Source organism: Photinus pyralis, unplaced genomic scaffold (genome assembly GCF_008802855.1).
Source record: "Photinus pyralis isolate 1611_PpyrPB1 unplaced genomic scaffold, Ppyr1.3 Ppyr1.4_LG7, whole genome shotgun sequence".
NCBI classification, from domain to species: Eukaryota; Metazoa; Arthropoda; class Insecta; order Coleoptera; family Lampyridae; genus Photinus; species Photinus pyralis.
In genome coordinates, this window is record NW_022170738.1 from 42722076 (window position 1) to 42866254 (window position 144179).

At 35.4% G+C, this 144179-nt stretch overlaps 3 protein-coding genes, 1 long non-coding RNA gene and 2 other non-coding genes across 6 annotated transcripts; 4 read left to right on the forward strand and 2 right to left on the reverse strand.

The window, feature by feature from the left end:
- Window positions 1–807: 807 nt before the first annotated feature.
- LOC116176262 lies at window positions 808–1483 on the reverse strand. Its single transcript, XM_031494747.1, has 2 exons — window positions 1361–1483; window positions 808–1279 (listed from the first exon to the last, which is right to left on the reverse strand). Exons 1-2 carry the CDS (start codon window positions 1462–1464, stop codon window positions 808–810), a joined length of 576 nt encoding a protein of 191 aa, XP_031350607.1. The 5' UTR covers window positions 1465–1483.
- Window positions 1484–5310: 3827 nt separating this feature from the next.
- Window positions 5311–11715, forward strand: LOC116177111. Its single transcript, XM_031495986.1, has 5 exons — window positions 5311–5473; window positions 5565–5743; window positions 5792–7621; window positions 9989–10852; window positions 10907–11715. The coding sequence occupies exons 1-5, from the start codon at window positions 5359–5361 to the stop codon at window positions 11678–11680; spliced, it is 3762 nt and encodes a 1253-aa protein (XP_031351846.1). The 5' UTR covers window positions 5311–5358; the 3' UTR covers window positions 11681–11715.
- Window positions 11716–18802: 7087 nt separating this feature from the next.
- LOC116176632 lies at window positions 18803–103987 on the forward strand. The gene is made up of 3 exons (XR_004146480.1): window positions 18803–18971; window positions 71361–71396; window positions 103754–103987. It is a non-coding gene; the product is annotated as an uncharacterized LOC116176632 (long non-coding RNA).
- Window positions 22283–66269, reverse strand: LOC116176631 (patched domain-containing protein 3). The gene is made up of 12 exons (XM_031495284.1): window positions 65836–66269; window positions 41178–41448; window positions 37779–37993; window positions 32157–32338; window positions 31922–32106; window positions 31717–31875; window positions 31467–31667; window positions 31283–31414; window positions 24444–24750; window positions 24180–24399; window positions 23922–24131; window positions 22283–23869 (listed from the first exon to the last, which is right to left on the reverse strand). The coding sequence occupies exons 1-12, from the start codon at window positions 65842–65844 to the stop codon at window positions 22805–22807; spliced, it is 3156 nt and encodes a 1051-aa protein (XP_031351144.1). The 5' UTR covers window positions 65845–66269; the 3' UTR covers window positions 22283–22804.
- On the forward strand, window positions 97004–97086 carry Trnal-cag. Its single transcript has one exon. It is a non-coding gene; the product is annotated as a tRNA-Leu (tRNA).
- Trnal-cag lies at window positions 98398–98480 on the forward strand. The gene has a single exon. It is a non-coding gene; the product is annotated as a tRNA-Leu (tRNA).
- Window positions 103988–144179: the final 40192 nt, after the last annotated feature.

Genomic DNA, 144179 nt, shown 5'->3' on the forward strand with positions numbered 1-144179 from the left:
AGAATATTAAATTAGTATTTTAATAAATGGTAGATTTTACAAAAAAACACAGTCATGAAAAAAGTATTATAATACAAAAAAAATATAAAATATTACATTCATTTCATTGACGGCAACTTTTTTTTTTGAAAACATACGTCAATCTTCTGTGGTTCTTTTCTTCTCGTTTCATTTTTCTTTCTTCTTTTTCTTCTTCTTTTTTTTTTGCTTTAATTCCTCTTTCTTCTTATAGTAAGTGAGCATACTTGGAGACGTACACACAGCGGGAATTTTTTCCTTCGCTCTCTTTTTTGGGCCAGCTGTTTGAACCGGCCATAAAAACGCCCTTTTAAATGGTGACGGAATCATAGGCAAGTCTGACCTAGATTCTGCTGCTCCCGAGGCTGCCACCGTATTTGACAACTCGCCCGTATCAACATCTGTTGGTGTTTTTGGGGCTGCATATGACGTTCCCGGTTGTTCTGTTACTGGTGTAACATCAAGAATAACATTTTGTGGAGTTGAGGATAAAGATTCTGAAGGAGTGCTAACCGTTGGTTGTTTTGCGTCCACAAATGCCACCTTTTGATCATAAAACATGCTAATAAAGTTAATACTATTTATTGAAGCACCTACCTGCACCTCCAAATCTAATTGGTCTGTAGTTTTTTTCCATATAGCATATAAACCACTATCTTCTACTGACCCTGTCCACTCTCCATGACATGTTTTAAATTGTTCAATTTTGCTTCACCTATTTCATGTTGAAACATTCTTAAAAAAATTTCCAAGTCTTTATTTTTAGTTGATCTATCAGTTTTGCTCACATCAGGTTCGGTACTTCCCTTTTGAATCCCATGGCATAAGACCACATGCTTTAAATCCATTGCTGATTGTCTTATCTAACAATTCATCTAGAACGGACTTCAGCACAGGAGCGATTTGTTTCCCATCATTGGCCATTCTCCATTCCGATACTTTTTGCTTCCAAGTTGCTTTTAACGTATGGAATACGGCCACGTCCGTTGGTTGTAAAAGGTGAGTTGCATTCGGAAAAAGTGCCACTAGTTCTATTTCATGCTTTAAACAAAAATTAGTCAATGGTAGAGACATATGTGACGTGTGACCATCCATGAAAAAAACCACTGGTCTGGCTATATTGGTCAATGTTAACCACGGTTCGAATATAATCGCCATATATTCGTAAAACGTTTCTTGCGTCATCCAGCCATTTTCTGACCTTCCCATTGCCCATCCAGGTGGTACCGAATGAGCTATGTTGGCGGGAATTCTTGCGTACCTGTAAAGTTTCCACTACTGGCAAATGCAAGTACTTAGAAGAACTGTGGATATGAATCAAAAAAGAATAATAAATACGTACCTATACACAATCATCGGTGGTGCAAGCTGACCTGCAGCATTTGCAGTAATCAAAACCGTCAAATTTTCTTTTTCATCAGCACCAGCGGCTGTCAGTATAAACATTCTTAATTCCCTTTTCGGCCAGTACTTTTCCAGGTTTTGGATTTAAAAAAAACGCAGTTTCGTCCGTATTAAAAATGCGTGCAGGGTCTTCGAATGCTGCTTGAAGTTGGTTTTCTTTGACATAAGATTCCACTTCGTTGAACCACCTATCAAGATCTTCTTGTTGGACATCTTTTCTTTGTGACGTCAAATTTTGACTAGTTCGGTCACTTATTTGCGGATGACGTTTTCGAAAACACTCATACCATTTTCTTCCTGGTCTTGTCTTCCCTTCTGCAAATGTCACTCCAACCTCACTTGCCAGCTTTTCTACGCTGTAAATAAAGCAAGGTTTCTTTAGATACAGGAAATCCTGCTTTAGCCATGGTTTTAATCCAAAACACGATTATTCTTTTGTGTTCCTCACTTAAAACTGTGGATGGTCCTGTTTTGGTAGCTAATATTCCTCCCTTTGATTTCCGAAGGAGGGTCGCTCGTGGTATGGAATGGGCAATTGCCGCTGCTCGAATGCTCATTCCCTTGTCTACATCATCCAAGGCTTTTCTCACTTTTTCTTCCGTATACTTTTGGTATTTCTTTCTACCAGATTTTTCCATAATGCTAAAATTGGAGTAAATATTTTGCTAAATAACTCTTAACAAACATCGGTGCACCTATAGTGGGACGCATATGTACCAATAATGGGCCGCCGCGGCCCATTTTTGGATCGCGTCCAGATATAACATTGTCACATATACAGATCGAATTAGTATTTCATGCCATGCATATTTCAACCTTAAGCACGATTTTGGCGCATGCTCCTATATTGGGCCACGTGGCCGCCCTGGACATTTTAATGTTCCTAAAATGACCCCCCCCCCTAAAATTAATTGATATTTCGTTTTTTTTAATAGATTTATATAACATGACTTAAAGAAAGCTCTCTAAGTTAGTATAAGGTCTCATTCTGGTGAAAAATAAGCAATACGAAAGTAAAATAAAAATGACGAATTAACTTACCTCCTTAGCATGAACGTTTAGAAAAACTACTGAACACTGAGAACGAGAAGTACAACGACACTACATAAATGCTTTCATTGTTTAAAATACAGCAACACGATCATAACGCGACCCTTTTCAGGTACTTCTGTAATGAATAGGCTTACTCATTGTTTATATAACACTTCCCCTCAATGTCGGGAATTCTTGTTTTTAAGGCATTATTTTCAGTGACTCATTTTTGGTGCGTGGTCCATTTTAGGTGCTTTTACCTTAATTGGGTAAGGTAAGGCGTTAAAATAAATAAATAAATAAATAGGTCTATAGCCTGAAAGAATTAAAAGACTCCTTGCATCGGAAGCATAATATCAGATTCCGGTGATTAAATATAATGCTGACAGTATCATGGTCTGTGTCTGGTGCAAAGTAATGACATAATTCAAATCTCAACTTTGTTGTCAGTATATTTAAATAGGTAATACAGGTTACATGCTGCTATATGGTAATACAGCGATACAACAGCTTTGAAGAACAGTCACAAGATAGCAACACTTCCTTACAAGATTTTCTACTGCAACAATATCCTATCCCTCTTTATATTATTTACTCTATGACTAAACCCAAAACTATTCATTTTCAGATTAAACAAATTTATTCAACATCAATCAAATAAACCGAAAAAAATGGCACTGAGGGCCAGATAAAGCACACCACGCAATAAACGATGGATTAAAAACAAAAATAAGTTTTAATTACCTTAAGTTAAATAATCTTATCATCCTGACATAATTGCGCTTTTCAACAAACAGATGCGCTAACACATAACACAACAACCAAGCTGATGATGCTTCTAAACTTCACTTCTTTGACTTAACTTGCACTTGAATCTAGATGGCGCTGACTTCGTTCTAATTACAATTATAGTATGAGCGCTTTGGTGGTGGAAAAAGTCCTTTTAACTGATAACTTGAGGACCTTAAAGAAAGGCTTCTCTTTAGTGACAAACGCTCGATATCCATAGCACTCTTGCACGTTTCCTCTTACCTCGACTTAACGTTCATTTTTATTACGACGTAAAGAAAATTCTTGAAACACTCTAGCTTTCTTTCTTCTACACAACTTTACCATTAAACACGACAGACTGTCTTTTCAAATACGCCCAAATACAGAGTGGCTCAACGAGAAGTATACAGAGGGCGTTTTTAGGGTACTAAATTTAGAAATTTCGAAAAATTGAAACACATCAATTTTTTTCAAGGGGGACAACTTTTGGAATACAATCACGAACCGAGGGGTAAACCGCTAGCAAAAATTTGTACACCAAATACCTTTTCCTGAAAAAAATTCCCTTTAATTCCCTTTAATTCCTTAATTCCTCCTAATTTTTTTATTTCCTATTAATACCTTAATTATAGCCATGAACTCCGCAAAACGTTTTTAGTTCCTATTAATACCTTAATAATGCTCTCAATTCTCCACAATTTTTTTTATTTTCTATTAATACCTACCTACATTATTGCTCTGAATTCCCCATAATTCTTACAACAGCTCTATTCTCTATAATTGGGCTACAAAGCCGGAGGACGGGTGTTCGAACCTGGGCTGAGGTAAGAATTTTTCATTTCTATCAGAGATAGGAATTTCCTTAGATCAGTTTCGAGCATTCTGCCGGCTACTCTGAATTAGGTTTTCCTGCAGTTTCCCTAATTCGTAAGGTAAATATACAGGAGTAGTATAGAACAACTTGAAAGCATTATGCGGGTCACTCTGTAACTGTGCGCAAGCCTGTTGAGGGCACGGAACAAGAGAGGGGCAATAAATAAACAAAATAGATAAAAAAAGACTAATATCTACCTTTATAACTTTACTAAAATTATTTATTGAACTTATTGATTTCTCCGTAGTAACATAAACGTTTTAAAATATAAATTTATTTTTGGTTCATAGGTAAGCAAGTGGTGAAGTTTAAAAAATATGAATTCCATAAAAAAATATTAATTTATTCAGTACATAATGTTATTACCAAAACAAACAAAAGATACTTAATCCAAGACAGAGTAATAAAAAATTTAAATACAAACAAGCATCTTTAATAAAATCTTATACCAAATATTATACCGGCACGTCACAGTTTACAGCTAGTATGCACCGAGGTATGCACTATACGAGTCACTGATGTAAAACGATGCGTCATTTTAATTCTGATGTATGTTAGCGCATGCGCATACCTATTTATTTCCTCCTTTTCCTTTTAATTCCTTTTAATTCCCTACTAATACCTCATAATACCTTTAATTTCCTCGGTAATTCTCAAAATACCTATTAATTCCTTTTAATACCTTCGAAATACCCTAATTCCCTCTTAATTCCCTCCAACTTGTACACTATTTCCTCCAGCGGTTTACCCCTCGTCACGCGAACGCCTCTATGTAGGGAGCTTAACCCCTAAAATTTTAAATGGAATCCTATGGCAAATGGCACATTATTTGAAAGACAATTTAATTGTGATTACTAATCTGCTTTGCTTTTTAATTCTATTGATTCGTTTCTTAATGCAGCATAAACATTTATTTACATCTGAAATTAAATTGATTAAATAGGCTTAGCTTGGAGCACTGTTAACGTGAACTCAAGGCTAATTTTTTTTAGTTTAGGCTTTTTTGTAGTCTTTTGGGGCTTTGATAATGTTGAGAATGTTACAATCGACTGTTATTAGGCGTAGCCGTTTTTTTTTACTTTGCCGCCGACGATGTCCATTTCTGAATTTTCGTGGCTACCTCCTGTAGTTATAATCGACACTCCAGTGTAGTACTGATTTCATACCCTTAGTTGAAGCACTTTCGAACAATTTATTTGTTTCAGGAAATTATATGTAAGTGGACAACTTTATTTCGACAGTTGGCTAATAACAGTGAGATGGAAGCGATAATGGTTATTAATCAATTGGAGTCTATAATTGGACCGAAAACATACGGGACTATATCTTTGCTGTATAATTCGTTTAAGGACTTAGGAAAAAGTGATAAGATAGGTATGTCTCCGGTACTTCACACAAAATCTTCCTTCTTGTTTCCTGATACCTGATAGTATTTGATCAATTGCTAATTGGTATCAATTTGCAGATGATGCTCTATTGAAATTAACATTTACTATGTTGAACAACTCCAAATTAACTTCCTGTGAATTAGAACAATTGGTACCAGTTCTACTAACCATTTACAAGAGGTCTATTGAAAAACACGATTCTGTCAAGTTTGTAACAGTATTGGAATGTTTCACTTTGATACTTCCCAATTCTAAAGTAGGTATTGAAAATACACCCGTTCGTAAGCTGATTATAATTTTATAGAAATATGACCTTTTGGTACCCTTTGAGAAGCTTCTGGAATCCATTCCAGAATCGCTGAAGCAATCGATACCCCAATCACTAATTCGCACACTTTCGGACTTAGTAGGCGGCGACGATAAAAAGTTTTCATTTAAAGCAGATCGCATATTGAAAAAGATCCACAGTTTGGAAAAGAAATTTCTGAAACCGAATATTTTATCGCGCAGTACGAAGATGGTGGCGATGTCAAAAAGAGAAACGCCAACCTCTGAGGATGCAACGATTTTGCGTTTGTTTGGTCAGCCTGTGGTATCTCCCAGTGGGACTATTAGAGGCAGTCAACTCAATAACAATCCTATTAAATCAAAAAGAATTAAAAAGCCCGAAATACCCAAACCGTCTAGTATCTTTGACGACGACGCTACTTATGTACCCATTGATTCCGATTACAAATTTGATCGTAGCAAGTTAAACGACCATCAGCTGGAGATGTTGAAGAAGGATAGGTCTGATATACCGGCGTTGTACCAGGATTTATCGCAGAGCCAATCAAACTCGGTTTGTGCTTTGGTCGATGTTCAGAAGCCGAATCCAGTTTTAGATGGCCAGTCTTCGGATTTGTTTCAGTCCGAAAATCAGAATGTTGGCCAAAGTGGTACCAAAGACGATGAGAAAGAGGGAGATCCACCGCCAAATCATGTAGAAAATGAAACCCAGGTACAAATGGAGCCTGTGGTGGCGAGTGAAAATGATACAGGCACTACTGTACAGATCAGCCTTAAAAAGTTGGGCCCTGTTGAAAGATTGCTTAAAACTCTGAAGGTGGATGTGGTCGGTGGCGAATTATTCACCAAAGTAGATGTCACAAGTAAACGGTCCACTCGACGTCATTCGGAAAATCCTCACTCAGACAGTGGATCTAAAACGCCAAAGAAAGCCAAACCAAAAAAGGTTCAACTTGAAACAACTGAGCAGTGCAGTACTCCGACTTCAGCTCCTAAACAGTATGTTAATGCACGAAAATTATTGGAGAGCATCACAGAACCAACGTCTAAAACTGTGGATACTGCTCAAAATAGTGAGGACGTGATTGAGTCTTCCCAGGAGTTATCAGTTGAACCATTACAGCATCAAGATGACGAAACTAAAGCCATTGAAGAATTGCATAAACTTCCCGATGAAAAAATATCTGCTGTAATTGATTTGACAGTAAACAACGATGATTTCGATTTGGAAGAAATGGAAATCGAAGCGGGTGTAGAAACGCCGAGCAAATTGGTAAACATAGAATCATCTCCGGTGCATCTTGAAACACCAACGAGAAATGCCGAGTTAATCGAAGTGACTGAAGATTTATCACCGATCGCAGTCGAAAAAGCACCGGGGGAAATCCTCGAATCAGAAATAAAATCCGAACCTACCGCCGAAAACGGAATTGTCCGACAAGAGGTGGAAATCCCACCGAAACCCGAAGATCCGAAGATTGCGTTTGTTGAAAAATCCAGTAGCAGCACGCGCGCGGAACGATTGCTCCAGTTAGCCTCCGGAAATTCGTCTCCCGCCACTAGTAAACTAGCAAAGTCGCCCGCCAAACACGCGAGGAGGCGGGCTTTCGTGTCGGCGGAAACTCGAAGGATGATGAAAACAATGCAAAAGTGTCAGAAGGAGTTGCAGTTTCATCGACAAATCGATGGCGTACCTATCCCGAATGTGGAATACGAAAAGGAAGTGATGGACAACCTTTTGCATTTTGCCAGAGAAATTCCACCTCCCGGCGCGTCTCCCAGTTGTACCATTTTGAAGAGGAAAGCTTCTGTCATTGATGAGGAAGGATCATCCCCTCCACGAAAGGTAAATATAATACAACATGTTCACAGTCGCTCATTTAACAAGGTTGTGCTACCACATCCCCTAACAGTGCAGCATTAAAATCTTACACTTCACCATTGCGCCCCATCCCTGTTACGGTTATGGCAAGTTCAAATCGACCGCTAAAGGGCGTAAAATGTAAGTAGTTGCGTGTTATCAGATAATCTGAATTAAAAAAACTTTTGATTGAGAAGTCTGATCGAAAAAGTACGAATTGATTTGGATTCTACGCACCCAAATTAATAAGAAAAAGTGTTTTCCCGAGAAATTTTGGTGTAGTCCATTTTTGGTAAAAAAGGAAGGTTATACACTGCCTTTTTTTGAGCCCCGAAAAAAAAATTGTCTCAGATCGACCCGGAAAAAAATTTTCTTATAGAATATGGCCTGTAGAATCCATAATTTCAAACAGTTCCAAGATTGGGCTACTAGTTCAAAAGTTACAGCCCTTTGAATTTTTTTTCGAATTTGGTTTCTAGTCTATAACTTTTGATTGAGAAGTCTGATCGAAAAAGTACGAATTGATTTGGATTCTACGCACCCAAATTAATAAGAAAAAGTGTTTCCCCGAGAAATTTTGGTGTAGTCGATTTTTGGTAAAAAAGGAAGGTTATACACTGCCTTTTTTGAGCCCCGAAAAAAAAATTGTCTCAGATCGACCCGGAAAAAAAATTTTCTTATAGAATGTGGCCTGTAGAATCCATAATTTCAACAGTTCCAAGATTGGGCTACTAGTTCAAAAGTTACAGCCCTTTGAATTTTTTTCCAAATTGGTTTCTAGTCTATAACTTTTGATTGAGAAGTCTGATCGAAAAAGTACGAATTGATTTGGATTCTACGCACCCAAATTAATAAGAAAAAGTGTTTTCCCGAGAAATTTTGTTCTAGTCGATTTTTGAGCCCCGAAAAAAAATTCTGATCGACCCGGAAAAAAAATTTTCTTATAGAATGTGGCCTGTAGAATCCATAATTTCAAACAGTTCTAAGATTGGGCTACTAGTTCAAAAGTTACAGCCCTTTGAATTTTCTTTCGAAATTGGTTTCTAGTCTAGCTCGTCAAAACCTGGTGTGATAGTGCTGTTTTTGTTGCCGCTTTCTATTGTCCAAGAGGCATCAGCTGGTCACGTAAAATTTTACCCCGGATAACTGAGACTGTTTTTATTTGAAAGGCGCATCTCCAACTCTAAAATGCCTCTTCGCGTAAATTTTATCACTCGTAAGTTAAACTCGTTGGTAACTAGTACTTTGCGACTTCGTTTAAATGTTTCCCAACGACGTAATCGACGTGCTAATTCGTTGAAAGTCACTCCTCGTCTGCCGAAAGCCCCCTTACAATCTGGTCTCTCTCGCGTTGATCTTAAAAACAGCTTACGTTCTTATGGAAATGCACGCGTTATCGCTCTTATTTGAGACATACTTTTGTTCGCGTTCGCTATGAAGCGGTATATCTGTAAATTAAAAGTTGAACAAAAATTCAAACTTCTGAAATTCTAAACTGACCACCCATTACACATTCCTAATCCTGTGAAAAGACCGACTGATTGATTCATTCAAACTACTTTATATATCATACTTAAAATTCTAGGACAAAGAACAGTAATTATCCATCTGAAGGGGAAGCTTTCCTTGTGCATCTTAAATTGTACTACTTATCTTTGAATATTTTATCACCAGTACTTTGAATACAAACGACTGTTGTTCTAGTGCAATTTTTGGTGTACTGTTTTTATGTTCAAGGCTGTATATGGGAGGCATTTCCGGGGCAACGAGTAAATATATACGCATTTCCGTCCAATAAATTTAGTAAAAGTTAAATGCATTCGTATTCTTTCCCCTTTAACTTCATCATTAAATGTAAGAGAAAGAGAGCGACCTTTAAATAACCTTCTAATCGCAGGATTATTTTTATGGTAACCTCCTTCATTTTGTTTTGTAGCATTGGCTAGAGGTTATCCTACACCAAAGAGTTTTGTTATGATTTATTTATTTGCCTTTATTTTTGAGTGGGCGGGGTTTCAGCCAAGGCTGCTCTACCAACCCAACCCACTATACATTTACAAATATCCATGCCGAACCCGGATTCGAACCAGGGACCCTTAGTACCACAGTCCAGCTTCAACTGAACTGCGCCACACATTGTCATACCTTTCATTATACTAGACTATAAAGATCGACTGGAAGGGAATAATAATAATAATAATCTCTTGTTAGCACTGTTGCTGGATCACCTTTTGGCTTTTGCTGAATTTTTGCGCATCTTAGTGATCCATTTGTGTATCACAGTGGTACTAATGGCTCCCCCTGCATGTTGCGGACACGTAAAGTGTTTAATTGTTGTTTTTTATTCAACAGAAACGTGTGAATTACTCAGACCCTGAGGTGACAAGTAAGAAATTTTACATCCCCGACATAAATGAGCATGGCCGAGAGATTATTATAATTAATAAGGTTAAAACGGCAAACAGTTGCGTGGACAGTGTCGAAATTGGGGAAAATGAATCCACACACACGGATATTGACACAATGGTTAATGAAATTATTGTGAGCCACGACAATAACGTATGTGAACTTGTTGATGTCGATGTCCAAACGGAAAATTTACCAGATACCGAAACACAAGGATCAATCCAGATTGCAGATGTCGCCTTGTTAGACAGAGATAACGCCGTATTTCCTCAGCTTGTTGAATGTGGGGCAAGCGTTGAGGAGGTTTCAGCTTCTTTGAGTGATCCCCTATTTGTCACAGCACTTCTAGAAGAACTGCGTAGAAAAAATGTCTTTACCATAGGAGATTTAGCCAAACTGACTGAATTAGAAGTAAATCGTTTACCAATTAAGCCTCCGAAAATTACCAATTTACGAACTACTCTATCCAACTATCAAATGACAGTTTCCGAAAAAGCAACTAAAAAAGTTTGTACAGAATGGCACGAAAATAATAACAAAATCTTTACACCGCCAAAACAAAAAAGACGAGTACCACTTATACCAGTTATCGAAAGAAATGGGCCAAGTCAACAATTTCAGGCACCACTTTCGGATCACAATGCGTTATTTAAACCTCCCCCTAGTCCCAAACAGGAAAGCATTACAGTAATTCCTCATAAATCGGATGATACTATTGTAAAACCTTCTCAAGACATTGTTACGAGTCAGCATCCCGGAGAAGTCGTTATGAAAGCTATTAATCTCATAAAGCAGGGAGCAGTGAAAGAGGTGCATTTTAAATTATTTTTTATTGCCACGTTAAACTACAATAATTTGTTTCAGGTTGATAGAGATTTATGTCGAGCTGTAATGGGCCTGGTTGAACCATGCAGATTAATTGAAATTTTACAAGAGAATGACACATTTAAGTTGACAGCTTTTATAAAAGAAGCAGATTGGTCGGAAGTGCTAGACAAGATTGTGAAAGAGGGGGGTTTGCAGAAATTTTTCTCAGTGTTAAATAAGGTTCCCAACATATCACCAAAGACAGTATTAAGCACGTGCATTGAACACTCCCTGCAAATGTATGATTTGACAATTCCACATTTAGGTTTAGAAAGTATAATTAATGATATGCACAAAATGTGTATTAGATCAAACGTTCCTGTAGAGAGTTTTTTTAAGTATGTATTTTGTAAGTTTACGCCCTCCATCGACGATTTAATACCGAGTTTTCCGCATATAAACGTGGTGCAGTTTGGTAACAGTACGATAACGCGAAAAAAAATGAAAGAAAAAGAATTAACGACGTTTATAGAGAGAATCTTGATCAGCGTCGAAAGTAAAGAAATTTGCACGGATATTTCCAGAAATGTGATATTGCCATTGCTTAACGAAAACGATCTGACAGATTGCGTTATTGCTACTGCCTCGTCGGACAGTATATTGAAAATTTGCGGAAACTTGGTGAAGCATTTACCAAAAGCGAAACCGATGGAGGACGAATACGAAACGCTAGCTTTGTGTATTTTTGATAAGATTCCAACGGCGGATCTATTGCGTTATGTTGCAAAACATTTAAATAAGGCTGCAGATACTATGGACAGTGCTAGATAATTGTCTATTTCAGTATGTATGTGAAATAAATCTTAAAACTTCCAATATTATATTTATTATTGCTTAAAATGTAAAGAAAAGGTGCTTTATATGCGATTATAGTTGGCTGAGGTGGGCAAAAAAGGTATTAATTAATAATAACTACAATTTTCATTCCATTGCCTTTCAAAACGACTAATTAGCAAATAAAAAGGATATGTAACATACTTAGTTCCTTAAAGCCTTTTTGTTTATACATGTAATGTGATTCTATTGTAACAACAAACACCTATTATTTAACATATGTAAAAAAGTAATATTTATACCTAGATAATAATGCCAAATTCCATATGTCATGGTTTTTTTGGTATAAGTTGTAAAATTGTAGAATACTATTTTTGTGTACTTTAGTATTTGGTAAAATTGTATGTACCTAAATTAATGCATGGACATCCAATCACTACTGCTTTCACTCGGAAAAGAAAGAACAAGGAATTTAGAAAAAATAGAAGTTAAGGCACTTGTTTTAAGATTATAGACCTGCTGCTAAACAACTGAACAAAACTTCAAGCTACAGAAACTGAATGGTTCAGGGTGAGAAGTACCATGTTACTTGATGATGGTTTTATACAATTGCGCTAGGAAGACCACAATAATGAAAAACTGAATCTGAAGACAATCTTTATTGTAGTTTCGCCTTTTTGTGCATTAGTTTCTTTATCAAAGATGGGCTAAGAAATGAAAAAAATGGATTTCTATTTAAAAATAAATTTGTGGATTTGAAGAAACTCCTGAAGTTCATACAAGAGTGGAACGAATTATGTTACATCTACTGCATTTGAAGGTTGCAAAGGAAGAACGGTCAAGACACTCATTTCAAGGTTTTGAATTTGTCGAATCTTGACAGAGCCTCATTTGGGCTCAAATCAGAAAATACATCAGGAAATGAACGTGAGATAATAATCATAATATAAAAATACAGAAACTTAATGGTTCAGGGAGAGAATACCATTATTACTGCATGACTGTTGTATACAATTGCGCTAGGAAGGCCACAGTACTGAAAAACTGAAACTGAAGACAATCTGTACTGTAATTTCGCCTTTTTTCATTCAGTTCACAGTTTCACCACTAGTTTGAGAACTTCTGCTTTCTTCTCCTCACGTCTCATGGCACCCTAGTTTTTAGGTTAACTTATAACCTATTCGTTCTTACCAATGAATAAAGAATATTCTTTATTCATTGGTTCTTACTTCTTAGCGACTAGCGTAGGTACACGAATGCGTACACGTATGATTACATTTACTCAAATATTGGTTTTGAACTTGATTGATAAGGTGTAGAGATGCTCGTGGGAGCCTGGCAGCTTAGATCATTGATCTGAGCCTGGCAGCATCGCATTAAACTCAACCACTTCAAGGTATGGTAAACTTAAGAAACTTTTTCAAATTTTGAATTCAAAATGACAGATAATAGTGCAATGGGTCTGAAGTAGATGGCGGTGCGCGCGACGGCGGGTTGTCTACGTATTAAAATTACGTTCACCGAATATGTAAATTACGTTACACATGGTTTAAATAAAATCGCGAGCGTAAATCATTTTAATACAAGTACATACGTATAGGTAACAGCATTATTTGCATTGAATATGCAAAAATATTTGATTTGTATGTATATATCTGACAACCTGCAATGTAAAACGATGTCAATTTGACATATCTCCGTGATTGTAATTTTTTAATTGATCTACTTTCAAGGTCAATTTCTTTTTGGTACTAGGACCAAAAGTACCCACTTTTTGTACAGTTGCCATGGTGATCCGGAAAACGCCAATTTTACGTACCGAACACTGTCACACAATAGCGTCTTATTAAGGTGGTTGGAGAAAAATTAATTTTTCATGTACGTTCCAAATCAATAATAAAATATGAGATTTTCCATTTTAAAAAAACGCAAGTTTGATACGCCACTGGAATACAGCACGCCCCTGGTGATCCAAAATATTATAGAAATATAGGGACGGTAAATGTGTATAATTAATTTTGCAGTATCTTTTATGGTAAAGGAATTATGAGTCGGACTCCGGAGGGGTCTTAGGTGCTACTCCCTGGATATACCTTTTTAAAAATGATTTATGACGTTTGCAGTGTGCTGAGGTACAAAATACCACTCGTACCATATTTTCAATTGTTTCCTTCTTAAACAATTTTTTTTGCCTACTTGAGCAATAGGTAGGAAGGTCTGATCTAAGGGTAGGTCCAGTGCATCGCTTGACTTCAGCCAAAGGTGCCCAAACTACTTTAAGTGGCCCTATCTTACGTACTTTATTTACTTATATTTAGTTTATAATTGAATACCTCACTATGAAAATAGTGACAATTTTCACGCACGAATTTAATGAATATGAACAGTATTTGAAAAATTTCCTTTTGTTTCGTGCTGACATCTACTGGCTTATAAATTTACTATTGATCAAGAAAAACCGCACGTTTTGTCCTGTAGTTAAGCTCCGTCTACCACAGGTCTCGCTAGGTGTTATTTTATAAGGTAATCATTCTTTCACTTCATGTGTTCCTAATAGGCATATTGGCGTTTTTCGTACTTGTTGGAAGTTGTAGTATTTTGAGTTTGGTCTATTATGCATACCTATAGTAGAACCCTACTATTTGGATGTCTTTTATGGAAAATTTAGATCAAATAAATAAATTAATATATTCACAAATCACAGCTGCACTTTTTAGTACAATTCACTATGTAATACATTAATTATTATCGTTTTTGTGTCATTTTATATTGCACTCTAGGAGCATGCTAAGAGTTGAGTTGTGTTTTTAACTTTTCTATCTCAGAACGATTTGAATTTAAAAACAAATTGAATGTTTGCCTTTTGTTCCACAAAAAGGAATCTGGTCGTTTAAGGTCTGGAAAAATCGGTAAGAAGTACTTTTGCTGGCATCATCGCACAATCATAACGTACGAGATTTCTTTTGCCCGGATATACTTGTTTTGGATATGAACGGTGTTTCCTTCACTTAGGCTTAGGTACTATTTCATGCATGAGACCAGGACTTTTCCTATGACTGCATTGAGTAATTAAATAGCATAATCCCATTATTGAATTTATAACTATTTATAAATTCAATGATAATCCTTCACTCAACGATCATATAATCTGTACCATTGAATTTATAACTATCAAATTCAATGTCTGTACAATCCAAACAACGAACGGTACCCTTTTTTGATATGGGTTCCTGATTACTATGTTCAAAATATTGGCATGTGGTGTGGGACCCAGCCTTTTGTACAAACGGAAGGGAAGGGTCTGTATAGAAGTAGTTGAAATGACAGTCGTCAAGCAATAGTTTTTCACATTTTCTTGCATGAAAATGGATACTCTTGCTCTGACATCTAGCCGCGCTGATGTGGTACTTTCCTATTGAGAAATTGAAACGGCATTATGACATTATAGCGTTGTAACCAGGCGCGACATACCACAGATGTCGCTAGCTGTTTATCGAGCAACTTAAATTGTATTTCCAATACTCTTTGTTTCATGTTCTCCTAATAGCCAGATTAGCGATTTTCTTACTTGTTGAAAGTACACATTTTACCATTATGGGCTCATCAGCCATACTCAGTTCTTATTTTCTTTAATTCTTTTTCTTATTTACTAATTTTTTAGTGTTATTTGATATTATATTTATAAGAACGATTTTCCAGTCAGGTACCAAACGATAATTTTTGGAACATGACCGCTGAAAAGCTCTGAATGTGTACCTTACCTATTATTGTTTTTACATATTTGTAAAAGTGTGTAGTGGTCTAGGAGCGGTTAGCCCTATCTAGTGGTTGAAATGTAATGTATGCAAGTTAGCACCGCGTTTTCAATTGTTTTCCACAGCTAGGAAAATTTATTTTCCTCAAGTGAAAACGCGCACGCTGACATCTAACCGTTTGTTATTGCAGTACTTCACCATTGTCCTGATGGAAACTCTATTAGCATGATATGATGTGCTGGAAATTTTTTTACTATTAGTCGCAAACGAAAATCTATAGATATTCTTTGATTCATGTTCTCTTGATAGCCAGATTGATGATTTGTTACTTGCAAAGAAAAACGTAACTGAACTGACTGATACGTGAAACGGTGATGCGATTTAGTAACTATTTTTAAAACATTACTAGTCTTCTTTGAGTTTCTGAAAATTTTCCATATTGACAAAATGCATAAACGCGAACTTCACACAAAAATATATTTTAAAAGATTATTTTGTAATTGCTAGTGCTTTTGTACTAGTACCACAGATTTAAGTGTTTAAATCTGTGCTAGTACTTAGTAGGTGTTTAATACGTTACGTGTATATCTGGTACATCAATTATACCGTTGAGTGAAGATTTACTCAATATACGTATAGTTTCTGCGAGATTGGATGAAAAATTCAAAACTGCAAATTGTAATCAATAAATAATAGATTGATAATAATATTGTAGTTCTAAAGTTCCATCTACAATCTACAGCGTCGCTGCGCTGGCTGCCTATACCAAAGTTGTCATTTAAATATTCTTTGATTCATGCTCTCCTAATAGTCAGATTGAAGATTTTCTGACTTGGAAAGAAACGTTTGCGACAATTTTGCTGTGATGGGTGCCATACCTATGACGTTGCCATTGAATAAAAATTTATTCAATGATGTTGCTTAAGAAAACAATTTTCTACTATCTTTTTGCACTTTCACTTTAAAAAAATAAAAAGTGCATTTTTGCTGTCTGTCTGTCGTCTCAGTCACAAAGGCTCTGGAATTATACCACTTACAGACTTGGTATTGGTGTCAAATATATTATACTAGTTAAATACAGGGTGTAGCACCGGTTTATATCGAAATATGTTCTCCCCTAATTAATTTACTTAGAGCAAAGTTGTAAATAGGTGATTTGTAGCTTGAAAAGTTCTGCGTCTGCTCATGTCCTCATTTATTATTTTTCAGTTCGGGAAACTGGAAAAAATAAATAAATGAGAATTAGTATTTGCGTAAAAATCTTATTTTTGTTGTGATCTTGGTAAAAAGTTTGACTAAAATCACTCCTGCCGTGAATAATTATTGAAACAAAAATTGGATTTATAATTATATTTATAATTTCCTTAATTTCTCCGATTCCTCAAAAATATCGATGACGTCATAGAGCTGTCAAATATGACCGAAAAATGTTTAAGCTAATGTCACAGAATGATCATTCTTATATACTATGCTTTTTTGTACTGTTCTGAAAATAGGGAAACAGATACCAATTTTTTGAGTTACCTTTAATCGATAACATCGTTCTCAAACAGTGTACCGCATTTTCGAATTTGGCCTCCTTATCTCGCTTTGTAATTTTTCTGCTTAAAATACGGGTCTTCCAATTTTCGCACCACCCTGTGGCCCTTGTGTGAAAACGGTCACTATTATACCTACATTTAAGAATTATTGGGAATAAGCAACAATCTTATAGATATATGTCTATAATTTCCGGGAACACACTGTATATAAAATAAGATCAAATATTAAGCAAACGTTTACGATCCTACTGTAAGAACAACAACTGTTTTCAAAGTATCTGTGAAGTTTGAAGAAATTACCTACATAGAAAACTATAAGTAACTACAATAGAAAAACTATTCGCCTACAGAAAGAACCCCTAATTGTCATAATATCGAAGCTATTGTTTTACCTTTTTCGCGATTTGGTTCTTTATTGTGTCGAGGCTTGCACCAAGGAAGGGATTTTATCTGCGTTTATAATTAAAAAAGTTATAGTAAAAAATCAATCTTTTTCGTATACTATAATTTTATACGTTTATTGTGCTTATACATTGTATACGCTAAGATGCTTCTTAAAAAATCAAATTGAAACGACGTGTCAAAGAATCGGTTGTGCATGTGTAGTGCTAACTTTCTTATTTTTGGACGGGTTTTCGGAAATTTTAAAAAAAAGGAAGGAAAGGATGGAATTAAATGCACATCCACAAATAAATTGTGCCGTTTGTCCTATTTTGCTTGAGACTTCAGTGTATCTGGGTTGTAAAGTTAGAGACTTGCAATTTTCGCAACTCTGTGGCAATTTGTTAATGAGTATTTTGAGTTTTTGAGATACAGGGTGCAAACGAAAAGTTTGACTCTGTGGGATGTTATCATATCTTGCAGCCCATGAGTTCAATTTGTGCACAAATCTTGCAGATAAAGCGCATTTTTTATCACTCCGACCAAATTTGATGCGCATAGAGCGGAGTAAAGGATTTTAAATGAAGACCCCCGTGCTTAATACTGTTATCTAGACAATAGTTGGATAATTGGTACAACACAATTGATATGGATATTGTTCCATTTAAAATTCAAAACCTGGACCGTTTCCGGTGAAACGGGAAGTGAGCGCAAAGTGAAAAATATGGAAAACTCTCCTGTTCATGTACCATTTACCTGTACCAAATCTCATTTGGATATACCTAATACTCTAGAAAGTATGGCTTGTCTAATAAATTCGTTGACACACAGTATGTAGCGACGGACGGACCCACGGACGTGACGACAATCATTTTTTTAAATTTTGTTTCAATATCAACCCAACAGGCTGTTTTGTGTGGTCGGCCTATTTTTGGTGTTAATTTAGCATTTTGAGATACAAAAAATGATGTATGCACGTTGCCGTGCGCTTGGTCACACGTCCAAGTTCAAGTCGATTAAATTTGTTCAAATTTTCTCAACATTGAACAAGGCTGAAAAGGTTAAATTAAGATTTTTGCATTTCAATAACCTACAATTGAGAATCTAATTATGCATTTTTAAGTTTAGCAAAACCTCGTACCAGAACGTGGCACGTCAAAAAAGCCCCACAGGAGAAAAATGGTGAAAATTTGTTAAATTTTGTAGTTGTGATTGTGAATGGCTGTCCTCATCGAGGCAGTTAAAATTTGAACCCAGAACTCCAAAAGAACAGTGGAAAAACCGAACTCTATTGTTCCAATTTTAATACGCAGGTGCGTTATCGTCACATCGTTCAATTTTGTACACGTGTTGATATTCGCGCGTTTATACGAGCGATTAATAACCGGCCCATTTGCAGCTTGCAAGATAAGGAACGTATGTTTTCCCAAAATGTAGTAAATTTGTACAGTAATTCTTGTGCGTGGACTGTCGCTGTATAGGTAACATTCTTCGTCCGGATTTTCGTGGTATTTTTTCGCGTAGTGAATCGGGATTGCTTTTTTACATTTAGTGATAATGAAGAACGTTTTGATTCCTGTGGCCTATTCAGAGGAAGAACGATCGGCAGGGGTGAGTCATTTTCTTGTTTGCTGGTTTTAATTTTAAGTTTGTCGAACTTATTTTTGTCCATCGCCCTTAATATTAGTAAACCCAAAAAGTATATGCTTCCCCAAATGCTGTATTGGAGCAAGGTTTTCAATACTGAATGTCAGCCATATTAGCCATTCAGAAACGTAAAAATTTTTAATTTCGTATTTATGTGTAGTTACCTTGAAATTTGTAGGTACGTACATAAAATGGCGTCAATAGACGAAAAGCGCCCAATTTTTTGTGGTGTATGGAGGACGCTGCAGAAAATCCGTATGTTACAATAATTCTCGATTACTTTACTTTTACGAAAAAAATTTTGAAATGTGCCAAAACCTGAAAAAAATTACCAAATTTAACTTTCGACACAGTGACACAAATTGCAAAGAGGGTGTAAAATATCGTCCAATTTTAGCGCATTCTACTATGCTTGATTTGATTAACCAGTTCACCTGTAAGATAAGAATTGTGGTTTTTCCAAAATGAAGTCGATCGTTTAATCTTTAATATTTAGCGATGTTACTAGCATTTTCGTGCAGGTTTTCGTGTAGTTTTTTGCGCGTTGATTGTTTTTTATAGATCCACCCGCTATTACGTAAAAAATGTGCAATTTTAAGTTTGTATTCAAAGCAACCAAATGTATCCATTTAATAGTAAAACTATCCTTTTGGATTGTTTACGCCAACGGCACATCTGTTTATGACTAATGTCTTATCTCTATGGACACACATGTTGAAAATATTTTCCTAAAGAAAGTATAGAATCACAATACGTTTACGATTGGGTTTTAATTTAATCATATGGTCAATTAATAAATTATAGACCATCCTTGGGAATAGGGTACTTTTGTCTCGATGGCCCTTTCAGAACACAACGTTCGCCTCGTGTTTGCTATTGCTGTTTAAATTCACCAAATTTAATTTTTGCGTGGTAAATTAATGCAAGTTTGGAAATTTTGGAAAATATGACGTATCTTATTCGGTTGTTGATGGTAATCACATTTATTTTCCCAAATGCTACCATTGGCCATTGGAGAGTCATTTTATTGCTATTGTGGTTAAATAAAACTCACAGAATTTAGTTTTTGCATCGCAAATGCAACTAAGACGAAGATGGTTCTTTACTAAACTCAGTGTACCTATTCTGCTATTCGCAGTAGCAAATATTTCCTATGTTACGTTTTTTTTGAGAAATCAAAAAATTAGTACCGTTCCATGATCTGCATTATGTCAAATTCCAGTTTTTTTTTTACTTTCGAAAATATATTACTGGTAACTGTTGCTGCAAATATATTATCGATACTAGTTAAATACAGGGTGTAGAATCGGTTTATGCACCATAAGGGATTTCAATGGTAATTTCTTCATATCGAAATATTTTCTCCCCTAATTAATTTAGAGCAAAGTTGTAAATAGGTTTATTGTAGCTTGAAATATTCTGAGTCTGCTCAGATTCTCATTTATTATTTTTCAGTTCAGGAAACCGGAAAAAATAAATTAATTAGAGTTAGTGTTTGCGTAAAAATCTAATTTTTGTTTCAAAAATTTCGCGGCACGAGTGATTTTAGTAAAAATTTTTACTGATTTTTACTTTACTAAAATCACGTGTGCCGTGAATAATTATTGAAACAAAAATTAGATTTATAATTACAATTTATAATTTTCTTAATTCCTCCGATTTCTCAAAAATATCGATGACGTTATAGATCTGTCAAATATTACCGAAACATGTTTAAGCTAATGTCACAGAATGGCTATTCTTATATATTAATCGACTTGCTTTTTTGCATTATTCTGAAAACACAACAGGAAAAAGGCTACCAATTTTTTGAGTTACTTTTTATCGATAAAATCGTTCTTAAGCAGTATACCGCCTTTTTGAATTTGTTTTCCTTGTCTTACCTACATAGGAAATATTATGTAACTAGTCGCCTACAGAAAGAACCTCAAATTGTCACAATATCGGAGCTATTGTTTTACCTTTTTCGCCATTTGGTTCGTTATTGTGTCGCGGCTTGCACCAAGGAAGGAATTTTTTCTGCGTTTATAATTAAAAAAGTTATAGTAAAAGTGCTTATGCTTCTTATAAAATCAAATTGAAACAACGTGTTGAGACCATTCATTAGAGTACCATAAAGAATAAAGCCAGTGTCTCCCCCCTTCCCCTCAATTTTGATAAGGTGTAAGAGGCCATAGTTGCCAATTTCTGATCACCCTACTCCTTTCATCTATTGATTTTTTTATGAGACCTTCCATTAGAATAACATGAAAGGTAGAACGTGTTCCGCCTTGAAGTTTTATACCCGAAGTTATGATTTTTGTGAAGCCGACCAGTTGCTGAACACCTGGTATCTAGAAGCGTTTTAAGTTGGGCGCTTCGTCATTAAATAGTTTTTGAATTTACGTATTTGCTCTAGGAGACGAGGGGTCAGCTTTGTATGTTTGTATTTTGTTTAATTGTTTGCCTTACCGCCGATAACGCACGTAAGTGACGTAGTGGTTTTATCATTTTGCAATCGTTTCTATAGGAATATTTAAATTGATTTTACAGCCGCCGAAAGCTCTCTTTCCAACTTAAAATGCTTCTAGATACCGGGTGTTCAGCTAAGCTGGTCGCCTTAACAAAGATACGGTGTGGTCATAACTTTGGGTAAGAAACTTCAAGAAGGAAAACGAGTGCTTTGTTACAACCTTATGACGCAATTATTTACTAAGCTGCTATAAGTTCGTCATTGTTTCTAATTTTGGCCCCCCTTAGTGTTTTTTTTGAGATTCGAATCAGTGTGTGCTAGATTAGTACTATAAGACTGAAGTGTTCTTGGGGGACGAGATACGCACAAACATTATTAAGAAAAGTTATTGCAGAATGAGAAACTGAGTAAACCTCCTAGACCTACTTTGATTTTTTCGATGTTCCTATTTTTTAAGTGGTTTTTTTAGGAAATCCAAAAAAATGTTACTAAAACTTTACAAAATAGAATGTAATAACCGTGTAGCAAGTTGATATTGAAATTCTTTTTGGGTGAAGAAAAGTTTTCTCAAAAAAGTTTCGATACCAAGCGTATTTTTATACTTTCTTATTTGTTACGAAATTGCAAGACATTTTCTGCAGATTTTTGTATTAAAATAAACCCAGCGTTTATTTAAGAGTTGGGTTTGCACATTCGCAGATCTATGAAAAAAACATCGTTTTCTGTTGCTATTGACTAAAATTATTACAGATTTTTGTATAATAATACATAAACGTGTAGTTAATGTATGGGCACCTCTTACTTAATTTTATATATCAACTACTCGTATTTAAAAAATATATTTCGAACGTTTATGTACAAATTAAAAATTGATTGAGCACACACAGATTAAAAACCTATAACTTTATAAACATACACAAAATTAGACATACAAAATTTAGCTAACTACTTATGCAAAAGTATCGACTGGCTAAACATTAAAAGTTATTGGTCAGTCTTTACTCAAAAATTCAAAAATAATATTCAAACTAAAAATAAATACAAATTTTCTCCTAATCCCTAAAGTAGCAGCGTAGGATTGAATTTAAAAATAAATATAAGTCCTTTTCTATATGGATTTTAAATGGCAAAGTCGGGTTTTGGATTTTGGTTTGACAAATAACTAAATCAGTATGGCAGTATATTTGATACGGATTGGCCACGGTTTCACTGTTGCTGCACGAATTGTATTGACACCTCAATTTTGAAGCACCGGTTTAACGTCACTGCCGGATGCTGCCAGTCACACTCACGCCCCCCCTTTTAACTACGGCTAATGTTAATTGAATGCACTAATTAACTTCCATTACGGAAATCTAAGTTCTTGCACATACCGAGGGTGCTGTAAATTGTGATGGGAGCTCGATCTGCTCAGTGGCCTTCTGTAGTAGCTCTCTTGGGGAGGCGTGCATCGTCGATTGTACCTCTCCTCATCGCTCTTGTTGTACGAATCTTGGTATTTGCGCCAATTATCACTGGATCTCCGGCGGCTTTCGTACAGCTCCCTACTCTTACGCCACTCTTTCTCCGTGTCATTGCCAAATATATCCAATACTCGTTGCGCTGGTAAGTCGAGGTTATAACTTCGACGCCACGCGCTGATATCTTCGTCCAAGATATTCTTCTTATTGGACTTGTTCGAGCTGGACTCGCTCGAGTTTTCCTCTGACGTGCCTAGGCCCAGATCTTTTTCAAGGTCAACATAGGCCTTGTTCACTTTTGGACCCCCCGGTTTATTTTCCAATGATAGATTGTGGCCCTTAAGGTTGTTTCCCAAGTTGGAGCCGTTAAGCGTAAATTGAGGGTGTGGTATGCAGTATGGACGCGGGAACGTTTTCTCAATTGATGACAACTTGATTTCGTCTGGATCGTCGTAGTTTGTACAAGATCCCGGTCCAAATATTGAGAGCAAGACGGGGAGAAGGAATAATCCGTGCATTGCACCGAAGAATACTACCAAAAACACCATTTTGAAGAATACGCTGAATAAATAGTTGTTGGGTAGTAGTAGTGCGACCATGCCGAGTATTGTACTGAAGGCTCCTTGGAAGATGGGTAGACCAAGTGCGTATAGACATTCTTGCACCCGCTTGTCTGGGTGTTTTGCTGACGAAGACATGTACGCGTAACAGATGTGCGCAGTGAAATCGACGCTGAATCCGATGCACATAATTAAGTTAATCATTGAGATTGAATCCAGGTTCACCTTCCAAAGCGCCATGTAACCTACGACGCCAGTTTCTATGGAAATTATACTGAAGGCGACCCACAGAGAACACAATGGATTCGGTATGAATAGGAATGATATCACCATCATTATGATAGCACCCATTACCATGTTTTGGATTGACATCGGCTTTACCAACTCGAACTGTAATAAAATCGTGTCAGGCACACCATTATCGGGTTGTTTAATGATCTACCTGATCGAAAAACACAAAGTACGGATGGAAAACGCTAACGTTTAGAGGTGACTCGCTACAGATTTGTCTTAAGGCCTGAACCATCTCTTTTTCATGCTCGGTTCCAGAAATATTAACTGCCTGGATCATGAACCGCATTGCCTGAATTCTTGTACCGTTTTTGTTAAATTTGACATCTAGAGCGTATTGACTTGAAGGGTACAACCAGTGCTACAATTGTATTGAGAGTCCCCTATGTCACGAGCAACTCTCACTTACCTCCTTTAATGCACTTAGAAAGTCATTTTCATTGTCGATTGTAATATTTAAATAATCATTATTGTGCTCAACGTACGAAAGAAAGCTTCTCAACCAAGACTCACTGTACAAAGAACCAGAAACATACGAAGTGTTCTCGAAAGTCTGCGTCAAATGCTCCACTTCCTTCTGAATTACTGGATCAGAATAGTTTAACTCCCCACTCACTATCACTTGGATTCTAAAATGGGAAAAATTACACAGAATCCACAGGAGAGGACGTACCTGTAGGGAAATTCTCGAAAGTAGTCGTCCTCCCGATCGAAAAATTCGATCGCGTACGAATCCGATTTGGCCACTTTGCGACGCTCGAGTCCCTCCTCGATTTGCGTGACCCCGTAGCCGGCGCCGAGTAGGTAGAGTAAAAACGTTGTTATTATTAAGATCTTCGCAAAGCTGTTATTTAAAAATTTGGCGAAGTAGTCGCGGAAGAACACCATCAGTCTGTGTTCTTTGTTGTCCGTGGCGTTGTCTATGTCGTTGGGATCAACGCCTCCCGTACAAAGTAGACGGTAGAAGATGGATCGATGTCCTGAAACAAACAATAATAATTACATAAATACTTTCAAGGGTAATTCACAATCCAGAGTCGAAATATAGGAATAAAATAGGATAGAACCGTGTCAATGTTGAACGAAAAGTCAACGTTTTAGGATCATCCCTTCATCTTATTTTTATTTTATTTTTTATCCTTTATCCTTGTTCTGTTCTTGATAAGCTAAAGAAACAAAATAATTGAAAGGGTAGAACATAAACAATAGTATTTCGCAGTCGAGGGTAATTTAATAACAACTCCCTAGTCATGGAAATTTTAATACCAAAACAGACTTCCGCAGAAAATAACGAAGCTACAATTGTTAGATAAGTATCAAACAAATGTAGGAATTACAATTAGATTGTACCGAAAACCAGTATGTAATCAAACGTTATATCAAGGAGTCTTCGAAAATAAAAAGATTACTTTGAACCCTGGTTTTTTGAGCTCAGAAGAGCGCTCTTCTCCTTTATCTGTAACATGTATCAACACAAACAAACAAGAAGGATAATAATATAATAAGAATAATAATTTATTGTTGGAAAATCTTACAGATTAATGTGAGAATTTTGAGGGGTAATCATAGATTTTTCGGTGAATCCGTGAGGTGCTTCATACAATCTTCACTGCATAGTCAGAAGTTCGTATTCGATATCAGTACTTATACGAATTATTTATTTATTTTATAGCATATGTTAAATTGACATTTTAATAGGTTTGAATTTTTTTTTTTTTATTAAACACGCACTAGGCGTATACATTGCAACTAGTAGGTACTATGTAGCAATTTGTTTTTAACAGTTTCTTACCTACATCTAAGTCTACAGTCTTAAATCTAGATAAGTCTTAGCGATTGGTGGATGTACTCCCATTGGCGCACTCCACATATGTTAAAAAACACTTGTTTAGTTGTTTCACATGTTTTAATTGCCCTTGATTCACTTAACTTACACTAGTTCGAAGGGTTTTTGCCTTTTCAATCTACGGATAAGTCCACTGTTGTCGAGTAGTCGTAGCACTTCGATATTTACATGTTCATGTAATCTTGTTTCATGTTTTTCCGCAAACCGTTTAATCACCTCGTTGACCATAGGCACTTTTAGGTCTTTGTGGATGTCTTCATTTCTGATGTACCATGGAGCATTTACAATGCTGCGCAGTACTTTGTTTTGAAAAGTTTGAATAATTTTTACATTAGATTTTTTTGTGTGTTGTTTTTTCTTTATATGTTCTTTCCACCTGAGTTTGGCATCTAGTGTCATGCCCAGGTATTTAGCTGTGTTAGCGTAAGGAATTATTTGCTGGTTGATCACTACAAGTAAGTAATTAATTCTTTTATTTGTGAAGTTTATGTGGGTAGACTTGGTCTCATTTAGTTTGATTCGCCATTTTTTAGTCCAATTGGTGACGTTGTTGACGGCTGCTTGTAGTTTGTTTGTAGCTGTTTGTATTTCGTTGCTTGTGGCTAGTAATGCAGTGTCGTCGGCAAATGTGGCTGTCGTCACTTCTACACTCATAGGGATGTCACTCGTGTAAAGCAAATATAAAACTGGCCCAAGGACACTTCCTTGCGGTACACCTGCGGCAATATCTTTTAGTCCAGAGTATGCTTCGCCATATCTCACCCTGAACTGGCGGCCAGAGATATATGACTTTAGAATGTGGCTCATCTGCTTAGGCAGATTTTTAGTTATTTTGTAGTCGAGGCCCTCGTGCCATACCCTGTCAAAAGCCTGGGCCACGTCCAGAAATAACGCTGCGCATATTTCTTTTTTTTCTAGGGTTCTTTCAATTGTATCGGTGATTCGATGTACTTGATCAATGGTCGAATGTTTGTTCCGAAACCCAAACTGGTGAGTTGGAATGAGCTGCTTTTCCTCAATAATAGGCTTGAGGCGTTTCAGAAGCAGCTTCTCGAATAGTTTGGATATGGTTGGCAATAGTGAAATCGGTCGGTATGATGCTTTCTCATTGGGCGGCTTCCCTGGTTTAGGAATCATAATAACTTCTGCAATTTTCCACTGCATCGGTACGTACTTTAATCGTAATGCTGCATTGAATAGATGCGTCAGCTTCATAATGCCCTTTTTTGGTAGTTCCTTGAGCAGAAGTCCACTTATTAGGTCATAGCCAATAGGTTTGAATGAGTATGCTAAGTCGCTCTTTAACCGTGAGAGAAGGATAAAGTGATTACGTTAACTGTAAGGATATAGTTAAAGTGAAATGATTGTGCATTCTAATGACATCTGTCATTCTTATTTCAAATGGGACGCGAAGTATGATATAAAACGACGTTCAGAACATACGACAATGCTCTAAATTAAATTCAGAAATGTCGAGGGAAATGTCAGAAGCTTTACAATGATTTGTATGGCTCCTGCTATAAAATAAAGTTTAGTATTATGCACCACGATAAAGGGAAACTAACCATTTCGTGAAAGTCAATGGTTAAAATATCTCTTTATCGTTTTATATAATAAATAACTATTATTTACTTTAACAATTTTTACCTACTGACTCTGTGATATTATTTGTGATGATTTTTATGTGAAATTTTAATAACAATGATACCCCCCCCCCCCCCCAGCAAAAGAAAGATCTAAAACTATTTTCCTGTTGCTATTAAGATTCTTGTCGTTTCTACCAGATTTTCTCAGTGAAATATTCAACTCTTCAGAACTTCCTGGTAGTTTTTTGGGAAAGGACAAGAGTACCGGGGGGTCTGTGAAGTATGGAATACTCCCCAGCAAAAGATAGATCGATAACTATTTTCCTGTTGTTCTTAACATTTTTGTGGTAATTTTGAGAAAAGTTAATCGACACATAGTGAGGGGTATCTTTCAGTTTCTGGGGAGGTAACCCAGAGCTCCCGGTACAAGATTCTCTCACTGAAGTATTCAGCTTTTAAGAATTTACTGAAAATGTTTTGGGAAAGGGCAGTAGTACGATTTACCTTTAACATTCTTATGGTAGTTTTTGGGAAAAGGTTATCGAATCTTCGTATACAGAGGGGTGTCTTTTCTTTCCCGGTACAAAATCTCTGAAGTATTCAGTTTTTAAGAATTTTCTGGTGGTTTTTTTTTGGGAAGGACAATAGTACCGGATGGACGAACAAGACAATAATTTCATAAATCTTTCCAACATCAAGCATGTCCAATACTCTAAACATCAATGAAGTAACACTCCCACCACAGTTACCAGGTAACTGTTATTATTATTTTTATTATATTCAGTCTTTAATCAACTTTAATCATCGAACATTTTGTGTGGAAATTCTGGTTCTAAATATTACAATCGACAACAGTTACCTGGTAACCGTGGTGAAGACTGGGAGTGTTATTTCAATCTCTCAATACCACATAGGAGCATTGATCAATTTCAATTTTTCTAAATATCAATTTTACCTGCAAAAAGTTCAATGTACCATTAATTTTAAAATTTCAATTATCAACAACCTCCAAATATTTCTTCTGTTAGAATACAGAACTCTAAGGAAAATCCAGGGAAATTTCTTGAGATTCTCTACCTTACATGTACCGGTGTCCCCTTTGGCTCAGAGTGAACATTTTTAGCATCCCTAAACACCGTGTGCAAAAAAGTATACAAAAAAAAGTAGTTCAATTCATTAATTAACCTTAACTGAGAAAAGGTGCACACGGCGATAGTTTTATCCATTTTCCTTCAAACTCAGAAAAAGGGAACCCGGACAAAGTTTCCCATATTTTCATTTTCACATTGAATGCTTTTACTTGAAAAGAAGTACACACGGTCAAATCTCCCTAGGTATTGATTTGCATATTTGAATTATAGGAAAAGTGAAGACGACCAAAGTTTCATCTTCTTTCAATCTGTACGATTCTTTAAATATTTAAATTTTAGGAAGACTGAATACTATCAAAGTCTCGCAATTTTTTTTTCAATTCATTAATTTTCTCGAATATCTCACTTCACACGACCAAATTTCTCACGTTTATTTGAATACTTTTAGGATAGGATAGAAAAAGTATACACGACCTCAGTTTCGAATTAAAAAACTCGTGTATTGATTTATGGCTGCCTTCTATGTCAAGACTGACAATGCCAACTATACAGGGTGTTACATATAAGTATGTAAAAAAATTTGGTAGAAGAGGGGATCAAAACAAGAATTTTTTTTAAATAAACCGAGGGTCCAACGTGTTCCGTTTGGTAGCCATCTCCAGAAAAAGTGGCGAAATTTGCATTTCTTTTTTAATTTTTTTGTGAGCAACCATAAGAGTTACAAAGATGGGTATGCCCTTTCCGATTTTGTAAAACTTTTTTCAAAATATAGGTAATTCCTATGTCCATTTTCAAATGATAAAAAGTCTTCTGAAGGACGCCTAATTTTATGCAACCAAAATAACTTCTTGAAACAAATAAAGATCTAGTTGTCATATTAATTATTAATTTGAATCTTGTTGCTTTGGCTTCACAGAAAATAAATCTCTTAAGCTCCTTTAACTGTTATCGGCACTATGGAAATATCAACTTTTTCTTTAGTTGAATACATCGCACACGAACGAAAATTAGAATACGGAAGTCAAACCGTAAATAGTCAAATTAATTAATATGACAGGCAAATCTTGATCTGTTGTGGGTAGTTATTTTGGTTGCATAAAGTTAGGCGCCCTTCAGAAGACTTTTTATCATTTAAAAGTAGACATAGGAAATCCCTATGTCTACTTCTACATGAATATCACTTTCCTGATCGCAATTCAATTTCAAACTATCAAGTTATTAGAGGTAAGAAAAGAGATGGCCATTTCAAACTAAATTTCTATTATCCCAAATTGTGACAAGCAGATTTTTAGTATGTGAGAAATTAATGTAAAAGGCGAGATGCATTCTTAAACAACTCAATTTTTCTGATTTTCATTAATATACAGTAATTTTGTGGTGGTGTTTGAGGGAGTTCACAGTCTAGTAGCGAATCATGAGGACTAGTCAATGGCATTGTAGTAATCTTTGAATGATACACTTTGCCTGTGGGGATTTTCGAGTCTATAATAAATCAAAGGAAATTCCCAACCTTATTTGCAGAAAAAAACGCTGCAAAATTGTACCCAACAGTGGGGCTTTAGTGTAGGGCCCGTTGCATAACATTGTAATAATCACAAATCTCTACGTAGAACAAAGTAAAGAGTGTCACATTTATTTATTTAGTGCATTTTCAATTTATTTTGTAATGAGTATCAAATTAAATGTTCAAGATGAACATATATCTAGGTACTAAATAATAAATATAGCATTGTTTGCTTCATTCTACGTAACTTTTTTTGGTTATCCAAATATCAGATCTTCACAATTAATTTTCTCAGTTAGGATTGCACCAAATTTTTAAAAAAACCGTATATTGTTGGCCAGAGAATTAAAATCCCTGTCAAACAAGGTTCATACTATAAATTGTTAAATTATGAATAAAAATCGACATGTTTTCGGTTTTTTCCGCTTTAACGCTATAAATGAATGCATTCCCTGCATATCGAACTGCTATGTATAATGGAATGTCGCTCGTAAATTTTGGATGTGGGCGTTGCAACACGTGCTCGGCAGTGGTTAGGTCCTTTTGGACATTTTTCATATTTATTTGAATGCTTGCATCTTAGGAAAAGTGGAAAAGGTTATTCCACCCAAATAATTCGTAGAAACGCCGATTAAAAAAAGACCAAAAAGAGTCTTCGATATAGGCTGTAGTTCGATTCGATCATCTGTCCACCCATTGAAGCCGTATAAATCATTATAAAACTAGGTTCTCCCGTCTTATCCATGGAAACACTATCTTTTTCTGTTTGGAACTTAATTTTATTTCGTGCTCCGCGTCCCATTTTTAAAACGACAGATGTCTTCAGAGTGATCATTTGTTTTACTGTTTCTACCCTTGCCGTTAAAATGATCACTTTATCTACCCTTACTGTTAAATTCAGACCTATGGAAATGTCAATTTAACATCTACCATAGAACAAAAAATTCAATTAACTTAAATTCACCTTTGGGAAGAATATGCTGTTGAAACGGAAATTAAACATTAGTCCTGAAAACCAAGGCTTTTAAATAACTAATGGAAAGAGTTGAGGTGGATCACTCAAAAAGGATCAAAGAATGTGTTTTATTAGTATACTATTTTGCCAGATTTCCGAACGGTAAACGAATACTCTTGACGACCTCAAGTAAGAAAGTGAAAGCAATCGAAATTGAAAGATTTTTGACACGTTTTGCGAATCCACCACACAACAACATTCACATTTTCAATTCAACGATTTATAACTGATGGATCGAAAGGAACAAACCGCAACGCATTGCAAAATCCTAATTCCTGTTTAAATAACAGTTTTAGTAATCGTTCACGTGTATTACAAGTCAAAAGAAAGTCTATTATTTTCCAAACACGCAATCGTATAATTTTGAAATTAAGGCGCTCCCATTCTCAACAATTGATTATTCTTTAGTTCAATAATTAGAAGTAGAAATTACGTCTATCAATAAGAAAATGGTTAGAAATTAGACTTACTTGATTTAGATACCGGTTGAACCTTGACACACACGATTGAATGCCGATTTCCCTGCTCACAGTAACCCGCAAGGGCCATACACGATGTGAAGAAAGTGAGATGGAAGATGAAAGTGAAAAGAGTCGCGACACCTACAACGGTATTCATTATTTTAAAGAACGTGGAATTTTGGGTGTAACTCACTGGAGTATATGCAGAAAATGCGAACAGAAGGAAACGGATTAAAAATTCCAATAAAGAAACTGATCATATCGGTCACCGAAGTAATTGTTATTGAGACGGCAGCCTCGCTTAACATTTTCGCCATTCTTTCGGGAACGGTATCTTTGATAGACGTCCTCCTCCAAGCGGCCAACATTACGAAGGTGTCATCAATTCCAATACCTGCAACATCATGGAGTAACTAGACAAATCCTCCAAGTGTTATACTCACCAATCATTAGAAATGGGGCCGCCAGATTAATGCCAATAAAATCGATGTCGAGGTACATACACGTTCCAAATGCGGCTACTGTAGCCATACACGCGCTGACGTTTCCCAAAAGTCCTAGCCACGGCTTGGATCTTACCCAATCGGCCATCATGCACGTAACTAGGGATAAAAATGAGCTTGTCATGTTCACGAAGTCCAGACTTACCTATAGAAAACAACGCCATAATAACGAATGTTGACGTAAAGTACGGTATGACTGTTCTGGTATTCTTCTCCAACTCGTGATCTAAAGTTCTCGAGGCGAATCTCGCAATTCGTATATGCTTAAAAAAACCGCCGTCTTGTATCTCCTCGATCTTGTCCAAGAACCCGTCCTCCCAAGCGGCTCCTCTGCAATCAAAGTGGTAATGAACGAATTTCGAGTGCGGAAAAACGAGTACTTTGCATCGAACTTTTTAGTGTCGACGTTGGTAAAGTAGGCCAATTGAACCGAAGGCACGCTTAAAATTGTACTGTCCTCGCTGACCTCCGTACCGCCGAAATATACAGGGAAAGCGTGCGCGTCCCAGGTCACCGGATTGATCATGATTGGGAATGTTAGCCTTAGCGTTCCAGCTTCAACCTGCAACAATAGGTGTTAAAAATTGGTAGTTTCTTGGATTTAGGATACCAATTGGATTTTGAAGGGACAAAGTACGACTCTAATGGAGCGAGCAACATTACAAAACTTCAGTTCAGAGACTCTTTGGGTCATCTATATTTTATCCTTTTAGATTTTTCGTGGTATGTATAATTTTTGTTGTAATGACAGCAATTTTGAATGCAAATAATTTACGAGAACACCACATAAATTTTGAATAAATTCCGGAACATCTTCACAAGTCAATGTATCAAAATTCGTTCACATTGTACCCCTTCCGTTTCCGGAAGATCAACTTCAGCGGATAGATTCCCCAACTATATATCTACTTTCTTCAGAATTTGAAATGCCTCATTTTACCAAAACTCGTTTTCATTGTGCCCCTGCAGTTTTTGGAAAATCCGGTTCAGAAAAATTCCGAAAGAATCGAAAAGGATTCATATCTGACCTTAACTATTTGTGGGTCTTTCAAAAAATTAAGTTTGCAAAAGATGTGTCGTATCTAAACGTTCTTTCTGCCCTTTGAGACTTGGGGGTACCTTTCTCCGTTCTGCGGATATTTGCACATATTTGACATCACCAATAGATATCTTTCTTTCAGACATCCCAATCGCCATTTGTGAGTACCCTCCTCCAACAATTCGTTGTTGAGATCTAACTAATTGTTTATAGCCAATCACTATAAGGGGACGAGGAGGAGGACGATGGTTGGTAGAAAGTAATTCCTTTCGTTGAGACCTTTAATGAAATATAAAATTAATTTCTATCCCCCTCCCTCCATTCAAGTTATTGAAAAAAATTAAAAACCCTGATTTTCCTAAATATGCATATGTATCTTCTATGACAAATACTTTATTGTGTCCTTTTTTCTCATTTATTATCTGCGGAGAAACAAAGCTTTTTGCTCCACTATTTTTTCAAATGACAAACCTCATGAATATACAGGATGAAAATTTTGTCTGGACTCTGGAACACTGAATAATTATATCTTCAAAACATTTTTTTAACTGTGTCCAAAGTTATAAAACGTTAACGTACTTTAAATTTGTAGTCAGTGGTTTTTTTTTATATAGCAGCATAAAATAATATATTACATCATCAAATTTATGAGAAAAACTCATAATAAACAATATAGTTTGAAAATTAGTTTCATAATTTTACTAGTTTGATCATGTTGTTTATGTTGTCATTGTTCATTCTTTAATAATACCTCACGAAAAATAGTCCTTTCCATTAAAAAAGTGAAAAGTAAACGTACGCCACTATAAACAATTCAAATATGAGTACTACCGCGAGCAACGTTGCTCGACTGTAGATAATAAATAAATTATTAGTAATAGAAATACAAACAAAAGTAAAAAAAAGCGCGTGAGGTATTTACGAAAGAACTTATCATAAACAAATTATCGACTATCACAAACTTATTAGAATTATTAATTTAATAAAGAGTAAATTTCGTTTCGTTTTAAACCAGGCACTTTTGCCTAAGAAAAGATATCAGTTTCAGGGGATGTTTTATTGGGGTATACACGGTGTCCATTTTTCGAGTGCCACTATGGGGATCTCACTTATCTTAAGAGATAGAAAGTTGGTTAAATGGGGGCAAAGTTGCCAATTTTCGTGCTGAATAAGAATCTGAAAAGACATTTCAAATATCTTCAATAGTTTTGAAGATATCTCAAAAAAACAAAAATTTCTGATTTTCGTTTTTATTTTTTTAATGATAAACTAATCGTAGTAGACATTTCTAATAAACACATTATTCCGACACTTTTTAATGGAGATTTCAAATATGGCATCCTGTTTTTAATAACTCTCCAGATGACGGAGAAACACGTGGCAACTTTAGTTTTTTCTTATGGGCGCCATTATGAATTTTCATATTTTGAGATTACGTCTTTTTTTCTCTTTGCAACGATATATCGCACACGGTGGTTCAGTATCACATTTTTCCTAAAAATACAATTTTTAATTTTCTGAGAAGAGTGCTTTGGAAAAATAAAACGTTCTTTTGTTGTGAACAAAAGGTTGACTTATTTCATGTAGTGTCATTTAGGTTTATGCTAGTTGTATTGCGAAAATGCCTTTTTCAAGTGCAGATCAAAGAGATATGATCCAAATTTACTACACTTCTCTTCTCATCGAAATGCCCACATGACTGCTGCAACATACTTGCAGCGTTATCCAGAGGGGCAACAACCTAGTTTGAGGTATTTTTCTTTGCTGCATAAAAACTTGGGCGAATATGGTTCTTTTAAAAGATGTAGACAGCAATATGGTGATAGACCCAATTAATATGAGCAGGCAATTTTGCGAGCGGTTGAGATGAAAATCGAATTTCTACTTCTCTGACAACGCTGCAACCAGACAGATGGATCAAACTGTCAAACTTTTGTTGACAACAAAAGAACGTTTTGTTTTCCAAAGCACTCTTCTCAAAAAATGAAAAATTGTATTTTTAGGAAAAATGGGATACTGAACCACTATGTGTGATATATCGTTGTAAAGAGAAAAAAAGACGTAATCCCAAAATCTCAAAATTCAATATGGCGCCCATAAGAAAAACTAAAGTTGCCACGTGTTTCTCCGTCATCTTGAAAGTTATTAAAAACAGAATACCATATTTGAAATCTCCATTAAAAAGTGTCCGAATAATGTGTTAATTAGAAATGTCTACTACGATTAGTTTATTATAAAAAAATTAAAAACGAAAATCAGACATTTTCGTTTTTTTGCGATATCTTCAAAACTATTGAAGATATTTCAAATTTCTTTTCAGATTCTTATTCAGCACGGAAATTTGCAACTTTGCTCCCATTTAATCAACTTTCTATCTCTTAAGATAAGCGAAATCTCCATAGTGGCACTCGAAAAATGGACACCGTGTATAACCACGGATTAAATGTTGACCTAAAGTCGCTGGAGCGTGTATTATATGTACCTTCCGTAAGGTTGGTCGTAAAAGTTGACAACTAAAAAACTAAAAAACAGGTTATTTTGATTTAGTTACAATTCTAGCAGTGTACATTAGGCGTAAAGGATTTAAAACTGTTAAAACTTTTTTTTAATATGAGTTTTTAGCGCCGGCACGTCATGCAACTGTTTTTTCAAATATTAATCTACAATTGTTTTATAACCAGTGCAGTTTTCGAGGGGTTGCTTGACTGTAAAGAATAAATGAATTATTAGTAACAAAATAACAAACAAAGGTAAAAAAAAGCGCGTGAGGTAAAGAACGTATCGTAAACAAGTTATCGACTATCACGAACTAATTAGAATTATTAATTTAATAAAGAGTAAATTTTGTGTTTTCTCTAGTAAAACAAAGACATGGAGTTCGAAACAGAACGATAACAAGTAGCGGGTTATATACGATACTTTTAAAGCAGGCACTTTTGCCTTTGCAGTTTTAGGGGATGATTTATTGGGGTTTAACTGCACCTGCATAAGAAAAACGAATTGGGGTGTAGTGGTCATCTTTTGTGAGTTGCGGCACACGTTGCGATTACCAGTTCCGTAATCTTATATTTGAATGTCCCATTTAACTTGATTATTCCGGAAAATAGCGGAGATATAAAAAAAAATTCGGTATATGGAGGGGCCTATTTAATGATGCTATGCACATTTTCACAAAACTGTCCCTTAAGGGTAAAGTGTAAGTCAACTTAATTTTTTCAAATAGAAACATATACTTTTTATTGAATATGTACATCGAAAAATAACAACATTCCGTGGGAAACGTTTTTTCCCTACACTTACGATTTTTTGAAGACACCTCCAAAAGCGCGATTTTTGGTTTGAACTAGCAAGCTGTTCTGTCAAGAATTTGGCACATTTTTTTTAGTTGGGGTAGGTGGAGCCTAATTTTATTTTCCGCTGTAGGTATCCCAGAAACTGTTTTGTGGATGGGTAAACGCTTTTTCTAATATATTCCAACAACATCAAGAGAAAGTGTAACTGATTGATAGTAATTAAAGTAGTAGAACAAGGAGAATTTTAAAAATAAGCCTTGTATTGAAGGCGAAATACACTTGGGTGAATAGGAAAAGGAGTTTTTCTAATAACGTTTAAACCGTAGACTCCAGGCGCAGTTCACGAATGATGCTTGAAACAAAATTATGAGTAGAGAAGCAAAATGTACGGAAGCGTTGAAGGGCCCCATCTTTTTCTATTTTTTTATATCTAAACACTCGTCTTAAATGTTATAATTTGGATATATCTAGAAATTCCAATTTACAGTTCGAAATGTTGACTTTTATCTCGTAATTTCGAGTAATGTCGAAATTACGAGATAAAAGTCGGAATTATGAGATATACATACGAGACCTAACTCGATATTACGTGATACAAGTCGAAATTACCAGATATAAGTTCGAATTACGTTGATATATAAGTCGAAATTGCGCAATTTATCAAGTAATTAGTTAGGAGATATAAGCCGAATTGCAAGATGTAAATCGAAATTGCAAGATATCGGTCAAAATTACGAAATCAACTCCTAAACAGGAAATTATGCTTTAAAAGAAATAACTATACGAAGAATCGCATACGATTTTCAGTAGGGGAATTTTTTGCCACTCAGCTCGTATTCGGAAGCCAGACTTTTGATCCGGCACTATTCAATAGCACTGGTCCTTGAACTCGTAGAAATCGATTAGCGAAGGTTTGACATCGCTGTCTTTTTTCGTTCTCGAGACGGGCAACAGACAGACAGACGGACAAAACTATCACATAATTAATAATGTTGCAATTGTTTTGTAAATCGCCACACAAGTTACGAAGGCATATGTGATTAAAAAACAGCATAATCAAAATTGCATCAAAATTCAAAAAACCCAGTTCAGGAATATAAAAACGACCCCTCGTATGCACTGCACATACGATCAGATTAAATACTTAGTGATGGATTTCTGATCATATGTTCTCAACAATATTAAGGACATTCCTTCTGTATTGAAATGATTTTTTTTTATTAATTTAAAATTTAATTAATAGAAATTTAAAAATTAAATGGGATATTATGGCAGTATTACACGATTTCCCCTCGAAATATGACCCGAGCGGGTACCAATTGTATAACAATTCTTGCTTGCACAAATATCACCTGTTCCATTACACAACCGAAACTAAATGTAGGTAGGTATCCTTAATATTATATAATTTATTGAATGACGTCTGAGAATTTCCAATGAAAGGAAACTGACCAAACGCGTGTTATAACAATTTATTCGGGACCGTCTTCTAATGTTCTACTTTCACTATCGTAGACAACTGTACGTTTGCGTGTATACGCGAGTGCATTAAATTGTCGATCGACTATTTCAAATTACTTAATTCGATAGTCGAATGCACATCAATCATCCGACGGAAATTGCTGATTGCACAATTAAAGTGTCGCTCGAAGAAAGAAGAAAATGATTACCTTCTCCATTATTTGATCCAGATTCAGTATGTCGTTCTGAAAGCACTGATTTCCCCACTTGGCACAAATATCCTTGTAGGTGAAGTACTCCTCGTCGTAAAACACGGTCATATTTTGTATTAAGTCATCGAGCGTTCGCATCTCCTTCCAAACTTCGGCACGTAGCATGTTTTTGTTGCGGGTACTTGATGTTATAATCACCCTTCCGAAGCGACCTGCAAGAAACGGTATTAACGTCAGATTGGTACAAGATAAAAGTAAGAAAATTTGCAATTAATTAGTAAAGAAATAGCGTGATTAACACACTTTCGTTTTTGCAAAACTGTCGGATGCACCTGTCTACCGATCTATTTCCATCAGATTTTCTCACTGGGGTCCACTGAAAAGGAGCACAAGCCAGATTTAAAGGCGGTCTTTACGTATTTAATCAATTTGCAAAACACTAACAAAAAGTACCCAATCACATGATAGTGCTGTTAAAAATTGTTGCACAATGTAGTTGTTGCACAATGTAGGGTTTTAAATGGACAAATATGCGACCTATTAAAACTTAATATTAAGCTGTGGAAGAGATAGGAAGAGGTTGAATGAGGTGAGATAACAAGAGAGAAGATCGAGCAGCAACTAAAAACACTGAAGAAAGGGAACGCGACAGGGAGGGGCGAGATAGGAAATGAGGCTTGGATTTTTGGCGCATGTAGGGTCAAGGAAAGGATGAGGAATCTAGTAAACAGGGCATGGAAAAGAAGGGGTTTATCCGAAGACTCGAACGGCGCGGCGTATAGAATCTAATGAAAGATTAGAAAGAGAAATGGAAAAAAGAGGGCAAAGGAAACACAAATGGGCTTCAATGTATTTATTATACATGCATTAGTGGAAAAGGAATTGGAAAAGAGGGCGGAAATTGCGTTTTCACGGACTTAAAATCAGCTCTTGACAGAGTGGAAAGAGAAAAATTATGGAAGATGGACAGAATCAAGTAACTAAACAGGGCTAAAGTGGAGGGATCATAGTGGAAAGAAGAAAGATATGAACAGTGGTATACGCGGACGATGCAGTGATAATGGCAATAAAGGTAGAACAGATGAATGGAGTTAAATTTCGGAAAGCAGGGCGGTAAGGTTCAAGAATTTGAGTGAAAAAGAAAGCGAATGTTTGGCAACGAGGATGAACACAAAAGGTATGTAGGAAGAACAAAGAGGAAAATATTATGAAAGAAATGGATACCGACGGGCTTAGGGCGGATAGAGGAGAGGAGTAAGAGAAAAAATGGAAAATGACAAAAAGGAATTGCATGGAGGTGGAAAAGACAGGGAGAGAAGCAGGAGTGAGGTGGTGGAAGAAGGGGGAAGGGGGAGGAAAGTTTGATTGGAATTTCAACTTGAAGGAAAGTTGAGGGCAGTATATGAAGAAGAAGAACTCGCGGAAAACAATAAGAAGCTTGACATGAACTGGTGAGAAACTCATGATACGAACTTGATGAAGGGAACTGAAAGAGAAACCTGACGAGGGGAATTCAGGCGAATTTGAAAAGAGCAATTTCAGAAGACAACTTCAAAGGACACCGAAATTGGGTAAAGCTTGAGGAAAACTTCAGATTAAATCGAAGGTAACATATGAGCAATTTGAGAAAATCTTAAAAAATGGATAGAAACTTAGGAGACAATTGAAAGGAAATTGAAGAGAACCTTTGAGAGAGCTTGAAGAGAATTTGAGAAAAGAGAAGCTTTGGGGAGCGTGATATCTACCTGGCTCAAGCAGAAATTGAGAAGAATTTAATGAGAACTTCATGAAGGATTAAAAGAGACTTCGGAGATACTTAGTAATTTAATGGACGTTTGAGGGGAACTCGAAAGAGATTGAATAAAGATTTGAAAGAAACTCGAGAAAAGCATGGAAGCGATCTTCAAGAGAATTTAAAATCAATTTGAGAAGAGAATTAGAGAGGAAATTGAGAGAAGTTTGCGAATTGCTTAGCGAGATATTATTAAAACATTAAACCATAGAAGGTGGAGGGGGGGGGGGGCATAAGAGTTGTTATTTCCCAACATTCGGTTAATCCGCCTCCTGTTTACAAAGGGTGTTTTGAGTAAGGCAGAAAACTGCAACTATTTTCTCATTTTCCCTAATTTGTATTTCTAATACTTTTCGAAATCTTCATACTATTTATAAAAAACACACCCTGTATATTAATTTCTTGCAGAAGAAGTTGTACAAAAAATTCACTGGGACATTTTTTTTGTACAAAACATCATCCCTTATTGCTGTGGCCACAATTGCACATCCTTCACGGAATTTGGATTTATAATTTTTAGAGTCTGAATCTGGATAATCTGATGAAAACGAAGAACCTGCACATTCCGTTCCCATTTCCATTCCCGTTCCCGTTCCCACGCCCATTCCCGTGACCATTCCCATTCCCCTTCTCGTTCCCATGCCCATTCCCATTAACCAATTCAAACACAAAACAATCTGGTGAATTTAAAGAATCTGGATAATCCGGTGGAAACGAAGAATAAGTCTGAAGAATCATAAGAATCCGAAGCAACCGCACTACCCAAGGAGAAAAATTTCAACAACCCAAAGAACATATATAAAAAACCATACCGTCCAAGTAATCCATCCAATCCAAATGGTCAGATGAATAGTATCCTAAGGATCTGGAGTTCGGATAATATTAAAAATCGGAAAGATTGAAGAAATCTTTAGAATCTGAACAATCATCATACCATATGTAACTTAACGAACTTTATCAATCAATAATTCTGAGAAACACAAGTATCCATAGAACAAATCTTAAGGTTCAGGAAGAGGAAAAACGGTAAAAACTGAACAACCTGAAGGGCATGAAATGTCCGAAGACGCGAAAGGTTCGAAAAATTTGAAAAAAATCTCCACAGTCCTCAGTGTGCAAAAAGAGGCCTTGATCACGGAGACAGTAGCAGATTGGGGATTTCCATTTTCCAATCCGGACATTCGGACACTGAAGGGTCTGAAGAATTTGGCGAATAGGAAAGCTCGAAATTTGAAGAAACGGAAGTGTGAAATGGAAAAATCTGAAGGAGCAATCTAATCATTTGGTTAGAAACAACTGAGGAATATGAAAGCTTTCCAAACATGCATAGTTGATCTCAATCATTCCAAAGAAGGACGACTAGATGGAGTACTCCTAGGTCTAAAGGTAGCTATTAGTTCTTGCATCGTTGAAACAACAACATTCATTGGTGCCACGGTGCACCAACTAAATAATTAATTTGCAAATTGCTACAAACCAAGTACCTATTTGTCTACTACTACTAATTGCAATTGCAAATATTGAAGTGCATTTGAGAAATGCAAAATGTTAATCTGACATTTACGCATTTATTATGAAAGTGGATTATGAACCGTAATACAAACCTGCTCTTGTAATTCTTGCGACATTAAACCGATGCGTGTAATTAAGCTTGAAGTGCTCCTCTACGACCGCTCTCTCGTATTTACCCGGACCATTAACTGGACTGAAGAGATACTCCGGGTCAATATTGTAATGTATACGTTGATAGCCCGTAAGGCATAAAAGGAACAGAAGAACAGGAACAATAAGGAAGTAACCTGGATGATGACCGACCAGCAATCCAAGTCTGTAGAAGGATCGATTTAAAAAGTCGTCTAGGCATCGCAAACCCATCTGAAACAAAACAAAAATTGTTCAACTAAAGGGAAGCTATTTTCGATTAGTAAACGTAATCATTTGATCAAATGGGCTGAATATGATCCTAATTTAAATTCAATAGCTCAACAATTAGTGTTAGCTTAATAACCAATAAACCGAATTTGCGGTGATCGTCGACACAATGCCTTCCAAGGGTTCAGTAATTAAGTACCAATTCGGGTCTTTTCCGTAAATTCCTTTAATAATTTGCACTAAGTTATGCGTTAGATCATTGTTATCAATAGCCGCAAAAAATTGACTGGTAATTGCTTAATTATCCGCTAATTGTTGCATACAGATACATACGCATCTAGCATATCTAATGGATATTCGCATTAGATAAAGTTATTTTCCATAGATTTTTACAATAAACAAAAATTTTCAAAGAAGAAGAAAAATTTCACAATGTGAAAGTTATAGATGCCGGTGCAGAAAATTTGATTATTATCCCAGCGACCTACGTCAATACTGTTCCACTTTATTCAAGATCTTGTTAGTACACCTTCTATAAGTGTTACAAAACAGTTCTCTTCAATTTAAGCGATTAAAAAGCAGGAATTAAAAGCGGAATTTATTAATGAAAATGAATGCTAATTTATTTACACGACTGAGCTTATTCTGTACACGGTCGTGTTGAGAATAAGTGAAATGCACCGATATAATTACTGTGTTAAGAAGCATCGAGTAATTATTGTTGTAGTGTAGCGAAAAATGTCTAACCACGTTTTATTTTGTTACAAATGAGTCAAAATATGCCTGGACAGGTAAACTTTAGATTTGAGGGGACATTGAGCATATTAAAAAAGTACGAAAATTCAGTCGAAAATATGTCTCTGTCAGCGCATTCTTATTTGTTAAGATATACAGTGTGTTCGAAATAAGAGGGTAATTTCAATGCCGCCTCTTTGATTAAGCGAGATACGAAAAATTTGTCAAATAAAATCGCATATTAAAATTGCCTGCATCAGTTCTGGTTTAACCGGAAATAGATGCAACTTTTGGTCTTCAAATGCAATACCTATTTTTTAAAGATAATTTCAAAAGACCAATCAATTGGCTGTACGACAACATAAAACACGCTTATGGTTGACAAATACTAGATTTATTCAGTTAGGAACTATTTGCGTATAGTATTTGTAAAGATAATTTTTCTCCGGTCATTTGCGATTTGCGCATTAATTTGTTCAGGAAGTCGAGGCAGAAGTTGAAAAGAAAGAAAAAAGGTTCTTAATAAATTGAACCAATATAGGCAACGAGCGATAAGGTCACTTCCGGTTGACGAGTATTCCCCAAAATTTATTCTGTTAATCTCTTGACTATTGTCTACCTATTACTAATTCGAAACCGTTCGCCAGTTGTGTAATTTCTAAATGTGTTTAATCGATCGTTGGTTGCGTGGTGTGTGTTATCTGGCCCTGAGCGCCATTCTTTTTTCAGTTTGTTTGATTGATTGATGTTGATCATCTGTAAATGGTTACTTTTATGTTTAATCGAGCCCAAATTACGACCCAAGAGATTTTGGAGATGGTTAAGGCTGATGAATTTCTCAAATTAATAAAATTTCCGTCAATATCGAGATTTTCTCCTTGGTGGGACTGGACGCGTGCCCTACAAAATCTATAATTATTTCTTGTGTTCCTTATTAACTGCAGGATTACTAATAATTTTATTAATATTAGTGGAATTAGAAAATTAGTCATTACAGAGTTAGAGAGGAGTTAATGGAATTGGAGTAGAATTAGAGAGGCATTAGTTATCGTATTTAAAATTACTGCATACATGATTTTATTGTGCCCTTCATTTTTTTGTGTCAATATTAACGGAAAGGCGAGATTTTTTATTTAGAATTACAAATTAATGAGGGGAATGAAGGTTTTGGAACCGAATTCTGAATTGTGATCGATATGCGCAAAATTTTACGCCAACTTGTGTACAGGGCGGTTCAAATTCGTTGGAATTTCCGTAACAGTATGAGATACAGTGTAGGTTAAATGGGGGGAAAATTGTTTTTGAAAAATCTGTGAAAATAACTGAGTTATTACCGAACAACTTCAAATGTCAAATTTCGTTTTAATTTTCCCTAGCTTAAACGGTGGGAAATGGACAGTTCCCGTTGGCACCTTTTATGGGCACTTTTTTCGGAGAAGCTGAATTTGTTATCAGATTTTTTATAACACGGTAGAGGGAGAAGCTACTACTAATTACTTTCCGAGCTACTTTCTTATTTCGTAGGGACGCCATATTGGATTTTTATGGAATGAGATAGACTGATCGAGGACAAAAAATGAAATTCATTTGATTGCATGGCGATCATAGTATAGTCATGTTTGATGGTGATTCAGTTTACCCGTGGATGATTTTTTTTGTTAAAAAATTAAATGAAAACATTTGATTTTGAAATTTATATAAAAGTATAGTGTGACATTATTTTTCTTTTTTGTTTTCTATCTCATTCCGTAAAAATCCAATATGGGACCCATAAGAAGGTTATTATGGAAATGCTGAAGACAGATCCAGATTCTCTGAAAAAAAAGTGCCCATAGAAGGTGTCGTCCATTCCAACCGTTTAAACCAGGGAAAATAAAAACGAAATTTGACATTTTCAGTTTTTCGGTGAAATCTCTGTTATTTTCACAGATTTTTCAAAAATTTCAAATGCGTTTTTTTAGTCACCGTTATGGAGACCCCAATGGTGACCCACGAATTTGAACCCCCTGTACATATTTGAATTTCTTAATCCATATATTATTAAACTGTGAACGTTTCTTTCTATCTACGACGAAACGAGTATAATTCACCATGTAAAATAATTTATTAATTGTTGGCGCATAGGCTTGTAGCCCTAATGGTTGATTCACCAATGTGAGTGAAGCACAAAATGTGGGAAGTTGAGCACAAAACAAGCATAAATTAATACCTGAGCCTGTGAAAACAATTTAATGTACCTCTAAAATTAATTTATTTTTTTAGTAACATTTTATAACAGCAATTAAACGAAATCGTGGGGGAGGTGGTGGTAACCCTCCCAAACAACTCCATTTTGTCCACAACTTTTAAAACAAATATAAATTGTGCACAATTCTTGTTCAGATAAAGCGCATTTTTTAAAAGAGAAATAGTTTAGGAAATGGTTCGTTATGAGAAGAGAATTTCTCCGAAATATGGCATTTTCTTCGTCCAACATTTTCGAAGTATTCACAGCTAAGTTTTGACATCACCGATATATATTTTCGTCCTGACCACTTTCCCTTTATGTGTACCCTTTTCCGACACCTCGTTTTCAAGATATTCGCTTCGACTTCTCCAATATATACGTCTCGTCCAGATAATTCATTTTGCCTGTGTGAGAACTTTCCTCCGCCACTCCGTTTTCGAGATATTTGCTCTTAAAGTTTTGACATCACCACTCTGACAATCAATTCTTGAGATATAAGGAATTATTTATATCCGATCATGATAAGGGGGAGCAGGAGGACTATGGGTGGTAGAAATTAATTCCTTTCGTTGAGACTTTTCATTAGAGTACCATGAAGAGTAAAAACAGTGCAACCCTTTTTGACATGGAGTCAGAAAGAAGGGCGGTAGTAGGTAGAAAACCGTTTCTTTTGGTGAGACCTTCCATTAGAATATCTTAAAAGATAAAATTAGTTTTTCCCCCTCCCCCCTCCCTCGGCCACCTACGGACCTCGAAAAGGAGTCTTGCGGGAAAGTTATACTTTCTATAAACCAATTCATTTTGGTGAGACCTTTCATTAGAATACCATGAACGTGTGTTAAGAGTAACATTAATAATAATAGTACATACCTAACAGATAATTTAACAGATAAACAGAAACAGACAGGTAAAAACATTAAAAACGCTATGAATGAACTAAAAAATACATGGCTCGCAGTCTTGTATCAATGCACATATTGCTCTAGCTCATAAAATGTGAGGGGTGGGGGAAGTGAAACATCTATTAATGTAATTGTTGGAAACAGGTTGGAAAGATCTCTCTTCGTGGAATCAGATTTTAGATGAACACCAAGATACCAACAAAACACAAAACCTTCCCCATACTAATTTTAATAAACAAATTAAGGAAGCAGCGACTAGTTTCGATCAAAGGTCATCTTCTGGCTTAAGGAGATTACAGAATAAAACTTTTTAAGACATTTAGACGAACACAATGCAAAATTTATAACACAGCATGGGGAAAAAACGTTGACAATTAAACAATAACATTAAAAAGTTCCATAATTGAATGTAATTAAATGAAATGTCGGGCGTAGGTGGAAGACGCCATTGCGTTTTTTCCCCATGCTGTCATAACTTTTGCATTGTGTTCGTCTAAATGTCTTAAAAAGTTTTATTCTGTAATCTCCTTAAGCCAGAAGATGACCTTTGGTCGAAACTAATCGCTGCTTCCTTAATTTGTTTGTTAAAATTAGTATGGGGAAGGTTTTGTGTTTTATTGGTATGTAATATACACAACCCCATTTTGAGTCTCATCACACCATGGATATCTCCGATTCATGAACAGTCTTTTTAGTAAATGTGATGAGTGGTAGAGGGCGCGATGTGACATTAGCATAAAGTTTGCAGGTTTTTTAGCGCATTTTTGCAAATTTATTTCTCGTGTCGCCAATAGAAGCTCGAGCAATGAGAAGTGCCCCCCAAAAATTAAGTACTATCTTGAGGAAGGTTTTTAGCGAGATCCACCAAAATGTGGGTGTAATATAAGTATGCACCGAAAAAGGAAATGTGGTAGCCTCCGACAAGATCTTTTATTCATGGTTGAGTCAAAAGTGGCTAATAGAATACTGATCTGCCACACAAAAATGCGCCTTCGATCTCACACGAGGACTTTGATAATTTTTTTTTTAAATTTCAAATGGAACGATGCAGTTATTAGATGATATGATTATTATATGATATAAAAATAGTGGAATTTCAGAAATCTTTCAAAGCTCAACCCAACCGAATTAGAAGATAGTGCATTATTGTAGACAACCCGAGTGGCGAATGACCAGAGACAAAATGGGAATAACTCGCAAATTTAAAAGAGCGTATCGTAAAGGTTGAATGCGTCAATAATGCACTTATAATTTTAGAGCTTTCAATAGCACTAATAACACACATTTTTTCCAATTGACAGTGGGAGGAAAAGGTTGCTGCAAGAATGCAAAGAAAGTTAAACTATACTTGGTGATTTGTCTAACTGGTCAGCGTAAAGTAGGTAAGGAGTTTGAACCTCCTAAACAGTTTAAGGTTCATCGACAACTATCGAAAACTCGCAGGACAATTACACCCCATTTACGAAGAACATATCTTAACTCGCTTTAATGGTCTTCTGTATGCGTTTGTAATTTGTAATAATTGCTTTGTTGGTCATCGTATCGTGCCCCAGAAGAAGTAATTCTAATCACGTCCCGTTTAACAGCATTGAATAACAAATTTCGGACGTAACATGTACGATAGCAGAATCTAAATTGTGCCCAGTTCCACTTAGGGAACAATGATAAAATAACAGTCTTGACATGACTCAACTTTTAACGCAAGTGATACCGCGATAACTTAATAGGTTCAACGGGGTGGCGCATGCATCACGCCCTGGTCCTTTACAATTCCGATAATTCGCAAAAGTGAATATTTCAATTAGAAATCTAAGCACTTGCGTCATGGTAAATACTCGATTAGTAAATTGCAATTTTTACATAACTTAAAAAAAGTAGGGTTGCACAATCTGTGAACCAACGCACTTAATTTAAAAGTAATGCTAGCGTAATTAAATAAATTAGCCCATTTTGATCCTTCGCGTGCTCGCTCACTTTTTAATTCACTGTACCGTGTGCCGTCCGTCTAAAAACAAGACATTAACACGAAGTAGGTCCTATTAAAATCCTTTAACTTGTCGGCTACGTTTTAACAAAGGAAGATGAATTCATCCGCAGAAGATCATTTGGCGCCCGTGCAATTGCTAATCTAATATTAATCTGATACGTATACGGTACTATAATTGAATTTAATTGTCAATGATAATAATCGTTCAATTAAAATGTGTAACAAGCCGCTCATTAATTAGTTCTAACAGTTCTAGCTTTTGTTTTCATTTAGTGAAGCGGTGAGCTCGGGGCTCGATCTCGATTTAGAAATTAGTACACAAATTCCATTACATAATGGAACACTTATTGCTAACAGTCTACTAATTATTTGTGAAATTGATGCCTTAAGTATTTCTTCTTCTTATGTACTTATATGTGAAGATTCTTCTGCTGCATTCTGATGGAAATAAAGTTAATCAATGAATCAGGGTTGTGGTAAATGAACCTTATTTCAATTTCCTTAATTGAAAATGACGTAATTCCATATTCCATACCACCCCCAGATCCTCAGGTGGTACGTTCTTCCTCATCAGATTTAGACCTAAAGACTGTCGTGGTAGTTTTGCATAAGGAACTATAGAATCTTCTTTTCCTGACAAATATTCCATACTCCACGAGCTCCTGGTGTTACTTCCTATAGCCACTTTGCAGAAATCGCGCTTTATATGGTTATGTGCCTTATACGTTATGCTAAGGACTGTAGGTTTGGGGGGTATGGAATACCCTGAGCAAAGAACGATTTGTTTTCCCTATAACTATCATTAGGTTGTTGTATACTGGGGAATATTCCATGCCTCCCAGGCCCTCCGGTGGCCACTCTGCTATGTTCTTCCTCATCTACTTTAACGGCAAGGATAGATAAAGTGAAAGAAATAATTTTACTGATGACATCTTTTATTCTTATTAAACATGGGACGAGGAGCGCGAAATAAAATGAAGTTTAGAACAGAAAACAATGTTGTTTCCATGGAAACGACGGGAGAAGCTAAGCTTGCTATTTTCGAAGTCTAAATTAATTTCGCAATTGTCAAAAGTTTTATAATGACTTATATTACGTTTTTCCTCATCTACCTAAACGGCAAGGGTAGATAAAATGAAAAAAAGATTGTGCATTCTAATTCCATATGTCATTCTTATTAAAAATGAAACACGGAGCACGAATTAAAAGCGAGCTTCCAATAAGTTTCAAGTTTCTGAATGGGAGGAGGAACGTTGAAGGTGGCGAGTGGTCCCGCTAAACTAAATATTATTTAAAACTTAAAGTTCTCAAGTAAATAAAGATAAAAAAGATTGCTGTACGCTTAATAACGCACCAAATGAAAGGCACCATTTCCTGGACGAGTTTTCACATTTAGCCGTTACAAAGCCTGGCACCCTAAGAAATCTTAAGTGGTAATTAATAAGCGTAACCCAACTCGGATAATAACTAAAAGAAATGTGTTGTAATTACGAGTACTTATGATGCCCATGGCCTACTTCGCTCACCTGATAATGGCTTTTCTTCTACTTTAAAAATGTTAAAAAGGGCATTATTCCAAGCACGAAAAGCATTACGAGACCCGACTAATTAACAATCAAATCTCGAACGGCGCCAAGGTTAAGAATATATTATAAGAACGGGACCGTGAATATTTATTTCGAATTTAATTTCCACATTTTGCGGATAATTCGTCTACGCTAGATGTTTCGATCTGCGGTTACCGTTTTAAACGGTTACGTACAAGTTGATTAATTGTTATTTTGCCAAAGAATTCCTTTTTTTGCACGCGGCTTATTAACCGCTACCTCAACTGCTATTCGATGCATGCGTTATAGTTAAAAGTTAATTAATTAAATCGAACAATTTTCGGCACCAAATTAGAGGCCTTTCTAAATTTTCACAATAATGGTGTCAGTGTGTATGTACGTGGGCTGTATCGTATAATACAAAGCGAAAAGCGAAAATCCGCGAGTATATAAATGGAAAATTGTGTCGAATTCTCTATAACGGTTCTTCTGCCATTTGAAGCTGTTTAGCATTTTATAATTTATGTCTAAATTTACTATCTATAAGAAGACATATCGGTTGAGCACTGCTCAAGGGCCATGAGCAATGTCATTAGGTCTATTTAAACAATTTTAATGGGCATTTTTGAGTGGATGAATGAAAAATATCGTAAGATACTAAAAGCCGTTTTAGTAGTGAGCAAACGCAAACATATAATGGGTTATCCATTTTGTGCTTGGGAAAGTAACGTTAAAAAAGAATGATGGAAATATAATTTCATTTTATTGTTTGGACCTTGCCATTGTATGTGGAACACATCATTCAAATTTCCTGTACAGGACCCGATCCTTTTGAGGTAATATTCAATGACTTTTCGGCACACGCCGGGTCATTATACACGAATGTTGAGTTTGAGAATTGTTCGCGTAATTAAGATCTGTCGTATACCCCCACAAAAAGAAATCACTGGTGTCAAATCGCAGGATCTTGGATCCCATTTCCCACCACCCAATCTGGAAATTTCTCTTGGAACTCTTACTGTCGGTGTTGTGTGGCTCGTTGCCACATCCTGCTGGAACCACGTCTTTCTGGTATAATCTTCAATTTATCTCCAAAAATAAATTAAACAAATATAGCAAACGAGCTCCTGGGTATGGCTATAGCATGTGCAAAACAAATTTTACACTTGATGTTAGTTAATTAGTTTTGCTTTTATTTAAAGTGTATATGTATGAAATTTCATTTGAATGTCTCCATAAATAAGAAAGTTGGCACTGCACATGCGCAAAACCAAATTTGGAAACTGGTGTTAAATTTTCTTTTATTCCAAGTGGCTATGTATCAAATTTCATTTAAATCCCTCCATAAATAAGAAAGTTGGCATTGCGCATGCGCAAAACCAAATTTTGAAACTGGCGTTAAATTTGCTTTTATTCCAAGAGGCTATGTATCAAATTCCATTTAAATCCCTGCATAAATAAGAAAGTCTGCAATTCGGTCTGTAAATGGCCGAGATGCGCAAAGGGCACTGTGAATGCTGCGTGATTAGGCTCAACTTTTGGAATGGTGTTTTATATGACTATGCGCATATTGAATTTCATGCAATTCGGTTCATAACTAACTGAGATGTCAAAAGGGCCTACTTTATTTTTTGGACTACATTGCCAATTCACGAACTCCGATCTACAAATTTGATAAAGAATCCACCTGCAAAATTTCATCGTAATCGGTCCATTCGTTTATCAGTTATCGTGCTAACGGACGGACGGACAGACACCGCGAAATTATAAACTCGCTAGAAGCTCGTTAATAATCGATTAACATACGGGTTCGCATTGGATGTAGGTGTTCGTTCTTGGTTATTTTCAAAGAAATATTAACCAATGTCACCGCAATTTTGAGTATTTACTTGAAGGAGATTTTGTTCAAAAAATCATCATTTATCACGTGTTGTTCCATCCCCCAATTTGTCAATGTTCTGCGATTATGTTGCTCGTAAAGCGTGATACGTGCAGGACACTGCAGAACCACCATTGTTGTAAAACAATTTTGACGCGTTGTTCGGTAGTTGGACGATCCATAATTCTAAAATAGCAAAAATTCAATTGAACAAATGACAGCTTGGATTGACAGAATGACAAGGTTTTACTTTTCCAATCACAAAATGGATAACACTGTATTTTTAGAGTTTTATTTAACTGCCTTTCTTCACTCAGTCGCCTCCATCTTTCTTAGTCGTTTTCATCTTTGCGCGCCATTTCCCTTCTTTCCATTACTTAGTCGCTCCACGGTCTTCTGTCTTTCCCAGGGGACTCTATTCTGTCACCATCTTTATCCATCTATTGTCACTTCTTACATGATAATACCATTTAATGGTGGGTTTATACAATCATTATCATTAGTTCACTATCAAAAATCATTAAGAAATAGCCAATAGAAACAAAAGTTTATTGCGCGTTGCTAACCAACGAAACTACTGCAGTGCTTTTAACACCTAACCTGACACAGGGGTCCTGGTTCCGCCTAAGTCTGTTCATACTTTTTTACTTCCCTGTTTCCAACTCTGGCTCTTCTTCCTTCTGAGTATTAAGCCACCGTATATGTCCAGGCTGTTTCACGCAAACCGTTACCTAAACGTATTTAGACTTCTATTTATAATTTAAATCTGAAAATTTGCATATCAACATAGTTTTTCATGATCTATCGAAAGAAAATATTGTACCATCGTTGGAAACATTACCTAGGAAAAGGTACTGGTTTCAACTTGACGGAGCGCCGGCTTATTCTACCCATGATGCCTATATGTATTTGAACATTTTTGAAGACAGGTAGATTAGGCCTACAGATCCGCGATATTGGTCTTCTAGGTCTCCAGATATAACGCGACTGGACTTTTATGTGCGGGGTCTTATAAAAAACAAAGTTTCTGGTGAAAAACTGCAAGTTAGGGTGAGAAGAGCTTTTGATGAAGTGTAGTAGGAATTCGAAAGGCGACTATCAACGGAGTTAATCAGAGGATGCCATTATGTATTGAAAAAAACGATAGCCACGAGAACAAAACCTCAATTGATGTTTGTTTTTTATTTTGTCGTTTGTTATCAAGGCCTGCTTTTGTTTTTGATTTTATCTTTATTTAAATTTGTATTCATTTGCGTTCATTCAAAACCATTACAAATAGGTATAGGGAATTAATAATTGATCGTCTTTTTCCATATTTGAAAGTGTAACAAAATTTAGCAGTTTCATTTGAAAAAATAAACTTTTTAAGGTTCGAAGTTATTAAACTTACCCATTAATTTTAAAACACCCTGTCGAAGGGGTATTTAAATCATTCGCATGTAGCATCACGTCAATATTGTTGGTTTTGGAAGACTTTGAAATTCAAGTCAACAGAGTCATAGGTACAGGGCACTAAAGAAAACCAGTCAAATGTAAAAAATTTGAAAAATATTGAATAACTTGAAAACCTTTGACGCTAGGTATAGGGAAATGTGTTATCAAACGGCGTAGATTTTCATGTAGATTTCGAAAATGCAATAAAATATAGGGTGTTCCATGTAAAATAAGAAAGTTGCTATCCATACGATCATCTTTCGATAGAGCATAAAAAACTATGTTGGTATGCAAATTTGCAGATTTAAATTATTAATGTCTGAATACTTTTAGGTAACGGTTTGCGAGAAACAGCCTGTATACATAGTTCTCTTTTCTTCACGTTTTCTCTTTTTGCTGCTCCCATATTCCCGGTAATGGTGTTTGTGAGTTTTTCCCATTCTCCAACGGATTCGAATGTCGCTTGCATTATGGTCATAATTGTAATCAACACTCTGTCAATTTCCGATCCAGTCTTCTTCTGTAGAGGTTTTTAACCGATTTATTTTGTAGTAATTTTATCTGTATTGGATTTTTATTTCCCGCTATTGATACTTTTCCATTGTCATTACTAGTTTTTGGTCTGTACCGCACTCTGTTCCCCTTCTAACCCTAACATCCTATATTTTTACATTCGTGTCGTTCTCCACTATGATGCAGTCCATGATGTATTTGAGACTTCTTGTTTCCTGTGTCCAGGTGTACGTATTTTTACGTCTATAGAATTCGTTTCTAATTTGTTGGGTTGTTCCTATCTCTCCACAGTTCATTCATCACAGACAGATTTTCTCTAAATTAGCAGATTGGTATCTATGGTGAAAAATCTGATCTGCATACTCTTGAAATGTTGTAGCTGTGGCAGGATTTAACATTTGTGACTAACCATCTCGTCAAAGTTAATCCACTCGTGGCTTGGTCCGTCTTTCACTCAGTGGTTAAAATATCCCTTTATCGTATTATATAATAAATCTGCATTTTTTAATAACATTAGCTGTGCTTTCAAAGTATTTACCTAATCTCGGGGGGTATATATTGAAATAGTTATTTGTACAACTATAGAAGAAAGTGAAGTTTTTCAACTCGAGTTCAAAATTGAAAAAGAGTTGAAAAACCCTTTCTTCTCAAGTTTTACACACAATTTTTTCTGAAACTACAATCAAAATTGAAAAATTATCGTATGCAATAATGAAGTTTGACACATAGCAATCTGATACGGGTATGTTTCAATTTTAAATGTCATTATTAAAATTAACGCAGCAATTGTTTTTTACCTTCCTCACTAGAGAGGAAAATTACATTTTCTTCGTCCTTTTTAAAGCCGAAAGTAGTTGTTTCTAAAGTAGTTTCAGAAAATAGTTATTTGCACAGCTAGAGAAGAAAGTGGAGTTTTTCAGTTCAAAGTTTGAACGAGAGCTGAAAAACACTTTTTTTTCAAGTTTTACACTTACGGGTACGTTGCAATTTTAAATGTCATCATTAAAATTAACGCATTACGCAGCAATTGTTTTTTTACTTTCCTCACTAGAGAGGAGAATGACATTTTCTTCACCCTTTTTAGAGACGAAAGTAGTTTCAGAAAATATAAATTATAACACGAATTCCCCAATCATCCCGGACACTTATCGATCTATCCTATTAATGAAAAACCAAATTTCACTTAGACAACCAATGAGAAGACAGAAAAAATTCGAGTTTCGAGATTCGGGTAGACCTCGGACAATATACTAAGTGGTACCTATCGATCCGTAATGTAATGCTGTACAAAACCGCCCAAATGCTTTCAAAAAGTCCATCATCTTATCCATTTTCACCCAGAGATTTCAGGTAGATGCATTTTGATAAAGGGACCGACATCAAGTAAGATCAAGTTCCTTGCCCTTTGCACACTAGATTACCATTTAGGAGGAGGGCACTGTTTCAGACCTCTCTGATAATTGAATTTAATACAGAGAAGCAAGCACATGCGTTCTTTGAATTAAATTTAATACTTAAATTGTAGCATCCGTACGTTTGTAAACGACCTATGCGAGATTAATTATTATAATTCGTGTTTCGCATTTGAAACGTGGTTGATTCATATTTTTCCCCAACCTCAATCGTATATTAATGGAGGTAATTACCTTTTTGGCCGTAACAAATTGTTAACGCTCCGTCATCTTCATTGTTCGTTTGAATTATATGCGGTTAGATGATGTATTTTTCTACCTACTTCATTAGACAGTGAGTTGTTCCAAAAAGTAATGAATGTGGCCATTAACAATAAATTTATATGAAAAAATTGCTCTTACGTGACACAAATGCAGAAGTGTGTGGCCGTGAATTTTTCACGATTTTGGTCATCGAATGCGCGCATGCAAGACGTTACGTAAACGGATAGAAAACGTAACCTAGGTGGGTGAAAAATGTGTTACCGCATTGATAACCAAAAATGGCGTAATTAAAATGTAAGGGAACATAATGCTACATGCATTGATTGGGCAATTAAGCGGAAGAAAAGTTTATATTAACAAATTTTGTAATACTGACAAAGTTGTAGCAACAAAGTGTTACAAGATTACTTGCAGTAATTGCGAGTGGTAAATAGTACCAACATATTATGAGGTTGAAACCGAGGTTGAAACCATTACCTAAATGGTTTTATACCCTCCAATATGCGAGAATGAAATAGCTAAGGAACTCCTCATGATAGAATTGAACCACTGATTACACGAAGATAGTTCTTTCCAATAAGACTACCTAATTATGTGAAAATCTGTTAACCTAATCCGAAGTTACATTCAATTCCTTAAAAAGATGGCCCTCCTCATATTTCATGGATTAGACTCTAGCTAGAGCAATATTTGCTGCATCAAAATCATGCAAAATTCATACATAACACAACGAAGTTGAGGTAATGCTTATGCGCTCGATTTTCCGTCGTATGTCTGTCTGTCTATTTGTTCCATCGAAATCCGGCCATTGGGCCACCTAGGGACTTCGGGTTTTCGCGAATTGATAGCTGCTATGGTCTATATTTACCCGTTACTCATCATTTACAGTTGTGTTACGCGGCAACACCCGCATGCATGGTTGTTATTTTTCTGCTTAACCTTGACTTTTGCGCCCCCTAGCGGCAAACCTAGAAATTTGAAAACAATTTCCAGCAATTGTTCTTGGTCTCTTTTGTTAACAAAATCTTTTCTCCCAAGCTGTGCAATTAAGGATTCCATAGATATGGCCTGTGACCTTTACTAATAGGATACCCTGTACTTAGTTACTAATTCAGTGCAATATGTTATCTAATCAAATCCATTATAAGTATTGTATCAATATTTTTCGACAAGCAATTTATATTGACAGTTTATTAGCAAATAACTATTTTCGAATGCATAATTTGCCAACTTTCTTATTTATGGAGACATTTTTTTGTACGGCAATCCTTCCTAGGTTTTTGATAAAGAAAGGATATGAATCTTACATCACCGCTTTTAATTTGCCAAGTTCTTTAGTGAGTTGCAAAGCTTTATCACATACGGGTCCAGGTGTCTCCACAGCAAAATGAACGAAAGAATAATTTGTTTGATGATAGAGTCCAGGCAATGGGGAGTTTTACCTTTCATTAAATTGGGGAGTTTTGAAATTCGGCATGTTAGTTCTGTTTTACGTCCTGAACAACATACTAAGTTTTGCGACATCGTACGGTCCTGGAAAACGTTTTAATAAAATGGCGGCGAAAATCAGTTTTTTTGCATTATATCCTTTTCGGTTCGGTCCAAAAAGTGCCTATTACAAACATTGTAGAGGACTAAATTCTCTACAAGTTCTATCTGAAACATTTTTCCAATAAATGTTTCTGAGTTATATCATATCAAAGTGCATGGAGCGTATTTCTTAAAATCGCAAAAAGCACGCCCTTTTCACAGGAAATTGCGCTTATCATTTACAAATTATGCGCGTTCGCACCTCCAGATGGACTATGGTACTTATGGATATACAATACATGCTTGCCAAATTTATTAACAAACGCACAAGCGTGACAATGACAGCACAAAGAGATTATGTCGTGGTTACAATTCAATCACATGTAAGTTTGGCATCATTGCGGTGAGGAATAAGGATAGCGATATCGAAGAATTGCGAAAATTAGTACGAGAGGTATTTAGTCCATAAGACTCCAATATTGCATTCTTTTTATACTATTCTTAATCGTTTAGATCAGTGTTTTTCAACCTGGGGGTCGCCAAGCCCCACTCGGGAGGGTCGCAAGTAAAATAAAAATGCAATTGTTATGAAAAGACTATACCTATACTACAGTTTAGTGCGAAGGTTGTGCTTCTTTATTTTTCAATAATTTGTTCGAAACGTGGTTCTATCTTTGATACGTAGGTAATCTTTCTTTTCTTTTCTAAGTGGAGCCTACTTCTTTCCTTAGTTTTTATGTTCAACATTGAAGATAACGTTAGTTCGCATATAGGTAGGAAGTGGCGAATGGAACTAATAATTTTAAAGGTTCCATTGCCCATTCTGGATATTCCTGGTTTCTCTATTTCAGAAGATGTCAATTTGTTACCTTCAGATCTGAACAGTTTTGGAAATTAACTTGCAAGTTCACTTGTGAGCTCTGAATCATGCAAGGAATGTGAGAGCTTCCAACAAATGATGGTCCATATTGTACTTTGTTCGACAATTTTCTGAACAGCAAGAAAAGATTCATATATTTTTTTTCAAAGTGACAATAAACTCATTTTCCAATTAATCGTGTGGTTTCATCCTTAACTGTTAAAATGCTAGCATGGTAAGAGAACTGCATCGTGTTGTTGTATGTACGTGCCAATAGCCCCGTAAGATTTTTCGAATTTGAACCATGGAAGTAGAAACTACTTAGTGTACGATGTGAAGCTCGAAATTTGATCGCTTAATTAAGCACATCATTTAAATCGGAAGGTAAAATTGCGCTCCCTTTCCTTTGTTGCAGAATTCTCACGATTTTTTTACACAGTTAAAATTAAGTATAGGTGCCTACGTTCCAAACTAATGAAAATTAAATTTGTAGTCTTTAATTGAAGTAATTAACATAATTTATTTAAGGCGCCAGAGGGTCGGTAGAATGTTTCAACTTGCAAAGAGGTCGCTTGGAAAACCTGGATATCTTAATCCAGCTTGGTTGAATCACCAAATGGGGTAATCATCAGGTGTTATCAATCGACTTGAAATAACTTCGACCCAATGGCTCCCTGGATTGGATTTTTTGACGATTGATTAGTACAGGCTGGCTCCGTATGCTGGTTCTTCTGTTGGTCAGTACAATTGGTTGCAAAAAGAGCAGTCTCATACACACTCAACTTAATTGGATTATTAGAACTTGATTTGATATTTGGAAGTCTTTTAAGCAAACTTTGAAAGTCACTGCCTTTTTTCTTGGTGGCCCGAATATGAACTTGGTTTAATTTTCCTTGTGACTGGCTCCTTTTTGACAACTATTCGGCCCTATTCATGCATGCAATTTACGCTGAGTGTCGGGGAACTGTAAGGCACTTTCTGTCAATTCTCTGGACTTTGTCACCACTTAAATTTTCCACCGAGCCAAATGATGGTCTTCCAAAAAACCCACTGGTTAAAATATGGACACTAAAAACTATTTAACTGTCGTTATAAACTCGGTTACTTCCGAACTCCGATTTAAATGATTTTAGGTTAAAATGCCCCAAATGGAAACGCTTTAACTTCAACCTAGCGCAGTAACACCACTGCTGTTAATGGAAATCTGTTCTCCTCTAACTCGCTCTGCGGCTAAAACGCGAATGCCTAATTTCGTGCAAAATAATTTCCTCTTCGAACTCTAAGTCAACTTTTTAACTCACTAAAACCATTGAATACTAAAACTGTATATTTTCGCATAAGAATAACTAAAGGTGAAACTTGTTTCTAACTTCATTCCAATTTACTTTATTCAAATTTACCCAATTTTTCGCTTTAGTTGGTATGAACTGCTTATCTGTTGCCATTACAGTTCTATAATGTATAAAATCTAATGAGAAGGGGTTAAGTGGGAGAACAGACGGTAGTTTATTCTACGTGTCTGATCTTCGCCCCATTGGGTTGTACACAAGTATAAGTGTAAATCTATATTAATTTTAATTTAAACATTCTGTATCAACTCAATAAATGGCTATTATAATATAATAACTTTAGTACCTTCTGGAGTTGCTATATCAACAAAAAGGCAAGGAGAGATTTTTGATAAAACCAGCAGGTCTTCATCTGAACCAGAACATTCCATCGGAATAATCATTACCATGGTAGCTAAGGTTTAGATGGAGTATTTTGCGGACCCGTATCAATTATAATTTTTTTAAATACATAATAAAAAGGTTTACATTAAATTAAGTTTATAAATCGCAACAATCACGTTTAACTTATTAATAAATATTATTACACATCAGACATCATATTAGATAAGGCAAGTGAATTTTACAGTTTTATAACAACAATAATTGTTTTTAATTTTTCACCTGTTTTGCACCCGTCTTTTTGGCTTAGTTTACCATTCTATTCTGTATTATACTATGATACTACCTTAGAGCTGAAAAAATAGTTTGAAATAAATAATAATCCATGAATCAGTTCTCAGAAGAAAGTTGAATCTCACAATAGCGTTAAAAATAAGTTAATAAAATACGAACACACTCTTAAAACCCCAAAAAAGGATAGCACACCTTTACTGGCGTGCGAAAAGTTAACGGTCAGGACAAGATATGCACCCCTGAATTGTTCAAACCCCATTAAATTAAAATGGACATCAATGGATATGCTCATTATGGTTCTTTGGACTGACCCTCATAGACCAACTTGCAGAAACTCTGGTGGCGCGATGACCAAATGGAGAAAGAAGAGTCTTTCCCTTTGAGAATTTTTTTTTTCGCTTCTTTAGTATTACCTATCACATTACTATTCAGCACTGCTTTTTTTGAAGTACAAATGTCCGCCGTCACAGAATAGAAAAAAATCTATTAAACTCGTTCACCATATTCCCTGGGGAGGATAGTGTATTTTTTCTATTTCGGTACCACCCTCCTGCTTTTCGGTTTAAGTATAGTTACTTTTTCCATTAACTTTCTTGAGCAAAATTTTTTGTTCAGATCAGTGTTATACCGGGTGGTGCACGGTAAGTAGGAATATGGGGATTTAACATGGGAAATTAGTTTATAGCAATATCCTGCCCTCCTGTACATTTTACAGAAAAAACTGTAGAGTTTAAAGTTGTTCAGAATAATTAAAAGGTGCATACAAAACTGTTTTACATGTTTTTATTAAGCTTTTGGTATACCCGCAAATTTAAAAATAAATTTCAACATTTCTGCTATTAGTAGCAATAGCCATTCATAAAACAACAAAAGTCATTGCCAGGGGCGGACTGGCACGGGGGGGGGGGGGGCGATTGCCACCTGGCCTGTAGATCATAATGGCCCGTTGGAAATTTATAAGTATGTGCTGTATTTAGTTTCTTGTACTATTAATAAATTATTAACACGTTTCTCTAATTGGGGTTGATGTTAGGTTGTTAAAAAATTCTGTTTTAATTGTGTTTAAAGTGTTTTACAATGAATTTATCATTTTTTGTCGTAGTATTTTGAAAGTGCTGAAATACAATGATAGGCGACGCACCTCGTGTGGATTGTATATTTTGTTGCTTTTAATTATCAGCTGCAATTTAAAAAAAAACCGTATGGTAATTGATTTTCGAGAAAGGAGTACTTTAAAATGTTTTTGTGGTGCACCTAAGAGCTCCCCCCCCCCCCCCCGGCACCTTCATTACTACACTAATACTTTAATGGCTTAATGGCCCGTAAGTACCCAGTTCGCACCTGTGTATAACTTTCCTTTTTTACCAAAAATCGACTACACCAAAATTTCTCGGGAAAACACTTTTTCTTATTAATTTGGGTGCGTAGAATCCAAATCAATTCGTACTTTTTCGATCAGACTTCTCAATCAAAAGTTATAGACTAGAAACCAATTTCGAAAGAAAATTCAAAGGGCTGTAACTTTTGAACTAGTAGCCCAATCTTGGAACTGTTTGAAATTATGGATTCTACAGGCCACATTCTATAAGAAAATTTTTTTCCGGGTCGATTTGAGACAATTTTTTTTTCGGGGCTCAAAAAAAGGCAGTGTATAACCTTCCTTTTTTACCAAAAATCGACTACACCAAAATTTCTCGGGAAAACACTTTTTCTTATTAATTTGGGTGCGTAGAATCCAAATCAATTCGTACTTTTTCGATCAGACTTCTCAATCAAAAGTTATTAACTAGAAACCAATTTCGAAAAAAAATTCAAAGGGCTGTAACTTTTGAACTAGTACAAATCTACTTCTTCATGGCAGAAAGAGAGACTTGACTTTTTCGTATGAAGATTTTTGAATCTCAGAAATCTTTTGTGTTTTAAACGTTGAAATCGAAACCTTACAAATTGCCAAATCCACCGAATCTAATGGCTTATTTGAGTTGGCGGGCATTCTCTTTCCTTAGAATGGTAATTATTTTTATTGCCAAACTTTCTCCTCCTTTTCTATTTTCAGAGCTGTACTCTGGACTATAGTTTTTAAGTTTACTTTACTGGATAACTCGAGGGATAACTACCTCACTGTACGCAAACTAGGATAGATGATAGTTGCAATCACAATTATTTAACAAATTTTTTCTCTTTTTGGTAGTATTCACACTACTGGCTTTGGCTCGCAGGAAACCATTACACGCAGGAAACCATTACAATAAAATTGATACAAATAATAGAAGAAATTATCAACACCGATCACCACCTAAAAAACTGAAAGTGCGCGACCTTACTACAAATTTGCTACACTGCAGCGAAAGTCTGAAAAGCAAAAAATTCAAAAATCTGTAACAAATTTTAGGATTGAGGAAAGCAGCCGAATAAGCCTTTGTAATCGCTATACAATTGTTCGAGAATCTCCCTATGAAAAACTCGGATGACAATTACGTTTTTTTACACCACCTATACAAGTAGACACTTGCAAATACACAATAGAATCATTTTTATGTCATAATAGAACCATAAAAGAAACTCGGGGTACTTTCGCTTATACGGATTTTAACAAGGTATTCGCTAAGAAAGTGAATTGCTTGGCTGAATTTGAATCTACATAAACGGTGCAAAAAATATAGTCGTTTTTTTATTGGTAGCTGTATTACAAGGCGTACAACAATATTATTTCTACAGATTTATTTTACTTGTACGCTCGCAAATACTGGACGTTGCATAATATACGTGAAACGATGAGGCTGTGTATCGAAACAAAGTAAAAATTTTGGAAATTATTCCCTTTCGAGTGCGTCTTGGGAATTACGTAAATGACACCGATATATTGATACATCTTAGACTTTCACATCGGCGGTTTCGATCCGGTTTTCTTCCATTATCCTTCCAAGATTCACTTGCAATAAAACGCATTCTAGAAAGTTCAGCAAAATTCCCAATTTTTTAGACGGTAGAATAAGCTACTTTTAATTCGCATGATAGGCTTTGCGCAAGTATGCGAACTTACGTAATTCGTCTTCATTTCCTATTTGATAATCGAGTTGTACCAGGAATTTGGAGGAGAAAGCTTGTTCCGCGAATTTTTTGGTGACTTCCACGATCCACGTGCCTTCGAGGAATGACGGGCCAAGTTAGCCGAAGGGCAGGCGCCGCTCGTGTGCACCTCTTAGAAAATTAATTATAGGGTTTAGGCTATGTAACCCACACCTTTACACTTGCGCTTATAATTTCTCAAACGTACAATTGGTTTAAAATGGTTGCAGATCTTGGAATCCTCTTAAAAGGTTTTTCATTTTCCTTCAACTGCACGTCTTTAATTAGACTTTACAGCTGGGTTTTTAAACTACACTAAATTTGTTTGAAGTTGAAAGTAGTATGAGTATTCTCAGTATGATTTTTCTAACAGTACATTATGCACCCAAAACGAAAGCAAACCATTAAAATAGGTCATAGTAACTGTCGGAAACCTCTACAGCTGTGGCGTGTCCATTGGAGCAATCACTCCCGGAGATTCAACTAGCCTGTTCGTTAGAAGTTTTTAAAATTGCAGTTGAAATAGAAACTTGAAATTTGGTTCACAGCCATAATCTACCATTGCGAATTGAAATAAAATAATTTCAAAATGGCGGTGCTTCCGTAAATGGCGGAAGTTAGCGCCATTTTGGTTTTGTTTTAAATAGAAACATGCCATTTTCTATTTTTTCTAAATCTATCTGTCATAGTTTTTGACATGTAAATTTTTCTAAAATTTGTTCTTCACATTTCGGTTTCTCAAGTTTCTATTTCAACTTTTTATTATACCATGATTTCAACTTCAATACTTGGGTGGACACATTTTACAACTCATGTTGAAAAGCGCTATTGCAACCACTTTCTCTGTCCGTCCGTCTGTCTGAGGTCTTAACTACTACTATACTTTTCAAGATATTTAGTTCGCTCTTTTTGCATTAGGTATCTTATAGCTCTGGCACCGGAAATGAGAATTTGCGACACTTGCGCATACGCGATTCCGCCCAAAAACTTTTCAGTTCTTCCTTTTGTGTCTGGAGAATATGTGTACCAAGTTTGGTTCCAATCGGTCCAGCCGCTTAGCCGGAAATGATAGTACAGACGGACCAACAGACAGAAATCGTCGAGATTTTGTTTGATTCGGATTCCTGGTGCTTCAAAACGTGTATTTCCATAAAAAAAAGTGGGGGGTCATTTTTATCCCAATGCAATGCCAACTTTATAGGAAATTTAACTATAAATGCTTCTTGTAAAGAAAACCTTAGCTATGGCTTTTGGCAAGTACTGTTCAATGCATGGAAAATGCGCGAAAGTTACTCGCCTTAGGGGACAAACTTTTTATTGTTTAATTCGAAAGGGCGCATTTAATGGTGATGTGAATAGCGTTCTTTTTCTACTAAGATTGTGAAACATTGCCGTCGACAAAGGTGGCACGTTGCGCCGCGCTAAAAATATATACATTTTTCCAGCAGGGATTAAAGTCGAATAAATTTAATTTACACTTGCAGTGCTTCCAGGTTGTAAAATCCATCCACCCACAATTCACAATATTAAATGGCAACACCCAACTTATTTGCGATACTATGAGATATCTTTTTTTGCCATTCAGTTTGAGCGGCGTCTCCAACCTTTTTACGCAGCCTTTATCTGTTTCCATAGCCCAACTTTTTCGGCATTCCCTGATTTTCTCGATTTCCTCGGTCTTCCCGACTTCCACGGCATCCACAGTTTTCTTTCTCCTACTACTTTCTCCTCTTTACCTTCGATACTTACGATTTCTTCGACCTCCTTCGCATCCCTGACGTCCTCGGTTTCTTCTGTTTCTTCATCGTCTCCGGATTAATTTTTTTATTTTTTCAGTTTCTTTTTCTTATTTGGTTTCTTATGCATATTTTGACTCTTTTAAGTATCTTCTCATCTGTCATGTTTTATGCATTGTTACAGGGAATTTAAAGACAATTAATCGGTGCATTTTTCCTGCAACAAGACCTACTTACTTAATAAGTTGGGCAAAATTAATATCGATATAGAGGAACATTGGCATTTTATTGCTGTGCATAATCACGATCTCGAGTATTACTTTCGCGAAATTGAAGCCGGTTTGCTAGACATTTTTGTTTTGCATTCTACACCGAGTCAACTATAGAATGGAAGCGGTCTGTTTCCATATGGAGAAATAAGGTCAGTTATTACCAGAAGAGAATATTACCCACGCCAATAACTAAATTATTTTAGATTTTTTGATTTATATAAAGTAGTGGTCGGTATTTTTAGGAATTTGCATTAGAAATTTTGTTTGAAGTAATTATAATATTCTTAAAGGAATCGACCCGTGAAAATGAAAATGAAAAAAGGATTTGGTGATTTTGCTTGATTGATTGGAATTTTGCATTTAATTTCAGTAATGCTCGTCCTTTGGTTGGCATTCAGAGATGTGCCGTGTCGTAGAGGTTCAATTTTATTTTATTAAAGTGGGGTCTTCAACCCTTGTAAATGTATCTAGGTAGTTACATTATTATTTGTCTGTTTCAGTTTTCTTTCATTTGTTGGGGCCCAACAGTAACTTACATTTTTCTCTAACAAATCTTTCAAACTAAAATCGTCACTTTAGGGAGTCAAATGGCTAGGAGCAAGTTCCTAAGTAGCACTGTTACTGCTTAGAACTGTCGCGTTATCTTCCCTTAACTTTTTGTGGATGCTTGTGGATGGTGTCACCCTGCCGGAGTGTTGCGAGAAAGTTGTGATGGCTCGCATGGATATGGGTCGTGGAATTTTGATTGGCAAGGTGGTAGTAAATGCTAAACAACTATTTCCTATTCTGAAAACTCTTACCAAGGTTATCACCGAAAACATCTTAAGTTAGTTGGAAACTTTGCCGGAAAACTAGTTCAAACACTAATGGCCGTTTGCACCAGCTAATTTACGTGGAGCTTAGCTTAAAATCCATGGCAACGATTATTGAGACAATGGTTGCCATGGATTTTAAGCTACGCTTAAGCTAAGCTCCGCTTAAATTTGTCGGTGCAAACGGCCATAAATAGCAATAACGAAGCACTAAAAAAATTGCAAAACAATCAAAAAATTAGGGCTTTAAACGTTTCTATGACTGTGAGGAGATTTAATGACTTGCAAACTGAAGAAGAGTAAAGAATGCACTATAGGAACAGTACCCATCACAGTTCAAAATTCGAATAACCCGGTTAAAACCCCTGAAGCGGTACGATTTTTGGGACCTTATGGTGTGTTGAATACTTAGAGCATGTGCACAAAGAAATCAAAAGAAGTTCACGATTTATTTATTGTTTGGCTAATTTTCCTGCACTAACTTAAAGTTTGAGGACTTCCCAGATACTTATTGCTGGGTTTAACGTGTGGCAATCGGAAAAGAAAAATTAATGTTTCAAAGATTAAATCGGGTAGTTTGATCCCTTTTAGTGCTTTAGTCAAGGCGCACAAAGAATAACAATTTCTGATGTTACAATGCAAGTTACCTATTTCATTTAAATGCAAATAATTATGCTTAATTAAAGTGAAACGAAAATGTTGAAATATGCTCATTTGCTGATGTGAAATTCAAAAAAAATTATTGGTATTCGGTTTTGAATGCGAAACTGTTTCCTTCTGGTAAAACTAGACTTAACTGTTCATCAATCGGTACTTTAGCAATAAAAGTTAGATCTGTTGAGATTATACGTCAATTAAAAGTTACTACGAAATTTCAACGAAATCGCCGTTTCTACAGTTGTTGCTTCTTTTTAAACAAAACGGTAACAATCACACTTACATGAGGTAATCTCTTGAATTTCATCAAGGCAATTATGAAACACCCGGTAGTTTGTACCTTTTTGAAGGTGACTACAAGCGAATATTTTAATATTATATAATTTCCGTAAGGACGCCTTAAATATTCGCTTCCAAAGAATGCGCGCTTGTTACGCTTCTACTTGAACGCGTTATTTTTATTATTTAAATAAATTAGTCCGGTAACCGCGTACCGTTTCATAAATTTTTTCACGCTTATAAATTAATTCCACTTTGAGAGAAAGTTATTGGTTTAATTTACAGTCTTAAGCAATTTAAATTGTTACGTACCCTTTTCATAATTTTCCGTTAATGGGGGTAGCGTTTTAGTAATCCTTTAAAAATTGGTCACTACGACATAATTATCACTTGCACACTGAAATTTAGTGTTCAATAAAGCTCGCACATCTTTCACCGTACGCGCGCCAGTTGATGATAGTGGTGCAAGATTTCACTTCTTGTAAATCTTCCAAGTTATTGAAGAGACCGTAACGTACTGCGAGAGGACCACTGATAGATACTTTCTGTATGGGCAGTACAAACAGTTCGCTGCCCCACTTGCTACTTTACGTTTATTTATCCTTCCTTATTACAACTACTTGACGCAAACCGTCTATTATAAACTGTCGATAGCCCAGAAAAATGATTTGGCATCGCACTGTTAACAGTAAATTTATGACGCGGCACGTCTTGTTTATTCACAATAATTATGTAAATAAATATAGGTGGAATGAGAGCATCTTTAAGTGTGACTACTTACAACATCCTTGCCAGGGTCAGGTGCTTAAAGAATCTTGCTTGATTTACCTGCGGTTTCCTACATAGTTATGGTCAATCCATCAACCGACCTGACACAACGGCCATCAGTCAGTGGCGCATCTCAACCAACAATGCCATACAAAACCAAAGTTGTGGAATTTTTGGTGAACACGTTTCACAAATGTTTGCTATTCTACGTTGTATGATTTTTTGTGTGTTTTTGAATTGTATCCTGTAGTTTATTCTATGGGAATATCTTCCACGTTCACCAGACCAGACTGAAATTACCATTGTTTTAAATTTGATTTGCCTCTCTACTCAACTAAAATACAATTCTCGTCATGAAACCTTCATTTTCGTGCGTTCTTTTCGTCACGAAATTTTAGTTTCCATGACAGTGGCAGTGACAACACTTTCCCCGACTACTTTTCCGCCTTCCCGTCACTTTACCATACTCCTGTCAAAAACGACACATGCAGAACTCGTCAGTAAAGTGACACTACTTGACTCGGAAATCAAAGTAGCTACTCGGGGGGCCTCGTGTTTCAATATTTCATCGTTAGTAATGTGTCATTTTCCTGACTATTTCGCAACCACCAAAACCATCCATTTCGTTTATATTAGGAACCATAAACGTAAACAGCCTCTATTTTATACGCATTGTATTGTTTTAAATTTATTTATCGTATCTACTACACCTCACGCAAAAACATAAACTGTGTATACTAAATCTAAGTATTACCTGCTTCCTACATTTTTAATTAACGCAATTCCCAAAGCCAAAATCTAAAATGATTGTTTTTCACTCAATTTCCTTGCTTAACACGTGTACAACGCTATTTATTAAGCCTTGACCGTTATTAACGTTACACATTTAGCTGTTTAGTTACCTAAGAATTCGTTTTACCACAAAGTTGAGCAAGCGATTTTTTTATTTCAATATCATTTCCCATAATCTTCGTCTACAATTAACTTATTGTTAGAGAGCTGGATAAGATCCGCAACGAATGAGTTCACAATTGAGGAACTGCAATTTAAAGTCAGCGTGCACCTTTGACAAAACACACTATGCATTCCCATTTCTTGGCTTAAAATTTTCTTTACTTAATAAAATGGAATCATCTCGGAAGCTTTTTGAGTTCAAGAACAGATTCAGAGTAATAGTTTGTGATATTGTAGTCACGTTCCATATCCGTCTGTCGGTCCGTGCTCCAACAGTTTTGGAGTGGTGTCACCTGAAAAATGTCAAAATCGATATTGCAGGGGTTTATTTTGGAATACTCCAGAAGTAAATTGTTAGCATGCTTGATAAAGAGAAATTAAAATCGTTACCTATGTCACAATTTCGGTGGAGATCTTTTTTTCATGTTTTCGCTACCTTAAAAATTCATTTAGCAATCAGAATTTATCACTTATCATTGATGTATTGCAGCAAACATACGATTTTGGCTAGTGAAGTATGATAAAATCATTTGGAGTTGTTCTGAAAACGATTCAACGTTTAGGGTTACTCGTTATCATGTAATGACAGCTTTTTATTTGCATTTAAATTTTTTCCAAATTTCGTTGTAGAGCAATTTATTAATGCGTTGTTTATTTTCTATGAGGCTTTGTTTCTTAATGGGATTCGGAAATCTTTCGAAGCTAGATGTCTGCCCTTTGTGTCATATTTCGTTTTCTTAATTAGTACCACTTAGTTACACCTACAAAGGCAGTAAGAGATAATTCTCTGGACCATAAGAAGTAAGATTCATTAAACATTAGGTGGGCTGCTTAAGTACGGCCCAAAAACTCATTCATTTCGGTGGAATTTCCAATAAGATTTCTCATTGAGAAAACATGGTGGACGTAATTACTACACGTGATATAAAAAAGAGGCAGTGGAGTGGGGATTAGACAGAGAAAAAAAAATTAAGATTCGCGATATAGCAATCGAAGCGACCAGTGTCCAGTATAGGTCCATAACAGAAATTTTCGAATTTTGGGTAGTGTAAATCGAGCTTCTTCGAATTTCAACACCTTTATTTACAAGAATATTCATTTCATGAGGTTAGTCTTATCTCTTTTTATTCATGTCAAATTATAAAACTAGTGTCTTAATTAATCAATAATGCTAACTTTAATAGAAGAAACACCTCAAATAAAATTAAATTGGTACGTTCTTAACAAATTTAACCTAAAGAATAAGTTTAGCCTTCTGCATCATACGTAGTTGAATATTTATGAACCTCGTGAAATTAAATTGGATGTAAAAAAGGCAGTTTTGTTCAAAATTTTATTAAAGAACCTCTCCAAATTCATGGGTTCATTGTAATTATTTTTAAGGTAAATTGTGAATGATAACGTTTTTTGTAGGTATATTGCTGTGGCACTGAACCTTCGGGCCACATACAAAAAAATAAATGCAATGCCCACGTTGGACGAGCAAATAAATAAAGCTGTGTGCAATTGCCAGGCCAAAAATGAACCATACACAAAACACCTCAAATCTAACTGACTCCCAAACACATTCGAATCTGGGCACAATACAAAAATTTTAAATTTAACTTTAAACTCCAAATTCCAAAGCAAACAATGTCCACGATCGAATTTCTTAAATACGGCTTTATCGTATGTAAAAACTTTTAGCCTCTTTTTTTTTTAATGTGTATGAATGGATTCTGCACTGCAAAATTAAAATTAGAGGACTACATCTCGGCTTTTGTAATAATAATAATAATGTATATTTCATGGAAATGTAAACAATTACACTCGTCCAAAAAGAAAGGCGGGGCGAAACCAAATTTTTTTTAGCGCATTTGCTATTGCTATTGCAGCCACTTTCTCATTCGTCCTTCTGTTCGTCCGCAAACTGCGCAAAGTGAACTTTCTTGTTTATAGAGACATTTTAGGGGAATTTTTGGAAATAAATTATGTGATGGATTTGTCCGTCCGTCTGTTCCTTCTCCAATCAATTTCTACGAGTTCAAGGATCAGTGCTTTTGAATATGAACCGAATTAAAAGTCGTGTTTCCGAGTTCGAGCTGAGTGTCAAAAAATTGCCCTACTGAAAGTCGTATTCGATTCCTCGTATCTTTTTTTTTTAATTTTAACCGCAGATGCATCTAGTAAAAGCAGACACATCGCATAGTGTAAAAATCAGATGTGCGCATGCTTAAACTTTTTGATTTACGGAAATATTTGTTGAAATTACAAGTGCAACTAGTAGAGACAAACATATCGTATATAGTATACATTTTTATTTTTTTTAATTTGCGCATGCAGCCAACTGTTTAACCATAAAAATGGTTGTGTCTTGCTTGTGTCCATATAGCATTTCGGCGAACTGCGTCTTCAAGAAAATACCTAGCGAAAACTGCTGGAGATTTAGCGTAAACTCTTTAGCCGTCACGAAAACTAACAACTAGCAGCAGCCGCTTCTTTACGTTGATGTCAGTATTTTTAAGGCTGATCCAAAAGCCACGTCACGATCACATTTTTACCGTAAATTGTGTTTACAAAGAAGTCTAATTACTTAGCCATTTATGAATATATTGAAATTGTTTGCCACCAATGTATAAACATAGCATGGTTCTAAGTTTGTATGACATTTTTCAAAATCGGTTTAGACTTTGGTGTAAATTTGTGTTGAAAGACACCAACATTTTACAATCAAATACACAAATCTAAATAAATAACTTACAAAAGCGATAAAATTTAAATAAGACACACAATTACAAAACATTAAAACAACACTGAGACACAAATTCAAATACCATAAACTAACTTTGTGGTTATTCGTAAATAATCCTCCAGATTTGCACTTAATAAATTTAAATATTCTCATGTACCTACAGGGTGTGCCGTCTACATGACCTTGTTTACACAACAATATATTTCAATGAAGTTCGGCACTTTTGATCAGAACCATAATTTTAGGAGTCTTTAATGTAAACCTTGTCGTTTTGTCACAAATCTAAAGTTCTATATCTAAAGTGGAAAGTAAGCAACGTTCTGTATTTATGCCAATTAGGTAGTGAGTTCAAATGAACGCAAAAGCTGCTTTTCGAATCTAGTTCAGGTAAAAGAGTCTGAAATAAAGTTAACTATTTGTTAATAGTTTACAGAATTTGGTTAAATGTGAAATTCAGTTCAGATCACCGCGTATTAAACATTAAAAGTCGAGAAATTTAACCCCTATCCCAAAAAGCTTTTCAAATGAACTCATCTCATAAATTTCGCTCACAAAAGCTTCCGTCCACTAGGTTTGAGCGCGAACTGCGAGATTTAAGTTCATTACCTTCACATAAATTTGTGTGTTTGAATTGTCAGTTGAAGCTATATACTGAAACGTTGAAATTAAAACTAAAACTTGCAAGTGAAATTATGACCCATTGCATTCTCCTCAATTAAGTTGAGGAGAATTTTCTTGGGGGCCAATTTTCCACAGGTGGGTGCCGTAACCGAAATTACATAGACGACCTGAATATTCCAAAGGGAGGGATTTTCCGAGCACGAATATAGTTTGCGCGAGAATGTATCAGGAAGCCAATTACTTGGAGGAATACTCAAGGAAGTACTTCAATTTTGCGCCCATCTTGTTCTTACGAGGATTGTCGCTCAAAATCTATTTTAGTGAAAATCTTAAGGTAATCCGTTGGATTTATCACGTACAGTTCTTTAGGCACTACATGTTTCTGCGGTATTGATTGGGATTATTTAGATGTTATAGAACATATAGGTAGATCTTAATTATTTAGGTTTTTGAAATATTAAAAAGAACCACGAAACTCAAAAACTTAAAAATCTCAACGGAACCAGAAATGGAGAACTGCAGCACATAGATCTTAATTAGTTAGATTGGGCGATAATGGCAATTACTCTCTAATGAAAAAAAAAGATAAAAAGTAGGTATAGTTCAAATATGTTCTCGAAATGGGAGATCTCAATGCTTTAAAAAAAGGTTGGCTTACTTTTTAAAAAGTTAGGGTTGTTTTTTGTTTTGAACAAAATCGTAGTAATTAGTTCGTTAAAATGTGGTCAGAATCGTCAATATTAATATTAATCTTTTTTTACAGATTTCGTGTGGATGTCTTCTCGACAACATAACATTGGTAAGTCACGAATAATCATTACTTGTTCATTTATGGTTGTTTGATATTGGGACAGACGAAAAAGAAACCATGTAACCCGATATAAGTTCACACAGTATAGTCTACAAACGTTAAATTTTTATATAATTGATCATTGCTATGTGATATGTTGAATGATGTTGACAGCCAAATCTGAATCTGAAATTACTAGGAAAAGAATGTACTATACAATTTTATAACTAGTGATGTAACTTGATTTCCATTCTTCACCCTTCACTTCACATTGACTTATTTAATATAAAACGCAGTAAACAGGGTGTCACTATTCCCAATTTTCAGAAATAACCATTTTTTAGTAATAAACTAATTTTCGGATATTTCTCGTTGTCAAGCAACCTAAGCGACACAATTAATGCCCTCTGTTATTTCTAAAAAATATTCTGTAACACCCTGTAGATGGTAATGTGATAATATATTATGCTTCTCTGCTCACTCATATCTTTATTCAAATCTAAATGGTAGTGACATTGACATTGACTACAAGGTAAAGAATTAATACAAGTACATTGTTGCGATTTGATCTCTTTCAGACAGAACCCGAACAAGTATTTTAAGGTTCCATGAGCAGTAGGTGAAAGGCGTTGCTTTGTGAGTTTACGGAAGTAAAAACAAGTCATAAATTTGCATCTTTCTTTTCATCGCAATTAACTAATTGCATAAATTTAAACAGATATTATGGTAATAGTAACGGAGCAGCTAACTTACCTACTATTACACTTCACATAAAAAGTGCATAAACTTTCGCTTTTTTCCAACCTTTTAAATGAGAATCGCTTGATATTAAACTATTAAGCCCCTAAGTGGCGGTCGCCTTTTAACTAAATTAGGTACTTGCAACTTTCGCGAAAATTTATTAAAAGTACCGCCATTTACACAAACAATAATAACGTGGCCCATTTTAATTTTTCATGTGATTTGTACAAGTCTGGGCGTTAATTTAAAACGACTGGAAACAGTGACTTTCCATTATTCCTTCCTGTATCCGAACATTTTGGACGGTTAATTCACTTTTTAGCGCATTTCCACAAAAATAAAAAAAAATGCGCTATTGTGGCCACTTTGTCCGTCCGTCCGTCCTCTCGTTTTGCGACGCTACTAGTTCTTTATCTTAAGAGCTATTGTTCTACTTTTTTCGCTATTTGGTTCGTTATGGTGTCGAGTCTTGCACCAAGGAAGGAATTTTTTCTGTACCGCTTACAAAAAAAAGTTCAAGCTCTCTCTCAAAGGTTCTCTTCAATTTCCCTTCAATTGTCTCCTAAGTTTCTATCCATTTTTAGCGCATTTCCACAAAAATAAAAAAAAATGCGCTATTGTGGCCACTTTGTCCGTCCGTCCGTCCGTCCGCTAACTTTGCGACGCTACTAGTTTTTTATCTTAAGAGCTATTGTTCTACTTTTTTCGCTATTTGGTTCGTTATGGTGTCGAGTCTTGTACCAAGGAAGGAATTTTTTCTGTACCGCTTACAAAAAAAGTTATTGTAAAAAAAACAAAAAACCGTTTTTTACATGTTCCATAATTTTACACTTTTGCCGTTTATTAACGATCCTAGAGATCGTTTATAATTTTGCATTGCTATCTGTCGTCTGCCTGTTGGTCTCTCCGTCTGTTCCTTTGTCTGTCTGTCCCTCTATCTGTCCGTGTGAACGATAACTTTGTTTAGAAATGTTCGATCGCTTTTACATCTCCGTTAGTTATGAACTGAATTGCATGAAATTCAATATGGCATAGCTTTAGCCATATAATACGCAATGCCAAAAGTTGAATCGAATCGATTCAAAATTCACAGTGCCCTTTTCGCATCTCGACCATTTATAAACCGAATTGCAAACTTTTTAACTTATAAAAGTATTTGAATGAAATTTGATACATAGCCACTTGGAATAAATGAAAATCAAACGCCAGTTTCAAAATTTGGTTTTGCGCATGCGCAGTGCCAACTTTTTTATTTATGGAAGAATTTAAGCGAAATTTGATACATAGGCGCATGGAATAAAGGAAAATCTAACGCCAGTTTCAAAATTTGGTTTCGCGCATGCGCACTGTCAATTTTTTTATTTATGGAAGCATTTAAATGAAATTTGATACATAGGTGCTTGGAATAAAGGAAAATCTAGCGCCAGTTTCAAAATTTTATTTTGCGCATGCGCAGTGCCAACTTTTTTATATATGGAAGCATTTAAGTGAAATTTGATATTTAGGCGCTTGGAACAAAGGAAAATCTAACATTAGTTTCAAAATTTAGGTTTGCGCATGCGCAATTCCAACTTTCTTATTTAGAAAAGCATTGAAATGAAATTCTTCTCATAAACTGAACTTGAAGTAGCCCGTCAAAAATGGATTGCCCATGTGCAATTATCTTTCATATTTGTGGTCGGATTTTTACGATTTTAACAGAAGTTGCATCTTACAAATGGGAAATGAATGCAAGTGGAAATGCGCTTTATGTAAATCGTTTACGATTACTTTTTAACTTGTTAATTATAGCCACAAATAAATTGTTTTACGATCTGTTGTAGTTTTTCTCTAACCTTAGTCAATTTCGAATTTATAGTAGTCGTTTGGCCAACTTTGTCACTGCCATAATTAAAATTAAATGAATATTTTTAACGTACAAATGCATATAGTACATGAGCAGAATTCTCTTTCGGTATTACGTACAGAATAACACAACGAAGAAGACAATTTGTCTCTTTTCTTGGTCAATTTTTGTTGTTAAGGTTATATTATTTGTAACACAAGCTTACTTTTTTTTAAAAAAAGCAGATCCAACAAGTTTAATTAACATGAAAATCTACGACCACTAATTTCTCTAGATTACATTGTAGTTGGGATTTTAAAAAAAATTTCTGTGGCTAGCACAGATACCACCCGCCCACCTGCGCGATTCTGCCCTTTTATATCTAAGTTTACCAAATTTGGTTCCAGTCGACTCAGCCGGTTAGTCGGCGACGAATGAGAGTACAGGCGGATCGACAGACCGACATCATCGATATTTTGTTTGATTCGGATTCTCGGTGCTTCAAAACGTGTATTTCCTTCAAAAAAGTGGGGGTCATGTTTTCAATACCTCCCTTACCAACCATTTGAAAAATTTTAAAAATTCTTGAAACTATCTTGGTCAATTAAGGAGATCGACCCACAATAGAAAAGCAATTTCAACGGAACTACATATCTATGCACAATTCGAGTATTCCTTGTGGCTCCTTTAAACATAATTGAGCAAAGAAACAAAAATAGGTATTTAATTACTGCACAAAAATACAGCCCCGGCAATTACAGAACGCGAGTTTCCTTAACAATTCTTTAATAGAGAGGAACTACACTTCTATGTGTAAGTGGAGAATTACAACCCCATCAATAGAAAAGTACTACATCAAAGCGGGGTTAATTTACAAATTTTTTCATTTCAAAACAGATGAAAATCTTTCATACCACCCCACAGGCCACAACACGCCAGTAACAGAGCGAATTCCTTTAAAAATTTCTTCACTTCAACGTTGGGGCGGATTTCGCGAGTAATGTAATCAACCACAAAAGTACAATATATGGTGCGCCATCGTTATTGCAGGTGCCGAAGCAAAATAAAACGTCCTCATGGCGAAATTTACGTAACAATAAGTTGTCAGAATGAGACGATCGTTGCAACCGCCCTTGTTTTCCCCAATATGGTGCTTGTTATCGCCAGACATGTTCGCTATGAAGCGGTGTATGTGTAAACTTTTCTATGTGTAATAAAATACAAGTTCAAGACGGTAAAGTGACCACCTGTTAGACTATGGATGTACGAGTAATGCCGAATTCCTCTAAAAATCACTTAATTCCAAAATGGATAATAAGACGGTTGTTTGGGGATTCATTAAATCAAGAACAAGATGCATTAAAAGAGATACCACCCTCACAATTAAAGATTGGTTTTATGTATTAGACAATTCCTTTAAAAATCACTTAAATTCAAAGCGGGAACGGATTTCATTTTAATTAGGGGGTTGTTTGTGAATCCATTAAATGCAATCCACTACAAAAAAACAATAATATTTAGTGCGCCATAAAGCTACCACTCCCGCAATAGAAGATTAATGTGTCTGTAGTAGCGAAGTCATTTACAAATTACTTAAATCCAAGTCGAGAATGGATATTATTTTTAAGCATATGTAATTAGAGGGTTGTTTGTGAATCCATTAAATGTTGCCAATTACAAAAACAAAAATATTTGATGGACCAATTGAAGATTACTATGTATGTGGTTGTATATTGTGAATGCCTTTATATATTACTTAATCCAAAATCGGGAAGGCTTAATTAAAGGGTTGTTCTTCAGTCCATTAAACGTAATCAAACGCAAAAATCAAAATATGTAATGCACCGCAAATGTTACTATCCCCGCAATTGACAATTTTGTATATGTAATAGCGAGTTCCATTAAGAACTAATTCAATTCAAAATGGGCGACTTCACCTTTAAGCGTAATTAGAGTGGTGTTTGTAAATCCTTTAATGTAATCAATCTCAAAAACAAATATACTCAGTGCAATGAATATCCACTTCATAGTAATCCATCTACATTTTTTTCTTGGTGTTTGATGCTTATGAAATTAGGAGCATATAATTGTGTATGTGTATATGCCCTCCTAAACCTTGAAATGATTAGTTGAAAACTTTTTATAATGCACCACATAAGATACATATGCAATAGCAAATTGGGTAATTTGAAAACAGGAAGGGATTTTATTTTTTACCATAGTTAGAGGGTTGAATACTTTAATTTTAATCTCTGAAACGATAAGAGATTGGGTACCAATTGAATTCGAGAAAAGTTGCATCTTTTAGAGTGGATTTATGATGGAAGTCAATATAATGTCAAATGCTAATTTTAAAGCTATACAAAGAATAATAGTTCACAGCTGCAAAATCATAGGTTACATGAAAACATTCAAAGTGTCATTTCCAAAAGAATATTTAAATTCCGAGCTTCAACTTTTCCATGTTAATCTGCGATTTTACCATTAAGTGTAACTCAATGGATTTTACACCCTTAAAGTAGGTAGGTACTGAGGTAAATTTTTAAGCAATAGTATGTAGATTAGATGTTGGCACATAAGTACTTTAATAATACCAAGACCTACTATTGTTCTCATTTACAATAATGAAACGATATAGTGTAACATAATTTACTTATCATTTGCAATCTATACCATGGCGAGACATATTCGATATCACTAACATTGAAGGTAAAGTTGCCTTTATTGAGGAAAATATTACCACCTTACTAAATATACACGCTCCATTTAAATTATCTCGCATAAAAACCAATCTCTCCGTGGTTGACAGATACCATACAGCTATAAAGATGAAAGAGCCCGGTTCTGCATTCACCAAATTCAGAAAAACAAAGTTAGAACGGCATTGGCCGTTTTACAAACAAATGCGTAACAATATCACCATAGCGATACGGCGTGAAAAAAAAGCTCATTTTGACCATTTGTACGCATCCACCGATTCCAAAGCAATGTGGCGAGAATTTCAAAAACTTGTTTGTTCGAGGAATCTGCAAAAAAGTGTTCCCGATCATTTATCTAATCCTGACGAATTTAATAAGCATTTCTTAAATACCATACATAATACCTTATTTAACAATCTAGCTCAAAGGAATTTTTATTTACAAAATACTAAGTCTGCATCTATTCCACCCTTTAGTTTTCATTAACATCCGAGCACGAAGTATATGATATAATTAGACATTTAAAATCTACAGCATTTTTGTTTGGCGCACTAGGTATTTCTAGCTCAGTGGATTGTCATCCCACTACCTAAAAAGCCGTCACCGTCAGATCCATAGGATTACAGGCCGATTAGTATACTGCCCACCTTATCTAAAATTATTGAAAAGATCGTCGACAAGCAAATTAGAAAGCATTTGGAAAGTAATGATTTAATTCCAGATATACAGTCTGGCTTCAGGACCAAGCACAGTTGCTGTGTCATTTGACATTTGAACGTGTCATCAAAGGTGTACCACAAGGGTCTATTTTAGGACCGCTATTATTTATTACATACACCTCAAGTTTGGTAACTAGCCTTCAGCACGCACATTTACATTTGTACGCCGATGACACTCAAATTTATTATTCGTTTCGTCCTTCTGGTGTGGAAAATATCTGCCAGTATCTAAATTCTGATTTAAATTCTTTGTATTCGACCTTTTCTGCACATAATCAAATAATAATTTTCAAAGATAATTCTCTAAAATCGAAAAATCCAAAACAATTTAAACGCATGTGCAAGCCGATCATGCTGGAAGCTGAGGTATAGTGGTCAGGTAGTGTGCTAAAATCGTAGAGGTTACAATGTTACTGTTGATAAACTTTATGTTTTAATTGTTATTATACTTTTTTTTTTCTTGTTACATGACGCATACAACTAAATTTATAGCACTATGTGATCATTTAAACAATCATTATTCATTAATCATTATAGGTTGAGTGGAAGAGCAGCGAGTAATTTTTATTACAAGTTGAACTCCGCCCTTTGAGCTGTAATTATTACTATCACTTTCCTTTCGATATTTTGTAGCTGCTACTCAATACAGGCATTATTATAACAAACAATTCCTCGCATTTCCCAACTTTGGGGAGTTGCGACCCCACGGACTCGAGTAATTGGAGAGTGGCTAGTCCAACCTCTCTCCAATTCTACCCCGAACCACTTCTGCATCGTACCCTCCAGAATTGGTTATTAGCTTTGTTTCTACTATTACTACTACTACTATTCTACTACTCTATCTCCTTTACATAAGTGATTATGTAAAGGAGACGGACGGACGGACAAAACGCAAACAATAGCACATTTTTTTTAATTCCTCAAAAAATGCGCCGAACAATAAACAATTTTTCTTATTCTTCATACCAAAGTACACCTGTTACATGAAAAATTTTATTTGTTTCAATAACCAAAATATTTAACAATAAATACATTATCCACCTATGACTTTTTTGAAAGTGTCACTTCAATTGTGAATAGGTACGTAGGGTTTTTATCTCCTGCCGTTTGTGTCCCAGGATAAAACACCTATACTTTCCGGGTCCTTTGTCATAAACAACTCGTTTAAAGCTCATATTAAGCTTGATAATAAAAATTTATGAATTTGCCCATCATTCTCGGCTTCCGTAATGGCAATTAATCCATAGATTCAGTGCCAATTATTATAAAAATCGAATTAACCGGGAGAGTACTCGAGCGAGCGTAGTTTGCTACCCCCTTATTCGTCTTTTGATTAATTTTAATATAATCTAGCAAGCGCTAGTTTCGACATTTGCGATTTCGAGACAAATCAAATTAGTGCGGACCGCAACGTATTGAAATTCGCAACGAAAATTACCAACTAACGAGTGACGATTTTTTGCACGCGCGCGGATTGTACGTACTTCTACTTTGTGCAAATTACTTACATTAATATAAACTATACGTCCTCGTCGGGACAATTGTGCTACTTTTACATTTATTACGTTACGTTTTTTGATGGCCAATTATAATATTATTAAATAGATTAAATTCACCTAGCACGCCTTTGTTCCCATTAGCTAAATTTTTGCATATAACGTTTGCACTTGCAATTGCTCTTCCAAATTCATACAATAATGATTACCAGAGGGGTGACATTCCTGTAACTGGGAATTTTGAAACGTTAGTAGAAATTTCAAAACCTTCGACTGCAAATAGTTCCGCTAGCTGCTCTTTAGCAATATTTTTTAACATCGAGACCGACCTAATGTCGCCATAGTTTTTTTGTGGTTATAAAAGTAATCTAATTGAGTATTTTGATGACCAAGAATGAAACAGATCTTTTACATTATCTTACCAGCACATGACATCACACTGTAGGTATATCTAACTAAAAAAAAAACTGGAATTTAGATTGGTCATTTGGAAACCAAGAATCAACCCCATTTTCCTTTTTGGAAAAATGCCTATTTTTGTTATTGTACCATGTGTCCTTTTCGGTTCAGGCCGACTTCAACAACTACAAGTATTGTGACCAATTTTGCCTCTTCAAAAAATAGTTGAAAATTGTAAATATAAAAAGCTCTATACTTTAAACCAAACCATTAATCAATAATATGATTACCACAGACTATATCATTAAAAAAGCATTGCATTAAAGTTTAAATTATTTTTATATGTACATTATTATTACATTGTGCCCTACAATTTTGGTCCATATCGTACAACATGATACGAATTGTTAACGTGTTTTTTCTTGTAACTAAGCTAAGTATTCGCTATTGTTAAAATATTGAGTACAATTTGCATAATACAGAAGTTAAGTGTAGGCAGTTACATTGGCTGACTACATCTGAATAATTATTCTCATTACCTAATTACCTACTAATGCACATTACTAGTTGTATGAAATTTTCCCACTTACAATTACTGTTTTGATGCATCTGAATGTAATAATAAATGATGTGAGATTTTATGGCTATTAGTACTTTCAATCGCAAAGGAAATTGTTTGTGTAAAAAAGACACATTTTAAACCTCTTATTCTCCATTATGATCTGTATACGAGGATGATTAGACGCAACGTGAGACTCAAAATTGGCACAATATCTTTTTGTTAGTGCCGTGATCTTCAAAGTGTGTCCTCGTCTTTATTAGACAAATTTCTTTTCGGCAAGGAATAGGCATATACATATACTTAGGAAACTAGTATTTGTGTGGACTTATACCCTTACCTTATGAGTTGTAGGTTCAGAAAATATGAAATCAATTCTTTTATTTGAGGATTCTTCGACCCAGCAAATCTGGTTATAATCGGTTCTTCCTTTTATAGGGAACCCCCTCTAAATATGAGAAAAATTAATTGCAATTTGAATTCCTTCGGGTGTGGCCTTGTTGCATCCCAAAAATAGAATTCTTACCATTATTTATTCCTTTAAAATGCGTCCTATTTTTAAAATGTGTAAATAAATGCATTTAAAAAGGTTAGTGACACTTGGAAATCACCCCTAAAAATCGCGGGAAAAATTGTAACTTGAATACATTCATTATAAATTGAGATATCTTAAATTGAAAGAAAATTATACGATACACGGGTTCGTGTGAAGATGATCGTAGAGATTTAAATTCAAATTAGAGATTAGAGTGACCTAGATTAAAGCGTAAGGTGAACTATAAAATACACAATTTGTATACATGACCTTAAATGTTAATGTGATCTTTTATTGTAGCTGTTTTTATCAGCTTATTTGTTTGTTTTTGTAGTTTACTTTATCTTTATTTTTGTTACCTTCTCTTCTCCACAAGTGATAAACTGTGACAATTCACATTATCCGTTTTTGCAATCAACAGTGCGCAGAAATTGTTAAATGTTGATTGATAGGTCATTTGTTGCGTATCAGCGATTACAGGGTGGATTTTTAAATTTGGACACCCTGTATATTATATTGTTTTAGTGAGAACAACGTAGACAAACCATAGTGTATGGTATAGGATTTTAATTTCATAGAAAGAAATCTTCGATAAATTTCTCTAATAATTTCATAATTCACTTGTCCATTCCTACCAGCTTTCTTGCACAACAAAAAATTAGAAAATTGAGCTTTACTTGTTTAATATAAAAATTAAAAGAGTTAAACCAGATACATTCGGGTTTTAATTTAGTAACTTTGCTTCAATTTAACCAGCATCTTATCCCAAGACCGCGGCAGTCATGGTGAATTCAGAATTGCAAGAAATAGACACCCTGTATAAGAAAGGACGCCTCTCTTCTTAAAATCTTGCAGTATCTTTACCATACAATTATTTAAAAATATTTTTTGCATTTTATTGTGCAGTTATATTGGAAACAATACATGTTTTTTATACCTTCACTCATATATTTTTAAACTTTCTTGGAATCTCTTTGAAATATTGAAATCTTCCTATAACATTTATTATTTTAAAATGTTGTTATAATCACGAAGTGAGATTTTCTTGAATTTTTCGTATAACCTGTACGGGACTTTCAGCCCTCCGAAAGCATATGCTCCATGGCGAATTCCTTGGGGGAGAATACTCTGATGTCGGATATTTCATTATTATTCTGGATTTAAAGTGATTGTTGGGGAAAAAACTTCCGTTGCTTTTACATACCTTATTAAGAGCTGTGCTCAACAACAACTGCAATCATATTGAAGTAAACGAGAGCACACCCTTGTTCGTACCCCACAGGAATTGTAACGGTAGCCGTAGCCCTAAATTTGGTTTCGACGTTTCTGTGATAGAGTTAGGAAATTTGTTAGTGGAATTATAAGCGAGCATTTGAGAATTCTCCCGTTTGCATCTTTCATTGTCTATAGAGCATTGTTTTCTTAGTGGATTTCAGATGTCTGGAGACGAGTGTGCCGGGGATTTGGATCATATTCAGTTATTATTAGGGCTATTTGATTACAACTGCCAATTCAGCATAAGCTCATTTCGGCATCGTGGAAACTGGTCAAATTTAGGAATGATTTAGTACCTAAGTTTTATTTATTTGTATGGTGGGAATTAAGCAAACGAATTAACGATTAAAAATGGCTATTTATGTTAATAAATATATAAATAATATAAATATGGCTGTAGGTAAGAAGGTGACTGTTACCGCAAAGGCTTGCAATCGATGCCCCCTTTTACTACTAGACGGATCATGTCTCTCAGTGAAAAATTACAAAAATAGGATAATTTTTCAACAATTGCACATAAAAAAAGAAAATTAGGAAGATTTTTACCAAAAAATTAAAATTAAAGAATTTAAAAAGGTTTTAAAAAATATTCGAGGAATTAAGACAATAAAAACATTGGGAAAATGCATGAATGCAACAATTTTCCACAATGTATGGACAATGGACAGTGGAACTTTTAGTAAGAAAAATTAAAAATGAAAAAAATTTTAAAATCAGAAAAATTAAAAATTGTAACTAATTTAAACAAGGAAAGGTTAGAAGAGGATTTAAAAAATTGTATAATTGTAAAATGTTTCGGGTTATTTTGAAAAATTGAGAAAATGAAAAAAACAACAAATGGGCACAAAGAGAAGAGATTTAAAAAAATCACAAAAACCCGAAGAAGGCGTTAAAAAAAATTCCAAAAAGCATTTGGAGACTTTTAGTAACTAAAGTTTAGAACTCATTTTGTCATTTTGAAGTAAAAATTAGAAATAAATGTGGGATGGTCATGGTGTAGGCTCCAAGTTACAAGCCAAACTATCGTCTCGATCTTCTACGATCTTTACGAAAATGTCCTTCCCCTACCCCTAGTTTCTCTTTCCCAATAGTAAACCGTCATTTCAAAGTGTGTATGAATTCTTCTTCATCGACTTCATCTGACATTTTAATAATAGTTTCGCATCTCCTTTGATTAATCAGATAAAAGCCATAATTCCTAGAGTATTAGGTGAGATTTGGTACAGGTAAATGGTACGTGAAGAGGAGAGTTTTCGCATATTTTTCTCTTTCCGCCCACTTCCGGTTTCGCCGGAAATGGTCCAATCTTTAAATGGAACACCCTATATATTTTTACATGTTTGGATTTCTGAGACAATTCTGAATCAGAATGTGACCTTTTCAAAAGTCTTCTTGATATTAAAAGCTGACTTCAATGCATTTATTTCTAAAAATACTGTCTTAAGTTGAATTACGACCCTTAAATATACCTCTTGTGGCCATTATAGCTAGGAAAAGTCAAATTCTATTCCAATGCATCTTATTCAAGAGGTAGGTAGATGAAGATTGTCAACCCATTATGAAATTTTAATGTGATTAAATTGAGTTAAACTAAACTTCCGCCCGATTAATACACTCTGACCAAAATTACGAATTATAGAAGGCAATCTAACTGTAGTCTCAGTCTCAGTTTAAATAAGGAAGCTATTCTCTATGAAACTATTTTCTTTTGTTCAACTTGAGTTTTAAAGGATGAGGGTGTTGCATATTCATTCTAATAATATTATGTTACGTGTAGTGTAGGATAAACCATTGGATACGAGATAAAATCTCACTTTTAACGTAGTTGATTTAGCTTAGCATTGAATGAAGGTAAAATTTACAACGCGTAAATTTATAGGGATTAGATTCGGTATTTTCTCATTAATTTCATCTAAATCCCTCATGCCCAAAAAATTATTCACGCCAGTAAATCCTCGTTTTGAAATTTCGGCCCTAGCTATTCTACCTATATTCCCTTTTACCTGAAAAGGTTTACCACCGGCTACCTGCGCCCATTTCAATAAATTACTTCAAACACTTACCTTCCTCGTACGCCGTACAGTCTGATAACTAATTCTTCTAAATCACTCGGCAACACAAATTTTTACAGGTGAATAGAAATGTCACGAACGGTGGCCTTTTTGACAATGACCGATGATATTGAACTAATCGCAATAAACGATGCTCATGAACAATAACAAAGAGTAATGGATATGTTTTTTTCAAACAATTGTACCAGAGGCAAGGTTAAATATTAATCATATAAAAATCAAGCATTAAAATCTCCACATTCGATCAGAAACTGAAACTATTGTTCGTGGTGTCGTTTGTTAATAATACATAATTGCAGATTCAATCCCATTAGTTTTTTTTGTACGCCGTCTTCAAATTCGTACGGTAATTATATTGCACAGACAGACCTATTAATACTTCGTATAAAACTGCTTTAAAAGTATTTAAAATTGCGTTGAAAATGCGCGGAAGCTGCTGGTACTTTACAATCGCTATTTAGAAGTAGTTAATCCATTATTCAACTTGTATGAATTATAATAAAATAAGTGAAATGTTTAATGATATTTTAACTGCTACAAAACTACTCATCTAATTCGCAATTGGCCCACAAATTTATTTCTTCCGTCTTATAGGAAAGTTAATTGTGCTTTCAAGAGAGTTATAGAGACCTCAACATGCACGCCTGGAGTAGGAAAAAGTGCATTAAATTAATAAAAAAAATATTAAAATGTCCAAGGGGAGGAAGATCAAATGTTTGCAGGCCCACTACTTTAAGAACAATGGCCGAAGTAAACTTCGGTGAAAGCAAAAACGGTAGTTACGTTTTTATTCGACCTATTATATCATTATTTAATTAGTTTTACCATATTACCATCTTTATTTATTACGATAAAATTTACGTAAACTGTATGAGTATATTATGAATCAAAAACTTAAAACCGGCTTTCATCAACTTTCCATTTCACGAAGTTAAGTGAATTAGTTTAATGCGTCTAAATTGCGTATCATGAAAATTTCTTCATTGTGTAGGTACCATTATTAAAATTGGCGAGAATTGTATTGCGTTCCCAAAAATTATTTATAATTGTTTAACGGGATTACCGACAAGTTTCATCAATGAAAAACACTGAAACTTGTGATTTATTTACTAATTATATGTGATAATTAAGGTTTCAGTGAATTAGTGTGTGGTAACAGATTATAAATGTATACGCACTTCGATGTGGTTTGCTCAATCAGTTCAGTACACGTGAACACTCCTTGTATGGATAAGATATGCACATATAATGTAACAACAAATTCCAACATGAAATATTTATACAGAGGGTACTACAGATCCATTCCATTCGATTAATACTGCGTATTGTTATAAGTGCTTCACATCCAACATTTCTAGACGATAACTATAGTTATTTTGATAGATCTATATTGTTATTAAAAATATTAGAAATTGAAATTCATTAGTCATTAGTTTCAACAATGCCATTAGAGAATTGGACTCAAAATTCGTCCTCGGAATGGATTTGAATCCTGATTTGAATAGATTCAAGATTGTTACACGCATTTACCTTCTGGGCCTCTCTTGCAGCTCCTTCAGCCCGCCCCTTATAAAGATTGGCAAGTTATCCCGCACTGGGGGCAAACTTTAGGGTGCTGGCGACTGATCTTAATCTTGACTATGTTTGACGGGAACTCCCCCAGCATCATTTTTTCTACAAAGGATGTGGCGAGTGGTCCCGTCATCTGCATGTCAATCCAATTATAGTGCCCTAGAGATAGTATAACCTTCCTTTTTTACCAAAAATCGACTACACCAAAATTTCTCGGGAAAACACTTTTTCTTATTAATTTGGGTGCGTAGAATCCAAATCAATTCGTACTTTTTCGATCAGACTTCTCAATCAAAAGTTATAGACTAGAAACCAATTTCGAAAAAAAATTCAAAGGGCTGTAACTTTTGAACTAGTAGCCCAATCTTGGAACTGTTTGAAATTATGGATTCTACAGGCCACATTCTATAAGAAAATTTTTTTTCCGGGTCGATCTGAGACAATTTTTTTTCGGGGCTCAAAAAAAGGCAGTGTATAACCTTCCTTTTTTACCAAAAATCGACTACACCAAAATTTCTCGGGAAAACACTTTTTCTTATTAATTTGGGTGCGTAGAATCCAAACAATTCGTACTTTTTCGATCAGACTTCTCAATCAAAAGTTATAGACTAGAAACCAATTTCGAAAAAAAATTCAAAGGGCTGTAACTTTTGAACTAGTAGCCCAATCTTGGAACTGTTTGAAATTATGGATTCTACAGGCCACATTCTATAAGAAAAAAATTTTTTTCCGGGTCGATCTGAGACAATTTTTTTTCGGGGCTCAAAAAAAGGCAGTGTATAACCTTCCTTTTTTACCAAAAATCGACTGCCAAAATTTCTCCGGAAAACACTTTTTCTTATTAGTTTGGATGCGTACTTTAAAATGTTTTTGTGGTGCACCTCAGAGCCCCCCCCCCCCTACACTAATACTTTAATGGCCCGTACCCTATGCAATTCCACCTGGCCCGTAAGTACCCAGTCCGCCTCTGGAGATAACCCTATGAGGAATGTAGTTATTGGTGAAGGTTCCGGGGTGAATTTCATGTATGAAATAGATAGAAATGTAATGTGCATTAACCGTACAATAAGTATCGAAAGTAACATTTCTTTTCAAGCAATATAATAAATCAATAATAACAACAAAGCGGCTCATTAGAGAATTTTTCGTTCGGAGACATTAAAATCCTTATTCATGAATAAATTTCGTTGGAAAATCATCAAAACCGTTTAAATTTATGCAAATTTTCACATCTTATTGTAAAGCGTAAGAAGCTGTTCTGATTCATGATCAAATTCGCTGTGTTTTCCTCCAATTAAATGTTCATAGTGTTCGCTTGATGCTTTATCGAATGGACCTTCTCGCCCTTCTTCTTCTGTGTCTACTTAGAAGCGGCGAATAAGAAGCTTTATAGTATATTATTTACCAAGTTCAACTTATTTTCTTATATTTCCCTGGGAAACGACTATAAAATGTACCATTTTTAGTTCCGATCAAATTCACCCTAAAAGAATATAAAAATATGCCGACATTTCGAAATAATAAATAATTTCGGATTTGTAGGTTTATCAGGTTTTGAAAAATCGAAGACAATGAAGAAGTTTCCAGTTTTTTATTGTAAATTAAATAAATATACAGGGTGGCAATTTGAAAACATACCACCCCCCATATCTTAGTAAATAAACGAGATGTTTTAAAAAATCAAAATCCGTTTCGGTAATTTGGAGGGTGAATCACAATGACATAGTTGGTGATGTACCCCCTCCAACCCCCTGCGCCCCAGCCACCCCATATTAGTTTATTTTTTGATTTGCACGATAATTACTAACCTAAATGTAATGCTATTTGGTATGGTTGGAAAGCATTTTTTCAGAGCTTTCCAACGACGTATCACATATGGGGGGTCCCTATTTAAGATATAAAAGTTGGGGTGGCTGGGCCGCAGGGGGTTGGGTGGAGTGCGTCGCCAACTATGTCATTGTGATTCACCCTCCGAATTACCGAAACGGATTTTGATTTTTTTAAATATCTCGTTTATTTACTAAGACATGGGGGTGGTAAGTTTTCAAATTGCCACCCTGTGTATAAAAATACCAAAGAATCTTTAAAATACCTCCACAAAATTAGAGACATTTAAGTTGCGCTTGGAAAAAAATTTCCTTTCAGCGTGTGACGTCACTTGACCTATTGACATACGATGCTTAATCGTTCGCATCAACATAATCCATTGGACTTATTTAATTTTCAAAAAATAAGTTGTGATTTCTAGGTACACAATTTTATTAAGATCGGAACTTGATCGCATCCCCAACCATCTTGATAAAATTCTGGAAAAGAAAGGTAGTATAGATAAACCCCGAAGTCCATATGTGGTGTGCGAGTAAAGTTTTATCGTACACAGAAACTGTACTGGAATAATTTATTCTCCGGATTATAGAAGTTCTCCCGTATTGAGTATAACATTCTTTACCTTTACCTTTAATCTAATAGTATTTCTAAACGATGAACTGTTTATTTTTAGCGAATTTTCCAACTCATGTTGGAAGATGCTATTATGGCCACTTTCTTCGTCCGTCCGTCCGAGGACATATCTACTCCTTATTTATGGAGATATTTTTGTGAAATTTTAACAACAGATGCTTCTAGTACAGACAAGCAAATTGCATATTGTAAAAATCAGATGTGTACATGCGCAAACTGTGCAATGACAACCATTTTATATTTATTGATATTTTTTTGAAATTTTAACAACAAATTCTTATAGTAAAGGCAAACATATCGCATATTTTAAACATCGGGTGTGTCCACCATGCGCAAACTGCGCTGTGCTAAGTTTCATTTTTATAAGAATATTTATACCATAACTAGTTTCCTAATGCACTAAAGTTACTCGCCTTACTCGCCTTTTTTAGCGCATTTCCACAAAAATAAAAAAAATGCGCTATTGTGGCCACTTTGTCCGTCCGTCCGTCCGTCCGCTCGTTTTGCGACGCTACTAGTTCTTTATCTTAAGAGATATTGTTCTACTTTTTTCGCTATTTGGTTCGTTATAGTGTCGAGTCTTGTACCAAGGAAGGAATTTTTTCTGTACCGCTTACAAAAAAAGTTATTGTAAAAAAAACAAAAAACCGTTTTTTACATGTTCCATAATTTTACACTTTTGCCGTTTATTAACGATCCTAGAGATTGTTTATAATTTTGCATTGCTATCTGTCGCCTGCCGGTTGGTCTCTCCGTCTGTTCCTTTGTCTGTCTGTCCATCTATCTGTCCGTGTGAACGATAACTGTTTAGAAATGTTCGATCGCTTTTACATCTCCGTTAGTTATGAACTGAATTGCATGAAATTCAAATTGGGCATAGCTTTAGCCATATAATACGCAATGCCAAAAGTTAAATCGAATCGATTCAAAATTCACAGTGCCCTTTTCGCATCTCGACCATTTATAAACCGAATTGCAAACTTTTTTACTTATAAAAGTTTTTGAATGAAATTTGATACATAGGCACTTGGAATAAAGGAAAATCTAGCGCCAGTTTCAAAATTTTGTTTTGCGCATGCGCAGTGCCAACTTTTTTATCTATGGAACCATTTAAGTGAAATTTGATACTTAGGCGCTTGGAACAAAGGAAAATCTAACAGTAGTTTTAAAATTTAGGTTTGCGCATGCGCAGTTCCAACTTTCTTATTTAGAAAAGCACTGAAATGAAATTCTTCTCATAAACTGAAATTGAAGTAGCACGTCAAAAATGGATTGCCCATGTGCAACGCTATCTTTCATATTTGTGGCCGGATTTTTACGATTTTAACAGAAGTTGCATCTTACAAATGGGAAATGAATGCAAGTGGAAATGCGCTTTATGTAAATCGTTTACGATTACTTTTTAACTTGTTTTATTTTATATTAGATATTCTTACGGCCACTGTCACGGATTTTGTTAAGACATATTCGCTAACGTGATTCTATAATATTTACAAAAATTATACTATTATTTTGCCACGCAATTTTCCGTTAGATGTTACAAAAAAGGAACACACAACACAGTAAAACTGTACAACTGTGTGCGATTAGAGTGGGTGATTTTTTTAACGTAGCTCTGAAGTTGTTTGTTGTGGGACCAAGTAAAACTCGACAATCGTCTTCCACCATTAATCTTTAAAAAAGGCTTGCATGCATTACATTATATACATTAGTGCTAGCCTACAAGATTTTGCGCCAACCATGACCTTATTAGGCTTTTTCTAAGTTAGGTGCACTATTGCAGCATCCCTTCTCTGGTCTGTGCATCCTAGGTTTTAACTACTTTTTGAATTCGGTAGCTTATAACTCTGGAACCTGAGCCAAGAAAACTCTTGGTGAATTATCTGCACACGGTACAAACCGTGTGTGTCACTTTGTACATATATACTTTTAGCGAATTTTGCCAAAAAATTGGGACCCTTCGTTTGTCCGTTTTTCCTTATAGATCTTACAATGAAAGATCGATTTGGTAAATCCATAGGTCCTTATAATATGCCAATAAAGGGGATATATTAAAGGGACTACAGCAAGTTTTAGAAATACGGAAATATCAAACAATAACTGACCATGTAAACACACTTCACACGTAATATTCACTTTCTCCGATTCTCCCCCAAGTTTGACGTAATCAGGTATTTCCATACGTTTTAGCGCCTCGTAAAAAATTCGCATAAGAAATTTAATTGTTAATCCGATTAATATTTATTCAATTAGTTTTTATAATTTAATAGCAACATTATATAACGTCAATCCAATTCTAATTACCCACGCTCGTTGGAAATGCTTACATCAATATTAAAGTTGGAATCATTGACATTTATTAGGGTGTTTTAATGAAAAGAAATTGTCTTAACAACTCTAATTACGGAAATCAACATAATTAGACACCGAACTGTAATACCTATAAACTCCGCTTTCCAGTTAGCTAAAGGTCCTTTTCCTTCCACGTTTAACTGAATTTTCTTTTTAGAGGGTAATTTATTCCGAATATAAGTAGATAAGATCTTTGGTTTATGTAGATTGTTGTCTAACTGTACCTACAGAGAAAGTCTTTAAAACTTATGGCTGATAGTAACAATTTTTATAAAGTGTTTCCGGCGTCTCAAGACTGACTTTGATTTGTATCAAAATCCCACAAATCAAAAAATTAAATTCTGTGAGTATTATTGCTCTGTATCGCGAGAATTATTACCCTAACCCTTATAACCTTGTAACAAAGCGATTACGAAGAGGAGCTTTATTAATCGTAGCTTATGGTTATTATGTGCTACATCCAAGGTACAATACGAAAAGTAGGGCATCACGTGCCCTTATGGCGTCACTGCGTCGACGGAATTGGGACGCTCTTACACCCCAAGAGAAATAAAGCTTTTGTGCGGAGTTTTTTCGTGTCTTCGATATTTTCTTGTTGTTTTCGTTTTGATGAATTATTATCTGATGTCGGTAACATCCTATTACTCATGGCTTGACTGTACGAGGGATGTTTTGCACATAACACAGCGCTAAAACGCTCCATTTTCGTTGGACCTTCAAATTGTATTTTTGTTTAACAAAATATCTGTTACGCTTTGTAACCGAGATGCCGAATAGGGCACTCACAAAAATTGATTATAAGACGGCCTTTATAGGGACGGAGGATAGGATAACATAACAATGCACCCGAAACACAAAGAACAGCCACTTTAAGTAGAAATCTAAACCGTAAACATCTTCAGTCTAGAAGTTACATCTAATATTATATTACCCTCCATTTCGTTTTAGGTATAGTTGACGTGTTTTCGTGTTAGATACTCATTGTTCCTTTCCAAGATTCTAAACAAGAAGCAGTAAACGTTTATATAAACAAAGGAATTCCGGTGATAAAAAGTTTGCGGGCATAGGAAAAAGGTGTTATTTTATGAGCCAATGACCATGACGCTTCAACCCCAAGGGCGTCCCAACTGTCGCGACGCTAGACGTCATTCACCTGGATGTTCATATGCCCTTATTTTATTATTAGCGACTTTATGCAAAGTTAATGGTGATTTATCAGAAAAATTGTATGTTACCATTTCCAAGTAAACGCTCATTAGTACTTATTACCATAAATTAGGCAGTTTTATAACAAAGTATTTTTCCGCCACCTCTTGAAGGGTCTAAAGGCAACGGACTTCTATTACAACCCTATCACGGTAACATACTAAAAATGAACGAACCACCATTAATAACCTTCAAAAAGAAAAGTTTTTATCGAGACTATAAAAATGAAAATATAGCGTGCATTCCGTGACGATGTTAAATTTATAGGGGCCAGTGCGATACCACCTTAACCCCCTTTATTTATTATTTATAAACATTTAGATCGCGCAATTGGCAAAACCTGTGGTTAGTTATTCGAACTAAGAGACGAGGGTGGTGTGAATAATTTCGCGACGGTCGCGTATAAAGTGACAGGATAACTTATCACTCGTTTTCGCTCGAATAAAATTTGTTCAAGGATGTTTACGAGAAAGCTTTCCGATGATTGCAAATTTTTGGTCTTTTTCTCCTTGGCAGCATCTAAATCTGCTTTTTCTTGAATAATGACGACTTTCGTCGAAAAGTCTCGGCATTGGGTACATTTATAACGTAGTTTATGATTTCCAGACGCTAAACTTTCCATCCCCTTCGGTGACCATAACGTTAGTCTTTATGAAACTCGCACTCTTTTAGTGATATTTTATATTTTGAGACCGTTACGATCGTTCATACTAAAAGTTTTGTTACTTGTCTACTGTAAGTTAACTTCGTTACGACGTTACGGCACTTTTATGTTAGTTTGACGTTTTTATACTGAAAAATATTACACGGTGCAAGATTTTGCTAATTTAAATCGTGGTTGGGAGAATATGCACCCTCAACGTAGGCAACTTATCATACACGATAGCCATCCCTGGCTCGAATTCGCCATACATTATTGTTTAAAAAATAGCTAAGAAAATTCGCTTTCATGGTTCATTTTGAACTGCTCAGACCCCTTTAAGCGTTATAGTTATACCGTAGAAAAGCCAATCAAATACTGTAACGGTTTTTTTGCATGTTTGTGGCCTCTCCACTCCCTCACGTCACACTCAAATCGCCGATTATTGAAATGCAAACTTTTCAACACGTAGTGAACCCACCTTACTTTAATCTGGCGCGCTCGAGTGAATCCCAAAGTGCCCTAGTATAGTCCGTAAAATAAAGGAATTTCAGTAAGGGGTTATTATCTACTACACTTGCAGTTAGGTTTCTTGACGTTCGAACACGTTTAAAACGCCCATATTGTAGCCTCGCTCTTAGTTTACCGCGAGATCGGTAAAACACAAACCCACATACGTCTTAGCGGAAATGTTTGATGTATGAACAGCAACGATATATAACCTCAGGAGAAGCAATAATATAAGTGCTAATCCGTTATTGAAATTCATTCAATTTACGGACTATAGTACGAATGGATGATATTGCTAAGATCATATTTTCAGAGCTTATAATTTTTATAAAAGAGGAGCTTTACTCCAATCTCTTTCCCTTGTTGTTTCTTCACGTATTCTGGACAACCAGATTCCATGTTTTTGATGCTGTTTCACCCTTCTGCTTTGATGACTCCTCCACGAAAGATTCACGCCTAGTTTACGAATTCTTTTCTCTCCCTTGCTTCACCCCCCAATACTACCATGCTTCTTTTCTGTATACATATCTGCTTGAGAATATTAATTCCTGCGTTTTCTTCAGGTCTTTCTGCCTGGTCCATTTTTTACTTATCGTTCTGCGTCGCTTTTTTTCTTTACGCTTCATTCGCACTTTCTCCCTTCTCGAGATTTTTTTGGCTCTCGTCCCTGTTTGATATACGTTCTCTTAGCGTCTCCCTTCATAATTTCCTTTTCACATCTGCTTCTGCTTTTTTCTACGCCTCCCCTTTTTTCCACTTTTTTAGGGCTTCTTCCTTCTTGCCTTCGCCTCTGTTTCCTTTACGCCTCCTCCGAATATTTTTTTAATACCTTCTTCATGCTTTTCTCTTGACTACTTTACGCCTTCAAGACTCATAATTCACGATTTTGTCACACGTTATTTTTCAAGCCTCCTCCTTATAAATCTCCTACCTCCTTAAGTCTTTTATGCATGTATTCATGTCTGTTTTCTTTACCCTTCCTTTAAACCTCATAATCATGCGCTTACAGCTCCCTGGCGCGTTCACTTACCTTCTTCAGGCACTCTTCGTGCTTTCTTTACTCCTTCACGACCCATTCGCACGTCATTTGCTCTTTATCGTAACGTGTCGCTTTCTTAAAATGTTTTCGCGCCTGTTTTCTTCGTCATATGCCTTATACACCTCCTTGAATTTGTCTTCCAACATCCTTGTTCCTTAACCTACCAATACTCATTTCACGTTACATCTCGTTCAATCACTTGCATGTGTATTTCCGTGTATTTTCTTCATCTATCCTTCTTTCACATCCCTCACGCTGTTTTTCACCTTTTTTCTTGTGACACTTTTATACCTTTTCTTTTATGTTTTTTCACGCCATCGCTACGATTAATTCATTTTCCTCCACGCGTTCACCCCACTTTAGTCCTTTCTCGCCTTCTTCTTTTACACTTTGTTCACCACACCCTCTTTTCGCATATGCCTTTCCGTCAAACCTTTTTCGTACTTTTTCATACCTCCCTCATGTCCATATTCGTAAGGGATCCGTTTGACTCCTCTTTCATACTTCCTGCCATTATGCCTCTTTTCTTTCTTAGTGTTCCAAATATCATAAACTCCTAGGTATGACACCCTCATTGAGAAATAATCATGCATTTTCATAGCCTTAAATTCACCAATCTCAGGGACCTTAAATTCAGGTACCATTTTCCATTTGATGGATGAGTACTATTATTCTGAGTGACTTAAAATGTTAAATCCTGTACCTAAAAAAATTGAAATTATACACATACAGGGTGACCCATCAGTATTATAGGTGCTTATACCAAATAAAACGTGAAAAAAAGAAAGCAATCAAGATTGCTTAATGAAGCAGCTCAGGTTGATCTTCTTGACCAATTTGCCATAAATCCCTCAATGTCAACATTTAGTTTTTTTTTGTTAATTATTAAATTTTTGTTAAATTGTCTTAATGGATATTGACTTTGTTGGTACCACTGGAAAGCATTTTTCAGTAGCTTTCCAACAATGTGTCACAAGTATTGGGTTTCCATTTAGGATTTTTGAAAAAGCTTGTGCACAGATGATCTCCCCGTTACAGATTCAGTTTGATCTTCACTACTCTTTTCCCTATACTCAATCGCAATATATTCTTTTTTACATAGTGATGAAATTATCGAACTTTTTTTTACGAAAAATCGTATGGAATGTGATACATTTTTTAATGGAGTTTAGTCCTGTCTATGAACAATAGCATCCATTTTTGAGTGACAGTTAATCGCGAATGTCAATAAAATTATTCAATTGTGGGTTATTATTGATCACTATGCAAAAAAATTTCGTGTACAACACGTGTTGAAACTTGAAAGTGTCTTTTTTCCATGAATTTGCAAACTGCAAATTCATGAAAAAAAGTATGACTTTCAAAACCAGTGGCTTTACTCATTTAAGTTTTATTGTTGTACTATAGGGGTGGTTCCAGTCGGTTCCTGCACTGCAATCTTTATAATAATCTGTTTCCTCCATCTCCTGCGATTTCTCTTACCTCACTTTGGTTTTCTCAGCCTACTTGAAATTTTCTATAATATTCTTCACACTCTGAAAGTAATATTATGTGGTCTACTTTGTGGGTTTCGTTTGATTTCAGTTGTTTTATGCTTCTTCAAATTTCCGTAGATTGCGATCTTCCTTAAACTTTCCACTTGCATACAATTTGTCATTTTTCTTCTCTTTTCCACTTCCTTGCTAATTTTCGCATCAATTTTGCGTTCAATTCCGAGGATTGTGTAAGGTGCTAAGGCAGATTTTCTTCCCTTAGCCGACGGATTTCAGTTTTCAAGCGCGGAAGACCGCCTCGTCCATTTTCTCTCTTTCACCTGCTACATAATTTACACCCCTTGTACACCACGTGGTCAAGACGTGGACGTGAATATAGAATTTTAACAGAAAATGTGTTCATATGCATTTAACCTAAACTGAATGATAGTGACCCTACCAATTGTTTACTACTAAAATTCATACTGGGGGTACTAGACAAAGAATCACCTCCCTAGGAGTGACTTTAGGCATACAAACTCACTGGCTACAGATGTGACGCAGTAAGCTTTTTTTTGGAAATGATGCGACACAACGGTGGTGATATCATTAACCCCCACCCCCATAAAAAAAGACTTAGAGTGAAATATGTATATCATGGCGTTCTTTAATCCGAATTCTAAAATGGTTGTACTAAATTAACGTGGAAATTGTGTATGGGTATTTTTCACAATATACATTTTTAAAAAGACCTTACAATTTGAATTTGCACATTTGAAGCGGTGGTTTTATTTCAGCTTAATTCCTTTGAAGCATTTCTGTAAAAGTGTTTTAGAAATAATGTAGGTATTCTTTACGAAGGGCGAATTGAAATCTATTGAAAAAGTGTTCTACGACACCCCTATAATTTAATGAAAGGGTAGCACTAAACAACTGGATTGGAATGTAAGTTATATCGTGGTATTTTTCTCGCCTTGCCTTAATATTATTGATTAATTTCGTTACTACCCCTTCGGCCTTGACCGATCGGTTCATATACTCACAAACTACACCCTGGGGAGAATGTGACATACTCTTACTGCAATTGAAGTTAGAAATGACATTTGTCGAGTCGACATCCGAAGGCTAAAAATTGAAGTTAAAATGGCAGGAAAATAGTGTTTCTAGATTTATTGGAAAACGTCCAATCCCATTCTGCAGAAGGAGAATAGACGTACGGCCTTCGGGGAAGATGCGTCATATTACTTCAACCTCCAGAGTCGTTGTAACAAAGATTGAAAAATCTTGTTCCATTTTAATGGCACCTTATGGGAAACCGACAACGACGCTTTAACGATGATGAATTAGGTTTACATGTGAAAAGTAGAGGGGTAGAAAAACGCAATGAAAGTATAGATATTCGATCTAGAGCGGGTGTGCGACCTCCCTCAAGGTCGGAAAAGCGTCATTCCCTGGGCGAGGCGAGGGAGGTGTTTGTGTACAATCAATGATGCAGCGTCGCGGGCGTCGGCAGGCGGGTCAATGTCATTGCCGTCTCGCCAGGAACGCTGCCGAATTATTCTGCACTGTTGGCACATTTTAGAGATTTTCGCCGCTTACAACGTTCGGATTCTTTCACTTTGGGGCACTTATATAATCTAATTGGAACGTGCTTATGAGATGCACCGCTTTTGTGCGTGACGCGAAAATAATATTTCCGCGAGTAGGCAACCTGTTAATCAGTAAAACAACGCTGGTTTCGAACCGTTTCGTTTACAATTGTTGCATTTTCGTTCCTTATCAAATTGTCTATGTAGGTAGTTCGAACGATATAAAAATTAAGCTAAGTACTAGCATCAATTTAGATGCAATCAATAGTTCATACGGATGGATTTAAAAAGGAAAATGACAAAACTGAAAACAAATTCCAAATGGAATTTTTGCATCCCTTAAATTATAATGTCCATTATACAAGCATTGAGTAATTTCCTAATCCTTCACTCAACGATACAAGTATAAAAGAAAATTACCAAACGTCTCGCACGTTTGTCACCAATTTACCACAAGTCAGGATGGCCGAGCGGTCTAAGGCGCTGCGTTCAGGTCGCAGTCCACTCTGTGGGCGTGGGTTCGAATCCCACTTCTGACAAACTTTTTTTTCCTTTTGAACCTGTAAGGTGCAAATTTTTAATGTACTTTTCCAGTAATGGTAAGAACATAAACCACTCGTAATACTTTCTAGACATGGTAGCTGCTTTCACCCACAGAGCAAATGTACCCATTCAGTTGAAAACAATACGAGGGGCAGTGCCAAACATGGCCTGACTATAGAAAGGGCGTAGATTAAACAATTCAAGAAACTGGAGTTTCCCCAACATTAACAACAATTCAATACCCCTAAAAAATATGCCTTCGATTTGTCCTCAAAATGTGCCCAGCAGGTTTCACCTCTTCTTCGTCCCCTTAGACCCTTTCCCAATTTCCTAAACAGGTGGGGCCTTATCTGGACTATACGGGGGGTGATCACTTCTTGAAAACCGCAATCACTAATTGCGACTTGCGCAAACGAACAAACGCACTTCTTTTCTTACGAGTAGTCTTCTGTGCAGAAGTGTTGACTGTGATGATCGTAGCCATCCTCTTTCATATCGATTGACAAACCCTGAACTCGGTGGTGCTTCTCTTTTTCTTCTCCATTCCATCGACTCCTTTTTAGACAGTGAACCATAAGTTCATCCTTGGTCTTTAAGACGTCCACAAGGTTTTCTTCACAGAGCTCCAGAACACATTTAACCCTACGCTGGCAGTAAACTGCCGTGAGCTGTTGAGGGCCGCACCTTGTGCTAATTTAATTCATCCCCAAACGGTCGTGGCTGCTTGGGCGACCGATTGTGTCAGAAACCTTGGACTTTTCTGCTATTTTTTCCTCTACAGTGGATCGTCTAACAAGAGGTCCTTACAAGGGCAATCTTTGGTGATCACATCCGCCGTCCTTCCCGCTCTGACATGGTGTTAAACGAGTAACAATTGTAAAAAACCTAATTGACATAAGTTCGTGTGTTGTTTTTAGACCTATAAGACAATAAGAGTATTGTGTCTATACTTTGGGAAGTTAAAAAACTAATACCTCCCACTCTCATTGTCTGAACCGGAATCCAAAGACAATCCAAATCGCTGATTAAATAATTCTTTTAACTAAATTCGCAAAATTGTGCACTCTAGATAATTTAAATCAACTGTTTTTTGCCTTATTTTTGGTAATCCTTGGAACTATTCAATTATATCTTGTTTAAGACACTAAATCAACAAAACTTGTGGAAATCCATTGCTTTGGAGTCGGCATTGATAATTTGGTACAAGGCCTAATTGGCGTACCTACTAGTAGTACATTAGACATACACTGATGAGTAAGTTAGTCAGCTGATGGGTACCACAATCAGCTCCAGACTGGGCACAGGACGTCAGGATGGCCGAGCGGTCTAAGGCGCTGCGTTCAGGTCGCAGTCCACTCTGTGGGCGTGGGTTCGAATCCCACTTCTGACAATCTTTTTTTTCTTTTGGTTTGAGAGTAGAGTTTTGTCTGGAACACTGAATATTTATTATAAACAAAACTTTTTAGTTTTATGGTAGCTATCCAAAAAGTTTGCCACCAGTCTTTACTTTAAAATTATAGGCAGTGGCGTACCTGTGAAGAATCAATTTAGATTTTTTTATTTTTTTAATAGTAAGCACTATTTTTATTACATATTCTTGAAGTGCACACCTCCTTAGATATACAAACGTAAAAAAGATATTATCTACATAACAAAATTTAATAGAAAAACTAAAATTAAGGAAAATAGTTGTTAATAATAAGTTTATAATTTTACTAGTTCTCTTAAATTTAATTATGTAATATAATAATTTTTTTACGCATCAGCACCATTGCCAATTTGTGAGCTCTGTGGTTATCTCACAACTCCTATTTAAAGCTATCTTGCTGCAGCGCAATCACCCCCTATAAATTAACTTGTACTTGTCAAATTGACGATAAGTTAACATTAACAGAGCGTTTTTTTAAAAATTAATTTGTGAACTAACTACTGGAACAAAAAATTGCAAACGGTGCCGTTGAAAAGTTCAAAAAAAGCTCATGATTATTAACCGATTTACATTTTTTTTTAATTTCCTTATTGGCGCTTTTTTTCTTAAATAATTATTTAGACCAACTGGCGTGTCTTGCGTTCCAAAGTTCCAATTTTTCTTCATCTGCCTCATTTTTAACTACTTTTAAGTTTTATCTATTATGATTCCCTGCATAGGTACTTCGCAATAATCGTGTTTATTTTCATTGACTTTATTTCTTCCATCAATTCCTTGATCTTATTTCCATCTTTCTTTCTCTCCTTGCTGCATCCCTTGCTTTGTTTCTTATATTTGACTAACCGCTCTTGCTCTTAAAATTTTAACTCGCAACTTCTTTCCATCTTTAATTCTTCATTAAGCTTCTTTTTGTCTCATTATTGTCTTTCGTCCCTTACGCCTTTCCAACTCATGTAGGAAGGCGCTATTATGACCACTTTTTCCGTCCCTCCGTCCGTCGGTCCGAGGCCTGAACTACTCTTACAGTTTTCAAGATACACATTTAGTTCGTTCTTTTTGCATTCCTTAGCTTATAGATAGCTCTGCAGACTGCGGAATGTTATGCACATGCCTTATGTTCCTTTGTACTATGCGATCAAAAATGAGTTGCTGTCGAGTCACCTTTGGAAGGAATTTTTATTTACATTGGAAAATCGTACTTAACTTGAACTTCCAAAGGCGACTCGCAGCAACTCATTTTTGATCGCCCGTTACACATATAGACCGTTATACGACCTTTTGGGAAGGAGGATTTTCTTTTAAACCTCAATCAAATTTAAAATTACGACCATTTTTTTCCTTAAAGATTCAAACCTTTAATTTTACATAAATGAAAAAAATGGTACCTTTTAACGGACCTCTTGCATGTGACAATGTTGATACAGAATTGGGTTGGATACAATCCTCCTTCAGTAATCATGAATATTAGAATAGATCTTGTATTTTAAAAGTTACGAGCAAACCACAATTTTTATTATTAAAACTGTTTGGTGTTAACGGTTTAAGTAAAAATTTGGAGTCACATGGATAGATTATGACAAGTAAGACAAAACTTCACTACGTAAAAATTTTGCACTTTAATGTTGGTTACTTAATTTTTTCTAATGTGTCAATTAAGATGATTTTACGAACAACCAGAATTTAATCTCTTCTCCGGTTCACGACAGTAAACGTTTACACAGCAGTTTTGGCAATGGTTCTTTGTATGTAATAGCAAAATACAGGGTGTGAAACATGCGGCAAAAATTAAAGAGGTAATTCCTTGATCTGTTCTGTGCATATTTCTTCTGTTAATGAGTTTTGAAAAAATAATAATAAACGTTAACAAAAGACGATATAGTAATTTATCAATCTTGGTTGTCCAATTTCGATGGGATTAAATAGGTAACTTTTTTATTAGCGCAGATAAACGAATATGACTTCGTGGCCTCTTTTTAGCGCATTTTTGCAAAAATTTTTTTTTGTAAAAAGTAGCTTTTAATCTCACTTTGGCTGGCTGGCTGGCTGGTCGGCTGGCTGGCTGGCAGTAAATGCGCGCCCGTAGAAAAACGCTTGTAAAAAGACAAGGAGTGTACATGTAACTATCGGGGCCGTGTAATTAAGAACGTTAGGGATGGGGCTACAAGATTTGGAGTCGACGACATCTGGACGCCCTCCCCGAGCGTATTATACTAACCTGGAGATTTTTCAGTTTTTATCTATCTTCTTCTACAGTTTTTCTCCGATTGTTTTCAAATTGGTGTCGTCGGGAAGATCTTGTCACCGCGCACAACTCCTGCGTGGCGGAATTTTGTTTTTTTTCCTAGGGGCGAAATAAACCACCTTTTGCGCGGCGCGCTTCGAGGGGTAGTCGACTTTGGGCGCCCAAAAGTTTCTTACATCGCGAATCGCGGTCTCTCTTTCTCGTGTCACTAATAGAAGGTCGAGCTATGTGAAGTACCCAAAAGTTGAATACGATTTTATGCCGGGATTTTAGCGAAATCTACCAAAATGTGAATTACTTACGAATGAACGGGACGTCGGAACTGTGTATCGACAAAGGGAATGTGGTAACCCCCGACGAGATCTTACTGATGGTGGAGTCGAAACTTCAAATCCGAATTGTTGCGGGTGATCAGAAGTGGGTGTCGACAAAGGGAATATGGTAACCCCCAAAGGATTTTACTAATGGTGGAGTCAAAACTTCAAACGCGAATTGCAAGTGCACGGTAAGTGAGAAAATGGTACCGACAAAGTGAACGTGGTAGCTTTCGGCAAGATCTTATTAATGGTGGCGTCAATATTGGCTAATAAAACACTGATCTGCCACACAAAAATGCGCTGAAGTCCCTTCGATCTCACACGAGGACTTTGATCATTTTTTCATACTTATTCCATTTCCGTTGCCAGAAATAAGTCCCGTCTTTGGTTTTTCCCCTACAGAGAAAAATTGAAAAAAGGCCGATTCCTTCAATTTGCTCTAACTGCTTTATTTTTGAAGTTTTGAAATTGGTAGCAATATTCAGGCAATTTTTAACGTAGAAATCAATGCCGTCAGTCGTTTGTTTCTAGCCCTTTTAGTAATTACGCTGTAACTCAAAGTTAATTTATTTTAAATGGAAATTATAGTTGGCCATGGTTCTAAAAAATGCTTGTTTTACTTAGAATGTAGATATATCATACTTGTTTTCAATAATAAGTGCTTTACAATAAATTTTGTTTATTAATACATCTTGCCTGAAGATAAATAACACAAAATGTAGTCGCCTATGAAACAGTTGAAGAATAAGTTTCACCAACATTTAAAAAAAAAACAGTAAACAAAACTGTGAACTAACTGATATTGAACAAAATCTACAAATATTTTTCAAAGTGCTCTCAATTGTGGAAAATGCACATGTTGGATCTCTTTCTCAAAGATCTTGTTGGATTCAGGATTTGTAGTGGTTGGACTGCTTCATACTTTTTCTAGACTTTCCCGTAAATCTTCCTCAGTTATATAGAAGGATATTTATAAATTTTATCAAAAATCCAATGCGTTTTAGTCGGGTGAACGTGTTGCCCATTTTATTGGTCTCTGCGTCCCCATCCAATTAGTTGATTTTGAATAATTTTGAACAATTAACGCATTATGAGCTGGAGCACCGTCTTGCTGAAAAATAACCGTTCGTCTCTCGTCTAAAATAATATTATGGGGTAAATCTTTCAGGTTGTGCTCTAATGTTTGCATATATCTGTCAGGTCTAAGCGTGCCTCTACAAATATAGTATTTTAAAACTATGTCGTTTCAAGCAACACCACACATTAAACGCAAATTTAGTTAGATGCGGGTTTTCATTTGCCCAGTAGCGGTTATTTTATCTATTAAAAATTCCAGTACTTGATATGTGTGCTTCGTCACTCCAAATATTGTTATCGCTAAAATTTTGGACCTTATTTTCCTTCCTAAGAAACCCATGACGAATCTCGTGCCATTTAGGTAAATCTTCAGATTTTAAATATTGGTTCTTATGATATTTATATGATTTGTATTTCTGCGTTTTAAAATTTGTAATGTTTTAGTCCTCGAAACCTAAAATGTATATGTTTAACACATAATATTATTTAATAACAATAATAAATAACAAGAATTTACTGTCTAAACATGATTTTACATTTAGTTGTATCTTTTTGGGAAATTGTAACTGATGTTGAAGACCTGCTGCTCTCGAATTTTCGCTGCAATGAATAAACACTTTTAACATGTCATATTTTTCATAGTTAGCGTGTTTGGTCATTGTAAAATGTCACTAACATGAAGAATCCAGACAAATCTACTTCGACAAACAACTTTTCCAAAAAAAACAAACTACAGCTCTCAAGTGTTTTTCATAGGCGACTATATATTTTTACTTTCAGACAATATGTACCTATGTACTAATAAACAAAACTTATTGTAGAGAACTTACTGAAAGTAAGTAGGACATATCATATACTTTCGGAAAGGTCGTAAAACTAGCATTTTTTGAAACCATGGTCAACTATAATTTCCATTTATAGAAAATTAACGTTGAGTTACAGCGTAGTTACTCGACTAGAAACAAACGACTGACGGCATTTTTTTTACGTTAAAAAGTAGCTGAATAATGCTAAAGCGATTTTGTTCTAGCTTCAAAAATAAAGAAGTTAAAGCAAATTGAATGAATCGGCCATTTTTCAGTTTTGCTCTGAAGGGGAAAAACAAAAGACGCCAGCTTATTTCTGGTAACGGTAATGGAATAAGCATGAAAGAAGAGATCACGAGTATAGGTACTCCATTTTCGTTTATCTGCGCTAATAAGAAAGTTTAATCCCATCGAAACTGGACCACACTGTACATAAAAACCGAAAAAAATAAGTTTTCATGCACCAAAGCAGTACTGTAAATACAATAACATTTTATAACGAGTTCTATTTAATTATTAGTATGTGTTTATGATGATGATAAGATTGATTACTCATAAGAGGCGGTGATAAATTGGTGCACTTGGTAAAGTGAAAATACCTACAATTTGTGATAAGTACACATATCTAGTTTAATACAAATGTACCGAAGGAGGAATTGCATATTCTTGAAAACAATCGGGCGACAATTTTTTTCAAACTCGAGCGGTTTTCTATGAACACTACAATCTTTTGTAAGGGGCAAATGTAATGTTTTATTTAGTGTTCGTTTTAATGTTTGTTGTTTGTTGCAGATTGTTACTTCAACGACCACAAATATCCTAATTTTGCAGTTTCAACGGGGAGCCTTTAATGTGGTGAGTTTCTTTATATATTATTTTTAAAGCAAATAGACAGAACGTGTATGAAACCAAGAATTAAAAAATGTGAAATGCAGCTTTTTCCTAATAGCGTGTACTAAAACAAAACTAAAAAAATTAAGGTTTTATAGCTCTAATACTAGAGGGCAGATTTTTAATATTGGAAGAATTAGTAATGCCATTTCAAATGAATAATATATCCTGTAGCAACCACAAAAAAACTTTCTTGCACTACCCACCAATAACATGAATAAAATAGTGGTGGCATTGTGAAATCTATAATGTTATGTTTGTAACGGTGTGTAAAAATATTCCATATTATATTAGACATATAATTATTATTCTTGTACTCGTACACATATAATTTGACATGTGTGCGGTATGTACCTTCACCAGGCTGATCGACGCTTCGCCCCTTGTATCAATTATGCCATGTATATGTACTATAAAATTAAAATGCCGCAGATGTGTGGTTTACGTTGTTAATTTTGTGTTTTGAAAAGCTTGGACAAAGCCTATTTGCCATCTCCATGTTATTTTCATGTGTAAACAATACCATTCACAAAATTAAACGTAAATAACAGAGCCTGTGTCAATGAATGTTCAATCCTGAAAATAAATCAAATTACGATTCAATCGAGTTGTTACACCCACCTGTATAGATACAATAGCGTCTTGGTGGAAAAATTAAGAGGTCCCATTTTCGCATATAGTAAAAAAAAACAACCTTGACGACAATTAATCAATTTTATTGCTTAACAATTAAACGTAATTAATTGCCGTACCCTTTTAGGATTTCCGTCAATTGGTATACTTATACGTCCTTCTACGTTTCAGTCGATTTTTCAACCGGCGAGTGACCTTATTTGTTAATTTTACCAAATAACCTTTTAAACTTGTTGGCATTTCCGCCGTAAACAAATTTTTTTAATTTGTAATAAGCGCATTCGTCGCACGTCCCGAAATGCCCCCAATATAAATTGTGGTCGTGTATGGAAGTAATTGAAATATATTGGCTAATAAAGTAGCAAAATGATCAGATTTATAGGCCGACCTAAATTACAACGAAAGTAAATTAGCCGCGGCGAGAAATCACCTACACGCCATTCTTCTTTCGGATCGAAATTTTACACTAAATTGATTGTCGCCGTGGACGCGCGACAATTTTTCAATCGGATTAGCATTATAGGTATCTATCGATATTGACGTGTTCAAATTCAACTTGACCCAGAATTAAATGAGTCGACATGAAAGAATTGATCACTCTCCATTAAACAGGAATCATCCCTTTCTTCGAATGTAAATGAGGTTCAAAAATTCTTCCTAAACTATTTACAAAATTTTCACATAATTATTTATTATTGTAGGCGTTAATGTTACGAAAAAAGGAACAATGCAAAACGTCTTCGTTGATTGCACGTTTAATAGAGCAAAATAATACAGATGATAATAGTTTTATTGCCCCACCGAGATTAATCCTGTTACACAAACTTCACAAGTAAGATAAGGCTAATTATGAACGTTAACAAAAAGGTATGTAAAAAAATGAGGTGAAATAGAAGAAGGTCCATAATGGATCGTTTGGAAGCTACGTTTCAAAAATCCCAAAATTTCAATTTCTTTTTTCCCCTGCTGCTGCCATAAAATGCTTGAATCGTTTAATGATGATACAAGCATGAAATTTGGTATGAATGCTCCTATAAGGGTACTGTTTTATATGAAAACCGTGGCCACTTAAGAAATTCAAGATGGTCGCCGTTGGCGGCACAGATCATGCAAATATTAATCGCTTATTATTAGTGATAAGTAAAAACGGCTGCCATTTTGAATTTTTTTAATGTCAAGCATTTTCATATAAAACGATATTCTTGTGGAAGGGCTCATCCAAATTGCATGGTAGTATATCATCATTTGAAAGACACTTACCTACCGCTAATAAGATTCAATATGTGCCAGTGTGCCACCATCTTGGAAAACGGCGTCCATATTGAATTTATTATTATTCAATTCAGTGACCAGCGTTTTTATATAAAACATTATCATTATATAGAAGCATTCAAAACAAATTTCATGCTTGTATCATCATCTGAAAGATACTTGCCATTATCTGCCCCACTAACATAGGATTTTTGGTTATGCGCTTCCTATGTATGCCGCACCCCTGAAATTGTTCTACGTATCCCTAAATTTCATGGAATTCTGAGAATATATTTTATTTGTTCTTGCTTCTCTCACGCACAAAATGCGCGTGATTCAATTCCCTACCAGATTTTGTCTCACGTCCCAACACATACAAGAACCGATTACACAACGTATAGTGCGATTCACACTGGAGAGTTCAGTATTGGTCTTGTGCAATGTAACGTTGCCAACTGTGTTGTTGCCTCATAAGAAACCCAGATCGGAGAAACCTATTAGCATAACAATGGCAGATACCATTGAGTACATATAATAAATGAATACAGTACATTTATTTCAAGGAAACAAGCAATTTTGGTAAACGTTATAGCTACTTCAACTCACAACTGCAACAATAGACAGGTAAAGGTATTGTGGCAATGATCTGTACTGTAATTTACGTACATAAAGAATAACATTGCCCTTTTACATACTGAACGTTAAGTGTGAATCTGTGAATCGCAGTATAGGAGTTCATTCATCCATATCGAGCCGACTTGATTATTATGATTATTTAAAAAACGCAGAAGAAGCTATGAGGCAATTAGTGCCTCCCACATTCATTCTAAATTGAAATGGCCGAAACATTGCACTTAAAAGGGAATACCTAGACACCAAGAGACTAAGAGAGTCACAATGCCCTGACAGTTTACACTCGAACGAATTGCGCTCTTATATATCATGTAGTTTTATGTCCACATCAGAACATGAAATCCCTTTTATTAGATGTTGAACGCACTCTTTAGTTTTTAAGTTCTGAGAAATGCTGGCGATTTTTTACAACATAAAAAGAATTTATGTGGATTTATAGATTATATGTTAAAATTTTTTCACTATAGTTTGGATTGCCAGGTTTCACCACAATAGTTCAACCTTAGTTCAGTTGATTGGCATAACCAAAAAGCTTGGTTGATGATTTTTTACTTTTTAAACAATCGCCTGAAGTTTGGTTCAACTATTGTGGTGCAATCGGCCCTTTTTATGATTTTAATTTATATTACCTACAGTTTAATTTCTTTTTAATCTCGAATTTTGTAACCATGTACAGTATTGTACATGTTTCTCACTTTATGAAAACAAAGGTGTGTCCTTGCACTGCCAATTGCACCAATTCCGTTAATGTATAATGTATCCGTTACATTTTTTAGTTAGATTTTGCTTAGTTTTCATTGGTAATAATAGTGTTATTCACCTTATTCATTATTAGAAAAAATAAAATTGTCTAGAAATACTTCACGCTGTCCTGATATTTTCTTCAATTGTTAAGATTAAATTACACGTGATGTCAATTTATTCTTTACTAAAATTGAAACAATAATTGAAGGTCATTAAGTTTTATTGGGCATTGTTTACATTTGTCTATTTATTTGTCAATTTTCTAGAACATAGCAACCCAAATGTGTAAAGTTGCTTCCAAGTTTGCGTAACACAATCATTTGGTACTTGGTAATCAATTGGTGACACAGAAGCAAAAGTAACCAAAAAAATGATTGATTGATCAAAATGAATGAAGGACTAGGAATAATTCTCGCATTAATTACTTTAACTGTAACATACGGGGTTCTGTGTGTTAAAACTAAGGGTATATCGTGTACTTACATTTCACTCAAAGCTTCGCATCAATATTTTCATCGACCAAAATAACAAATGGTCATTCACGAGCGGTTTCAGAAAAATCGAAAATAAGAGTAGATTACTATTTCCTTCATAAGCGCGTGTCAAAATAATCATCTCTTGTTAAATTTTAGTTTCTCCTTTAATACATTTGCTTTTATTTACCCCTACCTGTGATTAACACTACCTACCCTGTAATTAATCCTAATCAAATTTAGATAGCAAAAACACACCCTACACACTTTTTCTCGCCACGAAAGCTAAATTTCTACACCTAAGCATCCTACAAATTCCTATGAACACTAACTTCAACAATACAAATTTATTTTCCCTGGAAAATAACATGTCTGGGTACCAAAATAGTTTAACCGTATAATAAAAACGTCCCTAATCTGAATTTAAATTGGCATCGAAGTTTCGCGTTTCCCTATTTGCCTCACGTTTCGGGTGCCAAATAAAAAATGCTGTGGTCCCACGTTGGGCGCCACATAAACAATGCTCTGAGCAATAGCGTGCGATCAACTACACCACCGACAAAACAACCGTTCAGCTAGCTCAAATAAATCATAAATTTAAACTTAGAATCTTTTCTCGTACATCTTCGGCATTTTTTACAAAACAAAATCCTAATAGTAACTCAAAATTAATAATTTAGGAGACTCAGTAGCCTCGATCAAATTCCGAAATTCCAAACAAACCTATTACACAAATTTTGTTTAACACCTGAGATAAATGTTGGAACAAATAGATAAAAAATACTGAACATGAGAACTGTAGCTGGATAGTACAATGGATTCAAATAAACACACAATTAATTGATTAACAAAGAGAAAAGAATTTATTTCGAAATTCGTACGCAGACACTACTAAAGAAAAACCTGAAACAAAGATAGGCATAAACAATGATAACGCAAACTGGTTTAATTAACACAATTTCTAATGTTCAATGCGATGACAGTTCAGACGGGTGACACTTTGACTTTTATTACACGAAAGAACCTTCTCAAAGGACTCGTTATGCACTACAACCTGCTTTTTCGACAACAAACCACATTACTTTCTCACAAGACTTTAACTTCAACTGCATCTGCACTGATTGGTCGACGAAATTGCGTTTTTAAACACACAGAAATAACAATTACCTTTCTTCCTTATTTATTTATTTTCCCTTTCTTATTCTGGGCCCGCAACAAGCTTTCGCCCAATTACAGTGTGCTTTTTAGAGTTCCCCTGCAGAAGGTCTTAAGTTCTATACTACTCCGGTATTTTCCTTACGAATTAGGAAAACTGCAAGAAAACCTAATTCGGAGTAGCCGGCAGAACGCTCGAAACTGGTCTAAGGTAATTCCCACCTCTGCTACAGATGAAAAATTCACCTCAGCTCCTATTTAAGGTAAACCACCACCATTACTGTATCTAACTCCTACTTCCGCCAATTTCAATCACCAAAACAGAACGCGTCTAAACAAAAATGAAAACTGGTCTTACCATTTGGATACGATCATAAACCCTTCCACTTATTGTATTCGTTATTACTATTTCTCACACCAGGTAAAGACATAGTGAATTGAAATTTTTTTCTACTGATTGTAAGTATTTGTAGGTAATGAACTTGATGTACATCTTCATGTTGTCCGTGGCGTAAATTAAGTGGAGGTAATAGTATTAAGGAATTAAAAAATAAATGCTATTTATCCGTTTTTAATTTGTTAATACTATTACCTCCACTTCATATTTGTAGGTACTTTTCTAAAGAACATTATGACTGGCAAAACTATTTCTATGCAAATGTATTATTTTCTTGGATTGAAAAAGCGCAATTAAATAATTTTTACGGAGCTATTGAGCCCAATCTACGAATTTGGGAGTGGATACCTATAAAGGCCTTGTCGAAAAGTCTAATAAATCCTTGCATCTTTCAGAAAATTGTATATTATTTCAAGCTAATCTTGTATGTTAATATTGATGGGGTTCACATCTAAACTTCTAAAAATTTGCTTCGTAGTAATTCGAGTAAGTTAGTAATTCTGGTAATTGTCAAGTAATTCGACGTAATCGTAATGCAGAATGCAATTCGTGTGCTTTTGAGCTTCAATACTTTACATATTTATGGATTAATGACGGTTTGCACCGACAAATTTATGCTAAACTTGACTTAATGTGACTTAAAATCTTTGTCCACGATTATTGCAACAGCGTATGTCATGGATTTTAAGCTACGATTAGGGAAACCTCAGCTTTAATTTGTCAAAGGAAACGGTCATAATTCATTTCGTTAGTAATCAGAAAAGGAAACGTCAATTTTAATGCAATTTTCTAATTTCTTCATACACTACGAATTCACTATTTTGCCCTTTGGGGCCAAGTACTTTAATTTCCGAGTCAAGTAGTGTCATTTTACTGACGATTTTTGTATTACATTTTTCCCGAAATCGTCTTTTTTACAATAAAATTTCATTTTTATAGAGATTTCTATATGTAATAAATAAGTCACGAAAGTGTCTTGTCATGGAAACTAAAATTTGTTAACATAAAGTAACCGAGAAAATGAAGGTTTCGTGACGATTTCGGGAAAATTATTTCAAATATAGGTACATCTTTTATGAGGGCACTTCAACATTGTTTTATTTGGAATTTTCTGAAAATATATGGATTTTAATATCTCATTATAAGGGCCCGTCGTTTATGCTTCTGTTAAATTTATGTGATATGAAACACACTTGTCTGATGTCTCCATGAACATGTCAGATAAATTTAAGGTTAAGATGAAAGACCGGCCCTTAGTTACAAAAACTTAGGAATAGTTGCATTGAGATTTAAATAATTTTCTCAACAGATTGTCCCAATTTGGGTTTTACACAAGAAATTTTATATCCCGTGCTGCCGTATGTTAACAATACTGCATAATGGGCGTAACAGTTAAAAATACCGTGAGTAGAAATTTTCAAATCTCAAGCAATGCAGCAATCAGTACCCTAAGTAATAATCTCAAGCATAACAAATCCGTAAGTTCAAATGTTAAAAAAACTAAAAAACACTTTTCGTGAACAAGACACAGAATCTGAACCAATAAGTCAAATAATATAAAATTTTCGTTGAAAAAATGTTGGGATCTTAAGAATAGATTGAGAAATATGAATATTGAAAAGACCCCAACACTTTTTTAAGGAAAATTTTAATTTGGGCTTTTTAGTTCACATTATGTTTTTTTAAACGTTTTTTTTATATTTTATTTCAAATGATTGGTGTGTTTTTAACTTTTGGGGAATGGGCCCTTTACTAAACTTCTACGTCCACAATATTTACACCGTTAATTTATAAAATCCAGGTATGTGCACTTATACTTTGTGTAAAAAAGTTATGGGGTGCAATCTTTTTCTACTGTTAAGGGGTAGAAAAAGCTCGCTGTGGAGTTTTTTATCAGTGCGTTCGTTCTGCCTTCACCTGCCCACATTCCCATTTTATAATAAAGTCAAACGTAACGTCGCCAAATTAAACGGAGAACTGTTCCCAAATTTGAGTCAACTTGGAAAAATGTTAGTAGCATGATTTAACTATGTATAGAATATTTCGTGCCATATTTAATACGCATATATACTCGTAGCATGACAAGTATGTCGCAAAGGGTGATTTTCCCTTTGCAGTTTCTAATAATTGCAGGTGGTGTGACGGTGCCACCGAGATTTCCTTATGTTTCTTCTAAATATCTTTCGAAATAAGCCCAAAATGTTTTATTTGAGAATGCCTAAAATGTTCGTTCCCTAATTTTTTCTCATATATAACACTTAGAGGGATTGAACGAAGAGATTTAGGGCGGGTTTATAAATATGTCTTAGGGTTTTTCCACAATTGCTATCTAAAGATCTTGCACGCCGCATCCTTAAAAAGGGGTTTTTCTGTAATAAAAATTTGTTTTGGGCCCTACTACCAACGTTATTTTTAAATATTTACACGTTACATCCTGTATATTTATTATAACATTCTGATAAATACATATATTCAATGATAACTCAAAAACTAAATAAATATTGTAGGGAATACAGTAAAAACTAAGAGTCATTCTTCGGATCCGATTAATCCAACTCTGCACTTCATCCGGATGGCATTGTTTGAATTTTGGGATTATTTCAGATTGTCCCGATTCTTCAGAATATTCATTTTCAGATTCTGTTCTTTGCAGACTATTCAGGTGCTTCATATTGTTGGAAGTCCTCTTCCTTTCAAAATTTCATTTTGTCAGCGAGTAGTACCACTGGTAGATTCAGTACTCTAACCAGACCTAACTTTAGTTTTACTTTTATATTTTAATCGCTTTAGTGCAATAAAAATACATTATTATTACTACGTCTTCCAGTCAGGATTCCAGTCCTCTTGTTTTGTTTACTCACGAATTTCGCCTAGAATCAATTGTGCATTGATCAATTCTTTGTTACCTTGCCTTATTATCAGGTCGGACATTTTTGCTTTTCACTTCTTAGCGCAGGGTGAAATCGCCAACATAATTTCGCTTTGTTCCTCACAGCAACATGACTATGAAGTAGAGGTAGTAGTAGGTACTGTAATTAAAAAGTAATTTTAATTTGAGAATTGTATGCGTGTAGCACCACAAACCTATTATTAGTTCAATTTAAGATAGAATGGAACACCCCAAGAAGGTGTACTCCGGAAACATGGCAAAAAATGAGATATCTAATTTCGTTTCGAAAATAATACCAAGTATAAGTTAAAGTAGCTGTAACACTACAAGTCAGTATAAGATATTCACAGCTACAGCATACTAACTACTGCATTTGCATTGAATCCAAAGAATGGACCATTAACTCACCGATTACAGGATGAATAAATAGTTTCAATTTTTATAATTAGAATATTAGAGGTTTAGTTTTGACTGTATCCGTTGTCCACGTCCTTAATTTGTAACTCCAAGTACACCAGCATAATTTAGAAACGTGTAGCTTTTTTCCCGAGCGTCATTGGTTTCGCCATCGTCTCGTTTTAATGTTATATACTTACTCATATGAATTGGAAAGATTCTTGTATAGTCGCATTATTTGTTCCTTTTTTGCGTTCAACAACTTTTTTAGTTTCGCTCGGCGCAGACCGACTGACCTTCAGACCGCTTCTGCATAGATGCATTATCGGTGACCAGTACCACATAGTCGCGATCTTTTTTTACAAAATTAGTCGCTCGTTAATTTTATCTCGTTTTGGCCGAGATACCAGAGGAGAAAAGCGATATTTTCTGCCAAAAAGAAATGTCAATCTCGCTATTTATAAGCGGCGTGAAATTCTTAGAATGCCGAAAATAATTTAATACCTGCCCGGTAAATAAAAAACTTTAGTTTTTATTGCTAATCATTTTCAAGGAACTTGAAGGTTAATGATTTCTTTTTTATATAAAACAATATCTAAATACACTGAACAGGTTCCAGCAGCGATTTTTATCTTCTGGTTCCTCTCTCTCGTTCTGTATCAAAACATCAAAATAGTAGCTATCCTTGAATATAGATTTACAATACCATAAAAAAAAATTTATATATCAATCGAAATTTCGACTACCTAAAAACGGCACTGTTTCGAGTTTGTTGAACCCATCAAAGCTGTCATTATTATTAGTTGCAAAAACTTTTCCACTACACCTATCACTTTGAAAACCTTTTTTCTGTAGGCGATTGTACAATGTGCATTATTTATGGAGTGTACCAGTCGAACGACAAGCCGAGTTCTGTATGTCTTTTCTGTTTCACTGACCTTGAATTCTCGCCAAGCCCGAGGCGCAAAAAAAAGTTGGCTGGCAAAACTGCATACTTAAAACGAGCTGGAACAAGTCTGCACAATCGATTTATGCCGCGCTCGCTTGTATAATTACCTTTAGAAAGGAGATAAATGAATATTGCCTCCGCCGGTTTGGGTCAGCCTGATCAAAATGAGGATTGGCCGTTTATGTATGGCTTCAATTTCGAACGCCTTCGCACCGAATCCTTAGATCGAGCAACAAAAATGAATTTGCACAGTTCCTTTTTTGTAAATCGATTAGCTCGAGTCGGTAGCTATTTTATTACGTTTATGTGCCTCTAACTAGCTACGGAGCTTCTTAATTGTCCTTCGTATCGGATTGACTAAAACAATTGCAGAGTTCCAGGAAGTTAAATGTCACCGTTTTACTTGTTGAGCTTCTACGATTTACAGGGGGTGGGCAATTTTTTGCTCCTCAAAGCTTGGTATATGTCTCGTTATCGCACCCTGCGATGCGACAATAAATAATATTGTAGAGTTGCACGTTTGTTACTTCTAATTAACCACACTGCCTATTGTACAGTAAACACCAACTTTGGGTTAAATCTCAGGAACTGTGGGCAAAACTTTTTTTTATTATATATTTTTACCTTTCTTTCTATCTTACACGGTTAATAAGATATGATAACACCCAAAACAGTCAAACTTTTTGTTTTCACCCTGTATTTCCAAAACCAACGTAGCTATGTACATTGTTTCTGTTTTCGGTATTAACAGTTTCACAATAAAGTGGCACAGGGTCGCGAAAACCGTCTCTATCTTTTAAAACAGCGAGATATACTGTAGTATCAACCAAAATTGGACACACAGTACAGTACTTACCACTGATACCATTTGCTACTTTCTGTCGCATAGATAATCTACAACTTGTATTTGTAAATAAAATATTAACAACCGTTCTAAATAATATAAACAAACAGGAAAATCTTACGATGAAACAATTAAAACTGGCGGCCACAAAGAACAAATATCACCCACGCCATGGCACTATATTTGTCCTTTGCGAAAGTATATTTCGAAAATGACAATGCCTATAGTGTTCCTGCAATGGGGCTGCATATGTTAAACGTTACATGATAACAGGAGAAAATAAAACCACCAATTAACCACTAGTGGCCCGATTAAATTTCCTTCTAGAATCATTGATAGGTGTGGTTTTTATGCTTCGACAGTTACTTTACCTGCAACCAAAATGAAGTGAAATTTCGTGAGCGAAAATAATGTCCAATTCGGATGTAGGTACAATTCCTGTCCATGACGCTCGTCTACGTCCTCTTCATCTTCTTCTAGGATTGGGTGGAGACATTAAACAGCTGCAGATAAAAAGAACGTTAGACGATCGTCGTATAGAGGAATTGTACGTAGATCTGAATTGGACATTATCTTCGCTCACGAAATTTCAATTCATTTTTGTTGTAGTTTTGGAAAAATGTATAGAAACATAGTGAGGGAAATTTGACGTGCTTTCAATTTGGTAAAAAAATTGTTTCCTACGACCCACCATTTTCGAGTTATAGCCGAAAAACCGCAAAACTTTACCTTCAATTCCTTCCCCTCTCCCCGGCAGCACCGAAATCACTCGCGACTTTATTACACAATTCTACACCAGAAAATGGTAGGCTTGTCTTGTTTATTTTGTTTATTGAAGATGGGCAGAATTTCTAACCCCCACTTATTTCCATTCACTTTTTGAACACAAAAAAAGTGTCAAGTAAAAGTTTGAGTATTTTATGTGTACGGATTAAAAATTTAGTAATTGAGTGAATTCAATATACAGGGAGTGTCCAGCAAATACGCGTTCAAAATCTTTAATTGAGCAGCTTGTAAATGTTTAGCGCATTTTCCAACTCATGTCGGAAGGCGCTACTTTCTCAGTACGTCCATCTGACCCTCCGTCTATCCGCCCGTTGACAATTATTGTACGCATGCGCGATTCTGCTCCTAAAAGCTTTTTCTTCCTTTTGTGTCTAAGAATATGTGCACCAAATCTGGTTCTAATCCGTTCAGCCGTTTAGCCAGAAATGAAAGTACAGACGAACCGACAGACAGATCGGCAGGCCAGTTTTTTTTGTTTGATTCGAATTGGTGGTGTTTCAAAACGTGTATTTGCGTTAAAAAAAGTTGGGGGAGGGGGTCCATTTTTACCCCAATGCAATACCTCCCTTACTTACCTGCCGGTGGTAAAAACATATCAAATGCATGGAATAGATGGCTATGATAGGGAGCCGATTCTACACGAATTTGGTTTAAATGATAATCTGCATCTGCTATCTATGGGAACTTGATTATTAAATGTCAAATTAGGGTCAGCTATTAGTCTTTGTTTTTATTATTCGCATCAAATTGTGACTTTAATACAAGGATGTATAGCAAAAACGAAAAAGTTTAAATATTATCATGGTATCAGGATGGTAACAGTTAAAGTAAAAACAATTCTAGTTTGTCGCATGTAATATTGGTTGCGTACATTCCATGCTGTGATACCATGAAATCACGCATGCGATTCGTTTTTACCACCCGCACGTTAGTAAGGGAGGTATTGTATTGGGGTAATCAAATGACCCCCCCCCCTCCCCCACTTCTTTTACGGAAATACACGTTTTGGAGCACTGCCACCAGGAATTCCAATCAAATTAAATCTCGGTGATGGCGGTCTGTCGGTCCGTGTGTACTCTCATTTCTGGCTAAACGGATGAACGAAATGAAACCAAATTTGGTGCACATATTCTCAGACATAAAAAGGCAGAATCGCGCATGTGCAGGTGTGCCGGTGGTATCTGTGATAGCCACAGCAAATTTTTTACCACTCGCACGTTAGTAAGGGGGGTATTGCAACGGGGTAAAAAATGACCCTCCACTTTTTAATGGAAATACACGTTTTGAAGCACCAGGAATCCGAATGAAACAAAACCTCGATGATGCAGGTCTGTCAGTAGTAGTTACCTTCCAATTTTTTCTGCGAACATCCCTCCTTTGGTGTAGGGAATTTAGATAACTTGCCCTCGTTATGTGTAGTAGGCCTTGAATTTGAAAGTAGTAATATAAAAACTACTCTAAATAAACAATTATTTTTTGAAAATAAGAGAATATTTAAAATCGGCATACGTTATGTTTTTAATCATTGTAACAGAGTTTTCAATGTACTCGTATCTATCATTTTAGCAACTTTTTGACGTTCTTCACACTTACACGTAAAGAAAGAGATTTATTTTGGGTGTTCGAAATGTTGTTTTATCAGGATCGTAAATGAATTATAGTTCGTTCATGCAAATCTCTACCTAATAATTATAAAAATCTATAAATGATGTGACCAGAAAAATTGATTAGAACAAAATAACATGAAATAAAGGTGTCGTCAAAAATGTTAACAAACATTACTAATTTTCTCTAGGTTAGAACCAAGTAATTTAAAAAAATGCCATTATAGAAAGACGCAGTAAAAGAATGCATCTTCATTCAAATATTGACTACAGCTTTTCATTAAACTTGTTTACATAATTAGTCCTTTATCATTATGCAGAAACGATAAATGAAGAAAATATGCAAAACTGAAAAGGATAGAAATACACCGAGAAATGTGTATTTTTGGTGGTCTAATTATTTGCAACAACATTGAAAATGCAAATTGACTATAGTGCATCTGATTGTGTCCATTTCATTTGATAAATTTTTAATGCAGGCAAATCCCTGTCATCTTCTCTTGCATGTTTCTTCGCTTTTGGGACAATAATTTTAACTTCTGTAGCGCCTACGTTTGGTCTAAGTACACAGTATGCGATGTTGCGATTATTGTAAAGTATAATTAGTCACAAAACGTGTATTAAAAAGACCTTGGTTATCTTTCGTGTTAACAACAATGCAGTTCCTTGTATAAATACCACTTTTCCATCTTTTCATTAACACACAACCACGTTATGCATGTTCCTTTTTCACTTTTACTCCGTACGTAAAGCCGCGTTAAAAATGGCACACGCTTTTCCTTTTGTGGTTGTAATGATTTCTATTTCACCCATTTTTGGTAGATTCGTGCGAGCAATACAAAACAGTTGGCCAACTATGACTTTAATAACAAAATTGGTGAAAACTAGTAGATCAACCCCCACATATTAGCTAGCTAATTTGAACTAGTAAGTGGTAACGTATCTTTTTCTACAATCGATATCCAAGGAAGGCATTTGCGCTCGTATTTGACATAACGCAAACGACGAATGCCACTTTGTCACTTATAAGCGACACAATAAACAAAATTCGCTCGCTCTCCCAATTATAATAATGATCACCATCAGTAAAGGACATCTTTCATTTGAGTGAAAAATTTAAATTTTTGGAAGTATGTGAACTACTCGGCCAGTGTGTGTAGGGCATGATGGGGGGGTAGAGGGTAAAAGGGAGTGAAGTAGTTGTTGCCCCCCCCCCTTGACAAATCTTTTGACGTGTCTCGGCGTTTTTTTCCTTTAATCAGTGATTTGCGATAAATCCGTGGTGGGAAGTTTTCTTTGAAATTACCCTAGAAATCACTTTTAATAATAATAATAATAATAATAATAATAATAATTTTATTAATGTTAATCGTAGAACAGTCTACTTACATCCGTCAGAGCTCTATTATAATAACTAAAGTATACCTACTAAACTAAAAAGTTTACATATTTTGCAAGTTGGTGCAGAGAAATTCACTGTATGAATAAAATGCATTTTTTGACAAAAATAATTTTGTCCTGTTTTTAAATGAATTGTAAGGTAAACATTTAATGTTCGGTGGAATACAATTATAAATTTTTTTTGTCATGAAATCAAAACTATTTTGCGTTTTAGTTAATCTGCAATAAGGTACAGATATACAATGTTTGTTGCGAGTATCATTTTGATGAATATCCAATTTTTTTACAAATTTCTGCTCGTTACGTTTAGCAAAACAGAGGCATGTATGTATAAAAATACAGGGCAATGCGAGAATTTTATAACTAATGAATGCCTGACGACAATCTGCTTGAAATGGAAGATGAGCAATGATTCTTACACTTTTACGTTGAAGTTTGAATAGTGGTTTCCAACATGCATAGTAACCCCATACATTAATGGAATATGATAAGTGACCGTGTATAAGAGCAAAGTATGCAATCCTTAAAATTTGAGCAGTAACGTTTTCCGCTAATCTGCGTAAAACGAAAAGGTTCCTGCATATTTTTGCTCGAATAACTTCCGCGTGAGTATCAAAATTTAGTCGACAATCAATTGAAATTTCTAAAAAGGTGACATGGTTTAATGTTGGTAAGTTATGAGAACGTAATGATAATATCATTGATGCTGTTTTAGTGCTATTGATAGTTAACATGTTTGTTTCGCACCAAGTACTTGCCCGTTGAACCAATAAATCGGACTGATGAATTACCTGATCAATATGTTTAGACCCCACAAGCAATGTGGCGTCGTCAGCATAAAGTAGGCAATTGTCGCTGCTTGAAATATATCCCGGCATATCATTAATGTAAATTAAAAACAAGAGTGGCCCGAGAATACTCTCTTGTGGCACACCTTTAGTAAAACAAAGTTTTTCAGATAAAGTATTGTTAATTCTTACACACTGGAATCTATTTGTTAAGTATGATTGAATTAATAATTTGCTGGTCAAATTAAAATTGTATACTTTTTCTAACTTGTGTATTAAGATCTCATGCTGAACGCTATCAAATGCTTTTGACAAGTCTATAAAAATAGCGCGGGCGTACTCCCCTTTTTCAAAGTAGTCAAGAGTGAGCTTTACAAATTTGGCTATAGCGTCAGAGGTAGATTTTTCTCCACGGAAGCCAAATTGATTATTAGAAAAAAGATTGTTATCCTCAAAATATTTAGAAATTCTTTTGTTAATTAGTTTTTCAAATACCTTGGAAAATGTTGGCAAAATGGATATGGGCCGGTAGTTTGCAACGTTGTTGGTATCACCTTTTCCTTTCCTTTTAAGGAACATTGGATCTCCAGGCAAGGTAAATTTGTATCTTCTGTATGTAATAAGGCAACATTTCTTCGTTTACATCATACTTTTATTATTATTTGGGCAAAAGTCATGTGCTAAGGTCTTCATTGCAGATAACCCACAAAATGAACACAAATAGATTATAATAGTATATTAAGGTACAAGTGTATAATCAAGTCTTTAAAGCACGCGCAACGAGTTTAATGGTACGACGCGAAGCAGAGTGCCTTTAACGTTGCAAGTGCTTTAAAGACCAATTATACACGTGTATCTTATAGTATTTTTATTATACCTGCAGTTTAATTTAAAAATAGGAAATACAATGAAATCATATTGACGTTATACTCGAATCATTGAGTTAGAAAATTAATGGAGGGAATCAAATGCTTGGCCAGACGTAGACCACGGGAACCAAAAGTGGCCTCTAGCTGTGATTAAAGTACCACACCACTTCCGTTATCATTAGCGTCTCACTTCAGTGGCGTAGAGATATAATTTTCTTTCCACTAATAGGAATAATAACAAAAAAACGTATAGAAGGAGTAAAATACATGCTCGTGGTAAAGTAAACAAAATAGACAAGGATGGGAAAGTATGCAGATTTAATATAATCATTGATTACAAATCTAAATATACATCGATGTGTTCCAGTAGTATAATTAAGGCCAGTTTACTATAGCCACTACAACTTGACAACTCCCATTAAATTCACTGTGTTGATCAATAGCTACAATTGACTGGTTGGTCTCAGGTTCATTACAACGGCAGAGAGATTCAATAATAATTTATTGTTTATTGGTCTCAAAATGTATCCGCACTCGTAAAAAAACTTACACCTGATATCCATATTATAAACTCACACGTTTAGCTGCAAAAACAAGTTTTGATAGTACCTACTGCATATTTGATGAACATTTTCCGCCTTTCCGGTGCAACCTTTGGTCGAAATCACAGTCAATGAAGCGTTGTGAGCACAAAAGCAAATTTCGAGAGCTGGTCTTGAGATATATTTACAAATGTTAGGTAACCATTTTGCTCGAAGTACTGGTTCGTTTGGAAAACTAAGAAACATAAACTGGGTACCTACAACCCCGCCTACAACATGATAAATGACATGCGGCAGTTAGTTATTTATATAAACCAGAGCACAAACCGATCCGAAATTATTAGGTACTATAACATTGCAAATTTAATTAAATTTGAATTTGGTGGAAAACTGACAGTGACAGGATCCGCGTTTGCATATGTCAAATAATGTCGGCCAAAATGTACCTTCACGGGAACCTATCCACGCGAGTGGCCTCTATGTGTGGCAACTTCCGTCTACAAAAATTCTTACCCCCTCTACCATTATATTCCCTCCATTAGTTTTCTATCTCAATGACTCGAATACATGTCTAATTAAGTGGGCCGGGTGTTCGTAATTACACGATTGCCATGGAAATGTCACTTGACGTTTCCTTATAAAAATCATCGTCTTTGCGAATGAAACGATTTCCGTTGCAAAAGATAATACACCGTCCATTAAATCGCTTCTTGTAAAATCGAAAGAAAACTTGGTAGGTGTAAAATCCAAATCCAATAAAGCCCGTTATAAAGAATTTGAAAAGTTGTTTCCATAGATGAATAGGAAGTTACTTACGAATAAAGTTTTAAATGCATCGATAATGCTGGCATATGAAGGAAATGTCAAAGGTATTTAAATCTTCTATCTTTTGGTGCATTCATTCAAAACTTCAAACAATGCTGCGATTAAAAAGTGGAACAGATTTGGAAGCATACCCAAAATTACGCGCGTTTGTGAAAGCTTCAACCAAAGGGTAGGTACAAGCCAATGAAATGTTCCGTATTTACAGAAAGCGACCTAAGAGGATTTTTTATTTCACCCACATGCGACAGTTTCAAAAGTCATACTTGAGTATCATTACTTAGCAACTTTAAAGCACGTGTGTTTTAAAGGCCTTTTTTCGCGCGCATTTGAGTGCTTAAAACGGAGATTGTGATTCAGGTATAATAAAAAAGCGATTATTTTGTGTTCATGGGGTGTTGCTTTCAATGCAAAAATCACTTGAGTTTTAAATATACATTAAGCATCCAAATTGGCATATTGGTATCCCCTAAATGCACAATTTGGCGCGAAATCATCCCCCATGGTGACCGTATTGGTCGTTGTTGGGTGTTGTGATCGCGATCGCTATTACCAGGGTGGTCGTAGGGATCAAAAACTAACGTTGGCTGGTCTGAACCCCATTCACAACTTATGACTCAAATTATTTAGCTGTACAAGCGAGATCTTGAATAGAGGGTGTTACAGTTCTGTGAAATGAATGCATTTTTAGACTCATTTCTTCAGAATTATCTACTCTAAATCTAATACGAAATACCGATACGTAGTCAACGTCCATTTTTCCGTATAGTGTTCCTAAACTATAAAGAACGCTTGTCTCAAATGCTGTTTATTGTACATTTAAACGATTATCTACATGCTACAACTGCTTTTAACCCTGTTGCAACAGTTTTGACCTGCAATACTAGCATTCTGTTAGGTAAATGCCACTTTCTGTGCTACCGTGTACCTATAGATAGGAAAAATTCAATTTTTAACAGGTAGGGGACACTTATTAAAGTAGAACGCACAACGATGGGCATCACTTTAAAGAATAGTTTATGTGGTGGCAAAATTTGAATCTAAACATTCAAGTTGATGATGGTCCCTTGCCAAAAGTGAACGAGCTGCTAAGACAGAAGGAAAAACTACGAAATTGTACGACTGCTGTAGACAGTTGGAGTAAATCTCCCCTTATCAGTGATGTGTAGCATAAATTTTTGTCTATCTACCCCTAACTGATAATTAGGATAAATAAACTATATTTAAGCATGTTGATAGCATGACAATCGCGACCGAGGCGAATGAAACGGTTCTATTTATAAACGTAGTTCTATTCCTTATATAACAGGAAAGAAGAATGTCGATAATAAAATAGTAACGCGACTGTATAAAGGCATTTAAAGCACGTGCTTAATAATGTTTTGTTGATCAACATAGTTGGATAAGCAAGTATGAAGCGCAAGCACATGCACCTATTAGATTAAAATAATGGCATTTGTTGACATTTTGTATTGGCGGGCTGCTATTTAAAAGGCGCATGACCGGCCACCATTACATTTCCACGAAGGATGAAACGTTCATGCGCAGGAAATCAGTTGGTCGTGTCAGTGATTGTAGTGTGGACGTTTGTGTATTACGGCCGTACGTTAGAATTTTATTTACATGCACAAAAATTTATATATATAACTCAAAGGGTGAATAACTGTGTGTATATGTGACACTGTTTCAAGTGAACCTTCACTAAAAATAGCGAGTAAATGGATTAATCTCGTCGACATCATTCGAAAGTAAGTTTTTTTACACAACATCATTTTTGTAGGTCGCTGCTCCGAATATTTCTTATCAAGTCGGTCATGTGTCTATGCGCTCTTTTTACTACACTCATTGTGATCCAATCTTTCACTTTATTCCTTCCGACCAGATCAATTTCCCTCAATTATTTGCTCCAACATTTTTTTTAAATTCGTCTCCCCTCCTTCCCCACCCCAAAATGTATTTTACTGGGACGTATTCGATGAAATTGACCTCTTTAATCTAAAGAGTCAGGGTCATTCGTTTCCTTTTACTCTTCTTTTTTGGAGCCATTTTAATTTATTTAAATTCGAATCGATATTTTTCATTTGAGTAGTAGCTTGCAGCTTTCCCTTTTTTTCGTGTTTTTCTAACGGGCTTCGTTTTTATAATGTTAATGTTTATGAAGGATTTTTACTGTTCTTGTCGTAAAATCCTCAATAAAGTACAGCACATTTTTTTACGCTTAAAAGCGTTTTTTAATGTAGGTTGCTGATGTGCAAGGTGTTAATCTTTGTGTTGTTTCCTAATGAACTTATATATATTTTTTTACAGTCGGCACTTCTCGCAAATGGAACAATTATTATCGCTGTTAATGTTGTGCTTTGGGGAAAAATAAGCCGTCAGGATTTATTTTTGCCTTGAACGTAGAAAAAGCCAGACGAGCGGCAAACAAAACACGCTCGGTATGCATAACTGCTCTGTTAAATATGTCGTAGTAAAGGCACAAATGAGAGTTGCATTTGTTTATTTTGTTATGCCGGCATTGCCAATGGTTTAAACCGGAAGCCGATCCGAGTCGAAAGGTAGTCAATCAAAACCGGCACCGGTATGACAGCAATTAAATTTCCAACTGAGTTTATGATCATCTTCATAACAAAATTGTAAATTTAAAAACCCGCTGTAACCTATTTAATTTATGGCACTTAAAGTCACTTTCAACTTGAAGCACTGTCACTAAATAAAAGTTCTGAAGCGTGTCACCGTTAGCTGCAGTACCGGTTAAAATTGTGTGTAGAATTTTATATTGCAACCAATGATTACTTTACTATTAGGTAATTTCGTTATAACAAATTTCATAAGACGCGTCAACAAAAAACCACTATCACGTGTTGACAAAGGGACTGATCGGAAGTGGTTTCTGATTCGGTACTCAATAATGAATCGCTATTATTTTATCCTTTCAAGGATCAAATGTTCGTCTCACATGTTTACTCAATTTTACTATACACCTCGCACTCGCTATACACTAAAGACGCTTGAATTACACGGCACTAGAATTTACCAGTCCCTTTTGACGTACATATATAATTTAGACGTACCGTTGCGAATAGTTTCTTTGCTTAAAATCGACTGAGATCCCTTTACAAGAAGACCGAGTATAGTGTTAATGCAGTTCTGTTTATCTCGCCAACACCTGCATTTCGATAATGAAATCGAGGGTTCGTTTATGTCTTTTAACCTGCCACATATATCAGATACTAAATTTAAAATATTGAAATTAAAATCCTTCTATTTTATACTCGATTTTATATGTTCCTTTACCGAGGATATCTACAAAATTGTTTTTACAGCGCGCGTTTCGAAGTATACTAGCTTTATAATATACCGTTTGATATAAAAGGCTTGCTTAATGGAAAAATTTCGTTCTAACAGTAATTAAAAATTTAAACATTTCGAACTTTTAATTGAGGTTCTATTTACACCCACATTTGAAAATTGTTTATAGGGGCAAAATAAAATGGTAAAAGGATTGGCTGGACTCCCATGTCCAACAATCCCAAGTGCCATTACTACTTCTATTTAAAGCAATAATTGATGTACAGTTCAGTCTATTTTCTTAACAAATCACAATCTAACGAGTTTAGGTTGATAAAAATCGTCACGGCATCCTCATTCCGTATTCCTTATTCCCCATCTTAGATCTACTTAAATTGTTGTGCTTGGCATCTGCAGCGTGTCTACTAATTTGACTGAATTTTTATGATTTCTTCCAAATACACTCACAATAGGTATACGATTCTAGATAAGTTTAAAAAAGGATCTTTAAAACCGAGGGGGAAATCCCAGATAGAAATTCGTACACCAAACATCCATTCAATGGAAGTAGATCCATGGATATGCCCCAGATATCTTCGGAAATCCTTGATGGCCATCCTTTGCTCAGGTTTTCAAGGATATCCTCGAGGATATCCTTGGGGTCTCGATGAATATCCTCGGACATCCATTATATTTCTCTGTAAATCCGCCAACATCTTCGAATTCCGCCTTTATAAAGATACCCGTACTAGACTCGGTACTAGGATTTAGAATCCAAAACAATTCGTACTTTTTCGATCAGACTTCTCAATCAAAAGTTATAGACTAGAAACCAATTTCGAAAGAAAATTCAAAGGGCTGTAACTTTTAAACTAGTAGCCCAATCTTGGAACTGTTTGAAATTATGGATTCTACAGGCCACATTCTATAAGAAAATTTTTTTTCCGGGTCGATCTGAGACAATTTTTTCTTCGGGCCTCAAAAAAAGGCAGTGTATAACCTTCCTTTTTTACCAAAAATCGACTGCACCAAAATTTCTCGGGAAAACACTTTTTCTTATAAATTTTGGTGCGTAGAATCCTAAACAATTCCTACTTTTTCGATGAGACTTCTCAATCAAAAGTTATAGACTAGAAACCAATTTCGAAAGAAAATTCAAAGGGGTGTAACTTTTGAACTAGTAGCCCAATCGTGGAATTGTTTGAAATTATGGATTCTACAGGCCACATTCTATGAGAAAATTTTTTTTCCGGATCGATCTGAGACAATTTTTTTTTCGTGCCTTAAAAAAGGCAGTGTACAACCTTCCTTTTTTACCAAAAATCGACTGCACCAAAATTTCTCGGGAAAACACTTTTCCTTATTAATTTTGGTGCGTAGAATCCAAAACAATTCGTACTTTTTCGATAAGACTTCTCAATCAAAAGTTATAGAGTAGCTAAACCAATTTCGAAAAAACATTCAAAGGGCTGTAACTTTTGAACTAGTAGCCCAATCTTGGAACTGTTTGAAATTATGGATTCTACAGGCCACATTATATAAGAAAATTTGTTTTCCGGGTCGATCTGAGACAATTTTTTTTTCGTGCCTTAAAAAAAGGCAGTGTACAACCTTCCTTTTTTACCAAAAATCGACTTCACCAAAATTTCTCAGGAAAACACTTTTTCTTATTAATTTTGGTGCGTAGAAACCAATACAATTCGTACTTTTTCGATCAGACTTCTCAATCAAAAATTATAGACTAGAAACCAATTTCGAAAGAAAATTCAACGGGCTGTAACTTTTGAACTAGTAGCCCAATCTTGGAACTGTTTGAAATTATGGATTCTACAGGCCGCATTCTATGAGAAATTTTTTTTCCGGGTCGATCTGAGACAATTTTTTTTTCGTGCCTTAAAAAAAGGCAGTGTACAACCTTCCTTTTTTACCAAAAATCGACTTCCCCAAAATTTCTCAGGAAAACACTTTTTCTTATTAATTTTGGTGCGTAGAATCCAAAACAATTCGTACTTTTACGATCAGACTTCTCAATGAAAAGTTATAGGGTTGATGATCATACCAAGAGACTTGATATGCCAATTTCTGTGTAATGAATTTTCCGAGGAATTTTTTGTTCTGTGCTCCTCATACAATTACTTTTTGAAGAAGTCACGTTATGTTAAACATTCAGGTTCCTGATAAATGATTCTTAGGGATAAATCAACGTACTAGGTCACTGAGATGTCGGCTTCTGTAAAATAACTTTTATTCTCTGCTCCTTTGGAGAAGAAGTCGAAACTCCTGACATGCTAGTTTCTGTTAAAGGAATTTCCTGTTCTGTGCTCCTGATACAATTATTTTTTGGAGGAGATTAATTTTTCCTCGTGATAATCACCATTCACCATACTCTGCGATTGAGATGCGGTCTTCTGTAAAGTGATTTTTTTAAATATGTATTCCTGCTTAATTAATTGCAACCTTTGTATTTTGTTGTAGTATGTTTAGGTATCGTGTACAGGGTTCTGATATTGCTAAGAGCAAAGTAAAAATTTAAATAGATATTCTGGAACAAAGGTGAATCAAATTATATAATATAGCAGACTTGAGTGAAAAACTATTTTCTATTTTGAGAAAACCAAGGCTATGTGGTGTAATATGCTGAAATCTATGAATATTGTTGTGAGAAAATGTTGGATATACTTATATTTAGATATTGATGCCATCATTGGACTCAACACTAGAGCCTAGCTTCGGCTTCTGCCTCGGCTTCTGCGTTTGCGCCGCCTCATTTCGCTACCTTACAAAGTTCTGAAAGTTTCATACCGAGCGATAAGAAATACTCACCGAGATACTCACTTCAAGAATGTTTAATGAATTCTAGGGAATTTTTGAGGTAATTATATAAAAATAAAAAATAAAACAAAATATGCCACAGCCTGAAAAAGAATTCCAAATGAATTCCATAATAATTTCTTGAATTCTATAAAAATTACATGAGATTCAAGGGGTTGTACACCAGAATTCCACAGTGCTTTGCTCTTCTCACCCCTACCTCACTTTTCTGTTAATTTGTTAGCCAATTTAGGGCGAACTTATTTCGAATAATACCTCAACTGTTCCAGTAGAAACCCAGATCGAAAAACTTTGAATTAAGCCTCTTAAGCATCTCCTTGCGTTTTGCCTCGGGTTTTGCTTAAATTTAGCGTAATGTATTCGGAACGCTGGGGTCAAGACTTAATTTAAAATACAAAATTTAAGTCCTCCTGGAAAAATGGATTTAAAACATTCTTGCAAGTGATTGGCAGATTCATCGATTTCATTTGTTTTAGTTAAATTGTATCGACGCAATTACTTCCAAGCTCTAAAGAAAGTACTTAAGCCATTAACACAGAAAACGGTTTGTAATTAAAATTTAAATTAAGGCAAGTAATCAGTTCGAAACGGAATTACAGAGGTAACTTAGAAAGTAATAAATATGGGACAGCGAAAAATTAAAACTCCCCCGACAATTTTTTACCCTTTCGATATTGCATACAGTAAATTATTTGTATAATAGTTAAATAATAAATAAAATTAAATGTTATCTACTGAAGCACAACTTCTCTTGGTTCGAGGTTTGTTAACAGTATATCTTGATATCTGTAGGCCACAATACACATGACCATCACTTTCTGGGCATAGAAAATTTGGATAAAAAAATTGCTGGGGGTTGTTCTATTGTGAAAAGAAAACCATTGTAAAGAATCTTTAATACGGACTACTGGGTGTCCCAGTTCGAGTATGATTGCATGCATACTTTTTATTATCAAAGATGAGGATTAATCTACAGTTTTGTGTGATGGTAAATACTCCGTTTATAAAATTAGGAAATGCAGGTCTGATTAGACGACTATTAACAACTTTTTTTAATCACAATATAGTATGTTACAGTGTTTTATTTTCTTGTTAACGATAACAGATAACTCATGATTGACTAAAGAATACTTCAGTAAATTTAATTGTCAATTTTATTAGTAATCAAACCTATTTGATTAAAATAAAAAAAATAATAATTACAATTATCGGTATTCTTCATTAATTCATAGACTTACATTGTTGAACGGGAAATTAAAATAAAAAAATGTAGTATGGCGCCACTGTCCTAAAAGAAAGTTATGCCACACACACTCGCACAAGTTTCTTAAGAGTACCCAATGGCTGCCCAGAAATCATGGAGTAATATTCCTCGTGAATTCACAATTTAGCAACATCTTGAGAACATTTGTCATTTGAAGCAAACACATACCTAATAAACCATGGCAGAGGTTTTTTTACGGGCAGGAAGTATTCAATCTCTGTAAGTATCTGAACGGAAACATTATAGGGAATGAAAATATAGAAAATTTCTTATTGGTTTTAAGTAGTGTCTCCTTCAATTTTAAATTAGTTGTCACAGTTTAAAGCAGGTGGTTTTGATCCAAAAAAACTCAAATTTATTCGCAGTTGATGCGGTTCGACGACGTTCAACAAGTACTTATCACCGGTTCCTTATAAAATGCAGAGAGAATCTCCTTCCCGCAAAATATTCATTCTCTATTTTAAGGACCTTTAAAAGTAACTACATGCATTGCGCAACAACGAACATCCTAAAGTTTTAAAAATAACCCACCCAACTTCTGTTTCAAAAATAGCACTAAGAGATCACGAAGCTCTCCTTACGCCCAGCGCCACGGATGCCGGTAAGATGTTAATTTTTCTAACTTTGTACCCAAAATCCTTGACGTTAGGTCGTCGTATTCTCTGTATATAAGCTATTTTTCCGTGCGTATGTGGGAACCGGGACAATTTAATGTGTATTTTTATAAACTCGCTTGGCATAATCTACAAATATATGTCCGCCTCCCTTTGGGCCACCGCGCAACAATTGAAACGTTACTCAGCTAATGAATTGAAATTTGCATAATTTCAACATAAACAAAATAGCAACGACGACAACTATGGCTATTAGTGTCTATGATGGAACATCTTTTTAACCTGATAACCTTGTACTAAATTTGCTTTAAAAAGTTTTACGATCGTTAAAGGTCGCCACCAATTTTAGAACTTTGTTATTTGATTATTTTACTTCGTTCTTGTTATTGTATTGCGGGTAGGACGCGTTTATCCACCGAGGATACAACTGAATTTGGGACACAAAAGGAGGGTACACATAAATGCAGAGCTGAACAGTACAAATACTTCTTTCCTGTGGTGTACGCTAGGGATCTATGATTGAGCCTGTGTTATTCAACTTTTACTGTAAATGACCGTTGACGAATTGATTGCAATGGCGTTTAATTAAATTAAAAAAAGAGGTATGGTGGATTAATTCCCTTCCTCGCTTAAATTCCCATCTGATTGTTGAAGATATTTTCCGTTATAGTATGAATATTATTATTTCCTCTTGAGATGGGAATAAATGTGAAGCGTGTATAATGCGGAAAAATTGGAACATTGATCAATGACTGATCTCGCGATTGCAAACTTTTCCGTCCACGCACATTATCTAGCAATGTAGGCAACGCTTTGGTAATTTATCCATTATGGGCAGAAGCAATAAAATAAAGACATTTGTGTATGTCAATGGGTTTAATATCGAGCATAAATTAAATTTGATTTCCTTCGGCCAAGCCTCTGCGCAACCAATAAATGATGAAAAAGATATCGACCTCATTTTTATCCCGGCTTCGTCGGTTTCTTGCAGTTTAAGCTTGAAATCTCGCCTACACTGCATTCGGATTTTGAGCTAAGGCTCCATCGATTTTGCGTTAACCAGGCAAAACGGAATTCCAAAAAAAAAAACAGATTTGCATTCGCACGACAGCAAAAGACGCACAATTTCTCATTGTTGTTCAGCTTCCCTGTATTTATAATAAACAAGATCGGAGTGTACTTATTTGCCGTTAACGCCGTGGATAATCTATAAATCTTTACGCATGGACGAGTTTGCTTACGGGAATTTCGCAAGTATTTCTTATGCAGGATCGTATTTTTAAATTTTCCTGCTTTGATGTCAAGTGCACCAGCTCATTATTTCATCCAGAATTGGGTTTAGTTGCGCCGCATGCTTGAAAGCCGTAGTCGTTAACCCGATTCTTCAAGTAGTTCAAGTTCTCGCCACCGGTACGTCGATAATCTCGAGAGTTTCGCGATTTCTTGCCGCAAGTGGTTTCGTCCAACTTCATTGGTTTGCATGTTCGAACAGATTGTGTTAACGTTCTGACAACCCCTTTTTCTAACCGTTGCCATGTTTGCATATAGATAGTGTGCAATCTCAACAACACGGAAGTAGGTATTTCTAGATCTGATCAGTCTAGAGGTATTGCAGCTGTACTTCGCAATTATACAGGGTGTCCATTATATATGGAATATAGCGAGGAATATAGTGTATATCTCGGTAACTGTCGAAAATATACCAACTTTTTCTATTTGAAAGTTGATTAAGATTTTATTTCCCATAATAAGGCAGCATTCAGTTGTTTTTATTGCAGAAAACAAATGAGTAACGAAAAACAATTGAATTGTTTTAAATGGTAGTTTACCTTTTCATTAGGCTCATTTGACAGAGATTTTTTTCTCTTTTCGATGATAGAACATGTTAGTGGCTTTATTCAAGAAACTTTTAAAAAAAAATTTATTATAATTAGATCAATAACATTAATCCAGATATCCTACACCAAAATAAAACAAATGAACGGTAACAAAACGAAATTAGCAGTAATGGTTTTCATCGTAATGAATGTTCAAAATGGTCACCATGAACTGCAAGGCAGTTTGCATGACTTATCACAAAAAGCTTCAAATAAAAATTACTTCGACACGGGTACTAACGTGTTACGTCATTGAAAAGAGAACAAGTTAAAAAGTAATCGTAAACGATTTACATAAAGCGCATTTCCACTTGCATTCATTTCCCATTTGTAAGATGCAACTTCTGTTAAAATCGTAAAAATCCGGCCACAAATATGAAAGATAGCGTTGCACATGGGCAATCCATTGTTGACGTGCTACTTCAATTTCAGTTTATGAGAAGAATTTCATTTCAATGCTTTTCTAAATAAGAAAGTTGGAACTGCGCATGCGCAAACCTAAATTTTAAAACTAATGTTAGATTTTCCTTTGTTCCAAGCGCCTAAGTATCAAATTTCACTTAAATAGTTCCATAGATAAAAAAGTTGGCACGCGCATGCGCAAAATAAAATTTTGAAACTGGCGCTAGATTTTCCTTTATTCCAAGTGCCTATGTATCACATTTCATTTAAATTCTTCCATAAATAAAAAAAGTTGGCACTGCGCATGCGCAAAACCAAATTTTGAAATTGGCGTTTGATTTTCCTTTATCCCAAGTGCCTATGTATCAAATTTCGTTTAAATTCTTCCATAAATAAAAAAGTTGGCACTGCGCATGCGCAAAACCAAATTTTGAAATTGGCGTTTGATTTTCCTTTATCCCAAGTGCCTATGTATCAAATTTCGTTTAAATTCTTCCATAAATAAAAAAGTTGGCACTGCGCATGCGCAAAACCAAATTTTGAAATTGGCGTTTGATTTTCCTTTATCCAAGTGCCTATGTATCAAATTTCATTTAAATTCTTCCATAAATAAAAAAGTTGGCACTGCGCATGCGCAAAACCAAATTTTGAAATTGCGTTTGATTTTCCTTTATTCCAAGTGCCTATGTATCAAATTTCATTCAAATACTTTTATAAGTAAAAAAGTTTGCAATTCGGTTTATAAATGGTCGAGATGCGAAAAGGGCACTGTGAATTTTGAATCGATTCGATTCAACTTTTGGCATTGCGTATTATATGGCTAAAGCTATGCCCATATTGAATTTCATGCAATTCAGTTCATAACTAACGGAGATGTAAAAGCGATCGAACATTTCTAAACAAAGTTATCGTTCACACGGACAGATAGATGGACAGACAGACAAAGGAACAGAAGGAGAGACCAACCGGCAGGCGACAGATAGCAATGCAAAATTATAAACGATTTCTAGGATCGTTAATAAACGGCAAAAGTGTAAAATTATGGAACATGTAAAAAACGGTTTTTTTTTTTTTTTACAATAACTTTTTTTGTAAGCGGTACAGAAAAAATTCCTTCCTTGGTACAAGACTCGACACCATAACGAACCAAATAGCGAAAAAAGTAGAACAATAGCTCCTAAGATAAAGAACTAGTAGCGTCGCAAAACGAGCGGACGGACGGACGGACGGACGGACAAAGTGGCCACAATAGCGCATTTTTTTTTATTTTTGTGGAAATGCGCTAAAAATATCGATGTCGTCGCATTTCCGCGATGGGCATAACATGAGGGGGAGGGGGCAAAGTCGCGCGCGTGGCGATTCACTTTATCGCTTCTAACTCAAAGACGGTAATAGTTAGAGCAATACATGAAGCGGCTATTTACAGCTACTTATATTGGCTACAGAAAATGTCCTAAAGATAAAAGTCGTACTTCTAATCGTTTCGTTACAAATAAATTATTTCGGAATAGGTATATCCAAATCCACTGAAAATCATATTTGCCACATATTTCTTGAATCTGTAAGACAATGTTAATAGTGTCGTTTATATGTTATAAGAGTAATTATAAAAGTACATAAGTATTGTCAACATATTTTAATTGGGATAATTCAAAAGATTGACCGATCACTAAACATGTTTAAGTAATGCAGAAATTACTTCTCACATAATGGCATCAGTTTTGGTAATGTCCCCTCGAATTAGTTCCAATATTAAATGTCTGCATATCCATCGAGAAGTAATTTTGGTAATCTTCAGAGTGATGATTCATCAAATTTTGATGTATCTACATCTGGCGTATTCCGAACAATTTATGAACGTAAAGGGTAAAATGCGAGGTAAAATGGTACTCATGCAATGCTCGCCAGCATTGATGTTATGCAAATCTCGAGACAGTTCAGCTCTGCAAATGCAAAAACTGTTCCAAAAAAAACATGTAATTGTTTATCAAATAATTCTTCTTGTTGCTTTTATTGCAAATGTGTTGATAAATGCAGAAACCCATTACAAACTAAAGAGTCTGACGAAGAGAGCGAAGGGGAGAAAGATTTGTGACTGGGTGCCCAAGTACGTGCTGGAAAATTGTAAAATTGACTGTATAAAATTATATATATTTATCTAATAACATCATTATTGAATTTATCTTACACATAAGAAATGTGCATTAAATATGATTTTTGATCGGATTTAGATATATTCCAAAATAATTTATTTGTAACAAAACAGTTAGAGGTACGACTTTTATCCTTAGGGCCTTTTTTGTAGGTAATATAAGTAGCTGTAAATAGCCGCTTCAAGCAGTGCTCTAACTATTACCGTCTTTGAGTTATAAACGATAAAGTGAATCGCCACGCGCGCGACTTTGCCCCCTCCCCCTCATGTGATGCCCACCGCGGAAATGCGACGACATCGATATTTTTCATCTACTATATGCTCCCAACAATAATCAAAAGTCAAACTGCGTTAGACTTCCAGTGCATGCTCAAACCCTTTAGCGCCCGGCCTAATAGCTTTAGCCATATAATACGCAATGCCAAAAGTTGAATCGAATCGATTCAAAATTCACAGTGCCCTTTTCGCATCTCGACCATTTATAAACCGAATTGCAAACTTTTATAAAAGTATTTGAATGAAATTTGATACATAGGCACTTGGAATAAAGGAAAATCAAACGCCAATTTCAAAATTTGGTTTTGCGCATGCGCAGTGGCAACTTTTTTATTTATAGAAGAATTTAAACGAAATTTGATACATAGGCACTTGGGATAAAGGAAAATCAAACGCCAATTTCAAAATTTGGTTTTGCGCATGCGCAGGGCCAACTTTTTTATTTATGGAAGAATTTAAACGAAATTTGATACATAGGCACTTGGGATAAAGGAAAATCAAACGCCAATTTCAAAATTTGGTTTTGCGCATGCGCAGTGCCAACTTTTTTTATTTATGGAAGAATTTAAATGAAATGTGATACATAGGCACTTGGAATAAAGGAAAATCTAGCGCCAGTTTCAAAATTTTATTTTGCGCATGCGCAGTGCCAACTTTTTTATCTATGGAACCATTTAAGTGAAATTTGATACTTAGGCGCTTGGAACAAAGGAAATAACATTAGTTATAAAATTTAGGTTTGCGCATGCGCAGTTCCAACTTTCTTATTTCGAAAAGCATTGAAATGAAATTCTTCTCATAAACTGAAATTGAAGTAGCACGTCAACAATGGATTGCCCATGTGCAATGCTATCTTTCATATTTGTGGCCGGATTTTACGATTTTAACAGAAGTTGCATCTTACAAATGGGAAATGAATGCAAGTGGAAATGCGCTTTATGTAAATCGTTTACGATTACTTTTTAACTTGTTTACAGTTACAACAATGGCTCAGCAACCCGCAATTACCACGTACCCAATGTGGATGTACCAAAAGTGACTGTGGTATCCTAAAACCGGTGACAACCAACGACCCAGTGGCACCTGACCCCATTCCTAACACCATATTTTGCCGATGCACGACAGGGTGTGGAGTACGATGCGGGTCCCAGATAGCAGGAATTGCCTGCTCTAGTGCGGTGTATGCTCCGACTTATGCACTGCACAGAGCCCCCATCGAAGACATCGTCGAAGATGATGATGTTTTGATTTAGATAATGTTTAAGATTTTTATTTTTAGGACTCTGCACGTGCCTATACTTAAATAATTTTGTTAGTCATCTTCTTCCCTCCATATGCCATATTGATCCCAGCGAAGAGTTTCATTTTTTTACCAAAGGAGAAAATTTACTTATCTTAATAGGTTTCTATGTCAGCTCCCCCTGTGACTAAGCGACCTCTCCGTCTCAGGTCCTCGGAATCATGACATGAATTACAGTTGCATCCCTATACACTGTGCGTAAATGTCACTAGATAAGAATCACACACCGTTGTTGTTCACCGACTGCTGGCCGTTCAAAGTCCAAAACTTGGTCACCGTTCAAATTTCATTACTCGCCGTTTCAAAGTCTAAAGGTTGCTCACCGTTCAAAGGTTGCGCGCCGTTCAAAATCCAAAAATTCCCTCATCGTTCGATCGTTGCTTATCAAAGCGATGGTGATTTTGAGGTGTGAGATCAAGGTGAAGTTAAAAGTTCCTCGCTTACGTACTTGCTTACAACGTATTCTCACGCTTTTGTCTAGTAACCAAAATAACATAATGCGAATTGTGCAAATAGCATTCCGGTTGTTTTTCTTTACTGGTGTTATTCTGCCACATATTTTAGCGCATTTAAAGAATGATGCCTAATTTGTTTGCACGGGCCGGACTTCATCTTCGTTATTTAAACACTAATAGGAATGTAATTTTTGTATTCGATTAGGTATGTCAAGTATCAAAGACTTTCCGGGTAGGAGAGCATGGGAAACTGGCGTAAGCGACTTGGAAATATTTGTGTTATCGTCTTTCCCCCAGATGTTTAGACTTAGTGGTTTGTTATTAAACAGAGCTGAAATCATACAAATTAGTTACAGTATTATGATTTCCTTAACGGCGACTAAAACGGCGCTAAATGGTGCAATTGCTTTTACCTTCTATTTCCAAATTAAAGAAAAGAAATACCCTAAATAGATCCGGAAGGAAACGCCTGTTTGAGTTCGTCGAAGTACCGGGTGTTCATTAAAGCTGGTAGCTTCCATTATTATACGGCGCGTTCTTTAGTTCTCATACTTTTCCTGTACGAAAACGGGTACCTCATTACAACGTAGAATTGATAATAAACTTGCCTCTCTTAATTATCTTTTTAGCGCATTTCCACAAAAATAAAAAAAATGCACTCTTGTGGCTACTTTGTCCGTCCGTCTGTCCGTCCGTCCGGGCATTCGTTGGGACGCTATTAGTTCTTTATCTTAATTAAGAGCTATTGTTCTACTTTTTTCACTATTGGTTCGTTATGGTGTCGAGGCTTATTTGCACCAAGGAAGGAAATTTTTCTGCGTTTATTGCTAAAAAAGTTATTGTAAAAAATCCAAAAAAGCATTTTTTACATTTTCCATCATTTTACACTTTTGCCGTTTATTAACGATCTTAGAGATCGTTTATAATTATGTATTGCTGTCTGTCGTCTGTCTGTTCGTCTGTCCGTCTGTTCCTTTGTCTGTCTGTCCGTGTGAAAGTTAACTTTGTTTAGAAATGTCCGATCGCTTTGACATCTCCGTTAGTTGTGAACTGAATTGCATGAAATTCAATATGGGCATAGCTTCAGCCATATAATACGCAATGCCAAAAGTTGAGTCGAATCAATGCAAAATTCAGTGCCCTTATCGCAGTTCGACCATTTATAAACCGAATTGCAAACTTTTTTATTTATAAAAATATTTAAATGAAATTTGATACCTACATAGGCGCTTGGAATAAAGGAAAATCTAACGCCAATTTCACACACTTTATAATATAAACATAAAACAATGGCTAGAAATATAGTAGACGAGAACAGTGCACCGACAAGAGATCCTGGTAGTACGCCATTATTTAAATCGTAATAATAGGGTCTGTGATAATAGGTAATATAGATTTAGACATTGGGCTGTTATTTTAGTTTTAATTTATGACGGAGTATTCTAATCTTTACACGTAGGTAACGAAAGAATTTGCCACCTTAACAATGCTCCTCATGGACATTCTACCTGGAATTTTAATAGAATTTTTCTGGAGCGCAGGCAATGAAATGTTTAGCTACGGTACCGGTACTACAAGTTCTTTGTCATCCACACAATTAGGCACGTTAGTGGCAGTGCAGCCTACGGAGAGAGTTCTCATCGTCCCACGAACCCGATGCCATCGGCCTGTCTCTCTTTCACGGAAGAATTCTTGTCTAACTCGCAGGGTCTCCGCACGTAACCAACCATTGACTAATCAGTCCAATGCTGTACGTTTTGTGTTGTGGTCGTTACGCCGACTCGCTTTCGTAACGGCGTCTTTTTCTTCGATTGATAAATGAAAATATCGATGTGCGTTAATTTAAGTGAACGTTATGACAATTATTTTTAATATGGATACATCATGTGTATTTTTGGAGACGTCCCGTTCTCGTTTTATCTGTTGTTACTCATTGTTCGTTTAGGGGAATGCCAAACGTCTAATCTTACTGGTAAGAGCTTAATTTAATGTTTTAAAAAATCGTCCTTTCGGCGCGACAAGTTTGTTTACATATATCCTTCTCGGGGTTGACGTTACCTTTAAATGTAAACAAAAACGTTGAGTCAGGTGTTTCGAAACGTGCGGCAATTAAATTTCGTTGGTGGGACTACGAAGCCATTCATTAACATCTGCAGCAGTAGTAAACGGACCCGGAGCAGGAAGCGACTGTTTATTTTTTCTTCGATTTTTGAAGCGTTTGTTTAGAATGTGATTTCATTAATTCTGTTCGTCATTTTATGTGAGCTATAATTAGACTTTAATAAATAAAGTAACTGTTCTTTTCAATCTTCGCGATGTCTCCCAAGGAGATCGCGAAACACAATAATGATCCCCGATTTATCAAAATAGCTGTAAGAAACAAAACGCATTTTCTATGAGCAGCTAGGAACTCATCCGTTTTTTGTAAAACGATTGTGCCGAAGGGCTAACGTGAGATGAATTCAGTAGTAAATTTGACTCTTTCAAGCAGTTTTGAACAGAAATGTCTCGGTGGGAATTTTCTCATTGGTACAAAAAATGTTCATAGAATTCCGAGTAGAATTCATTAAGGGATTCTCGAGATATCGTTGGTTTACTGTTGTGACCTTTGCACCCTTTTGGAAATACTCTGGGGCAAAGTTATAATTTCGACCCCGTTGGACCTTATACCCCATTACTTAATTCAAATCAAAATTACATTTAGTCCACAAAATACAACGATCAAACGTTTCTGAATAAGTACTTTCCGCATTTATATGTACCCTTGGGCTTAATTATACACCGTTTGAACGCGGGTTTGCCTCGTGGTTTGTATTTATTCATAATAAATCATTTTTTATCGTGTATCGTAGATCTTACCCCCTTAAGACCTTTGCGTTCGTCAATAAAGTTGGCACCCCCACTTGTACCTATCGCATATGGAATTAATGTATGAATCTATAATTTAAGGTTAATTGTTCCCGCAAACCGTTTTGGGCGAATTTTCATAACAGTTGCAGCATGCGCCAAATTCAAAGAAAATCTCCACGAAATTCGAGAAATCTGTGTTTCTGATTTAAGACTAATTTGTACCCTGAATCTTTTTTGTTTCGTGAAAAATCTTGCTGAAATTCGAATTTTTAGTCATTTTTACGTTTTTTTAATAAAAAAATTCCCGAGAATTTGTATTTCCAGCGTAGGACTAATTTGTACCCATAAGCATTTTTTGAATTTTTTTCTGTTTAAATTCCGAGTCAAATTTGACAAGCTCGGTTTTTTGGGTTTTCTTTACGCCAAATCAAATCGACCCCGAATGGAAATTAAATTTAAAAAAATAATTAAAAACTCGGTGGGTTTTTTCGGGTTGGACCCTCGGTTGGACCCACTAGGTTTTTTCATTAGTGGGTTTTTTTATTTTGAAATAATTAACAAGTTTTTTGACTTGGGCTGGTTTGAAATAAATTTATATGGCTAAACCACGGGCTAAAGTATATTTTAAATTATACACGAATCACTTTTCATTTTTAAAATACAAAAATAAAACATACATACTTCCATTTGAGTTCGTTTAGTATTGGTTAACAATTCAAAACAGTTCAGAACTTGTATTCTTATTCTTACCCATAGTAAAATGCGAGGTAAAATGTAAAAGTGAACCACCACAACACAACCACAATATTGTGGCGCCTTTTTTTTCATATTGTCAAATTGTTTAATTCCGATCAAAAAAGTACTATTACCCACTTTTACCCCAAAAAGCCCTGAAATTCGAATTCTTAATCATTTTCGATTTTTGGGCTTTTTAATAGAACATTTTTTCGAGAATTTGTGTTTTCACCTCGGTTTTCACCTTAGGACTAATTTGTACCCGCAAGCATTTTTTTGAATTTTTTCTGTTGAAATTCCAATTTTTCTTCATTTTACAAGATCGGATTTTTCGAGAAAAACTCCGAATCGAGTGGACTTCTTTTTTGCGAAATTTCAGAAATCTGTGTTTCGAATTTAAGACTAATTCGTACCCTGAATCATTGCTTCTGTGATAAATCTGTCTGAAATTCGAATTTTCATTCATTATCGATTTTTGGACTTTTAATAAAAAATCTTCCGAGAATTTGTGTTTTCAGTTTAGGACTAATTTGTACCCACAAGCATTTTTTTCCTGTTCAAATTCCAATTTTTCTTCATTTGGCAACATGGGATTATTGGGTTTTCTAATTAAAGAAAAACTCCAAATCAAGTGAACCCCTTTTTGCGAAATTCGAGAAATCTGTGTCTCGAATTTAAGTAGGTACCCTGAATAATTTTTGTTGTGAAAAATCTTTTTTTTTGATTTTTGTTGGGCTTATTAATTAAACAATTTCTGAGAATTTGTGTTTCCAGCTTAGAACGCATTTGTACACTTATCTCAAGCATTTTTTAAATTTTTTTCTATTCAAATTCGAATTTTTCTTCATTTTGCAAGATGGGATTTTTGGGTTTTGTAATTTTAAAAAACGCCAAGTAAAATGGATCCCTTTTTGTCTCGCTTTTTGTGAAATTCCAGAAATCTGTGTTTCGAATTTAAGACTAATTTGTATCCCTCGTTGTCATTTTTTTTGTGAAAAATCCTAGGAAATCTTTCTGAAGTTCGAATTTTTCTCGGAATTTTCATTCATTTTTGATTTTTGAACCGTGTAATAAAAAAATTTCGAGAATTTGTGTTTTATTAGAATTGATACAGTACACTCAAGCATTTTTTTTAAATTTTTACATATTTTGTAAGATGGGATTTTTGGGTTTTGTAATTTTAAAAAACGCCAAATAAAATGGATCCCTTTTTGCGAAAATCGAGAAATCTGTGTTTCGAATTTAAGAACTAATTTGTACTCTGAATCATTGCTTCTGTGAAAAATCTGTTTTTGAAATTCGAATTTTCATTCATTTCCGATTTTTGGACTGTAATACAAGCCAAACGAAGTGCATTCCTAGCGAAATTTAAGAAATGATTTGGTCGAGGATGCATAATTTTTACATACGACAACCAATTGGTCTCAGATTTACCTACGCATGCCTTTAGTGGTGCCAAGTAAAATTATTGAGGGGGGGGGGGGAGTTGATAACAACGTTCTACCCTTCATGCGGTCATAATCGTCATTAAAAATAAATTGGTCCATGTACAAAACATTATACTTTCTCATTTTTCTCGAGTCAAGTGGGGACGAGTCCGGAGGAAGGCGACGGGAATATCTGTGGTTCATAGTTGAGGGCTAGAATATTAATGTCATCTTTTCATGGTACTTTCTAATTAAAGGTCTCAAACGAAGGGAACCTGTCTTCTTATCAACTACCCGCCCTATTTCTTTTAACCCCTATCACAAGCCTGGGTGGGAGAAGGACTGGTGGGGGGGGGGGGGGAGTGAAACTGGTTATATCCTTCATGGTATTCTAATGAAAGGTCTCAACGAAAGAAATTAATTTCTACCAACCTACCAACCATAGTCCTCCTCGACCCCTTATTGTGATCGGATATATTCCCTTATATCTCCAGAACGGATTGTCAGAAGAGGGTACTCACAAAGGGCGATTGGGACGTCTGGAAGAAATATATCCATTCGTGATTTCAAAACTTTAAGAGCGAATATCTGGAAAACGGTTTGTCGGAGGGAAGTACTCTCAAAGGCAAAATGAATCGACTGGACGAGACATATCTACTGGTGAAGTCGAAGCATATACCTTGACAACGAAGTGTCGGAAGAGGGTACTCTTAAAGGGAAGTGGAACGTCAGGACGAGACATTTCTATTAGTAATGTCAAACCAAATATCTGCAAAATGGTTGGATTTTGCCATGCGGCCTTTAAATGTTTATATGTGTAAAGGGCCTTCTCCCCATTAATCATCTACCAAGAAAGTAAACATGGATGGCATGCTACTACCTTATAAGTATAACCCAACCAAACACTAACACAAGAGTTGTGCACATTTTATACTTGTTTATTTTGACTTTACACTTTGTTTCATCTCTATCTAACCCATGCGAAGAAAAAGACATAAGTTTTGCAGTGGGCGGCTACCTGCGACTGTTTTTAAACTAGACGACGTATAATAATATAATAATCGGCCGTTTTATCGCCTAAAACATACATTTCTGGATGCTGTACCCACAATGAATAGGGCTCATCTACAAGACAACCTGAACCGACGCTTGCGCTTAGTCTACATCTATCATATTCCCCTTGTAAGTACTCTCTTCCGTGTCGTAGATAATCGGATTTGAAGTTTGCTTTTATTAGAAAGAGGCGACAAAAATATCCAGTAAGAAAGTTAGTTCCGCACATTCGCGCACACACTCAACTTTTGATATGTTAGTCGTAAGAAATCGACTTGCAAGGAGTCATTAGCTCATCGCTCCAGAAACGATTCAGTAAATGTTTCATCATTTTTTTGGAGTTTTCCCGAAACAGGTTGGAATTTTCAAGGAGTAATGATCTTAAAATCATTAAGGGGTTGTATACCACTAACCCTTCGGTCGTTCGGGCGCCTTTTAGAAATTGCTCGAGATGGCCACTAACGGAACATCGTATACCCTTCAGGTTTTCGCTATTAAATTTGTACATTTTGGGATAATTTGACCATATCTGTCAAAATCGTTATGTTAATCAATTTCGTTGGGGAAACGTCAGAACGCATTAATTAAATGCCTAAGAAGTGAATTGCATACATAAATGTAATCTTTTGAGCAAAAGATATCATACTTTTTATTCAAACATGAATTTCGTTGTAGAACACATTATTTACGAGCTCCCAGCGAGTATATAGTTTTGATGTGTCTGTCTGTCCGTTTGTCCGTTACCACGATATCTCGATAACGAATGGTCCGATTACGATGAAACTTTGTAGGTGGATGGATTCTTTATCAAATTTGTAGATCGGAGTTCGTGAATTGGCTGGGTAGAGCAAAAAATAAAGAAAGCCCTTTTGACTCTAGCAATATAATACGCAATTCCAAAAGTTGAGTCTAATTGATTTACAGTGCCCTTGTATCTCGGCCATTTATGAACCGAAATTCAAACTTTTTTATTTATGAAGGTATTTAAATGACATTTGATACTCAGACACTTGCAATAAAAGCTAATGTAACACCAGTTTCAAGATTTGGTTTTGCGTTTGCTATAGCCATATCCAGGAGCCCGTTTGCTATATCTGTTTACAGGTTTATTTCGCTTTTAAAAGCATTGTACTGAATTTAACTATCCATGGAGAGGTTTTAATGGTTTTCAAGAATCTGTCCCGAGCGCTTTGAGAGATATAGACCACCCATTAGCGCAACAAGAAATACTATTTGTAAACTGCTTGCTGATGATGCCCAATTTTGTGTTCTTCTGTTCTTTTTCTGTGAAGGTAGACCAACGTCATCTTCACCTATTACCAATTTGGTGTAAAAAAAACAACCAAATGCACTGTCTCGATCGACAGCAGCAAAAAGTCGAACACTTCCATTCTTATCATCACTTATCATCATTAACAAGATGGCGTATCATCTATGTACATTTCCGTAGACTGTACATCTTTTTTTACATTAAAAAAAATACCATTATAAGCAGACACTTTACAACTGTAAGAAAAAAACCCGCAATTGTCTTGTCCTAGGAGCATAACAAGTTCTCAGCTGTAATTTGCTAGAGTTACGTTGTCATTAAAAGTATTTGTTAGTTTAAGTTCCTCGCGAGAAAGGTAGGTATTTGACGTCATCGGTGAAAAATGAGTTCGTGACAAAACGGATATTGAAAAAACAAAATTTCACTTCCTTAAGGATGTTTGCCTCTACCGTCATTTTTTGTGTGATGACATTGACGAAGGTACCTCCATTTGTTCGCCTTTATACACCTTCACAAATTTTACCTGCTAAACGTTAGAAGATCCTTTCAAGTTGTCTTCAGGTGTACAAGAATTCTTGGAAGCAGTTACCGACGACCTGCAGGTTCGTATGTTTTTTTTGTGTTCCTTAAGTTACAAGTGTTAAAATTACAATTGCCGGTTTGTTTCACAAACACTTATAACGGAATAGCCCTGTTTATTTTCTCATTATTCTCATTTTTACGATTGAAGTGGCAATGTTGACTTTGTACTTGTAGCACCTGCGCGCGAGAAACGGTTTTTTTAATATCTGGTTCCAAAAAGAGGTAATTAGACCTACTTCGGCTTCATACTTACATACCAAGCTTTTATATTGTGTTTTACGAGGGATTTTGTTTACCTTACCTTTTAACTCACTCTATACGCTGTTTTGTAAACGTAGAACATTCTGTTTAATGTACTCTTGAAGCACTGTGTATACCGCACCTTTTCTTAATTGAATCAAATTAAAAATTTGCAAATTATTTTTCATTCCGTTAAATAGTTTGATTTACATTGTCGAGGAAAACTGATGAATCGAAATTTCTTAATTCTTATTTGTTTATTGGTTACGTTTTAAATAAATAAAATAAATAATTTTCGATTTGTGGTCTACATAATATATAATGCTCGCCATGAAAGAATGAATAATCGGATTTATGGCTCAGTGGTAGAGCATTGGGTTATAAATCCGGAGGTCGGGTGTTCGAACCTGGGTTGTGGTGAATTTTTCATCTGTGGCGGAGATGGAAATTACCTTAGGCCAGTTCCGAGGATTCTACCGGCTACTCCGAATTAGGTTTTTCTGCAGTTTTCCTAATTCGTAAGGTAAATA

Coding starts and splice junctions, on each gene's coding strand:
- LOC116176262 (XM_031494747.1), bottom strand. CDS start 1,464: ATGTTTATACTGACAGCCGCTGGTGCTGATGAAAAAGAAAATTTGACG. Junction 1,280..1,360: donor CCACCGATGATTGTGTATAG/GTACGTATTTAT, acceptor GAAACTTTACAG/GTACGCAAGAATTCCCGCCA.
- LOC116177111 (XM_031495986.1), top strand. CDS start 5,359: ATGGAAGCGATAATGGTTATTAATCAATTGGAGTCTATAATTGGACCG. Junction 5,744..5,791: donor TGATACTTCCCAATTCTAAA/GTAGGTATTGAA, acceptor ATAATTTTATAG/AAATATGACCTTTTGGTACC. Junction 7,622..9,988: donor GATCATCCCCTCCACGAAAG/GTAAATATAATA, acceptor TTTATTCAACAG/AAACGTGTGAATTACTCAGA.
- LOC116176631 (XM_031495284.1), bottom strand. Junction 32,339..37,778: donor TGGATCAAATAATGGAGAAG/GTAATCATTTTC, acceptor CTATTGTTGCAG/GTTGAAGCTGGAACGCTAAG. Junction 24,751..31,282: donor TCAACCGGTATCTAAATCAA/GTAAGTCTAATT, acceptor TGTTTGTTTCAG/GACATCGATCCATCTTCTAC.